Below are 138749 nucleotides of genomic sequence, written 5' to 3'. Positions count from 1 at the left end.
GCCTGGGAGGGGGTAGGTAAAAGCCCATGGATCTTCAGGATTTTTGCATTGGGTCACCCCAAATTCACCATCAGATCACATAGCATGTCCATGGCTACATCTTGCACCAAAAAAACCACGCACCCACTGTTGTGTGGGGCTGCAATGGCGCAAAAACGTGGTTACAAAGCACAGATCCACATGGATCCTCAGGATTTTTGCATTGGGCTACCCCAAACTCACCGTCAAATCATATGTCTGTGGCCACAGCATGAACCACAAAAATCATACATCCACTGTTTCATTCAGAATATTTTTTTTCTTGTTTTCCTCCTCTAAAAACTAGGTGCGTCTTATGGAGCGAAAAATACGGTAGTTGTGTTCTATGTTATAAATCAGACACTGCTAGGAGTTTTTTCTTTCTCTTTTCCAATGTATTTTTTATCAGTAAAAAACTTGGTATGGCACAAGTAATTTTTTTTACCTGTGGGTACAGGATGGTATACAATTATTTTATTTTATTTTATTATTTTACAACAACAACAAAAATTCTGAAAGTGTGGCCCAGAGGGGAAAAAATGAGAGCCGATGCTGCTGTGAGGCTTGTTCTCTCCCAACGGAGCTTCATTTCCAGTCGGAGCGTTTCTGCTATGGGGCTATGCCCCCCCCCACCCAGAAGGGGTTTCTGAGCATGGGTGAAAGGGATTTGGGGGGCAGGGAGGGAAGAACGACAGCGCCCGTCCTGGGGAGGGATGAATGTGGGAAGATGACGTGTGGGTCTCCCTCCTGCTAAACACAACCCCCCCTCTCCCCCCCCCCGTTTTGCAGCAGGGGGAGCAGCAGGGCTGGCTGCGGCTCTTTTGCCTCCTGCGGGGCTCCAACCTCCTCTGCTACCGGCACCCCAAAGACGTCGAGACGCAGGAGGAGCCGGCCTTCACCATTGCTATCAACAAGGTAGGGGGGTGATGTCTCAGAGCAGGTTGGGGGGCAGAACATTGGGGGTCCCCAGTGACGGAGGAAACTGCATGGGCACCCAGAGTGGCAAACATGGATTGGAAGAAGTTTAAGGAATATTTGAAAAAATACATTTACATTTAAATCTTAGACTAGATTTGGCAGAGGCTGTAGGGTTAGAATTTGAAGACAGTGTATTTTAAAATAGTATTATTTGTAAGTGATAAAGTTTTTTAAGGTTAAAGTAAGTGATAAAAAAAAATGGTTAGAAATTGTGATATATGTAAATTGCTAAAGATGGAGTAAAATATAAATCAGATAGGTGGGACTTGGGGAAGCCCACATAACAATGTTTAGAAAAATAAGGATATGATGAGAATTTTTGTATTGTTTGTTTTTCTGTTTGTGTTCTTTATATTCGTTATAAAATGAATAAAACATTTTTTGGGGAAAAACCATGATGTGCACCTCCCAGGGGTGCCAGCACTGCCCGCTGATTGGGCAAATAGGCCTGGCGCTGCCCGCTGGGGATGTGAGCTCCGCTCGCTGGGGGGGGGGGATGCGAATGGTGCCCACTGGGGGGGTGCATCCCTGGCGACCAGCGCCGCACGCCGTGTGTATTTGCAGATTTTCTTGATGGCGATCATGCCAATCGCAAAAATCCGTCCGCCGGGGGTGCCAGCGCCGCCATGCCAATCTGCCCGGGGGGGGATTTGTCACCCCCCCAGGCATGACACCCAGGGCAGACCGCACCCCCGCACCCCCCTTGTGATGCCCCTGCTTGTCCCCCCCAGCCTTCGCTCCATCCTTCTCATCCACAGTTGCCAACTAAGCATGTTTTGAATGCAACAGCTGCCTCCGCCTTCGGCTGCGATTCCTTCCTTGCGGGGGGTTGGGCTGGATGACCCCTGGGGGTCCCAATGCTACCAGTCTGTGACTCTCAATTGGCAGCACAGCCCGGGGTCTGTCCATCTGTGTCGTGTGTCAGGGATGTCAGTGTAAAAACGGAGACCTTGCCGTTTTTGAAACTCACTCTTTGCGACTGATGATGGTTCTTCCCAGCCCAGCTCACAGCCCCCCCCCATCCCCGTTTCTTCCCATTTGTAAAAAGTGCACATTAATCTCCCCACGTCTGCCTTTGGACAGTTGCCATCAGCAGAGGACTAAACCAGGCATAGGGACGCGGGTGGCGCTGTGGGTTAAACCACAGAGCCTAGGACTTATCAATCAGAAGGTTCCAATCCCCGCAATGACGGGGTGAGCTCCCGTTGCTCAGTCCCTGCTCCTGCCAACCTAGCAGTTCGAAAGCACCTGAAAGTGCAAGTAGATAAATAGGTACCGCTATATGGGGTTGCGGCGCTCATCTCGCTTTATTGGCCGAGGGAGCTGGCGTACAGCTTCCGGGTCATGTGGCCAGCATGACTAAGCCACTTCTGGCGAACCAGAGCAGCGCACGGAAATGCCATTTACCTTCCCGCCGGAGCGGTACCTATTTATCTACTTGCACATATGTGCTTTCAAACTGCTAGGCTGGCAGGAGCAGGGACCGAGCAACGGGAGCTCACCCCGTCGCTGGGATTTGAACCTTCTGATTGGTAAGTCCTAGGCTCTGTGGTTTAACCCACAGCGCCATCCGCGTCCCTATGCCTGGTTTAGTCCTCTATAAATGCCATCTAGGTTGGTGCCCCCCCCCCCGTTTCCTGTGGGAGGGAGTTCCACCATTTAACTCTGCGCTGCGTGAAGAAGGGCTTTCTTTGTCCTGAATCTTGCAACCTCCCTCTTCCTTGGGGGGTTCCCTGGGCGTCTCTGGGTGTGTCTGCGCATGCGCACATTTCCGTGCCTGAGACCCCTTTGCCCCCCCCTCCAGGAGACGCGCATCCGAGCCACAGAGAAGGACCCCAAGAACCAACTGCACACCATGTCCGTGACGAACCGCTATGGGGGGGAGGAGGTGACCCACACGCTGCTGGCCGAGTCCCGCTCCGAGACGCAGCGCTGGATGGAAGCCTTCTGGCAGCACTTTTATGACATGAGTGAGTAGGGGAGGTGAGACGGGGGATGTGGAAACACGTGGGGGGAGATCAGGGGCAACACTGCCCTCTCTTGCTCTGCCCTTCCACTGCACCCTTGTCCTGCCTCGCAAGGGGGTCATGGCAGGACAAGGGAGGCGAGGGAGAAGCTGAGCTGGACCGTAGAGGCCCCAATCCAGCCACACACACTCCCCGTGCTAGGGAGGTTTGCTCCTGGAGGAGGCTCTTGAGAAGCCCCTGCCCTTCCCAGGAGATGGGGGGGCTAAAGAAGGACAGCTGGAACCTCTAATCCAGCGGTTCTCTACCTGTGGGTTCCCAGATGTTGTTGGACTACAACTCCCATCATCCCTGAGCTCTGGCCTTGCTAGCCAGGGGTGATGGGAGTTGTAGTTCAACAACACAGGTTGAGAAAGGCTGCCATGGGTAGGCAAACTATTATTATTTTTTTAAATGATATTTATTAAAGTTTCGCATAAAAAGAGACACATCAATAAGAAAACAAAAAATTTAAAATTAAAAAGAAAAATACAGTATACAAAATACAAAAAGGAAAAAAAAAGAAAAAAACAGTTAAAAACACTTCCATCTTTTCATCACTACTTTTAGATTAACTTATTTTCTGGACCTCCTCATACCTCCCTCTTTTGTATTCCAAATTCAGTTTGTTTGTCCAGCAATTCCTTTCCCTCCTTTTTAATCCCAATCCTTGATCTTAATATAATATAACATTAAATTTTTACCTATTAATAGCCAATTTGGGTAGGCAAACTAAGGTCTGGGGGCTGGATCTGGCCCAATCACCTTCTCAATCCGGCCCACAGACGGTCCGGGAATCAGTGTGTTTTTACATGAGCAGAACGTGTCCTTTTATTTAAAATGCATCTCTGGGTTATTTGTGGGGCATAGGAATTCGTTCATTTCTTTTCTTTTTCAAAATATATTCCAGCCCCCCACAAGGTCCGAGGGACGGTGGACCGGCCCCCTGCTGAAAAAGTTTGCTGACCCCTGGCCTAAAACCTTCTGGGTCGGCCAGAGGGGGTCCTGTCCTCTGGTGCACGTGGGGAGACCACTAGGGGGCAGCACAGTGCCCCCTGCCTGCCCCACAGACGGCCAGCGAAGTGGGAAGGGGTCCCTGGCATGTGAGCCAACACGTAGGGGCTGAGGTTCCTTCAGCCCCCCCTTAAAGTATTTGAGCGGCAGCCCCCCAAAGTTGATGGTGATAGTGAACGGGCGCCATGTCTGTGATCCATTATGTGGGGTGGGGCTTAACTATTTCATTGAAGTCGACCCCCCCCCGCAATCTCCCCCCCCCCAGGCCAGTGGAAGCACTGCTGCGATGAGCTCATGAAGGTGGAGGTCCCCTCCCCACGGCGCCCCATGGCCCTCTTGCAGAAGCAAGGCTCCCTCTACCACGAAATGGGTGAGTCTCCAGAGAAGGGGGTCCGCAGAAGCGGGGAGGGTTGGGGGGCTGAAGGGAACAGAGGGGGCTCTGAGGGGTGGGCCTGGTGGATTAGGGCTCCCCTGAACTCATGGTGGGGAGGCAAGAGGGTCTCACCTCCTTCTGCCCTTTTCTTCCTGCCTGTCTCTGGGGCTCTGTCTTGCCCCCCGGTTTCTGTGGGGCCTGCCCCACACCTTGCTTGCGCCCAGATGTATCTGTGTCTGTAACTCTCTGCTCTCCTCCTGCTCTCTCTCTCTTTGCATGTCTCCCCTTCTCTTCCTCTTCTTCTCTGTCCTGTCCCCGACCCCTTACCCCCACCCCCAGCTCTCCCTGGCCCAGGGGGGCCGCCCCCCAACTGCGAGGGGCTGCTGTTGCAGGACAACGCTGTCTCTGCCGAGATTCGAGCTCTCCTCTCCTCGTATTACAGCGACAGGTGACGTAACCCCCACCCAAAGCTGGACGGGGTGGGGAGGGGTCCTCTGGGTGCCAGGGAGGGGGTGAAGGGGGCAGGAGTACCCTTTGCGTAGAGAGGGGTGGGCAACGCAGGCAGCGGCAGAGCCCCTGGGATCTCTCACTGACAGGGAGGGGGCTGGCGGGGGCTGTGGGCAGTTGGACCCAGTGGGCGCCTCCATTTATGTGTATGTTGTAAACCAAAATTGTCCTTTTCCCTTATGGGGTACCCAAGAGCCCATATAGAGTCCTTACGTAGGTTCCCTATTGGTAGGAGAAAAGAACAGAAGCCAACCAGAGAATATTGAGAAGCAAAGCGGCTAGTAAGCCTGATCTTTATTGATCTGTTGCAACAGGAAAGGAGGAGGAACCAGAACCCAGGTGTGCCCGCCCTTATATAGACAATTTAAATTCCCTCCCTGGAGTCCAAGACCAGCCCCTAGAGACATCATACATACATCACAGAAGGGGTGTAGCTCAGGACCACCCCCCAGATACATCATACATACATCACAGAGAAGGTGGTCTACAGCAGAAATCGGAGTGCTTTGTTTACCTCCTGTCTGCCAGGTTACCTGTTAATGCTCACTTGATTGGATTGCCTGGGGAGCCTGGCCAGTCTTTTGTAATGATAAATACTTAGTTCCCAAGCCAGGTCACAGCCTCAGACCCTGTTCATATCTTAAATGTGCCCTTCAGACAGGATTTGTGAAGGAAAAGACAATGGGGAGGCTTTTCCATTTTCCTTTGACCTTGCAGAGAAAACATTTGGTCAGTTTGGGAATCAAAAATGGTTTCAGGTCGGTCTTCCAGTGCTGATCGGTGTACATGCTTGGTTGGTACGTTTATGAACATTTAACATATATCTAAAACCTCAAAATTCCTATCACATGTACATGCCCCCCCCCCCCACTTTTCTGCCCTTTGAGACGATTCAGTCTAGATTCTGCAGGGAGGGCAGCCTCTGACAGCGGCCTTAGGAGGGCACCATGCTTGGGCAGCCTTTGCCAACCGGGCACGCTCTGAGTATTTCGGATTGCGGCTCCTCTCCCCCCCCCCACCACACTTTTTTATTTGTTATGTTTAAAAAGATAGATTTTACTGCAGCACATCAAGAGAATCGATGCAATGGAGACAACGTAAGCCCCAAAGAGCAGTGCACTCTAGACCAAATTTCACATTGCACCATGGAGAAGGGAGTCCAGATAGTTTTGAATCTCAGAGCTGCAGAGTTTTGGAGGGGACCTCAGGGGTCATCTAGTCCAACCCCCTGCAAAGCTACATCACGGCTTATTTGCTGCATGTGAGATAAAACCCCACCAAACAGAAAGAGAGTTTTCCAGACAAATTGGGAGTTATTTTTTCAGTTCCTGCCAAATTGAATGAATGAATCTTTATTTGCGTCGGCCATAGCAATAAAATACCAATGCGATATACGAAGAATAGAAATAAAAAGTTGATCATATAAAATAAATTTTAGAGTTTTGAATCAGTAGTGAAATAGTGGATCTTATTCTGATTGCTCCAGCTAAACACCTTGCCAGCTTTGCTGTCACCCGCTCATCTTGATCTGCCAGGAGAAAGGACACGGGGGCAGTGGTTGGGCGACCCGGAATGGGCAATAAAAGAGGAGTGATAATCTCATTCTTCAAGGCTTTTATAAAGAGGGCAAGCCAGAAGGGCATGTGCTGCCGATTCAGTACTGCTGTCTCCACAGGAACATAAGTGTTTTTCATGTGGAATCGGTTGGAATCATCCCTCGAGTCCAGCCTTGCGAGAGTAATCTATATTTTGGAATTGCTCAGTTATGCAGAGAGGGTGCCAGAGAGTCGAAATGGAAAGGTGGAAAATAGTCATGCCCTGGGCAAAATTTCCTTATCGTGGCCAAGTTGTTCTGATGCTCAAGATCATTTAGGCAAATTGGACTGTTGGCTTTACTAAAACCCAAAGTGAGTAGCTGTTTTGGGGATAAACCACAAGAGGGAAGTTTTCGATAGACCGTTTTAATCCAGGCACTCTTGTGACAATTTTGCACCACCAGGCATATTAAACCGGGGGTGATCTGAGTTAGGTGAAGCCAATACAGTGAACGCTCGGGTTGCGAACGTGATCCGTGCGGGAGGCACGTTCGCAACCTGCAGCGGCACATCTGCGCACGCATAGGTTGCAATTTGGCGCTTCTGCGCATGTGCAACCGCTGAAACCCAGACGTAACCCGTTCCTGTACTTCTGGGTTTTGGCGGTCCATGGCGCTGTGGGTTAAACCACAGAGCCTAGAGCTTGCCGATCAGAAGGTCGGCGGTTCGAATCCCCGCAATGACGGGGTGAGCTCCCGTTGCCCGGTCCCTGCTCCTGCCAACCTAGCAGTTCGAAAGCACGTCTGAGTGCAAGTAGATCAATAGGTACCGCTCCGGCGGGAAGGTAAACGGGGTTTCCGTGCGCTGCTCTGGTTTGCCAGAAGCGGCGTAGTCATGCTGGCCACATGACCCGGAAGCTGTACGCCGGCTCCCTCAGTCAATAAAGTGAGATGAGCGCCGCAACCCCAGAGTCGGCCACGACTGGACCTAATGGTCAGGGGTCCCTTTACCTTTACTAACCTGAAAAAACGCAACCTGAAGCATCTGTAACCCGAGGTGTGACTGTAGCTAAGCTTCTGCCAGATTCCATCCGGTCCTAGCTAGCCCAGCCTGGCTCCAGATGTTCCTTGCTTTGGGGTGCGGCTTCCCTTGGGAGGCGCATGGAAAGGGACTCCTGCCCCTCTGTCCTCTGGGGGTCCTTTGCAACGGCCCCTCCGCTAATCTCCCCCCCCCGCCGCCCTATTTTTCTCCCCAGCTATTGAGCCGGCGGACGACATTGAGGCCGTGACGGAGATCCTGGCCCGGCGCTTTTCTGGCCTGGGCCCCCCGCCCTGGCTGTCCCTCCTGGAAGGGTCGTCGTGCAGCGCAGCGTCCGACAGCGACAGCGTCTCCAGCGCCAGCCCGTGCCCCCCACCGCGCCCCCCCTGGGGCCGGCCCCGCACCCTCTCCCTGGACGCCAAGCTCAGCACCCTGAAAGGACGCTCGGGGCGCCCGCCGGGGCCGCCTCCGCCCCCCAGGGCCAGGGGCCCCTCCGGCTCCAGCTCCTCCAGCAGCAGCAGCGGCAGCCCCACTCCGGAGCCTGAGCGTCCCCCTCGGCCCCACGCCCGGCCCCGGTTTGACCCCCGCTTGTGGCTGCAGTCCCAGGTCTGAGGAGGGAGGGCGCTGGGGCCTCCAGAGGTCCGCTAGACTGGAAGCAGGGGACTGCAGGAGGACGGAGCAGAGGGCCTGATGTGGGGCCAGCACCCCACACGCTCCAGTCCCCCTCCCCGCCATCCTCTAACAAGCCACCAGGGCCCTCTCCTCACTTCTGGACCAGCTGCCCCCCACTTGGGGGGCACAGCCTGTAGGGAGCGCTCTTGTGCCCCAATTCCCAATGGGGGGGCTGGCTGTGTAACCGTCCTGACCCACAAGTCTCCTCTTCAGCAGGGGAGAAAAAGCACCTTTTTCCTTTGAGAAACTGGAACAATTTGGGGTGGGGAAATAAACGTAAAAGCAGGGGGGGTCCGGTTGGCATCTCCCCCGCCAGAAGCAGGAGCTCATTCGTATTGGTTCCTTTGTGCAAGCCGCCCCCCAATTCCACCACCCCCAGCGGTGGCCCCAAAGATCAACCCCCGCCTACCTTGCCCTCCGACAGCCCCCCGTTTTTCTAACGCTCCCCCTGAGTTTCAGGGATATGTGCCAATTCAGGAGGGGAGGGGCGGTGCTTGCTGCCAAGTAGGCAGGTGTGACCCCCCCATCTGTGGGGCGGGGGCAACCCTGCCTCTTCCTTTATTATGCATTAAAATGTATTTAACGATTCCTTTGTCAATGCGAGAGGTGGGGTCTGGACTGTGTGTGTATGGCTGTGTATTGAATGGGGGGGGCTTCAAAAGAGGCTGGATGGCTTTGGTGCCAGGTGTCCCCCAAAATTATCCATCTTCATCCTGCTTCCTTCCAATGCTGAGGCCTTGGTAGACTTTATATCCCTGCAAAAAGTGGGGTGTGGGTGCCTGGGTAGAGCTGTTCGACACTCTCCACCCCCCAAAATAAACGTAAGTATTTTCTTGGGGGTTTTCTCGGAGGCAGTGGGGCTCCCTGCTCCCTCCAACTGCTAAGCTGAGCTTTCTGGGGGTCCCCCAAGCGTCACCGCAGAGGCCCAGTGAGCTACTGCTAGCCCCATATCTCTGAAATTGCACAAAACAAGCGAAATACCATGAAAATCCCTGAAACGAGAAGTAATCGACTATAGACTTAAACTAAATAACAAAAATTAAAAAATTAGAGAAACCTAGAATTAACAAAGCCTTAACGGGATGCCAGCTACAAACCTTGTTTCACTGAACTATTCAGTTTCCTCCGAAGGAAATAGAGAAATCATAAACCTTAAATGATTTTAAACAAACTTGAGAAGAGGGCTGAAAGGCTCCCCCGAGGGAGCAGAGCAGGTCCTTATCTTCTGCCCAGCAGGGCTTTTGTCATCTCTGAGCCAGGACGGCCTGCTCTGACTCTGCAGCTTTTTGCAGAATGGAAGAGTTGGAAGGGGTCCTCACGGTCATCTAGTCAAACCCCCCGCAAGGCAGAAACCTATAGTAGCTCCCTGAGTGCTCCCTGGAAGGACAGGTCCTGAAGCTGAGGCACCAAGACTTTGGCCACCTCAGGAGAAGAGAAGACTCCCTGGAAAAGACCCTGATGTTGGGAAAGATGGAGGGCACAAGGAGGAGGGGACGACAGAGGACGAGATGGTTGGACAGTGTTCTTGAAGCTACCAGCATGAGTCTGACCAAACTGCGGGAGGCAGAGGAAGACAGGAGTGCCTGGCGTGCTCTGGTCCATGGGGTCACGAAGAGGCGGACACGACTAAAGGACTAAACAACATCATCATCGTAGCTCCTCTCTTCCAGGCTCAACATCCCCAGCTCCTTCAACCATTCCTCATACGTCTTGGTTTCCACAGCCTTGGTCCTCCTGGTTTCCCTCCTTCCGGCTTGTCCATAACCACCTTAAACTGAGGCACCCAGAACCGCAGCTGCGCTCTGACCAAGGCGGAAAAGAGCAATGCTATTTCTTCCCTTGATCTCAAGACCCTTGACTTTTCTCGACGCAGCCTGGAATCACATTCGCCTTTGTAGCTGCTGCAGCACGAGCTCAAAGGGGGAGACAGTCCCAGCCCCCAGTCCTGGGGGGGTTACAGCCCCCAGTCTGCAGGCAAGAGCCCCTGCTCTCCCTCGGCCTCCCCTAAGGCTCTGCCCTTCAGGGTGGGGGGAGCCCTGCAAAACCTCCCTCCACCCCCAGCTCTCCCCCGCCTCCCAATTCATTCCCTGTGGGCTGGGGGGGGGGGGGCTTTCCCTAGTCCTGCCCCACAGAGGACCCACAAAGACAAGCTTCCCACTTTTCCTTTATTGGGCAAGACAAAAGCAGGGGCAGAGTTGCTTCTGGGAGGGGGGTGGCAGCAGTTGGCTTTGGGCAGGTGAGGAGGGGGCTCATCCAAGCCAAAGCAAGCAGGTGGGGGGGCGGAATGGAGTCCATGGGGGGTCCACATAAGTGTTTGAACTAGTCTTCTCCAGCCCTTGCTGTGGGCAGAGAGGGGTCCTCGCCCTCCTCTCTGGAATCGGCTCTGGGGGCCTGGCTGCCACCTGCGGAAAGACAAGCAGTGATTTATTTTGGGGGGGGGGGTGGAGTAGGACTGAGATCACCCGGGGGGGGGGAGGGAAGAAAGAGGAAACCCACCTGCTCTGGGATCCCAGGTTGATTCTTCGGGGAGTTTGGCTTCGGCGGACGGCGTCCCCTGGAAGCAGAGACTCGCTGAGCCAAAAGCCCCCAAGCCCCCTTCTCTTCCGCCCCCAAGCCCCACCTGCCCACAGGTGCGTTACCTGCCCGGCGGGCCAGCTCTCCTCTTCCAAGGCGGATGTCCCATTGAACCCAGAGTATGGGGCTGAGTCAGGTACTGGCAGAGGGTCTGCGAAGGGGAGAGGGGGCTGAAGAGTCTGGTCTTGCTGCCGTCCAACCTTCCCGCCCCCCAAGAAAAAGGCATGCGCCAATTTGGCACACCCACCTAGTGCTGGATTTATGTACAGTGGTGCCTCTGTTTGCGGACGGGATCCGTTCCGGAGCCCCGTTCGCAATCTGAAAGGAATGCAACCCGCGTCTGCGCACGCACGGGTCACAATTCGACGTTTCTGTGCATGCACGTGACGTCATTTTGCACGTCTGCGCATGCGCGAGCGGCAAAACCCGGAAGTAACCCTTTCCGGTGCTTCTGGGTCACCGCGGGACGCAACCTGAAAACGCACAACCTGAAGCAAACGTAACAAGAGGTATGACTGTATAAGCTAAACAAGCTATACTTAGGGCCCCACTCTTTTGGGGGGCCCAAAAAAAATTAAAGGAAAAAAACACCTGGATGTACATTTACAAAATATAAGATAAAAAGCTTTTTACTTGGATAAAATACATATTTTGTTATGTGCAAATGGCTTGAGATCCCTATGAGGTCCATAAATGACCAGATAGCATCTATCCAACACAAAAAAACAGCAACAATTTGTTGTGAACAAAGGACAGCTGGACATAGAAAGAGCCCCGTTACCTTCAGGAGCTGAGGGCCACATCAGACCTAAATCTGGCCCTGAGAAAACAAGAATCTCTGTCTATTTGGCTGGCTGGGTCTCCAGCCAGTTTTGGCCAGCGAAGGTTCTCCTAAGAAACAGCGGAAGAGCTTGCAGGATCCGGCCCTTTCTACTCCAGCATCCTGCAAGCAATGTGGACTTTTTGCATTGCGCTGCCCCCTACGTGGGGGGTGGGAATGGTTTCTGACCTGTCGCAGGATACTTTCCCAGTGGGGGAGCCACAAACTCGCATCCATCCACCGCTTCAGGAGCACCGGCCATGGGGGTCCCTCCGAAATCGGGGCCCTGGAAGGAGGCGAGGTCCCTGGCCTCAGCGTGGGGCAGGGCTTCCTCAGGGGGGCTGCCGAGCGGAGAAGCTACCCCCCGGGCAGAGGACCCCGCTGAGCCCGTTTCCGTGGGGAGGCTGTGGGGCACGTGGGCTGGAGGTGGGGACTTTGCCCGGGGGGCGCTGCCCAGGGGGGGCGACTCCATGCCATCACTGTGGCCGATGCAGGGGGTCCCTTCTGCTCCATGCGGGGCGAAAGGGGGCTGGGGGCCAGATTCTGCTGGCAGGGTGTGGGGTGGGGGTCCCCTGAGCGCCTCCGGGGGGGCCAAGGCCTCAGCAAGCGGCTGGGTCCTGGCAGGGTCCCCTGAGTCCAGCAGGGCAGGTGCCAGGAGTGGGGTTGGGCTCCCCCCAGGCGGGGAGGGGGCGAGGGGGGTCCTGCTCTCCAGGGCCGGAGGTGGGGGGCTTCTGGGCTCAGGGTCCTGGTTCCTGGCAGGTGGGGTTTTGGGGAGACGGGGGCTGGGAAGAGGGGCCGCCTGTGGGGAGCGAGGGGAGGGCATGAAGTCTCCGGACGGGCGCCTGGCAGGGGCAGCATCCGGTCCCCGGAAGATGTAGGCCGATTCCGTCAGGCTGCGCTGGTGGCGGAGGAAAGGGCGTCGCGGCGGTCCTGATCCGAGGGGAAAAGACACACAAAATTATAGGTTTGCCATGTGTCCTTGTTTTCTGGGACACATCCTCTTTTTCCGGGGTAAAATTTCTGTCTGGGTGGATTTTTAAAAGTTGCCAAAATCTCTCCAGCTAGACTTTTTGGATGAGACATAACTGGTGGTTGAAGACTTGCTTTCCTCTTCTCCCCCCGCAATAGATCACAGCCTCTCTAGCAGGCACCCCCAAACTTGGCCCTCCAGATGTTTTGGGACTACAAATCCCATCATCCCTGACCGCTGGGGTCCTGTTAGCTAGGGATGATGGGAGTTGGAGTGCCAAAACATCTGGAGGGCCGAGTTTGGGGGTGCCTGATCTATCCTGAAAACAAGAGTCGTCTCAGCATCCTCTTTTTCGCTCTTCAAAATACGGCAACCCAAAACTTTCTGAAAAAGATTTCCGGCCAGGTGCTGGGCAGATGCAGTGGGGGAAACTACCGTATTTTCGCTCTATAGGACGCACTTTCCCCCCTCCAAAAATGAAGGGGAAATGTTTGGGCGTCCTATGGAACGAATGCAGGCTTCTTGGCTTCAGCGAAAGAGGGAGATTTCCCAGAAGAGGAAGAAGAGCTGCGACTCGCAAAGGCGGCCAGGGCTGCCACTTTCGGTTCAAAGCAGAAAAGTTGTTTTTTTTATTATTGGATTGGGGCAAGAGGATCAGGAGAACCAGTAGCAGCCAGAAAGGGGACAGGCAGGAGCCCCTGTGGCTCTCCCCCCCAAACGCCCCCCACTACTTTCCTGGTCCCTAAGCCAGAGCCATAGGATTGCAGGGTTGAAAGGGAACCCCAGAGGCCATCTAGTCCAGCCCGCTTTGGCAGGAATCCCAGCCAAAGGATCCCCGACAGACGGCCTCCCACCCAGCCACAGACGCCAGCTTGGCATTTCGCACCCAACTCTCAAGGCATTTTTGCAGCCCCCACCGCCCCCTCCGTTCAAGGTTGTGCCAGGACCTCCCTCCCCTTTGTAAGGAAGCGCCCCAATAAAGTTGGGGGGTTCCCCACTCACCTGGCCGGCCTCCCGTGGGAGAAGGCGACTCTGGGGCCCCCACCGCCGAGCCGGAGTGTTCCCTCTGGTGGAAGAAGTCTCGGGGGTCGTGGGGGCGCTGCGAGGCCAGCGCAGCCGCCTCCTGCGGGAAGGAGGAGAAGAGGACTGGCTGGGGGGGCCTTGCAGGGAGGGGGCAGCGCAGGATCTGGCCCATGGAGGAGGAGGAGCCCGGGGGCCACAGGAGGAGAGGTGGGTGCCTGGGTGCCCCGTGGAAGCCAGCTAGGCCCCCCTGGAAGCCCCTCTTCCGCCTTGCAGAAGGACAGAAAGAGCCTGCAGGATCAGGCCAGAGACTCATCCAGTCCAGAATCCGGGTTTCAGAAGGGCCAAATAGGGGACCCGAGTGCGAAAGCTGCCGACAGAATCAGCACCAGAGCAAGTCTCTCCCCCTGTGCTTTCCAATTCAGAAGCATTCTGTGTCATTTTAGGGAGTGAAACTTATTTTTTTGCAATTTTTCTTTCACTGAGGGATCTTAAAATAGATGTTTTCGGGAATTAGGAATTCAAATTTGCTATTACTTTTGCGACTGGGCAATATTTAGCTTGGTATGTCCACGTCTGATGAAGAGGCACATAAACTGCTTTTGGAAAACCAAAGAGTTTTAATCCTAACCTTCTGAAAATGCCAATGAATGCTTAATAATAATAATAAATATTAATTTATAATATTATTACAAGTACTTGGTGATCGTTTTTAACGAATCCTATGCAACTGTATCTGCATTTTACCTGCTCAGCAAAACTAAAATACATTAATTTAAGCAAAATATCTTTTGAATTCCTAAGTCACGTTACAATTTTTGAGCACACTCATTTTTGGAGAGTGGAAAAATTCAATGCGCCCTCCTGTGGGAGGGAGTTCCACAGGTTAACTACCCGCTTTTTATCCACCCTGAATCTTCAGCAAGAGGGAGACAAAACCCCAGCCAGCCCCGTCCACTCACAGTGGCCTTCTCAGCAGAGCCGCTCAGGGGACTCTGTTCTGCCAGTGCCTTCGCTCGCTCCTGCTGCTGCTGCTCCTGTTTGGGGGAGACAGGGGGTCAGGGGGGGCCCCAAGGGTCTCCTGCCCAACAGGAAAACCCTCTCTCCCCCCATTGGTGGAAATGTCACCTGTGGGATTCCTGCCTGCCAGTTGCTAAACCCCACCTGTTGATCATGCAGCCGCACCCTGGACCTCTGGGGTCACCTTCCTGCCCCATGGAAGAGGCCAGGCTTAACCCCCCCCCTCCACCCTCCCCATGGAAGCTGAGGCAGCAATCGGCTGTGGACACGGGTGCAGATTCTGCCGCAGTCTGACTCACCCATCGGGCTTGCTCCCTCCTGCGCTCCTCTGCCTCCAGCTCGGCCTGTTGTTTCCTGCAGGAAAATGAGGGGTTTTGGGGGGCGTAAATTCAGCAGAGCCATTGTGGCTTGACGCCACTGCTAGCCTTATTCTCTGTAAATTTCCTCAAATCCTCTCCTCAGGAAATTCAGGCCATCGCTGCCTCCTGCAGCAGGGAGTTCCACAGTTCAGCTGCGCTGTGTTCCACCTCCATCCCCACCAATAGCAGGGTGGGAGTGAGGCGTTCCCAAAGTAAAGGAAGGATTGGACTCTGATAATAAAATACACACAGAGGCTTGAACCAGCAAGACTCTGGGAGGAGTGCCTATAATAATAATTCCTTTCCACCCCTTGGCCCAGGTCGTTTTATTCACAAAAGAACTTTTTACACAGTGTTTGTAAGAACCAATCGGATTTCCGCTGAGCATTTCAAAAAACCCCACGTGGGACAAAGTCAGATCAGAAGAAATTCTTTTAACTAAGAAGAGCTAATTTCCTACTTGAGCATGCATATGTAATTCAGAGTACATTGGTACGTCGGGTTACAGACGCTTCAGGTTACATGGGCTTCAGGTTACAGACTCCGCTAACCCAGAAATAGTGCTTTAGGTTAAGAACTTTGCTTCAGGATGAGACCAGAAATCGTGCTCCGGCGGTGCGGCAGCAGCAGGAGGCCCCATTAGCTAAAGTGGTGCTTCAGGTTAAGAACAGTTTCAGGTGAAGTACGGACCTCCGGAACGAATTAAGTTCTTAACCCGAGGTACCACTGTAAATAAAAGAGGCCTAGAGGAATGCATTTAGGAAACTACAGTGGTCATAAACGAGAGTACAGTGGTGCCTTGCAAGACGAAATTAATCCGTTCCGCGAGTGTCTTCGTCTAGCGGTTTTTTCGTCTTGCGAAGCAACCCTATTAGCGGCTTAACGGATTAGCGCTATTAGCGGTTTAGCGGCTATTAAAGGCTTAAAGGCTTAGCAGATTAGCTGCTAAAAGGCTATTAAAGGCTTAGCGGCTTAGATAAAAGGGGGGGGGGGAGCGAAAAAAAAATCTCAAGACTTGCAAGACATTTTCGTCTTGCGAAGCAAGCCCATAGGGAAATTCGTCCTGCGAAGCAACTCAAAAACGGAAAACCCTTTCGTCTAGCGGGTTTTCCGTCTTGCGAGGCATTCGTCTTGCGGGGCACCACTGTAAACAGGAGAGGAAGGATGGCAAGGAGATACCGTATTTTTCGCTCTATAAGACGCACTTTTCCCCTCCTAAAAAGTAAGGGGAAATGTGTGTGCGTCCTTTGGAGCGAATGCAGGCGGGAGGCTCTGCTCAGCGCTCCCTTTAAAGAGCCGCGTGGAGCGTATGTGCGGCTCTTGGGGGCTTTTCCCCGAGGAGGGAGAAGGGGGAACCTTAGCCATGCGCAGCCTCTCCCGGGCAGGGGGTGAAGGCTCCCCTTGCCTGGGAGAGGCTGAGCGCGGCCCAGCAAGAAGCCAGGACAGCCAGCGGGATTGCTGCCCAGAAAAAGCCCTCAAGAAAACCCCAGAAAAGCCCCCAAGAGCCGCGCTCCCTTTAAAGAGCGCACAGCTCTTGCGGGAAGTGGGGGCAAAGCCAGTAGGCTTGCTTTCGCTGAAGCCAGGAGGGCAAGAGGGAATGGTGTGCACCGATTCCACTTGCTCTCCTGGCTTCAGGGATAGCCCCGCAAAGCCTCTTGAGCAAAGAGGGAGGAGCGCTCCCTCTTCGCTCAGGAGGCTTTGCGTTGCTTTCTTGTTTCTTGTTTTCCTCCCCTAAAAACTAGCTGCGTCTTACGGTCCAGTGTGTCTAATAGAGCGAAAAATATGGTATTTCCCAGTAGTGATGTATGGAAGTGAGAGCTGGGCCATAAAGAAGGCTGATCGCCGAAGAATGGATGCTTTTGAATTCTGGTGCTGGAGGAGACTCTTGAGAGTCCCATGGACTGCAAGAAGATCCAACCTCTCCATTCTGAAGGAAATCCGCCCTGAGTGCTCACTGGAAGGACAGATCCTGAAGCTGAGGCTCCAAGACTTTGGCCACCTCATGAGAAGAGAAGATTCCCTGGAAAAGACCCTGATGTTGGGAAAGATGGAGGGCACAAGGAGAAGGGGACAGCAGAGGGCGAGATGGTGGGACAGTGTTCTCGAAGCTACCAGCATGAGGGAGGCAGTGGAAGACAGGAGGGCCTGGCGTGCTCTGGTCCAGGGGGTCACGAAGAGTCGGACACCACTAAACGACTAAACAACAACAACAAAAATCTTTATCACCTTCCTGTGAAACTATTTCCAGGCCCTAAGATGAACAAAACCAAGGAAGGGCACATCAAAGAAACTGCCTACTATCTTTTATGGCCCAGGATGCCTGGTGCAGCAGCCGGCGACTGGTCTGTGTCCTAGGATGCTTATACCTGTCTGTCAGGTGTAGAGAAAGCAAAGATGCAGAGGCTTGTGGTATTCAATCAGAAATTATTGTCAATGAATCAAACCCAGTCAACGCAATGCTTTCATCGCTGACACAATGGCTTGCTCCATATTTCATAATTCCTCATAGCAATCCCACCTGATCACTACATGCGAGAGCCCCCGTTTCCCTGCAGCCCCCCCAAGCCGAGCACCCACCTCTGCTCCTGGACGAGCTGCTCCTTCTCCTGCACCCGGCGCTCCCTCTCGGCCGCCTCCCGGCGCTCCTCCTCCATGCGCTGCCGTTCCCAGCGCCGCCGCTCCTCCTGCGCCCGGCGGCGCTCCTCTTCCCGCCTCTGCTCCTCTTCCCTCTGGGGGGCGCAAGCAGCTGTGTGGTCAGGGCAGGCCGGGCAGAAAAGGCCACCCCAACCCCCCCCCGGAAGCTGGGTTTGCCCTGCCCCTGTGCCAGGGGTGCCCAGCGGGCAGGGGAGCCTCCCCCTGGCACCCTCCTCACCTCCGCCTGCGCCCAGAATGAGTCCCTCTTGGTACGGAGGATCTCCAGCGCTGGGTTGGTCTTCTTGTAGTTGGTGCCCTGGGGGAAAGAACCGGCGGAGAGGCAGTGCGGCACAGTGGTTAGAGCACCGGGCTAGGACCCGAGAGGAACCGGGTTCAAATCTCCACTCGGAGGGGATTTGAATCTTGCTTGGTGGCCAGTCATTGCCCCTCAGCCCAACCCACCTCTCAGGGTTGTCGTGCGGATTAAATAGAATCGAAGGATTAGAAGGGACCCCAAGAGTCATCTAGTCCAACCCCCTGCAATCTTGGGTTGGACTAGATGATCCTTGGTATCCCTTTTAACTCTGCAATCGTTTGATACAAGGGATGCGTCTGGATGCCAACGGGCCACAATGTGCTCCAGGGAGAGGCGCCCTGTCCATCCCCCGACCGCTGGCACTCCCCGACAAACACACCCATTCTCTCCTGGGTGTTCCAGGCTCCCCCAGCTGCCGGGCCCGATCCCCTGGGGCGCTGGCTGCCCCTCCCCACCCGAGGGACCCCCCCGGCTCCTCCTTACCACCAGCTCCTGAGGGTCACCCAGCGGCACCTTCTTTGCGGCCTCAGGACCTCCTGGCGGGGCAGCCAGGGGCAGCGAGTGCCTCAGCCCCTCCTGGGTCACCTCCTCGGCTCGGGACGCCTTCACCACCAGGCGGGCTTCCTGCAGGGGGGAGCAGAGGGGAAGCCCTGGGCACTCTCACCCGGGGCTGGGGGGGCACACAGCATCAGCCTCCCCCAAGTGGGGGGCCACAATCCCCAAATGCGCATCCAGGCCTCCATTGCCAGGGATTGGGGCCAGGGGAAACTGCCGGAGAAGGAGGCAGCCCAGCGAGAAGAGAGCAGGAAAAAGGGGCAGGGAAGACCCGGCCCTGAAAACGGGAAGGTGGCAGTGCCCGTGAGCATGTGCAGAGTGTGTTCCTTGCAGGACCAAAACTGATGGGTTCAAATTGCGAGAAAGGAGATTCCGGCTCAATATTAAAAACGTTCCGATGGTAAGAGACGGGGGAACGGACTCCTTCAGAAGGTGGTGGATTCTCCTTCGTTGAAGAGGATGGAGAGCCATGTCAGAGGTGCCTTAGCTGCGATTCCTGGAGGCTGGACTAGATGCCCCCTGGGGGTCCCTCTGAACTCTACGATTCTCTTAGGAAGCATGAGGCGGCAAAGGGGAGCCTTTGCCCAGGAAGCGCATTCTAACTCAGGATCCTTCCCCCCCCCCACACTTTGGGAGTGCCTAGACCAGGGGTCAGCAAACTTTTTCTGCAGGGGGCCGGTCCACTATCCCTCAGAGCTTGTGGGGGGCCAGACTATATTTTGGAAAAAAAAAAAGAATTAATTCCCATGCCCCACAAATAACCCAGAGATGAATTTTAAATAACAGGGCACATTCTACTCATGTAAAAACACGCTGATTCCTGGACTAAGATTCCCAGATTTAGAAGGCGACTGGGCTGGATCTGACCCCCGGGCCTTAGTTTGCCTACCCCTGGCCTAGAAGGTGTGGCGTGAGAGGGGCCATGGGGGGGGGGCCCATCTCCCTCTTGCCATTGAGCCTGCCAATTCCCCGAGCCCTTCCTGCCCAGACAGTTGCCAGGGCGATCGAGGGAGAGTCTGGGATGGCAGCCTGGGAGAAAACTCATTCCAGCCTCAGATTCCTGGAATGTAGAACCTCTTGGGAACCAGATGTTTGCAGCTGGGTCCCTTCCGGCTGCAGGGAGGAAGCCTGGGAGGCAAAGCTGGGGGGGGGGCAGGGAGAGGGAAGAGAGAGCAAGGAGCTGGAGGAGCAGCTGTCTCCTCTTGAGGATCAAAAAGGGGGCAAGGCCTTCCCCCTTCCCACACTCCCAGGGTGTGGGGGTCAGGATCCTCAATAATAATAATAATAATAATAATAATAATAATAATAATAATATTTATATCCCGCCCTCCCCAGGCAAAGCCAGGCTCAGAGCAGCTAACAACAGTAAGATAATAAAACATTCTAAAATCATTTCATTTTAAAATCAGTTCAAATCATATTAATGGCAACCATTGGGCTAGAGTTCTGTGAGGATTGCCAAAGGAGGGGGTCAGGCTATGTCCTGGCCAAAGGCCTGGTGGAACAGCTCTGTCTTGCAGGCCCTGCGGAAAGATGTCAAGTCCCGCAGGGCCCTGGTCTCTTGGGACAGAGCGTTCCACCAGATTGGGGCCACGGCCGAAAAGGCCCTGGCTCTGGTTGTGGCCAGCCTAACCTCCCTGTGGCCTGGGACCTCCAAGATGTTTTTATTTGAAGACCGTAAGGTCATCTGTGGGACATACCAGGAGAGGCGGTCCCGTAGGTACGAGGGTCCTAGGCCACATAGGGCTTTAAAGGTTAAAACCAGCACCTTAAACCTGATCCTGTACTCCACCGGGAGCCAGTGCAGCTGGTATAGTACCGGATGAATATGATCTCGCAGCGAAGACCCCATAAGGAGTCTCGCCGCGGCATTCTGCACCCGCTGGAGTTTCTGGGTCAGTCTCAAGGGCAGCCCCACGTAGAGCGAGTTACAATAATCCAGTCTGGAGGTGACCGTCGCGTGGATCACAGTGGCTAGGTCAGGGCGAGAGAGGTAAGGAGCCAACTGCTTAGCTTGGCGGAGATGGAAAAATGCCGCCTTTGTTATAGGTGTAATCTGCGCCTCCATGGAAAGGGAGGTGTCGAAGATTACACCCAAACTCTTAACGGACGGTGCTGGCACTAACTGCACCCCCGCAAGAGATGCGAGTTGCCCCCCCAATCCCATATCGTCCCGTCCCAGCCACAGGACCTCTGTCTTCGAAGGATTTAACTTCAACTGGCTTCCACGTAACCATCCAGCCACAGCTTCCAAACATCTGGTCAGTGTGTCTGGGGCCGAGTCAGGATGGCCATCCATCAACAGATAGAGTTGGGTGTCATCGGCATACTGATGGCAACCCAGCCCAAAACTCCGAACAAGCTGGGCAAGGGGGCGCATAAAGCGAGGGACTTGTCCAAAACTGACTCCGGCAGGCAGGGAGGGGGGCAGGCAGGGAGGTCTGGGGCAGCCCCTTCCTCACTCCCCACCCAGTGGAAACGGCCATTTCCGATGGATGCTGGCGGCTCACCTTGAAAAAGGCTCGGATGGCCGGCAGGTGCCCAGCACAGGCCTGCTTCTGCTGCTCCGAGACCTTCTCGCCAACCTGGTGCCAAAGAGAAGGGGCAGAAGTTCAGACGCCTTTCCCCGAAGGCCCTGGGGCAAAGCAGCAGGATTTAAAGAGAGAGGGCCCCAAATCTAGGGAGCTGGCCTGCCGCCTGCAGTGCAGCTGCCCAGACCGAGAAATTCCTGGCAAGGCAGGGGGCTGGGAAGGGAAAGAAGGGGAGCTCATTTGGAGGTTGACCCCTTTGCAAAATTCACCGCTGGGGTTTCCGAAGACCCTGGCGCTTGGCAGAAGAGCGGGCAGCAAGAGAAGGAGCCAGATAAGGAGGTTCCTGGCTGTTGCGTGGCTCCCTTCCAGGAGCCTGGCAGGAAGCAGCAAGTAGGGTGGGGGGGTTGTCACCCCTGGGAGTCCAGCCAGATCCCAGCAACCCCCCCACAACCCCCCCCCCAGTCTCTGAGCCCACTGGGGAGGAGAGCGGCTTTGTGGTTCCCCCAATGTAGGCAGAGGCTGTGCAGGGGAACGGGGAAACGTGGGATGAGCCTGCCGGATCAGGCCCACGGAGGACCAGCCAGTCCAGGATCCTGTCCTCACAGTGGCCAACCAGATGCCCCGGTGGGAAACTTGCAGGCAAACAGGATCTGGGCCCAAGGGCAACCCTCTCCCCTCCTCTGTTTCCTGTGGCAAGGAGTTCCATAGTCTAACTGCGTGAAGAAGTCTTGTTCATCAGCATACTGCTCACCCCAAGGAACGCCAACTATAGGGGGCAGAAGGGGCTTCAGGCCTCTCAATATTTCTCGAGCCCTCCCAATATTGAGGGGGGCATCATCCTACGCCATCCCTGGGTGAGCGCTGGCATGCCAGGCAGGGGAGGGATGGGTCACGTGACGCTGGGCCCCCTCAATGTGGGGGGCACATTGGCACCCCTGGCTCACCCTGAACACTCAAGTCATTTATTCACAAGCTTAAAAGCCCTTTTCTGTGCAGCCCCTCTTTGCAACGGGGACCCACTTGTCCTCCTGCAGAAGACCCCCTGGAACTGCCCAGGCAGACCCCCGGCTCACCCAGCTGATGAGGACCACGTGCTGCTGCCCCGTGGCGGCGTCTGGGAGGCGGCAGAGGCCGTACATGACGCTGCCGCTCTGGAAGCGCCTGGCCAGCTCATCGGGACCCCCGGCTGGAAAGGGAGGTGGGGCAGAGGGAAGGAGCGAACATCAAAATCACCTTCACATCTTTGCAAGTCGCCTTTCCATAGTCAAACCACGCTCATTTACGGAATTTCAGAAATGTAACAAAAGTAGCCAGAAGCAAATGAAAACATCCCAAGAAGTATACATGCTTTGTGAGCCTCATTTGAGATACATGTAACAAATAATTATACAATATAAATGAAACAATCAAAATAACGTTAAAAATACAGAAAAGTCAATACCGGTAACGGCAAAAATTAAACACCTGCAAGATTAAATCTTGATCCCAACAACAACAAAAAAACAACCCTCAGCAATGCCCCATCCCAAGAGACACGGGCATCCTGAACAACAGGTCCTGCGGAACTCACTGCCTCTAGAAGGAGAAGAAAGGGCAGGATTGCTGAGCAGGCCCTGGGGCCTCCCTGCCGCAATGGAGGGCGAGAGGTGCTGGCTCCAAGGTGGCCCCGGGAGCTCTGCAAAGGTTTGCCCCCCTGGCCCCCGCCAGAGGCAACCCAGCGCAGCCCGGCTCCAGGGCCAGGGGCTTGCAGAGAAGTCCTTGAGAGACGGCGTCCCTGGTCCCTACACGGGAGAATAGCCACGGGTTGCAGAATTATCCAGGGGCTTCGAAGTCTTACCTCCAGAGTCCAGCAGCTTCAGCTCGTTGGCTTTTTCGTAGGAAAAGAGGGCCCTGGGCAGGAGACAGAAAGAAGGATGTCCCATTACAGAAGCACAGAATCGCAGAATTGGAAGGGAACCCCAAAGGTCTGTGTGTGTGGTTTGGGAGATGAACGGTCAGGGGAAAAACAGTGCTGTCCAGGGTTGTAAAGACAGCAGAGAGAATAATTGGGTGCCCTCTTCCCACCTTGGATCAAATCTATGCTTCCAGGTGCCATAAGAAAGCGGCAGAGATAGCGCAGGATAGTGTGCACCCCGGAAATGATCTCTTTCAGCTTCTGCCTTCTGGAAGAAGGTGCAGGGTTAGAAAGACTAGGAGTAGCCGCCTGAGAAACAGTTCCTACCCAAATGCGATTTTGGTTTTAAACGTAGTGTAAGGTAGTCTCTAGGGACGCGGGTGGCGCTGTGGCTTAAACCACAGAGCCTAGGACTTGCCGATCAGAAGGTTGGCGGTTCGAATCCCCGTGACGGGGTGAGCTCCAGTTCTTCGGTCCCTGCTTCTGCCAACCTAGCAGTTCAAAAGCACGTCAAAGTGCAAGTAGATAAATAGGTACCACTCCAGTGGAAAGGTAAACGGCGTTTCCATGCGCTGCTCTGGTTCGCCAGAAGTGGCTTAGTCATGCTGGCCACATGACCCGGAAGCTGTATGCCAGCTTCCTCGGCCAATAAAGTGAGATGAGTGCCGCAACCCCAGAGTTGGTCACGACTGGACCTAACAGTCAGGGGTCCCTTTACCTTTTATGGGAGTATATTGTATTTAAAAATGGAAGTTTTTAGGGGGCTAACCAGGTTGGGATAGCTGAGATAGCAGGCTTGTTGGTTTTTTATTGTCTTAAGAAGGTATTTCGTTGTTGTGTATGGGACAATGACAATAAAGATAATTTTATTGTATCGTATCGTAGTCTCCCCCTTGCTCCGGGACGCAGTCATGGTGGCATTCTCCTCCTGGGTGAGGCAGGCCTCCAAGCCACTTTGCAACCCCCACAGCTCTTTGGTTCCCCACAAGCAGTCTAGCCCCACTGCCCACCTCCCTTTGGCTTGAGCTTCCACCTGCAGCCCCTCAAGGGGCAAGTTCTGAGGTTTCCTTGGGAAACTACAGCCAGGCTCATTCCAAACCCTTCAGGATGGATGCATGAGAAGAAAGCGAACAGGAAAGACACCCCTGCGGAGTGGAACCCACAGAGCCCCAAACCCACACAGCTGGCTGGCCCATCTAATTATTATTAGTAGTAGTAGGAGTAGGAGTAGGAGTAGTAGTACCCCGCCCATCTGGCTGGGTTTCCCCAGCCACTTTGGGCGGCTTCCAACAAAGACCAAAAATACACTAAAATGTCACACATTAAAAACTTCCCTGAACAGGGCTGCCTTCAGGTGTCTTCTAAAAGTCTGGTAGTTGTTTTTCTCTTTGACATCTGCTGGGAGGGCGTTCCACAGGGCAGGCACCACCACCGAGAAGGCCCTCTGCCTGGTTCCCGGTAACTTGGTTTCTCGCAATGAGGGAACCACCAGAAGGCCCTCGGTGCTGGACCTCAGCGTCCGGGCAGAACGATGGGGGTGGAGACGTTCCTTCAGGGATACTGGGCCTTTGAGGCCGTTTAGGGCTTTCAAGGTCAGCACCAACACTTTGAATTGTGCTCGGAAATGTACTGGGAGCCAATGTAGGTCTTTCAGGACCGGTGTTATGTGGTCTCGGCGGCCGCTCCCAGTCACCAGTCTGGCTGCCACATTCTGGATTAGTGGCAGTTTCCGGGTCACCTTCAAAGGTAGCCCCATGGACAGCGCATTGCAGTAGTCCAAGCGGGAGATAACCAGAGCATGCACCACTCTGGTGAGACAGTCCGTGGACAGGGGGGGTCTCATCCTGCGTACCAGGTGGAGCTGGTAGACAGCTGCCCTGGACACAGACATGACCTGCGCCTCCATGGACAGCTGTGAGTCCAGAATGACTCCCAGGCTGCGCACCTGGTCCTTCAGGGGCACAGTTACCCCATTCAGGACCAGGGAATCCCCCACACCTGCCCGCCTCCTGTCCCCCAGAAACAGTACTTCTGTCTTGTCAGGATTCAACCTCAATCTGTTTGCCGCCATCCATCCTCCAACCACCTCCAACTGCCTCCAGGCACTTACACATGACTCACACAGGATCTCCGTGCCCAGGTTGGCAGCAATGCCAGTTATAGGCAGGCAAAGGGGGTTGACTGAGGTTCAGGGACGTGGTGGGGGGGTGAGGGGATGCGGGGGAAACACAGCAAAAAAGCAGTGTGTCCAGGAAGCCAGCCCCACACCCCCATGAAACAGGCAGCAATGGCACAACATCATTACACAGCGCAGAGTTGAACTATGGAACTCCCTGCCACAGGAGGCAGCCAAGGCCAGTGACTCAGATAGCTTCAGAAGACAACCAAAGGAAACTGTTCATGGGCGCTTGGATGCTATTAGCCCAGAGATGGAAGGAAGAGAGAACCCCGACCTGAGAAGAATGGCAAATCAAGTTGAGGGACTAAGCCGAAATGGCAAAATTAACGGGGAAGCTCAGGAACCAAGAAGACAAGAAATTCAAAAAAAGAATGGGAAATGTTGATAATGTATATACAAAATCATTGCAAACGGGTGAAAACATTAGCAGGATTTTAAACACACTTGTAATATAACAGAACGTATACAGTGGACGCGGGTGGTGCTGTGGGTTAAACCACAGAGCCTAGAGCTTGCTGATCAGAAGGTCGGCAGTTCGAATCCCCGCAATGGGGTGAGCTCCTGTTGCTCGGTCCCTGCTCCTGCCAACCTAGCAGTTTGAAAGCACGTTAAAGTACAAGTAGATAAATAGGTACCACTCTGGTGGAAGGTAAACGGTGTTTCCGTTCGCTGCTCTGGTTTGCCAGAAGCGGCTTAGTCATGCTGGCCACATGACCCGGAAGCTGTACGCCGACTCCCTCGGCCAGTAAAGCGAGATGAGCGCCGCAACCCCAGAGTCGGCCACGACTGGACCAATGGTCAGGGGTCCCTTTAGCTTTACATACAGTGGTACCTCTGGTTGCGAATGGGATCCGTTCCGGAGGCCCGTTCGCAACATGAAAAGAGCGCAACCTGCAGCGGCGCATTTGCGCACGCATGGGTTGTGACTTGCCTCTTCTGCGCATGCGTGTGATGTCATTTTTGCACTTCCGCGCATGCGCGAGCGACAAAACCCAAAAGTAACCCTTTCCGGTACTTCTGGGTCGCCGCGGGAAGTAACCTGAAAGAACGTAACATGAAGTGGATGTAACATGAGGTATGACTGTAGATAATTTAGGAAGATGAAAAATTGCAGAAGTATTGATATGCAATTGAAAATAAATTTGATAGGATGCGTGGAAGGGACAGGGGGAAGTCAGGCGATTCAGAATAATCTCAATAATTAAGATTGGGAACTGTTTTGGTTGTATGTTTATATTTCGGAAAATAAAAATTAATTCCAAGAAAAGAGAAGAAGAAACGAATGACAAAAGACAGACAAATTCCTGGAGGGGATCCGGCTACTAACAGCTCCTAGCCACGATGGCTGGGCTCTGCCTCCATGGTCAAAGGCAGCAAGGCTTTGGAAAGTCAGCTGCTGGAACCACAGGAGGGGAGAGGGGTCTTGTGTGCGAATCCTGCTTGCGGGCTTCCCATGGGGGCCTCTGCTTGGCCTCAGTGAGAAGAGGGGGCTGGATCCATGCGCCTATGTGCCTCCTAAGGCAGCCACAGATGGAGCCCAGGAGGGGAGGGGGAGGCAGCGAGCAAAGTCTCAAGGAGCTTTGGGGTATCCAAAGGATCTGGCAGCGGAAATCCTTTTTCAGGCAGCACATCATTAATGTACGGAATGCATCGCAGGAGGATGTTGCAACGCTTGCTGGCCGACAGTTTTGCAAAAGGATGCGCCCATTGCGGAGAGGAGAGGCCGCAGCCTGAGCCAGGATAGCTTGGGGGCCCTCCATGCCCCAAAGTGGTCTCCCCCAGGGATTGTAGGAAAAGACCTGCCAAGGAAATTCAGAAATATCTTCATATCTGCGACAACTGTGGCAAGAGTCTTAATAGCACAAGGATGGAAGAACGAGGAAATCCCGACCAAAGAACTGTGGCAAGAGAAACTGACGGATTATGCGGAATTGGTGAAACTGACGCACAAACTACATGACAAGGACAACTGTGACTTTAAAGAAGAATGGGAACCTTTTACAAAGTACTTAAAGAAACAACAAAATGAACTGTATTATTGTATTTTAATATTTTGTTGGAAGCCGCCCAGAGTGGCTGGGGAAGCCCAGCCAGATGGGCGGGGTATAAATAATAAATTATTATTATTATTATTATTATTATTATTATTATTATTATTATTAACTGGACTCCTTGGCAGGTTTGGAATAAACATACACAATTTTTTTATTGGTAACATATTGATAGATTAATGAAGGAACTTTACAATTTTATAATACGCAGAGAATAAAATGTGCTGAGAAACCAGAGAGAGGAGCTGAGGGAAGTCTGGGGGGGTGGGAGGGTTTCCCCCCCCCTTTTTGGGGAGGGGGGAGGGGGAAAATGGGGGGGGAAATGAGGATGATGTATTTTTTGATAAATTGTTATGCTGAAATTCCTAACCCACCTCGCAGGGTCGTTGTGGGGATTAAGTGAGAAGGGGGAGACTCATGCACGCCCCCTTGATTAATTAAATAAATCAATTTAATTAATTAAGCCAACCAATTAACTGCCCCCTCCCCCGCCCTGACTTCCTATAGGTCTCTGCCAAGGGAGCAGCCCCTCCCCCTCCCAGCAGCTGGACCTGAATGAGAGGAAACGCATCCTCTCCAGAACAATTCCCCCCCCCAGGAGCACAATGGGGCAGGCAGGGGGGCAGGGGAAGCCCAGCAGGCCTGCCTGGTCTCTGGAAGGAGCCACTTGGGACGCAGCCCCCCCCCGAAGCCCCCCTCCCTAGGTCCAGGCCCTGGTCTGGGCACACAGTTGCCTCCCAGCCCCCTCCAAGGAGAAAAACGGTGGGGCAGAAGACCCATAAGGAAAGATGGAGGCCTTTGGGGCTGTTTGGCTCAGGGGAAAGGCCAGGAGAGGAGCATGGACAGAGTGCAGAGAGAAAAAGGCTTCCCAGAACTTGTGCATGTCCCGGGAAGCTGGAGGTTGGAAGATTCAGGACAGGAGAAAGAAAATCCTTCTTCGTGCAGCACAGGGTTAACCTGTGGAACTCCCTGCCACAAGCGGCAAGGATGGCTTTAAAAGAGAATTAGACCAATTCATGGAGGAGGAGAGGGCTAAAAACAAAAAACAAAAACAACTTACTCCTTAACTTAAAGAAAACAAAAGAGATTATTGTGGACTTTAGGAAATGTAAACTGAATATTCAGCCACTTATTATTGAGGGGAAGTGCGTGGAACAGGTCTTGGTGTTTCGATTTCTGGGAATGGAGTTGAGAGATGATCTCACCTGGGGAGAAAACTGCAAAGACCTGATGAAGAGAGCACAGCAGAGGTTATATTTTCTGAGACTCCTCCGGAAAAACAATCTCTCCAAGGACCTGGTGATGGCATTTTACCATTGTACTGTGGAGAGTGTATTAACTTATAGGTCTGTGTGTGTGGTTTGGGAGCTGCACGGTCAGGAGAAAAACAACGCTGTCCAGGGTTGTAAAGACTGCGGAGAGAATAATTGGGTGCCCTCTTCCCACCTTGGATCAAATCTACGCTTCCAGGTGCCATAAGAAAGCGGCAGAGATAGCGCAGGATAGTGTGCACCCCAGAAATGATCTCTTTCCGCTTCTGCCTTCTGGAAGAAGGTCCAGGGTTAGAAAGACTAGGACTAGCCGCCTGAGAAACAGTTTCTACCCAAATGCAATTCTGGTTCCAAATGCAGTATAAGGAGTCTCTATAGTATATTGTATTCTTAAATGGGGTTTCAGAGTTTTTAGGGGTTTTTGAATGTCTTATGTAGATTTTTCAATTTCATTGTTCTGTATGGGACAGTCCCATGGACTGCAAGAAGATCCAACCTCTCCATTCTGAAGGAAATCAGCCCTGAGTGCTCCCTGGAAGGACAGATCCTGAAGCTGAGGCTCCAAGACTTTGGCCACCTCATGAGAAGAGAAGACTCCCTGGAAAAGACCCTGATGTTGGGAAAGATGGAGGGCGCAAGGAAAAGGGGACGACGGAGGACGAGATGGTTGGAGAGTGTTCTCGAAGCTACCAGCATGTGGGAGGCAGTGGAAGACAGGAGGGCCTGGCGTGCTCTGGTCCAGGGGGTCACAAAGAGGCGGACACCACTAAACGACTCAACAACAACAACAACAACAACAATAATTGTATGGTATGGATGGCTCCTAGCCAGGCTGTCTGCCTCCACTGTGACGCTTCTGAATGCCAAGTTCCTGGAAACCCCAGGAGGGAAGGGGGCTCTTGTGTTCGAATCCCGCTTACGGGTTCCCCATCTGGTCGGCCCCTGTGAGAACCACTAGGTGGCCCCCTGGCCTGTTCCAGCTGGCTAATCTTGTGTTCTCCACTGACTGAGACACCCCCCGCCCCAGATCCTTCACCCCCTACTGTGGGGCTGGGCCCCACTGCTGGCCACAACCCCCCCCCCCCGCCACAGTTCCTACTGCCAGCAATAATTCTGCAACTGGGTGCAGCCTCCCCTTCAGGGCATCAGGGTGAGGTGATGGGGCTGGCAGCGGATGAAAGGCTTTCCGGCGCCTTCCGCCAGCCCCCCTGCGGCCCTCCTTCCCCGTCTGCACCGGATCCTGTTACAGCCTGCACACCCAGCCCAGGCACTCAGCGCTCAGACGAGGAAACATTCGGGGAAGAAGGGGAGGGCACGGGAGCCAGAGGCTGAGATCTGCCACTTCAGAGATCCGGCGTGATTGTGTTGCGCCGGGACCTGGGTTCAAATCTGCTCACTGAGCGATCTTGGGCCAGCCACACCTCCCAGCCTAACCTACCTCACTGGGACGGAGAAGAGCGCATGCCACCTTCAGCTCTTTGCAATAAATAAATAAGACGTGTGTCACGGATGCTGCAATGGGAGGGGGGCTCGGCTGATGCCCCTCTTCTGGCCGAGGCAGGATGAAGCCCCAAGGGAAAGGCTAAAAGGGGCTTGGAGCCCCCCTAGCCAGCCAGAATTGGGGGCAAGGACACCACTGCCCTCTGGTCTGCCTGGGAAGATGGCGGAGCAGCGTAAGAACAGAAGGAGAATCGTTCTTCCGAGAGCAAGCGGGATTCAGCCCTTAGGGGAGAATCCAGCTTCTTGGGGGGGCATTGCAAGGGCACCGCAAGCCCCCAAAAACCAAAGGAGGAAGATCCTGAGGGCAGGTTCCCAGCGGAGCCGAAGAGCGGTCTGTCCGCCACCTGAAACGCCAGTGGTCCAACTAGCCCAGGATCCTGTTCTCACAGGAGGGCAACTAGATGTCCCCATCGGAAAACCCCAAGCAGGATTCGAACACAGGTGGTGAGAGGAGACTGGGTACCAAATGCCTCGAAGGGGCCATTGTGGTCCTGAATGCCCCCTATGTTGGCCCCCCCACAAGGCCAGACCGCCTGCCTGCCGCCACCTGGGACACAAAGCCAGAGGCAGCAGGCCCAGGGGTTCCCTCAGCACGCTCAGAAGGGAAAGGCATTCTGCACAAGCTCAGGGGCACTCTTTTCTGAGTCCTGGCGCTACAAACAGGGCTGGCGGCCTGAGCTCTGAAGGGCACATCCAGATCTCTCCGGTCGGTGGGAGGAGGCAAGGCAGGTCGGCTGGTCCTTGCCAGAAAGTGGGCAGTGCGCCCTCACAGAGAAGCCCCTGCCCTCCTCAGGAGAGGCACAGCCACACACCTGAGGAACACCTGTCCGGGCAGGTAAGGCAAGCCTTCTTTTGTTGCTGAGAACCAGAGCCAGCCTGGCTGGATTCCACCGCTAAGAACTTCCTGGTGGGGGTTCCAGTTGCCTCCACCTGGGCAGCCCATAGCAAATAAGAATAAGAATAATTTATTATTTGTACCCCGCCCACCGGGCTGGGTCTCTCCCTCTCCCCCCAAGCCCAGCCCAGCCTTGGTCTAGGGCTGCCCTTTCCCTCCCCAAAGAGTCCCACCCCCTTTCGCTGGCATGGTGGGGGGGTGAGTATCTGCAGACATGGCAGCGCCGCCTCCCCCAGGGCAGAAAGGAGAGGACTTCATGCGCAACATGCGCTTACATGCGCAGGCAAACGCAGCGCCTCTGCCTGGAGGCCTCAGGAAAGCAAAGCGGAGGGAGGGCGAAGCTGGCGCGATGCCGCCATGGTTAGAGTGTGGGACCAGGGTTTGAATCCTCCCACTCTGCCAGGAAACTCACTGGGTGACCTTGGGAGCTGTCCCTGCCTCTCAGCCTAGCCTACCTTTCAGGGTTGTTCGTAGGATTTTTTTATTTTTTTAAATAATTTTTATTGAGTGATTTTATGTTACAAAAAACAATACAGCCATACTACCACTAAATATAATGAAGAAATAAAAATGACATACATCAATATTTAGTTTATTTACTGTCTTATTTCCTCCCAAACATTCCATACAAAAACACACATATGTGCAGACACCCACACACCCGCACACAAAATGATAGTAATGAAAGTAAATATTCCCCCCCCCCCTTTTATCTTCCAAAATCTTTTCTTCAACTTTGACTTCCTGTCAAGTCCCTTTCCATACATTTTATCTTACAATCGAATGTACGCAAAACAACAAACCTTTCTATATACATTTTCCAATACATTCTGAAAACATAATAAATCCTTAATTCTTGTCCACCTCCTTTTAGTTCCTTTCTCACTCGAATGCTAGCACGGAGTCAAAACGATTCTTGTATTTTTGAACATATCTTCTATAACCATCCCATTTTCCCGCAAATTTTTGCTTTGAGTTTCCTCTGAGTTTACTAGTCAGTTGAGCCATCTAGGGTTGCTGTTAGGATTAATTTTTTGGGGGGGGGAGAACCATGTACCATATTTTTCGCTCTATAAGACGCACCAGACCACAAGACGCACCTAGTTTTTGGAGGAGGAAAACAAGAAAAAAATATTCTGAATCTCAGAAGCCAGAACAGCAAGAGGGATCGCTGCGCAGTGAAAGCAGCAATCCCTCTTGCTGTTCTGGCTTCTGGGATAGCTGCGCAAGCCTGCATTCGCTCCATAAGACGCACACACATTCCCCCTTACTTTTTAGGAGGGGAAAAGTGAGTCTAATAGAGCAAAAAATACCTGGAGCTCCTTGGAGTAAAAGGTGGGCCACAAATGCAAGACACATATAAATGCAAGACCTCGCACTGCGACCCCCAAAAATGAGATGGCAAAAGGGACCATCTTTGCTCCAGCTGCAGAAACCACATCCTCCACTTCTCCTGCCAGCCTCCCCCCCCCCCAATTCCCATCACTCCCCAGGATTATATAACTGTGCTGCCTGGAGGACATGAGACTGATCTGGCCTGATCCAGCTGCCTCTCCCCTTGGTTTCTGCAGGTTGGAAAATAAGTCCAAAATCCACAGCCGTTTCATAACCCGTGTCCTTCTCGCCCTCCCCACAGCCAGCCCCACGGCGGCTGCTGCTGGTGCCTCAGCCCCATCTCCTCCAGGGACGTCCTTGAGGCAGGATTAAGCCAGAGCCGGCAGGGAAGGGAAGAGTTAAGCAGCCGCCAGGTGAGGGCAGGTGGGCAAGTGGCCAGCCGGGATTAATCACCTGGTGACAAAGAGACCTGACATTTACCCAAAACAAGAGGTGCCAGGAGTCCTTGAGGGGCCTGATCCTGAGAGGGGGGTGGGGAAGGCCCAGTCGGGGGGGGGTGTGCTCCTGGCCCCGGGTGCAAAAGGGTCCAGGGAGCTATAAGGCGCCCACCAACATTTGAGGCAAAATGCACCCCCTAATTCAGGTGAGTAAAACTGAACTGGTTGAACTGGCTGTGGGTAGGATATCTTGGCAGTCAGGGCAGGTGGGGGGTCCCAGATGACCCAGATAAGGCTACCCATGGCTACTAGCCACCAGGGCTCTGTTGGGCCGGATCCTGCTTTCTGGTTTCCCAGAGGCCACCCTGAGAAGGACAGGATCCTGGCACAGACGGGCCCTTAGGCAAGCCTGCATTGGCAATGCCATCCCCATGCAAGGTGGCACCTTCCCCAAGGACTGAATCCTGACCCATCCCTTCCAGCCTGGCGTGGGGCTCCCTCTTCCCCGCCCAGCAGCCTCAGTTTCCCCCTTCCCCTTCAGGGGGTGGGCAAGGAGCAGCCACGACACTCTGACCTTCCTCTGCTTGGGGTTTGTTTGTGATTTCAGGTCATTTAGCCAAGATGCCACGGCAGCCTTTTGCCAACCTATGGGAGCCTCCCCAGACACTTTGGACTACAGCTCCCATCATCCCTGACCCACACTGGTTGGGGTTGGACTAGATGGCCCTTGGGGATCCCTTCCAGCCCTGCCATGCTACGATTCTGGGATGGGAGGTTCCAAAACTCCTGGAGGGCACCTGGTTGGCAAACGCTGGCAAAGGAACCCCAGCCTAAGGCGAGGCTTGGGCACAGGCTGCCTTTGCTGAGTCCCCGTTGGACGGATCTTGGGGCGACTCCCAGCTGCCTTTCATGGAGGGGGCGGCCTTGCCTCCTCCTCGTTCTTGGAGGAGGAGTGTAGGGCCCCGATCCCAGGGGGCAACCTCAGCAGCTCTGCCTTTCTGGAGCTGCTGGGGGGCGTGCAGGTCTCCCGTCGGGGCTCCCGGCTCCCTCCCGTCCCGAAAGGCTCCCCATGGCTGCCTGGCAGCGGGTGGGCACCCCACGGGCCTGCGCCTGGCGGCGTCCTTCTTTCTCAGGGCGGGCTGGCACCCAGAGGGGCGCCCTGGGAAGGCCCCCTCCTCCTCCCCAGCCGCCCCCCGACGTGGGTCCCGCGGGGCTGCTCCCGACGCCCCCTGCGCCCCCCACTCACTCACCAGCTGGCGGCCGCTCTCCCGCTCGCCACGTCGCCCTTGGCAGCCAGCAGTGCCAGGCTGTGCTTCTCCAGGTTGACGCCGCCGCTGCCCATCTCGACGACCCCCGACGGCGCCCCACAGACGGCCGGCCGGACTCCCCGCGCGGCGGCAGCCAGGGAAGGACCTCCCTCCCCCCCAGCCCCGCCCCAGCCCCAGCCCACCGGGGGAGGGACCGGATCGGAGCTTCCCTTTGGCCCGCCCCGTCGGGGCGCAGAAGGAGAAGCAGCCGGGAAGCTCTGCCAGGCGGGTCCCGTCCTCGGGCGCCACCGCCGTCGCCTTGGCCGCCGGGCCCCCCGAGGGTGGAGTAGCTGCCCCAGCCTTGCTTTCCAGCTGAGCCTCAGCCCCCTGGACGTGGCGCCCACGGGAGATGCGTGGATTTTGCCCGCGCCTCGGCTCTGGGTTCCAGTATTTTGGCCCTGCGTCCGCACGTTCATAAAGTCTCAATAATGGCCGAGCTGGAAGGGACCCCAGGGGTCATCTAGTCTGACCCCCTGCAAGCAGGAGTCAAGATGATGCACAAGGAGCACAAAGGGTATTGTGCTCCTGATACACATCCGTCGCGATTCAGCCGCTTGCCATCCGCGTGAAGCTTGGGCGTGGAGGGCGGTGCGCACGTGAAGTCCTGCATACGGTGGTCCTTTGATCCGCTATTCCTGCACTCCGCAGGGGGTTGGACTAGATGACCGCTGGGTACCTTCCAGCTCTACGATTCTATGATTTGTGTAAGGAAGAAGACTCTGGTGTGATAGGTGAGCTTGCAAAGCCCACCCCCCACCAGTGCCGAATTTAAGTATAAGCTAAACAAGCTCTAGCTTAAGGCCCCAATCTCTTGGGGGGTCCCAAAAAAAAAATTAAAAGGAAAAAACCTGGATGTACATTTCCAAAACATAAGATAAAAAACAAATAAAATAAAACCTACACACAGCGACAGTGTTTTGTGTTGTGTAGGCTCCTGTGATGTAAGTCATGGGCCCCGCCTGCTCCCTAAAATATCCCTGCTTTGCTCCTTTCTATATTTAGGGTGCCGACATTCTCCATGGACTGGTAGCATGACAACATGTGCAAAGGGCTTGAGATACTTCTTCTTAATTATATTTCAGTTCAACAATTACTTTGATAAAATACATATTTTGTTATGTGCAAATGGCTTGAGATACCTCTTAGGTCCATCAATGACCATATAGCATCTGTTCAACACAAAAAACAGCCACAATTTGTTGTGGACAAAGGACAGCTGGACATAGAAAGAGCCCCGTTCCCTTCAGGAGCTGAGGGCCTCATCAAAACTCAGTCCAGCCCTGGAGGGGGAGAGAGGGGCAGTGAAGACCCTGGGGGCATCTATGAGTCCCGGACCCCCATGCCAAAGCTTAAAGGGCTCAGGTGCCCCTACACACAGAGCAGAGGCGACCCCACCCTCTAGGGCTAGCCCCACCTCGGCGCTGGCTTGGAAGCATACCTGAGCTCCATTCCTGGAGGGGGGTCTTCCTACTGCTTTGGGGGTCACCTGCTGGCCCGATGGATGTGCCCCTACAAGCAAGCAAGGGGCAGCTCCCGAATTAATGCCCTTATGCAGGAAGCCCTGTTCCTGGCTGTCACAGCTTGGAGCAACTGAGGGACAGGTGCCAATCTAATCCTTCAATGAACCACTTGGGCCAGAGCAGCATCTGGTGCCAGGGGGGTGAATGTGGATCCGCGGGGCACCTTGTGGGTCTTCGGGACTTTTCAGTTTAGAAGAAAGGCGAGGCGCAGGTGACACGATTTATGGAAACACTCCTCATTTATGGAATTACTCGTGGCATAGAAGAAGAGGAAAGAGTGACGTTTCTCTCGCTCTCTCAGAGCACTGGAACTTGCAGACATTCCAGGAAGCTGAATGGCGGAAGATTCAGGACAGAGAAAGTGAAGTATTTATTCATGCAACGCAGACTGTGGAACTCCCTCCCACATGAGCCAGCCATGACCACCAACCTAGATGGCTGTAAAGAATATTAGACAAATCCCTGGAGGAGGAGAGAGCTATTGAAGGCTGCTAGCCAGGAGGGCTCTGCTCTGCCCTCATGAATGGTGGGGTGCAGGGGGGGCCAGCGATGCTTCTGAACATCAGTTGCTGGAAACTACAGGAGAGGAGAAGGTGCTTGTGCTGGAAACCCGCTTGCAAGTTTCCCAGAAGAGGCATCTGTTCGGCTCCTGCTCAGTCCCTTTCTTTTTGAGCAAAACTGCCTGTCAGGTTGGGGCGAACGATCCCACTTTTGGGTATTTTGAGAGACAGGGGTCAGCACACCCATGGAGCCCCGTCCTGTTGAGTCTCCCTCCCTCTTTTTCCTTCCTTAAATTATCCACTGAAATCTTTTCTTCATAAGGAAGTTGGCCACAGGCGCTCTCAGAGGGCCCCCCCCCATCTCTTGCCTGCTGGTGGCCTCCCCTCCCCCTCCCTCCCCCCTTCTTCTCCAGGCCTGGCAAAGGGAGGGGGCTGCCTGCTTTCTCCCCCTTCCCTTATTTGGCAATGAAATCTGCTTCCAAACCCCAGGAGAGGAGGAAATATATCTTGCCCCTCAAGACTCCAGTCTCCCTGCTAAAAGAGGGTGGGGTGAGGCCTGAGGCGGGGGGGGGGCGGTCCAATCTGCCTGTCCCCTGACTGGAAAAGCCTGCAGAACCTCAGCAGGCCCATTAAGAGCTGTACAGAGAAGGAAGAGTTGTAGCAAAGAGTGTCTCCAAAGAGAATCATCATCATCATCATCATCATCATCATCATCATTTATTTATACCCCGCCCATCTGGCTGGGCTTCCCCAGCCACTCTGGGCGGCTTCCAACAAAATATTAAAATACAGTAATGCATCAAACATTAAAAGCTTCCCTAAACTGGGCTGCCTTCAGATGTCTTCTAAAAGTCTGGTACTGTATTTTTCACTCTATAAGACGCACCAGACCACAAGACGCACCTAGTTTCTGGAGGAGGAAAACAAGAAAAAATTCTAAATCCCAGAAGCCAGAACAGCAAGAGGGATAGCTGCGCAGCCTGCATTCGCTCCATAAGACGAACACACATTTCCCCTTACTTTTTAGGAGGGGAAAAAGTGAGTCTTATAGAGCAAAAAATACGGTAGTTGTTTTTCTCTTTGACATCTGGTGGGAGGATGTTCCACAGGGCGGGTGCCACCACTGCGAAGGACCTCTGCCTGGTTCCCTGTAACTTGGCTTCTTGCAGCGAAGGAACCACCAGAAGGCCCTCGGTGCTGAACCTCATCATCCGGGCAGAACAATGGGGGTGGAGACGCTCCTTCAGGTATACGGCTGCCTCTGACTGTGGAGGCAGAATGGACCCATCCTGGCTAGGAGCCATCAATAGTCATCTCCTCCTCCATGAGTTTGTCTAATCCTTTTAAAAAGCAATCTGTGTTGGTGGCCAATACTGCCTCTTGTGGGAGGGAGTTCCATGGTTTAACTCTGTGCTGCGAGAAGAAGGACTTTAGACCAGATGGCTGGGAGGTCGCCTGCTCTTGCTAGGGTTACACTTCCTCTGAAGGAGCAGCTTCATAGCTTGGGGGTCCTCTTGGATCCTTTGCTGTCACCCGAGGCTCAGGTGGCCTCCGTGGTCCAGAGTGCCTTCCATCAGCTTCGGCTGGTGGCCCAGCTACGCCCCTTTCTGGACAGGGAGAGCCTAAAGACTGTTGTCTATGCTCTCAAGGTTAGATTACTGCAATGCGGTCTACGTAGGGCTGCCTCTGAAGATGGTTCGGAAACTTCAGCTGGTGCAGAATTCAGCGACCAGGTTGCTCACCGGAGCAAGACAGTTTGAGCATCTTACGCCGATTTTGGACTGACTGCACTGGCTACCAATTAGTTTCCAGGCCCAATTCCAAGTGCTGGTTTTGACCTATAAAGCCTTAAACGTCTCAGGACCACAATACCTCAAGGGCCACCTCTTCCCATAGGAAGCTACCCAGACCCTGAGATCATTTTCCGAGGCCCTTCTTCACGTGCCTCCTTCTCAAGAGGCCCGGAGGGTGACAACCTGAGAGCAGGGCCTTTTCTGCAGTGGCTCCCCACTTGTGGAATGCTCCCCCCAGGGAAGTTTGCCTGGCGCCTTCATTATACACCTTTAGGAGCCAGGCAAAACGTTCCTTTTTAACCAGGCCTTTGGTTTATATGTTTGACATTCTATGCCCTTTTAAAACGTAGCTCTTTTGGGGGGGGGGTATTATTGGGTTATTGCTTTTATTTTTATTTTATATACTGTGATCTTTTTATGTGAACTGCCATGAGACCTCTGGGTATAGGGTGGTATATAAATACAATATAATATTATTATTATTATTATTATTATTATCTGTCCTGAATCTTCCAACATGGATTGCCTGTGAGTTCTAGTGTGAGGCGAGAGGGAAAGGAATGTTCCTCCATCCACCTTCTCCCCACCGTGCTGTGCCAAGACACTGGACAAATACAGATGTGTGCCAGCTGTGATAAAGAGGCAAGCTTTTGTGATGCCCTAAAAGGCTGTGCCCCAGGCTGGTTGGCCAGGGAACCCAGCAGAGGGGGAGCACCCCATGTCCAGAAGTGGCACCCAGGACTCCCCATGCGAGGGACAAGCGTTCCTGAACAGTGGCGTAGCGTGGGTTGCACCCTGGGCAAGGCAAGTAATTTGCGCCCCCTAACCCGTGGATTTTAGCAGGGGGCAGAGAGCTGAGAGCGCCCCCCCCCAGATGTTGCGCCCGGTGTGGCCGGCCCCCCCTGCACCCCCCACGCTACGCCACTGTTCCTGAATACCACGTTCAAGATTGCCAAGTAGGCGAACACGGTCTGGTTTGAGTCTGAAACAGGGCACTTCCCCCAAGGAGAAGACAGGCGAGAAGGAATGAGAAAGGGCAAATCTCTTCAGAATGCTTGCGGGTTCTTCAAAACCACAATAGGCTCTCAGCTGGAACAGCCGTCACTCATTGGGAAAAGTGCCACAGCGTCCGAGAGGATGCCAGCGTGGTTAAGGAGAAGTCAACAAATCGACAGGACCAAAAAGGGCTTCTTTCTCTACAAAATGCCCAAATGCGGAGGATAAACAGGAACTTTGGCAAGAGAAAGGCAAACAGAGAGCCAGACTCAGCTAAGCAGTTTCAGATGGGAGGCAGCTGGAGGAGTTTCACTAGCAAATAAGGGGGGTTCCCTCCTCTTTCTCCCTGCAGGTGAACCCCAAAACAGAGTGCTGGGCAGGGGGAGACCATTCAGGGCACAAGCAGAAATGAAGGTGCTGAGGGAATGATTGTGATAGTGTGATACTGAACAGGAAGTCGTGCCCAAATATAAATAAGAATAAAAAATGAGGGGCATAGCACTGAAAAGCAGGCCAAATATCCTAGGATCCTAGGATCCTAGAGTTGGAAGGGACCCCCAGGATAATCTAATATGGAGGGCATTCCATTGTTGAACAGCTCTTGCTGTCAGAAAGTTATTCCTGATGTTGAGTGAGAACCTCCTTTCTTGTTGAAATTAATTAAGCCAATTAACTAACATTTTGTCAAATTAATTAAAGTAAATCATTTCAATTGTTTTTTTCAAATGGACAATCAGCTGTGGCTGTTTTGCATTTTATTGTGTTATTGTTTTCCTTACTGGGGAGATATTCTGAATAATGCTTTTTGCAGGGAAGTGTGGGAACTGCTGGTTCCCTATGGCTCCCTTCCTTCCTGTGCTCCTTGCATTTCCTGGCTTTATGCACCCGATGGTGTCCGTGAATCTGTTCATAAATCAAGAGGCCGCCCAAGTGCTTATTGTTTGTTTGCTCCACCGTGAATTCGGTTCCCACTGCCTTCACTTTCCTCCAGATTCAGTTTTGCAAAAAGCTTTAGCCGGTAGCGCCCCCTGCAGACCGAAGAGGCTCAACGCAGCAGGGGTCCTGCTGGCTTGCAAGGCGACAATGCGTCATAGCTGTCAACTTACAGATTTGAAAATAAGGGACCAGCAGCCAAAATAAGGGATTTTGCTTAGCTTATACAGAAATCCGCCACTGATGGAGCCAGGCTGCTTTTGCTGCGACTGACTGTGTTTTGCAGGGGATTGGACTAGATGATCCTAAGGGTCTACAACTCCGACCAAAGAAGAGGGGCAGACAAAACTGATGAACGACGTTGAGATGGCAAAGCTTACAGGCAGAATGAGAAACCAGGAAGAGGACCTCTTTAATAAAGAATGAGGAAAGTTTATAATTTAGTTGAAAAGCTATTGTAAAGAGTTACATACACTGGTAGGATTGACAGAAAACTTGTAGTAAAAATTTGAACTATGGATGGACAAATGATTTATAAAAATAGAGTTATGAAAGGGATGCAGGGGGGGAAATCACTACATTAAGATGCTGCGCTGGTTGGAGGGGATGCTAAGCAGCACGTCAGGGCTGCCGTCGTCCTAGAATCCTAGAATCATAGAGTTGGAAGAGACCACAAGGGCCATCGAGTCCAACCCCCTGCCAAGCAGGAAACCCCATCAGAGCACTCCTGACATATGGTTGTCAAGCCTCTGCTTAAAGACCTCCAAAGAAGGAGACTCCACCACACTCCTTGGCAGCAAATTCCACTGTCAAACAGCTCTTACTGGCACAAGGAGTTCCATCGGCCCTTCCCCGTCTGAGAGAGAGGGAGGGAGGGACAGAGATTCTCGCCCACGCCGCCTGCGAGCCCGGCATGAGGCGGTTGCGGCGCCGCGGCAGCCGCTGAAGCGCCGCCCTTCTGCGTCCCTCCCCATCCCCTCCTCTTCCTCCTCCCTCAGGCCGCCTCCTCAGCCGCCACTGCCACCTCCAGCTTCCCCTGGCAGCGTGGCAGAAGTCTCGCAAGAGAGGGGCTGCCCGCCCGCCGCCACCCATCTCCTCACGACGCGCCCCTGAGGGGGAAAAGGGAGAGACGGAGACACGGCAGCCCATGCGCGCGCTTGCTCTCTCGAGGCGGAGGACCCCGAGCCGGGCGAGCATGAAACCCGGGAAATTTAAGGGACATCATCAATAAGGGATAGCAGTGGGACACGGCTCTGGGATAAGGCAGTTTCCCGCCAAATAAGGGACGGTTGACAGCTATGCAATGCTCACCCCCCCATCCTCTCTGGGGGGTGGCTCCCCTTGGCTCCCTCAAAGGCAGAAACCAGCAGGGCGCTTGGCTGCTCTTTGCCGGGCTGGAGCGCTCATCCGCAAGCAGTTTGCCAGTGACAACAAGGCGCAGTCAAGGAGGAGAGGACAGACTTTGCCAGCCTCCTTCTGCAACTGGATGCCCTCCAGCTGTTTCGGACTACAATTCCCACTGTTAACGGAAAAATCTGAGGGCTCCCTTGGACAAAAAGTAAAGACACCAACCAGAGCAATTGGAAGCAAAACAGCAGCCTGTAGGCTTGGCCTTTATTGAACTGTTGCAACAGGGTGTTCCCCTCCCTTGCAGGAGAGAGGAAAAGACCCAGAAAGATGGTCTGCAAGACCTTATAAAAACTTTTGAAATTCCCCTCCTCCAGTTCAAGCCCACCCCCAGAAACATCATACATACATTACAGAAAGGAGGGGTTGACATCATGCATACATTACAGAAGGGGTTGACATCATGCATACATTACAGAAAGGAGGGGTTGAGGGAGGACTTGTGGTGGTAACCTGAGTGTCCTGTCACCTGGCTTTCCCCCTGCCCATGAGTCACTTCCAGGAGACAAAGGGGAGTTTGCAGTTTCCTGCCCCCAGAGGGAAGATCTGATCATTGTCCTTTGATTCAGTCCATGCTGAATCCACTAACATATGCAAGTTCTTTGTCATTTTGATTGTCTTCTGTCTGGGATTATCAGGGCTGACATAGCAACTGGGCAGGGCTCCTGTGGATGTGCTGGTATGCTGAAGGGATTATGGCTGACCAGAACCAAGCCACCCCCCTTTGATAGTCCTTGTCACATGGAGTAAAATAAAATGGAACAGTGCAAATCCGATGTATGGTTGATTTTCTATGAATTTATAACAGAAATGTGGCGTATGTAGTGTGTGAGTGTGAGTGTGTGTGAAGTTTGTGCAAACAGAATGATTGGGGTGGGGGGTTCCTGCTACAGTTCCCCCCTTCGGAGATAAGATTGCAAAGGTGGCTACTTTGCAATCCTTTTCTCCGCACAATTTAAGGTGATAAATATTAACCTGCTATTCTCCGTCCCAGATGCGTGTGCCCATGTGAACCTGAAAGGGACTTGGATATCATGCTTCTTAAGGATATTTGCATAGAAATATAATGGTGTAACAGTGCACATAGTTAGACATAGGATGTCACGTAAAATTAATATTTTGTTGCTCAGTTACTTGTGGTATTCTAGCACTTTGGAAGAAATATTTTCTCAATAGTGGTCTATGCTTTACATTTAGCAGGAAGATCCACTAATGACTGAAAAGTGCAGTTTGCTTTCCCCCCCGCCATTTTTGTGTTCTCAGGTGTCAAGGTAGCTCTTCTGTGGTCTCACATCGGCATGGTGTCGCAGTAGTGGCAATCCCTGGTGAATCCACTTAGGGCTTTCATATTTACTATGTTGCCTGGCACCCACCACAGCTGGCACAGGTTTTGGACACGTCCTGAGAGAAATGTCTTCGCCTTGGCCATTCCATGGGATTATTTTTTTTTATTATTATTATAGGCTCTGGTCTTGCAGTCATGGGAAGTTGCTCACTTGCACTTTAAGGACCAAAAAGCTAATTGCAGCCTGGATACACTTGCCCAATTCAAACTGAGTCCAATTTGAATTTATGTGCCCATGGTTCTCAACCTTTCAAACCAGTCTGTTAAAGGAAAACCGTTCTTAAAAGGGCACTTGTCCAAATAAGTCAATTTAACTCTCTAAGGGATCATTCCTGCTAAACCAAAGCATATGCACCTTCATGTATCTTATCAGCTTCTCTTTGGTAAAGCGAGTTTTAGCACATTTTAAAATGGGTAGGGAAGTTGGCAGAGTGCCAGGTGGAACAACGAAATGTGGTTATAAATTTATCTAATTCTAAACATTGGACTACATAATAGCCTGATCTGTTAAAAAGCATAAAATGTATGAGAATCCTCCACTGGGGTGTAAGGAATAAGACATTAAACATAAAAACAATTTCACACAAAAATAGCCCCCCTTTTGTGGAAATAACACACTGTCAGACACATTTCAACATTCCTACGTAATAACACATAATACGAAACAAACTAATTAAATATCAGTTGCATATTTTGACACAATTGTGATCTTTTACGCATGTATCTTTTGAATCCTGGAGCACAGAGGCTTGAGGTTCAAGTGAAAAAATGTCCTTGTAATTCAACTCCTCCCCCCTTTGTCAGCCCCACTCCCCATCAGTCTATATCCTTTGAAAGAGATAGCTGTGGCCACTTTGAAACTTTGGTGTCTGTTGTTGTTGCAGGTCTTGTGATGGCGGAGAATGAGTTGAGGGGTTGTTGCTGCTTTTCATCATTGTACATCTGAATAAGTGATATCCTGTAAGGGGCAGGGTTTTGGGGGCTTAAAGACAGAGTTAGGAAAAGGAGGGGGCAAAAGGCAAAAAGGATGTCCTTCGGTTTCTGTTGGAAGCTGCAAATAATAAAAATCTTAGCGAATTAAGCATTTCATTCATTCCAATATTATTACCACATTTTCATATAATTACTGTTATTATCTGCCAAGTTCGTTTGGTTTCCTTCACTTTGGAGAGAAAGAGAACTGTAAAAAATACAAGGTTAAAATAATAATGAAACACACACACTGACTTATGAGGAACGAAAATAAATAAATGCTAAGACACACAATTTTAAGAAATCTGAAGAAACAATGAAAATAAAAGAGTGTTTCTTGATGTGACAACATCGGCTAGAATGTTAATAGCAAAATACTGGAAAGTGACTTAATACGAAGGAAAAATGAATGGCAATTTAAAGTTGTGCAAGTACCTTGCACTAGCCAAAATGACAGAATTAATAAGAGATGCTCAGGCCAAAGGTAAACAAGTAACATTCCACAAACAATGTTTGGTTGTGCTTCGATTAACTTCATAGACATCATGGAGAAACGGATTAAATAAATGAAAAACAGATTATTTGTAACTTTAAAAAGTGTCAAAGCCACAAAGAGATGGAAGTCACTAATATAGCAGGGATTCAGACTTGTTTCACAGAACAGAAAGAAAGTTGCTGTGGGAGGGGGAAAAAAGGGACAAACACTTTGTTATCGGGGTTCACATATCCTGTTAAAAGGGAAAATTATTTCATGTGAGAAGCCTGTCAGGAAATGCTGTTCCTAAAATTCCCATTGAGGGGGGGAATGCTTTGATATTTACCTGTGAAAAGAATTTGGCATGTTAAGATTTGGAACCTGGAAAGCTCCTGACTTTTGATGGGCTAGTTTTTTTAACCCTTTTGTCTTACGTAGCCCCTGGAGCAAAGACACATTAAGGATGATTTCCCTCAATGGTTCCAAGTTTTTACATAAGGAAATTTGGATAAGTTTCTCTCTGCAGTTCTCGAAGAAAACCTCTCCCCCCTTACAGTTCCCCCCTTCCTCTCTCTCTCTCTCTCTCTCTCTTTCTCTCTTTAGCTGATCTAGCCTCTGTGCATGTGCAGAGTGATTGTGTCTCAGCAAACCTTTTATACTATTGAAAATGTTGCATCCTTTGGCTAAATTACGATTTGAATAAGGGAAGGGAAGGGTAAGGAGTAGATTTTGAAAATAGGGTTTGATTTTAAACAAAAAAGAGAAACTCAGCAATTTAAGTATTCACCAAAACTAGCAATTTCAGCCCAAGCAAAAGAGACTGCTTCCTTTATGTACAGGAAAGGGCTAATATCCCTCTGGCCATTCGCGGAACAATGCCACGCCCTTATATATGGGGGAAATGGCTTTTCTCAACATTCTCAGTCATTTCAACCTTACCATTTGCAGACAAAAATTTTTTTTTTTTTCTGCCCTTTATTTACAGGATGGATGGTCAAGGCTAATGCTACTTGACTATATGAATTTTATGTGCTTAAACTTTGAATAGACTTTTAAGTTTGATTTTTTTTTTTTTTTAATAGTAGACAAAATGATAAATAGTGTAATCACTCAAATGCTTGATATTACCAGTTGTGCTTCAAAAACATCATGGCTTTCACCTCTCTCCTCTTAAAACCAAAGAGCAAAGCTAGGCTGAATTTCAACTCATCACCTCACTAGAATTTAAGAATTACCCTCCAATGCTTGTAGACACATGGCCTTCCACACAGCCACAAATTGGGAGAGTTGAAAGGGACCCTGGGGTCATCTAGTCCAACCCTCCAAAATATAGGGTTCACAGCAAGATTTCGCAGCAAGATTTGTACTATCAAAGAGACATACAAATTTAAGTACAGATTTACAACTGGGAAAGGAAACATCTATGCTCCTATCATGTACTAAGGAAGAGGAAGATCTCGAGATAGTTTGAGTGAGTTTGCTTCCTTAGACTAACGAATGCAAGTTCCTATAGAAATATTTAAAGGAAGACTGAAGTGAACAGATTTGTTTTTCCCCCCCTTAACTTGCAGAGGAATAGTAAGCCTAATTTAGATTATTATTATTAATATTATTATTATTATTATTTTAATAACTGCACATTGGAAAGTGAGATGCGGGGTGACTTTAGGAAAGATTCCCCCCTCCCCTCTTTGCAGTTTCCTTTAAAGGAAGCTTACTTGGGAGTAAATTTACCTGGCACAGAAGTAAGAAGGGGAAGAAAACTGAAAGAGGCAGAATGAAACAAGGGGGGCATTTTCTAACAAAAGAGGCCAGGAAGTCTTATAGAGACTGATATCAGGAGCCTTACAATAACTCTTCTGTCCAACCAAATCAAAGTAAAAAACTGGACTCATATATTTTTCTTAGAATGAACACCATACTTTCATAGGCATATGCTTAATGAAATACATACACTGCATTTTAGCTTGGGAGAGCAGTTGGCTCAACTAGGCCTTTGCAGCAGAAACATTAGGTTAACTTCACCTTCCAAAATAGACTGGAACAAAGGTGTACTCACAAACTCAAAAGTTACAACAAAACATCATTTACCATTAGACTTAAAATCAGCCTCCTCACTTGAACTAGAGGAAGGAGGTGGGGTAATCCCCCTTTCAGAACACAAGTAGCACGTATACAGGATTTTACCACTTGGGAGGAAAACTCTCTTTTAGAGCCTCTCTCAAATAACAAACATTTGCACACTCCATTCTCCATTTTGTTTTGTTTAAGATTAATAAGTTGCAACATGGCTTCCTTAGATTTAAAATTTTGAAGCAAGCTTGCAATTTAAAACTATGTGCATTTAAGAACAGTCTGTGGATGCCGAGGCCAATGTAAATACAAACCCTTGAAATATTTCTAAATCTTTGAGTACATCTCTTATTCATTTTTTTATTTTTATTTTTTAAGAGAAACTAAGATCTCTAATGCGTGGGCTCTCAGGCTGGGCTGTTATTATATCTACTGCCTTCTGAGCACCATTAAGTTTACAGTTTCATGTTCCAGCTCTAGGCTACAGTTTAACAAGACAAACTTGACCATTTTTCCCCCTTTATTTTATTTCTATTTTTCTCTAATTGGAGATGACAAGCTGGAGGGGCATATTAGAATCCTCTCTGGGGCAAAAAGGCTTCATGGAAGCTTTGTTGCCAGGAGGAGTCCAGCTAGGGTGTTTAGTGAGCTCCCATTCTCTCATATGTTATTATTGGGCTTTTTTTCGTTAACGAAGTACGCTAAAGACAGAAAGAGTGGAAACACACACAAGGGAGGAGGGGCAATGGGAAAGAAAGGGGGGACAGAAAAAAAATATCCTTTCAGTGTTTGGAATCTCTTTGACTAACACAACTCTCACCTATCTTCAAGCTACAAACTCATTTCAAGAAATCTTATACATGAACTCAAACTTCAACCACGGGACACCTGGCCCGAAAACCTTTACCACGGGACACCTGGCCCGAAAACCTTTACCACGGGACACCTGGCCCGAAAACCTTTTACCACCTCTTCTACCCTCCACAACAGCCTCCTGCCTAGCCTTTTGGACTAAGTTCGGAACTCCCTACTGGACGCTTGCGTAATGCAATGCCAGATCAGGGTCCGAGAAAATGAAGGTTTGGAAAGGAAACAAACGACCTTGCGTTCTCACATACCCGGGTCATCCCTAACAAAGGTCACCAGGCAGGAGGGGCAGCTTCATTTGCATAGTTAGGGTAGGTGGAGAGTAAGAGAATACTTGAAAGACTCCTCTGGACGACTCCGAGAGAGGAATGTCAGAGAAAAACAGTAAAAGAGCCACGCTTTCCCGGACTCAATTCCAAGACGGAAAACGGGGGAGAAAAGGGATAGAGAGATTAAGACGTTCCTGGACGACCCCGAGAGGGAACGTCGGAAAACAGCAATAGTACCCCAATTTTCACGGTCACCTTCCGCGTAAGGAATTGGGGGAAGGGAAAGGGAAAGGATTTGACGTTCCTGGACGACCCCGAGGGGGAACGTCAGACAGTAAGGTTCCGCAACCTCCCTGGCCACTTTCCGAAAGGGGAGAATCGGGGGAGAAAAGGATAGAGCTAAAACGTTCCTGGCCGACCCCGAGAGGGAACGTCGGAAATGAAAGAAGGAAAGTCTGGCTGTCGTGGAGATGTTCCTTTTCCACCCCCCTCCCAATGTATTTACTTCAAACCATACTCACGTTCGAAGATGTCCCCTGCGGATCTCAGGATCCTTTCCCCTTAGCCGGCTTGACCTCGCCTTTGCTTCCCCTGGTTGGGCTTTTGGTGACGATTGATTACCGCCCGCAAAGAGGAGGCAGGGAGAGGAAGAAGGATCTCTGGGCTAAGGTTGCCCAGTGGCGCCTGATCCCCTCTATCTCCCTCCTCACCTCTGCAGGAGAACCAAGTGTCCCTTCGTGGTCGCCAACTGTTAACGGAAAAATCTGAGGGCTCCCTTGGACAAAAAGTAAAGACACCAACCAGAGCAATTGGAAGCAAAACAGCAGCCTGTAGGCTTGGCCTTTATTGAACTGTTGCAACAGGGTGTTCCCCTCCCTTGCAGGAGAGAGGAAAAGACCCAGAAAGATGGTCTGCAAGACCTTATAAAAACTTTTGAAATTCCCCTCCTCCAGTTCAAGCCCACCCCCAGAAACATCATACATACATTACAGAAAGGAGGGGTTGACATCATGCATACATTACAGAAGGGGTTGACATCATGCATACATTACAGAAAGGAGGGGTTGAGGGAGGACTTGTGGTGGTAACCTGAGTGTCCTGTCACCTGGCTTTCCCCCTGCCCATGAGTCACTTCCAGGAGACAAAGGGGAGTTTGCAGTTTCCTGCCCCCAGAGGGAAGATCTGATCATTGTCCTTTGATTCAGTCCATGCTGAATCCACTAACATATGCAAGTTCTTTGTCATTTTGATTGTCTTCTGTCTGGGATTATCAGGGCTGACATAGCAACTGGGCAGGGCTCCTGTGGATGTGCAATTGGAAGCAAAACAGCAGCCTGTAGGCTTGGCCTTTATTGAACTGTTGCAACAGGGTGTTCCCCTCCCTTGCAGGAGAGAGGAAAAGACCCAGAAAGATGGTCTGCAAGACCTTATAAAAACTTTTGAAATTCCCCTCCTCCAGTTCAAGCCCACCCCCAGAAACATCATACATACATTACAGAAAGGAGGGGTTGACATCATGCATACATTACAGAAGGGGTTGACATCATGCATACATTACAGAAAGGAGGGGTTGAGGGAGGACTTGTGGTGGTAACCTGAGTGTCCTGTCACCTGGCTTTCCCCCTGCCCATGAGTCACTTCCAGGAGACAAAGGGGAGTTTGCAGTTTCCTGCCCCCAGAGGGAAGATCTGATCATTGTCCTTTGATTCAGTCCATGCTGAATCCACTAACATATGCAAGTTCTTTGTCATTTTGATTGTCTTCTGTCTGGGATTATCAGGGCTGACATAGCAACTGGGCAGGGCTCCTGTGGATGTGCTGGGATGCTGAAGGGATTATGGCTGACCAGAACCAAGCCACCCCCCTTTGATAGTCCTTGTCACATGGAGTAAAATAAAATGGAACAGTGCAAATCCGATGTATGGTTGATTTTCTATGAATTTATAACAGAAATGTGGCGTATGTAGTGTGTGAGTGTGAGTGTGTGTGAAGTTTGTGCAAACAGAATGATTGGGGTGGGGGGTTCCTGCTACACCATCAGCCTTGGCACCATACGGCCCGGGTGGGAGGAGCAGCAGGTTGGAGGAGGCTGGCAGATTTCAGAGCTCAGGAAATAAAGAGAGAGGTGGTGCATATATTTCTGAGCACCATTCAAAGTGTTGGTGCTGACCTTTAAAGCCCTAAACGGCCTCGGTCCCATATACCTGAAGGAGCGTCTCTGCCCCCATCGTTCTCCCGGACACTGAGGTCCAGCTCCGAGGGCCTTCTGGCGGTTCCCTCATTGTGAGAAGTGAGGTTACAGGGAACCAGGCAGAGGGCCTTCTTGGCAGTGGCGCCTGCCCTATGGAACGCCCTCCCAGCAGATGTCAAGGAGATAAACAACTACTAGACTTTTAGAAGACATCTGAAGGCAGCCCTGTTTAGGGAAGTTTTTAATGTGTGACATTTTAATGTATTTTTAATCACTGTTGGAAGCCGCCCAGAGTGGCTGGGGAAACACAGCTAGATGGGCAGGGTACAAATAATAAATTATTATTATTATTATTATTATTATTATTATTCTCATTTGTCCAAGGAGGACAGAATGAGAAGACCTCAGCTGAAATGCAGGGGGGTGGATTAGATGAGCCCTGAGGTCCTTTCCGTCTCCGCTGTTCTATAATTAATGAGACCGTGTTGAATAGTGGTTAGAGCTTAGGACTAATGGACCTGGGAGAGGCCAGGATTCCAATCCTCCGTTGGCCATGAAGGGCACTGGGAGGCCTTGGGCGGGGCCACTCCCTGCCCCCCAGCCTCACCTACCTCCCAAAACACTACCAAACCCTTTGCCATGTCAATACAAAACTGATAACAACACAGACAACATAACAGGCTGTATGTAGCTATATAAATTCTTATTACTGTAAATGCGATTCAGCATATCATATATGGTTCTATAGACCAACTCATCCATATTATGAGTAATTAAAGTCCAGCAGATTGATCAGGAAATACAATCTATTCAGTTCTTATATTGGCAATATCCACAGTGTGGAGTTCTTATATCTATCTTGCATTGATATGATATGCTGAATCACATTGAATAAGAAGTTATATAGCTACATACAGCCTGTTACCTTGTCCGTGTTGTTACCACCTACCTCCCAGGCAGGGCCGTCTTTAGCATATGCGCCGCCGGGGTGCAAAGATCCGCCCAGTGCCCCCAAATTTAGTTTAGCCCCCAAATTCACTTTTATGACGCTTATGTCAGACACCATGCTTTTTTAAACGATTTCTCTAAACAAAATTTGAACTGTAAGTGATGAAATTAAAACGCAATTTGCAATGTTTCACTCGGGGTCAGCGGCACTTTTGACACGACTGATTTTGCACGGCTTGACAAGCGCCGCCGTTGTGAATGACAAGTGCTGCCGCTGGCACACCGTGTCTTTGATAAACGAGCACACAAAGTCGAAAGTCCTTTCGTGAAACAGTAGGTATACATTCCGGTAATACCTAGGTACAGTCATACCTCAGGTTAAAGTTGCTTCAGGTTGAGCGTTTTCGGGTTGTGCTCCGTGGCGACCCAGAAGTAACAGAACACGTTACTTCTGGGTTTTGCCGCTCGCACATGCACACACGCTCAGAATGACGTCATGTACATGCGCAGAAGCGGCGAATCACGACCCGCGCAGACGTGGGTTGCGTTTGCTTCAGGATGTGAACAGGGCTCCGGAACGGATCCCGTTCGCATCCAGATGTACTACTGTATATATGTATTTTGCTTTTCTAGCTTGATCAAAATTATTTATTATTTCGTAACAGGTAGATAGTGAAGAGCTTAGGCTGCTTCAGCGCCGGGTGCCTGGTGCCCCCCAGAATTCAGTGCCCGGGTGCCACGCACCCCTTGCACCCCTGGGAAAGACGGCCCTGCTCCCGGGGTTGTGGTGAGGATTGATTCAGGAGGGGGAGAACCATGTCCACCACCTCAAGCTCGTTGGGAGAAAAGGACAGGGTACAAATGCCATAAAGGAATAAGAACATGAATAAGATGTAGGGAAAAGATAACCTTCAATAAGGCAGTTTTTCTGCAAGGGATTCCTGTGCGGGGGGAGCTCTGGCTCCTGGGAGCTTTTCAGGAAAAGGCTGGCAGAGGTTGTGATAGGAATATTATGGTCTTAGATATATGGTAATGTTCATAAGTGTACCAACCAAGCACATACATAGATCAGCACAGGAAGACTGACCTGAAGCCATTTTATTCCTAAACTGACCAAATGTTTTCTCTGCATGGTCAAAGTGGAAAAGCCTTCCCATTGTCTTTTCCTTCACAAATCCTGTCTTAAGGGTATGTCTGTGTTTGAATAGGGTGAGCCTGTGACCTGGCCCAGGAACTAAGTATTTATCATTACAAAAGACTGGCCAGGCTCCCCAGGCAATCCAGTCAAGTAACCTGCCAGACAGGAGATAAGCAACGATAGGAGAAAAACAACATTCAAATGTTCTGTTTTAGACCGCCTTTTCTGTGATGTTGGTGTGATGTATCTGAGGGGTGGTCTTAGGTTACACCCCTTCTGTGATGTATGCATGATGTTTCTGGGGGGTGGTCTTGATCTACAGGGTGGCAATTTCAAAAGTCTTTATAAGGCCTTGCACACCATTTTTCTGGGTCCTCCTCCTTTCCTGCGTGTGAGGGGAGCACCCTGTTGCAACAGATCAATAAAGATCAGGCTTCTTAGCTGCTTTGCTTCTCAATATTCTCTGGTTGGCCTCTGTTATTTTCTCCTACCAATAGGGAACCCACGTAAGGGGCGGCCACTCCGCTGCAGGCTGCACTCAGCTGCTCTTCTGTACAGCAGGATTTCCTAAACCCTCTCTGGCACTGTCAATATTGACATTAGTCAAGTGACCTTGGGGACACAGGCTGCTGGGTGAGGAGTCCTGGGAGTAGCTCCGAAGGCTGCCGTTTCTCTCTCACTTGCACTTCTTTCCTGCTCTCCATTCCCCACCCCCTCAAGAGGCAGGGAGTTCCGGGCGTAGCCTTCTTGTTACAGGAATTTATGTATAGGTTGGGAGGGGGGGTTGCCCCTCCAGTAGACATCATGCACATGCAGCCCACTACCAAAACCAGCACAATCGCTTTTGTGACTTATGTGATTTGTCTCCACAAAACACTTCACCACAGTTTCTTCCTATCTATTCAAAGGGCCTCTGCTGCACAATACCAAATGTAAGAATTAACTAATCAATGTTCCTATGTACTGGCTCACAGGGAAAACTTCAGAAATTCATCTAGACATGTGACCTCAGCTCCTCAGCAGCCCCTCTGCCTGAGGGATAATCCCTGGCATCCTGATACCTGAGGGCCAGACAGGTAGCCATTCCAGAAATAACAAACCCAGATGAAGACAAAAGGGTGTGATGAACTTGGCTGGGAAACAGGGGAATGTAAATATCTCTTTTGTTTCACTTGATGGGTGTTTGGTGGAGGGCAAGGGGAACCATGGGGCAGGGTCCAGGATGCTCAGATTCCTGCCACAGACCTCCCCTTTCATGATGTAACCGTGATGTAACCGTGATGTAGTTTGGGGGGCTGTAACATGGGGATTAGCAGCTAATAAAAGTTTGGGGGCTCTTTTGCTGGGGGCTTCCATCTTGTTCCACCTGGTGGCAGGTGGGAGTCCTGTTGCAACAGTCTTCAATCAAGACCAAGCCTACTGGCTGCTGTTTTGCTCTGGTCTTCCTGGCTGGTGTCCTTGCTTTTTGTCCAAGGGAGCCCTCAGATTTCTCCGTTAATATTCTGCAGGATGGGGAGCAACTGGAGGCGTTTTCAGCAGAGCTGCTTCTTTACAGACGCAGATGCTATGCAGATGTTGCATGCAAAGACAGAGGGAGTCTTGCACGAAGCATTGACCCCCCCAACAGGGAACAGTTCTTTGCTTGAGTTCTCTCTTTCTCCCCCAAATGAGAAGGAAAGCATTTGTGACCAGGTTGCCTGCTGCACCAGCCATCACCACCAGGGGTCAGTGCATAAGCCAGGCAGCGCCTGTGGGGCGGGGGGGGGGTCTCTTGCATCTTTACAATCTCCAGCTTCAGGGGCCACATGGGAGACACACACACACCCCCACACCCCCACACCCCCACACACACCCTGCCAAAACCCAGAGGTTTCTTCATTTTCTGATGGTTCATGGACAAGACCAGGGGTCAGCAAGCCTTTTCAGCAGGGGGCCAGTCCACTGTCCCTCAGACCTTGTGGGGGGCTGGACTATATTTTTAAAAGAAAAAATAATGAATGAATTCCTATGCCCCACAAAAAACCCAGAGATGCATTTTAAATAAAAGCACACATTCCACTCATGTAAAAACATGCTGATTCCCGGACCGACCGCAGGCCAGATTGAGAAGGCGATTGAGCCGGATCTGGCCCCCGGGCCTTGGGTTGCCTAAAAGGTAAAGGGACCCCAACCATTAGGTCCAGGGTTGCGGCTCTCATCTCACTTTATTGGTCGAGGGAGCTGGCATACAGCTTCTGGGTCATGTGGCCAGCATGACTGAGCCGCTTCTGGTGAACCAGAGCAGCACACAAAACGCCGTTTACCTTCCCGCTGGAGCTGTACCTATTTACCTACCGGTACTTGCACTTTGACGTGCTTTCGAACTGCTAGGTTGGCAGGAACAGGGACTGAGCAACGGGAGCTCACTCTGTGGTCGGGATTTGAACTGCCGACCTTCTGATCGGCAGGCCCTAGGCTCTGTGGTTTAACCCACAGCGCCACCCGCGTCCCACTTAGTTTGCCTACCCATGCATTAAAGAAATCAGTCAGTATTCAAAGTATCTGATCACCATCCTGTTCAGTCAGGTGGCCGTTGCTCAGTGGTGAAGGTAAGGCACTCTGCACGTTCTCAAAGGCATTATCTCATCCTTCATGTCCCTTCCCCAGTGGCGGCTGCTGCTCATGAACCTTGGTGGGCGGAAGGCAAGGAGCCCCTCAGGAGAGTTGGAAGGGATCTGGGGGGGGGGGTCATTTGGAAGGGATCTGGGGGAATATGCAGCCGTATATTCATATATTTTTTTCAAAATATAGTCTGCCCCCCCCAAGGTCTGAGGGACAGCGGACTGGCCCCCTCCTGAAAAAGTTTGCGGACCCCAGTTTTAATGCATTTGCACCCCCCCCCCCGTCAGTTCATGGCTCTCCAGGCAGCCGACACCAGGAAACTAAAGTGGGACCAGGCAGGGGAGAAAGACAGCTCTAAATTACAGAGTCCAGCAAAAAGTGTCCAAACCGGAATTCAGAAGTAAAGACCGGCTCAAAACAACAGAGGCGTTTCAGATCCTAGGAAAATAAAACGGGATTTGTCTGACGCTCAGAAGACACCAAGCGCTGGTTCCATTGCTGGGCGAGTCTCCCAGAGAGAGCAGCATTCCAGAGACAGGCAGGGAAGGCCTCTCCCCACGCAGGACTTTAAACTGGCTGCCTCCCAGCACCACCAAGAGGGGCTCTCCATCGCCAGGGGACCCTGCGCAGAGCAACCTGCAGGCTCCGGGTCTGTCTTCAGGGGCAGCCCCTGCTGCAACCCATGGCAGTAGTCTAGTCTGGAGGGGAGCAGAGCAGGAATGGTGGTCAGGCTATGCCTGCAGCTCCTCTGCCAGTCCAGGAGGGCGGAAGGAAGGGCTCCTTTGTGCAGGGATGTGTATAGATACTAGGAGAGGATCTACCGTATTTTTTGCTCCGTAAGACGCACCTAGTTTTTAGAGGAGGAAAACAAGAAAAAAAATATTCTGAACGAAACAGTGGATGTATGATTTTTGTGGTTCATGCTGTGGCCACAGACATGATATGTGATTTGACGGTGAGTTTGGGGTATCCCAATGCAAAAATCCTGAGGATCCATGTGGATCCGTGCTTTGTAACCACGTTTTTGCGCCATTGCGGCCCCACGAAACAGTGGGTGCATGAATTTTTTGGTGCATGGACATGCTATGTGATCTGATGGCGAATTTGGGGTGAATTTGGGGTGACCTAATGTAAAAATCCTGAGGATCCATGGGCTTTTACCTTCCCCCTCCCAGGCAGCCTCCTTTATCTCTAGAGTCCCTTATCTCTCTTCCTGATCGCTTGCCGATCAGCTGCTTCCTTTCAACACTCCCTTCCCTCTTGTTTGCCTTAGTGTCTTTTCCTTAGCTGGAGCAGTTTTTTGCTCCTCCTTTTCTTCTAATTTCTCTCCTTATTTACCTCCCCGCTCCCAGGCAGCTTCCTTTATCTCTAGCGTCCCTTATCTCTCTCCCCGATCGCTTGCCAATCAGCTGCTTCCTTTCAACACCCCCTTCCCTCTTTCTAAAAAAAAAAAAGCACGATCTGCTTTTTGCCCCTGGGCAATTCGTCTCCAGGGACCACGCATTCTCTCCATAAGACGCACAGACATTTCCCCTTACTTTTTGGGGGTGTTCTCCACAGGAGGCAAAGCACCTCACAGGAGGAAAAGGTGCACACGACTGCAAATATTAGGGAAAGTTGTCAGCAAGAACCAAGACACATCAAAAAGCACTCAAGCAAATTGAACACTTTACGCCGAAATCGTAAGAACGAAAACAGAGAACAAAAGTCTGTCCGGCAGCCTTGGCTTCGTCAGCTGGAGTCAGTCAGGGCCGGAAAAGCCCTGCAGGGCAGGGAGCCCGTCTTCCAAGACTCGCAGCCCAGGATCCGGCAAGACAGGGGTCTTTCGCCTCCCTTCTTCCCCAGGGTAAGAGGGATGGCCGGCCCTCGGTCTTCTCCAGACAGTATCCAGGGGCCTGGAGCAGCGGTCATCTCCATCACAAAGTTGACTCCGTGTAGCATCAAGGTCAGCACAATTCTGGAGCCTCGGGCAAAACAATTCTTTCACACACGCCCATGTTTCCCATGGATCAGGGTGCAAGGGAGAGTTAAGGAAGGAGGCAAAGGGGTTGTTTGTGAGTATAGGAACAGAGTGGGGGCTCCTACACCCTCACCCAGCAGGCAGCATGTCCTCTGCACGGACTCTGACCCTTGTGTCCCATTTCAGCAGCCATTTCAGACTAGTCACCCAGCCTGCACACTATTTAAAATATAATTACAGTCATAAAAACAGCAAGAATATAGTTTTCTCTGCAGATGGTGACAGCAGCCACGAAATTAAAAGACGCCTGCTCCTTGGGAGAAAGGCGATGATAAACCTAGACAGCATCTCAAAAAGCAGAGACATCACCTTGCCAACAAAGGTCCGTATAGTTCAAGCTCTGGTTTTCCCAATAGTGATGTATGGAAGCGAGACCTGGACCATAAAGAAGGCTGATCGCCGAAGAATTGATGCTTTTGAATTCTGGTGCTGGAGGAGACTCTTGAGAGTCCCATGGACTGCAAGAAGATCCAACCTCTCCATTCTGAAGGAAATCAGCCCTGAGTGCTCACTGGAAGGACAGATCCTGAAGCTGAGGCCCCAATACTTTGGCCGCCTCATGAGAAGAGAAGACTTCCTGGAAAAGACCCTGATGTTGGGAAAGATGGAGGGCACAAGGAGAAGGGGATGAAAGAGGACGAGATGGTGGGACGGTGTTCTCGAAGAGACCAGCATGAGTTTGACCAAACTGCGGGAGGCAGTGGAAGACAGGGGTGCCTGGCGTGCTCTGGTCCAGGGGGTCACAAAGAGGCGGACACGACTAAATGACTCAACAACAACAACATAATTATTTTATCTTCCTTCCCTGTCCTTCCTCACAAGGCCTCAGGGTGGGTTGCAGCTCTGAGGACACTTCTGACAATTCGAACCCTGGAAAGGATCTGTATTGCCTTAGCAATATTTGGGCATTTCATATTGCGCCCGGAAACAAATTGCCAAGCAGTGCAGCTCTTTGGAAACAAGTTATATCTGGCTGCTGTTCCTGAGGTGTCTTCAGGAGCAGCCCCACATAGAGTTTTGCAATCGAGGCCGCTTTGAGGTCTTACAGAATCGTAGAGTTCCTTCTGCAGTGTTGGATGGCAGGTTGAGAGGAGTTCGCCACCAGGACAGACTTTGCTCGTGTGCTCAAGACATCAATTCTGTAAAACATATTTTGCTGCACTGTGTGAAATACGAGCAAGCCAGGGCTGAACTGATACTACCCTTGCTGGTACCTTTCCCGGGAAAACCAGAGACTCACTATGTCAGGTTCCTATTGGAAGACCAGACAAATGCTACAACATTAGCAGTGGCAAATTTTTTATCGGTGGTTGCAAGAACAAATGAGCCGTACCTTTAAGTCTGAACAAAATGCTTGTTTAACCTTCAGGTAAAGGTAAAGGTACCCCTGACCATTAGGTCCAGTCGCGGACAACTCTGGGGTTGCACGCTCATCTCACTCTACAGGTCGAGGAAGCCGTTGTTTATCCGCAGACAGCTTCCAGGTCATGTGGCCAGCATAACTAAGCCACTTCTGGAGCATGGAAGCAGTGCATGGAAACGCCGTTTACCTTCCAGCCGGAGTGGTACCTATTTATCTACTTGCACTTTGACCTGCTTTCGAACTGCTAGGTTGGCAGGAGCAGAGACCGAGCAACGGGAGCTCACCCTGTTGTGGGGATTCAAACTGCTGACCTTCTGATCAGCAAGCCCAAGAGGCTCAGTGGTTTAGACCACAGCGCCACCCGTGCCCCTAACCTGGAGGTAGGCTGTCTGAATTGTGCATTGCTTTGTAATGATTTGTTGGGTCTCTGGCCGGAATAAAGATTGATTTGATTTGAGAATCGTAGAGTCGGAAGGGACAGGTGGCCATCCATCCTCTGAAATGGATCCAGAGAATCAGTTTCCCCCAGTTCCCTTTTTCCAGCTAAGGTGGGCAAGGGTCAATGGGGCAGGGGGTCAGCCAGACGTCTCCAAGCAGCTTGGCCACCTCCTCAGACTAACGGCAGAGGGTTGGAGTAGATGACCACTGGGTGTCCTTCCAAATCTAGGATTCTATGAACTCTTAACTCTCCCCCCCCCATTCCAGCTCCCATCTCCCCCCCCCGGCCCCCTGCAGAGCTCTCTCTGGCCTCTCTGGCCTCCACTCTGGTCATTCTGCCAGTGAATTGCCTGTTCAGGAAAATATCCACAGCAATTTAAGGGTCAGCAATTCTTTTGTCAAATCCCTGGGTCTCGTTTGTCAAAGCCAGAATGAAATCCGCTCACAATAACTAGATAGCTAAACAGTAAAAAAAACAACAAAAACTCGCATTCAGGTGCGAAGCCAAAAGAAAGGCAAGACATTCAGGAATGAGCTCTATTTAAAAATAATAATAGCTTGGAGCACATTTTTGGTAGGTGCATCCAGGACATCAGGAGTTTATTTGGGGACCACGTTTAGCTTCTGAGCCACTCCCTGATCATTCCTGTTGCAGCATCATGGAGTTGGGAGGGAATCAGAGAATTGTAGGGCTGGAAGGGGCCTCTGAGGGTCATCCAGTCCAACCCCTGCAATGCAGGAATCCCAGCTCTAGCATCCAGGACAGATGGCCACCCAACCTCTGCTTAAAAACCTCCAAGGAAGTGTTGTTGTTGAGTCGTTTAGTGGTGTCCGCCTCTTCGTGACCCCCTAGACCAGAGCACGCCAGGCCCTCCTGTCTTCCACTGCCTCCTGCAGTTTGGTCAAACTCATGCTGGTAGCTTTGAGAACACTGTCCCACCATCTCGTCCTCTGTCATCCCCTTCTCCTTGTGCCCTCCATCTTTCCCAACATCAGGGTCTTTTCCAGGGAGTCTTCTCTTCTCATGAGGTGGCCAAAGTATTGGAGCCTCAGCTTCACGATCTGTCCTTCCAGTGAGCACTCAGGGCTGATTTGCTTCAGAATGGAGAGGTTGGATCTTCTTGCAGTCCATGGGACTCTCAAGAGTCTCCTCCAGCACCAGAATTCAAAAGCATCCATTCTACACATCAAGGAAGTGTAGGGGTGCAAATATCCAGAGTGTGGGGGTCAGGTGGGATTGCTATGAGGAATTATGAAAAATGAAGCAAGCCATTGTGTCCGCGATGAAAGCATGGCGTTGACTGGGTTTGATTCATTGACAATAGTTTCTGATCGAATCCCACAGGCCTCTCCACCTCTGCCATTTTCTTTCTCTACGCCTGACAGGCACGTATAAGCATTCTGAAACACAGGCCAGTTGCCAGTTGCTTCATCAGGCATCCTAGAATCATAGAATCATAGAGTTGGAAGAGACCACAAGGGCCATGGAGTCCAACCCCCTGCCAAGCAGGAACACCATCAGAGCACTCCTGACATATGGTTGTCAAGCCTCTGCTTAAAGACCTCCAAAGAAGGAGACTCCACCACACTCCTTGGCAGCAAATTCCACTGTCGAACAGCTCTTACTGTCAGGAAGTTCTTCCTAATGTTTAGGTGGAATCTTCTTTCTTGTAGTTTGGATCCATTGCTCCGTGTCCGCTTCTCTGGAGCAGCAGAAAACAACCTTTCTCCCTCCTCTAGGTGACATCCTTTTATATATTTGAACATGGCTATCATATCACCCCTTAACCTCCTCTTCTCCAGGCTAAACATGCCCAGCTCCCTTAGCCGTTCCTCATAAGGCATCGTTTCCAGGCCTTGGACCATTTTGGTTGCCCTCCTCTGGACGCGTTCCAGTTTGTCAGTGTCCTTCTTGAACTGTGGTGCCCAGAACTGGACACAGTACTCCAGGTGAGGTCTGACCAGAGCAGAATACAGTGGCACTATTACTTCCCTTGATCTAGATGCTATACTCCTATTGATGCAGCCCAGAATTGCATTGGCTTTTTTAGCTGCCGCGTCACACTGTTGGCTCATGTCAAGTTTGTGGTCAACCAAGACTCCTAGATCCTTTTCACATGTACTGCTCTCAAGCCAGGTGTCACCCATCTTGTATTTGTGCCTCTCATTTTTTTTGCCCAAGTGCAATACTTTACATTTCTCCCTGTTAAAGTTCATCTTGTTTCTTTTGGCCCAGTTCTCTAATCTGTCAAGGTCGTTTTGAAGTGTGCTCCTGTCCTCTGGGGTGTTAGCCACCCCTCCCAGTTTGGTGTCATCTGCAAATTTGATCAGGATGCCCTTGAGTCCATCATCCAAGTCGTTGATAAAGATGTTGAATAAGACCGGGCCCAAGACAGAACCCTGTGGCACCCCACTAGTCACTCTTCTCCAGGATGAAGAGGAACCATTGATGAGCACCCTTTGGGTTTGGTCAGTCAGCCAGTTACAAATCCACTGAGTGGTGGCATAGTCAAGACCACATTTTACCAGCTTCTTGACAAGAATATCGTGAGGCACCTTGTCAAATGCCTTGCTGAAATCAAGGTAGGCTACATCCACTGCGTTCCCTTCATCTACCAGGCTTGTAATTCTGTCAAAAAACGAGATCAGGTTAGTCTGACATGACTTATTTTTCAGAAATCCATGCTGACTATTGGTGATCACAGCATTCCTTTCTAGGTGCTCACAGACTGTTTGCTTAATGATCTGCTCCAGAATCTTCCCTGGTATTGATGTCAGACTGACTGGGCGGTAATTATTTGGGTCCTCTCTTTTCCCCTTTTTGAAAATAGGGACAACATTTGCCCTCCTCCAGTCTGCCGGGACTTCGCCTGTTCTCCAGGAATTCTCAAAGATGACTGCCAGTGGTTCTGAGATCACATCTGCCAGTTCTTTTAATACTCTTGGATGCAGTTCATCTGGCCCTGGAGACTTGAATACATCTAAACTAGCCAAGTATTATTGTACTATCTCCTTAGTTATTCTGGGCTGTGTTTCCTCTGCTGAATCATTTGCTCCAAATTCTTCAGGTCGGGCATTGTTTTCTTTATCGGAGAAGACTGAGGCAAAGAAGGCATTGAGGAGTTCAGCCCTTTCTGTGTCCCCTGTTTGCATTTCACCATCTTCTCCTCTGAGTGACCCCACTGTTTCTTTGTTCTTCCTTTTGCTACGAACATACCCATAAAAGCCTTTTCTGTTGCTTTTAACCTCTCTAGCAAGCCTGAGTTCATTCTGTGCTTTAGCTTTTCTGACTTTGTGTCTACACGTGCTGGCTATTTGTTTGAATTCCTCTTTGGTGGTTTCCCCCCTTTTCCATTTTTTGTACACATCCTTTTTTAATCTTAACTCAGTTAAAAGTTCTTTAGATAGCCACCCTGGCTTCTTTAGGCACCTTCCATGTTTCCGTCTCATTGGTATTGCCTGACGTTGTGCTTTTACTATCTCCCTCTTAACAAACTCCCAGCCATCATGAACTCCCTTTCCTTTTAGTATTCCTGTCCATGGGATCTCACCCAGCACTTCCCTAAGTTTTATGAAGTCAGCTTTCTTAAAGTCAAGAAATTGAGTCCTAGTATGCTTGGCTGCTCCTTTCCGCTGTATAGTAAACTTCAGAAGAGCATGATCACTCGCGCCTAATGATCCTTCCACTTCTACGCCACTAACCAGGTCATCAACATTGGTTAGGACCAGATCTAAAATGGCTGTTCCTCTTGTTGCTTCTCCCACTTTCTGCCCAATGAAGTTGTCTGCAAGGCCAGTGAGGAATCTGTTTGACCTTATGCTCTTGGCTGAGTTGGACATCCAACAAATATCCGGGTAATTGAAGTCCCCCATTACTACTATCTCCCTTCCTTTTGCATGCTTGGCCATCTGTTCCAGGAAGGCATCATTAGTTCTTCCTAATGTTTAGGTGGAATCTTCTTTCTTGTAGTTTGGATTCATTGCTCCGTGTCCGCTTCTCTGGAGCAGCAGAAAACAACCTTTCTCCCTCCTCTAGGTGACATCCTTTTATATATTTGAACATGGCTATCATATCACCCCTTAACCTCCTCTTCTCCAGGCTAAACATGCCCAGCTCCCTTAGCCGTTCCTCATAAGGCATCGTTTCCAGGCCTTTGACCATTTTGGTTGCCCTCCTCTGGACGCGTTCCAGTTTGTCAGTGTCCTTCTTGAACTGTGGTGCCCAGAACTGGACACAGTACTCCAGGTGAGGTCTGACCAGAGCAGAATACAGTGGCACTATTACTTCCCTTGATCTAGATGCTATACTCCTATTGATGAGGCCCAGAGTTGCATTGACTTTTATCCTGGGTCATAAAGATGATAGTTGGCTTTGATGTACCTTTCCTTGGGTTTGCTAATCTTAGGGCCAGGAAATAGTTTCACATGGAGGTGATAAAGAGGCCTAATCTTCCCTTGCCATCCTTCCTCTCCTGTTTACCACTTGTTTATGACCTCTGGGTTTGCTGAATGCATTCCTCCTTTTTAGTCCTGTTTTATTTACCCCAGAATGTATGCATGCTCAAGTAGGAAATAGTTTATTTGTAGTTTTAACTTTAACTTTGTCCGCATGTGGGGGTAGAGAAATGCTCAGGGGAAATCTGATTGGTTCTTACGAACACTGTGTAAAAAGTTCTTTTGTGAATAAAACGACCTGGGCCAAGGAGTGGAAAGGAATTATTATTATACGCACTCCTCCCAGAGTCTTGCTGGTCAAGCCTCATGTGTATTTTATTAATCAGAGTCCAATCCTTCCTTGCTTTGGGAACGCTACAAGGAAGGAGAGTCCACCGCCTTCCAAATCCGAGGAAACTTTGAGATTATCTAGTGAACACCCCCCCCCCCCAAGCTGAAAGCGGGATCTGCAATACAGGAGAGCAGCTGCACGGCCATCCCAGGCAGGCAGCCGCCCAGCCGCTATGTTGACATCTCCAGCAAAGGCAGGTTCACCAGCTTCCCAGGGAGGAGCAGCTCTTCCAGTGATGGGCAGATCCTGCCTTCAGAAGCTCCTCTTCACCTTTTGCCAAAAGCTGCCGTTTCCCACCTTGTTGCATTCCAAACATTTAAGCATTTCAGGGCGGCATAGTATAGTGTCAAAATGATTTATTTATTTATTTATTTGCCGAATATGGGTAGAAAGGCTTCTTTGTGTCGATGGGGAGATGAGATCTTGCTTGTCTCAAATTAGACCGAATAGAAATGAGATTACCCAGCAAAAGGAAGCTCATGTCTCTCACTGAGATCATATACATACTTTGGGTACATATGGAAGAGGCTTGTTTGTAATTATAAATTGGGAATGACTCATATCCTTGTTTTACGCTTTCTGGATTCCCAAGATTATATGGCAAAGTACCGTATTTTTCGCTCCATAAGATGCACTTTTTTCTTCCAGCTCCGTGGGCCTTCTGGCGGTTCCCTCACTGCGAGAAGCCAAGTTACAGGGAACCAGGCAGAGGGACTTCTCGGTGGTGGCACCCGCCCTGTGGAACACCCTCCCACCAGACGTCAAAGAGAAGAAGAACCACCAGACTTGACATCTGAAGGCAGCCCTGTTTAGGGAAGCTTTTAATGTTTGATGGATCACTGTATTTTGATATTCGGTTGGAAGCCACCCAGAGTGGCTGGGGAAGCCCAGCAAGATGGGCGGGGTATAAATAATAAATTATTATTAAGAAGGCCCTCTGCTTGGTTCCCTGTAGTTTTGCTTCTCGCAATGAGGGAACTGCCAGAAAGGCCTCGGTGCTGGACCTCAGTGTCCGGGCAGAACGATGGGGGTGGAGACGCTCCTTCAGGTATACTGGGCCTTTGAGGCCGTCTAGGGCTTTCAAGGTCAGCACCAACACTCTGAATTGTGCTCAGAAACGAACTGGGAGCCAATGTAGGTCTTTCAGGACCGGTGTTATGTGGTCTCGGTGGCCGCTCCCAGTCACCAGTCTGGCTGCCGCATTCTGGATTAGTTGTAGTTTCCGGGTCACCTTCAAAGGTAGCCCCACATAGAGCGCATTGCAGTAGTCCAAGCGGGAGATACCCAGACCATGCACCACTCTGGCGAGACAGTCTGCGGGCAGGGAGGGTCTCATTCTGCATACCAGATGGAGCTGATAAACAGCTGCCCTGGACACAGAATTAACCTGCGCCTCCATGGACAGCTGTGAGTCCAAAATGACTCCCAGGCTGCGCACCTGGTCCTTCAGGGGCACAGTTGCCCCATTCAGGACCAGGGAGTCCCCCACACCTGCCTGCTCCCTGTCCCCGCAAAACAGTACTTCTGTCTTGTCAGGATTCCACCTCAATCTGTTAGCCGCCATCCATCCTCCAACCGCCTCCAGGCACTCAGACAGGACCTTCACCGCCTTCGCTGGTTCCGCCACAAAAGCTTTGCCCACCCCTGATATTGAGCAATGCAGGAGTGCTGGGCCTCCTCTCCCCAGCACACCCAGTCCATGGGCGGGGGGGGGGGGGCAGCTGTTGTGCTGATTGGCAGCTTTTGCATTGTCCTGCCAACCTGCCGCAGACTCTCCTGCTGACCAGGCAGGACTGCTGCTCCAGGCAGCAAAGTGGCCCTGCCCCCCCCCACCATTCCCCCCCTTCTTCTCCCCAAACCGCCAGCCCCCCTCCCTTGCGCTTGTGTGGGGCCGGACGGAACAAAGAGATCTTGCCAGCCGGGTGCAAAAGGGCCTTTCAGCCCCATGGGCAAGGGGGGGGGAGTGGGCCCAGAGGCCTCACCCAAAGGCTTCCTCCATCGCCTGCCCCATTGCTAAGGCTCAGGGAAGTGTGGATCGGGGCCTCCCCGCTTCTCACAAATGCCTCCCAGCAGCGCTTTGCCGCAAAGGAGGGCGCAGTGCGCTGTGGCACGGAAAATAAAGCAGAACCTTTCTGCCCTTCCCTTTCCCCACAGCCCCTCTCCAAAGCCAGGACCCCAAAGCAGGAAGTGGGGCAGGTGGTCGGGGCGATCCCCCCCCCCACTCAGAGACAGGACACACACCCACACCCCACCAGCAGGTGCGCCAAGCGCCATTTTGCATGCACAATCACGGTCGGAGCACAACAAAGGAGGGAGCTCTTTCTTTCCCTGCCCCTCTCAAGGCAGCTGGGCAGCCTGGCAGGCCAAGGAAGCGAGGGAGGAATCCTGGCAACGCCCGGGAGAAGGCAAAGTCCGAGTCACAGCGCACTGGGCACCAACGCAATCCAAACTGGGAGGAGGCGGCTCAGCGCAGCAGGCCAAGGAGGGGCTGGGGAGCGAGAAAAGAGCCCCCCTTGGGCTCCTTCGGGAGGAATAATAATAATAATAATTTTTATTATTTTTATTTATACCCTGCCCTCCCCAGCCAAGACCGGGCTCAGGGCGGCTAACACCAGATAGAAAACAATTGATTGAAATACAACTTACAAAACAAGATTAAAATACAACATTAAAACGAGGAAGAGGTGGGTCTTGGCATTGGGCCTCCCCAGAGAAGTTTGGCGCCTGCCCCCTTGGATCCACAAACCCATCCCAGCGCCCCCCACCCTGAACAAAGCATTATTCAGAAGGGAGGTTTGCACAGACACACAAGAACATGCCAAACAGCGACAACTCATTGCACACGTCTTCAAAATCCAATTGAAAGGGTGGAGTGTCATTAATTCAACCAAACGGATGGCTTTGATTTGGTGAGGCCAGCTTTCCAAAGCCAGATCATTTCCACCTCCGGTGCCCCCCCTGTGCTGCCCCCTTGCCCCTTAGCACCCCCCGGGGAATCCCCTGCCCCACTGGGCTCCAGAGGCCACTGAAAGAGACGCAGGCAGCGCTCCAGGCGGCTCAAAGCCGAGGACCAGGAGGTTTGGGGGTGGCCTAGCTGGGCACGGTGGCACCCAGCCCCATAGTTGAGACTGGCATTAAAAATAAAGGGTGCAATATCATTTCAACCCCACGTTGCTTCAGCGGGAAGAGGAAAGCCAAGCAAGTCACTCTGCCCTGTGAGCCTGAGATTGTCTGCATGCAAAGGCAGTGTGGCCTAGCGGTTAGAGCAGAGCTTTCCAAACTTTTCCTGGTGGTGACAAGCTTTTTAGACACGCATCATTTCGCGATGCAGTAATTCAGTTTTACTAGCAAACTGGAGGGGAAATGAACCCCTTTCGTGCCCTGACACACTAAGGCATTGCGACACACCGTTTGGAAAGCTCTGGGTTCGAGTGCCCGAGTAGGACCTGCGAGAGACCCGGGTTCGAATCCCCCCCTCGGCCATGAAGTTCCCCTTGGGGCTCCCTCTCAGCCTCGCCTCCCTCGCAGGGGGGCTGTGGCGGCAGCCCTGGAGCCCTCCTTGAGATATAAACGCCCAAATAAATAAACGCATTTGCAGCATCCGTAGCAAGTCAAGAATTCGCGGGGAGGGAGCAAACGGGCATCCAATTTGCCGCAAATCGCCCTGGGATAGGAAACTGATTTGTAAAAAGAGAATAAATATGAGAGAGAGACATTGCACACACTTTGGTAAATCAGCAAAATCCTTTAAAAAAATAAATAGTGTAAGGCTGGTCTCAGTGGATCAAGTTCATCCAATTTAAATAAATGTGCAATTAATTGTTTAAAAAACAAAAAAACAAATTCGCCCTGTGATCTTCAGGCGAAGTGCGGCGCATCCATTTAACTGCTAATAATTAATAGCAATTCGTAAGAGTAGTAATAGGTATTAAGTAAGAGGAATCAGAATAGGAAGCAGCCGGCGGGCGAGCGTGCCGCAGAGCATGCACAGAGCGCGCCTCCCTCCCGCGCTGACGCGGCTTCGAGGCGGGGGCGTGGCCAGGGAGTGTCACGTGGCGGGCGGCGGGTGGGCGTGGCCGCGGCGCCGGAGGCTCCTTTGTCCGGGCGGCCATTGGCTGGGCGGGGCGGGGGGGCGGGGCGTGGGCGGGGCGGGGCGGGCGCGGCGCTAGCGGGGCGTCGGAAGCGGGCGCGGCCAGAAGGGCGGAGAGCGGCGCCCGGGATGGGATGGGGCCCCGGAGGAGACGCCCCCCCACGGGCAGCCCCCCCACGGGCCGCGCCTCGCCCTCCGACCCGGGGGGGGCCCTGAAGACCCGCCGCAGCCGGGCGGAGACGGTGAGCGGGGGGGGGCAGGCGATCGGGGGCTGGGGGGGCTTTTCTGGGGGGGAGGGAGCTGCCCCCCCTTTCCCGCCGCCGGGACCCCCGATCCCCCCCCGCCGGGTCTTTGTCTTTGTCCTCCGGGCTGCTGCACCTGACGGGCACCCGCACGCCCCCTGCCCTTCTCAGCCGCTGCCCCATGGATATGGGCTTTTCTGGGGGGGGGGAGCTGGGCTCCCCCTTCCTGCCGCCGGGACCCCCGATCGCCCCCCCCCCCGCCGGGTCTTTGTCTTTGTCCTCTGGGCTGCTGCACCTGACGGGCATCCGCCTTCCACCTGCCCCCCCCCGCCTTCCTCAGCTGCAGCCCCATGGATCCGGACCTGGACTATGAGTGCCCCACGCCCCCACCCCTGCCACCGCCGGGGTTTTTTTGGGGGGTGGAGGGAGCTGGCCGCACCCCTTCTGCCACCAGGACCCCCGATCACCCCGCCGCCCACTCCCGACGGGACAGGGCGTCTCCGCGCGAGTCTTTGTCCTCCGGTCTGCTGCACCTGACGGGCACCCGCCTGCCCCTCTGCCCCCCTCAGCCGCAGCCCCATGGATCTGGACCTGGACTATGAGCGCCCCAACGTCGAGACCATCAAGTGCGTGGTGGTGGGCGACAACGCCGTGGGCAAGACCCGCCTGATCTGCGCCAGGGCCTGCAATGCCACCCTCACCCAATACCAGCTGCTGGCCACCCACGTGCCCACCGTCTGGGCCATCGACCAGTACCGCGTGTGCCAGGAGGTGAGGCGGGCCGGGGGGACTGGGGAGGGAGACCCTTTCCCTTCTCTTCCTCCCGCCACTTCCTTTGTGATGGACCCCCCACCCACCTGTCGCCCCCACCCCATGCCCGCCCCTAGGTGCTGGAGCGCTCGCGGGACGTGGTGGACGAGGTCAGCATCTCCCTGCGGCTCTGGGACACCTTTGGGGACCACCACAAGGACCGGCGCTTCGCCTACGGCAGGTGAGTCTCCCCAGGTGGGCAGGGACAGGTGGAGTTGGAAGGGACCCCCAAAGCTCATCTAGACCAACCCCACGCAATGTAGGGGTCGCAGCAAAAGCGCCAATGTAAGAGAGCCTGCCCCATTCCTTGTCCCTCCTACTCTGGCTGGCAGCGGCGGGCAGCTTTATCTGGAGTGGGTGGGAGGGAGGGAGGGAACGGGCCTGTGCCCCCTGGCACTAGGAGGGCAGGAGAGGGGGAGACCCACGGGAGGTGGAGCCCAGACAGAGGGCCGCCTGCTTCCAGCCTCCTCCCACCTGGGACCTTTACCATGCCAAGCACGTGTCCCAGGCTGGGTCTGCTGCAGCCGGTCTCCCTTGCAGGAGGGCTTGGCCAGAGAGAGGGGGGTCCCTGGGCATGGCGCCCTCCCTCCCTCTCTTAGGCTTCTCTTTCTCTCCCCCCACCCACTTCATCTGGGGACGGGGAGCCAGGCATGAGCAGCAAGATTTGCAGCCTGGGGGTGGCAGGCAGGGGGCTGAGAAAGGGGTGTCTTGCAGCCCTCTGGGGGAAGGGTCCAAGGGGGCTGGCTGGCTGTGGTGGTGATTTCTTGCACGGAATCATGGAATTGGAAGAGACCCCCAAAGACCATCTAGCCCAACCCCACGCAATGCAGGAATTGCAACAAAAACTTCCCCGACAGATGGCCTGGAGAGGAAGCCCCCCTCCCCTCCCTTCGCATGTCCTATGCGTTCCACTTCCGGGTGGGTTGCGCTATCCTTTGGCCTTCCTGGGCTGGGCTTGGGGGGGGGGTGTGGGTGTTTCACCCCCCCTCCCCGCTCTCTGCCAGGCCTCTCCTGGCCCTGGAACCCGGCCTGGCGCCCTGCTGCCTCCCACTCACGTTCTCCACGTTCACAACTTGGCCGCTGAGCCTTCCAAAATTCTTGAAGGGGGGGTGAGGCCATCTCCTATTTCACATCTGCCCCGGAGACTGCGGCCTCTTTCTCGCAAGGAGCCTCCTCTCGCTTCCCCAGGTGTAGAGAAAGACCCCCTTCTCCACTTTCTGTGGATTTTCACCCTTGGGCTCCCCTTTGGCAGAGCAGGTGCTCCCTGGCTCAGGCTGGCAGCTGCAAGTTGGCTGGGCCACCTGGCCTTGTCACTCTTAGTGGAGCACGAGGCTCTGAATCTCAGGGCTGTGGGTCTGAGCCCCACTTCGGGCAAAGGATTCCTGCATTGCAATCCTTTCCAACTCTGATTCCCTCCTGGCCAGATCAGCTGGAAGCGATTCTCTCTTGGAGATCTCCGTGCCCGATCAGCCGGAAGCGGGCACCCTGGCTTCTCCATGTGCGCTATGCCAGCCGGGCTTGACCGCTCGTCTGCCCTTGATCCTTCCGAGTCCTGGCTCTCTGGCCCTTGCGCCACATCATGGGGCTCTGGGAATAGAAATCCCACTCTCTTCCTCATGGGCCGAGTGCCAGTCTGTGCCAGCGGTGGTGGGGCTTCACCCACCTGCCTTCTCCCCCCGCAGGTCGGACGTGGTGGTGCTGTGCTTCTCCCTGGCCAACCCCAACTCCCTGCGACACGTGACCAGCATGTGGTACCCCGAGATCAAGCACTTCTGCCCGCGCACCCCCATCGTGCTGGTCGGATGCCAGCTGGACCTGCGCTACGCTGACCTGGAGGCCGTCAACCGCGCTCGCCGACCGCTGGCCAAGTAGGGGCACCAAGACACCCCCCCACACCCCATGCATGATGCTCTCGGGGCTGTGTGCCAAACAAGAGCCCCCGTTCTTGGGGGTCTGGTGGGAGAATGCCCCCCAGGGGTGGGTCTCCTAGGAAACGAAGGAGGTTTCAGCTTCAGAGCCACTCATTCCACAAGTGTGTAGTTCACATTGCTTAACAATTTTACTTTAATAAGTGCAGCATGTACAGTAGACGTGCCGGTTGCGATTTGGCGCTTATGCGTATGCGCAAAGCACGATTTAGCGCTTCTGCGCATGCACGACCCCCGAATCCCAGAAGTAACCCATGCCAGTACTTCCGTGTTTCGACGGGTCCGTAATCCGAAAAAAATACAACCTAAAGCGTCTGAAACCCAAAGTATGACTGTACATATATAACGTTTCCTTAATTTTCATCCCCGCCCCCATAACTTGAAAACTATGGGGCGTAGGAAACTTTTTCTCACACATGTGAGATAATCCAGGACAGCAGTTTTAATCAAAATCTGAGAAGCGGTAGTTACGTTCATTTTAAAAGGATAGTGGTCTGTCATTGAAGATGATGGCGAGGTTTTCCCAGACCTCGTTCCTTGTTGCGAAGGGGCCCCCACGACAGTTCAAGCGTCCGGGCCCCCGAAATGTAGGCCTGCCCCTGATCCCGCCTTGTCCCCTAGAATAATTGTGTAGGGTGACGGTTAGAGTTGGACGAGGCCTTGGGAGACCAGGGTTCGAATCCCCGCTGAGCCGAATAGCCTGTCTGTGAGCAGTCAGCCTCTCTCATCAGCCTTGCAGGGTGGGGGTTGCTCTGAGGACAAATGGGGAGGGGTGGAACCATGTGCACCCCCTTGGAGGAAAAAGGTGTCCTGGTAATGCAAAAATTGAATATGATTTGGTGCTTCCCCTGTCTTGGCCCGGAGAGGCTCTGCCTGGCATCCTTTTGCCCTGACCCCCCTGCCCTTTCCTCTCCTCGCCCCCCAGGCCCATTAAACCGTCGGACATCCTTCCCCCCGAGTGTGGGCACGAGGTGGCGAAGGAGCTGGGCATCCCCTACTACGAGACCAGCATGGTGGCTCAGTTTGGCATCAAGGACGTCTTTGACAACGCCATCCGCGCCGCCCTCATCTCTCGCCGCCACCTGCAGTTCTGGAAGTCCCACCTGAAGAAGGTGCAGCGGCCCCTGCTGCAGGCGCCCTTCCTGCCCCCCAAGCCGCCCCCGCCCGTCATCCACATCCCGGAGCCGGCGCCCGGAGAGGGCAGGGGCCCCGACGCCCTCTTCCGCCAGCCGCTGTGCGCCGACGTGGTCTTCTGCCTGCAGGGGGGCCACCGGGTCTTTGCCCACCGAGTCTACCTGGCCACGTCCTGCTCCAAATTCTACGACCTCTTTGCGCTGGACTCTCCCGAGGCCGCGGGCGCCAAGGAACCGGCGGTGAGGACTAGGAGCTTGGATGCCGACATCCAGTGTGGCTCAGCGGCCGCGGCCGCGGCAGCTTCTCTCCGGGCCTCGCAGAGCGACGACCCCCTGCGCTTGGGTCGGGCGCCGCGGGCGCTGGCGGGCTGGGGCCGGGGCTTCGTCAGCATGCGCCAGGAGGCGGTGCGCGACCCCGTGACGCATCGCGAGAAGCCCATGGCGGCCGTCTACCTGGACGGGCTGGTGCAGACGGGGCCTTTCCTGGCGGTGCTGGAATACCTGTACACGGGGCGGCTGGAGCAACATGGCGCCGACCTGATGCAGGTGGCGGCCATCGCCGAGTTGTTGGAGGTCTTTGACCTGCGCATGATGGTGGCCAACATCCTCAACAAGGAGAGCTTCATGAACGAGGAGATCAGCAAGGCCTTCCACGTCCGGCGCGCCAACCGGATCAAGGAGTGCCTGACCAAGGGCACCTTTGCAGGTAGGGGAGGGGGCGGAGGGGGGGGCTCAGCTGGGCAGGAAGGGAGGAGGGGAAGGGGGGCAAGTTTCCGGGGAGGAGCGGCTGGAGAGAAGAGAATTGCAGAAATGCGGAGTGGAACCCCAGGGTCATCCAGTCCAACCCCGACACTGGGAAGTCATGTGACAGCCATGAAGGGCTGTCCCAGGCAGGGCCTTATTGAGGTTTGATGTGGCCCTCAGCTCCTGAAGGTAACGGGGCCCTTTCTATGTCCGGATGTCCTTTGTCAACAACAAATTGTTGCTGATTTTTGTGCTGAATAGATGTTATATGGTAATTTATGGACCTAATAAGTATCTAAAGCCATTTGCACATAAGAAAATATGTAGTGATTATTGAAGTGAAATGCAAGTACGAACCAGGGATATTTTAGGGAGCAGGCTAGCAGGCGGGGCCCATGACTTACATCACAGGAGCCGACACAACACAAAACTTCTGCTGTATGTAGGTTTTATTTTATTTTTTTATCTTCTATTTTGGAAATGTACATCCAGTTTTTCCCCTTTTAAATTTTTTGGTGGTCCCCAAGAGAGTGGGACCCTAAGGCATAGCTTGTTTAGCTTATACCTAAATCTGGCGCTGGTCCCAGGGCAGACGGGGCAGCGAGCCACCGTCAAAGGTCTGAAGCGGTGTCCGATCAAATGTTAGGAAGACCCTTTTGAGGATCAGAGCCGGGTGACTGTGGAACAGACTCCCCGGGGAGATGGACTTTCCTTCGTTGGAGGTTTCTCAGCCCAGGTTGGGGGACCACCTGCCAGGGGGTTCTTTAGCCGTGACTCCTGCATCCAGCTCTCTGAGAGGAAGCCCCCCCTGACGGCCCGCTTCCTCTTCCCTGCCAGATGTCATCTTTGTGGTCGACGACGGGTTGGTGCCGGCCCACAAGCCCCTTCTCCTGGCCGGCTGCGACTTCATGGTCGCCATGTTTGGGAGCACCTTCCGGGAGAGCTGCGCTGCGGAGGTGAGGAGTGGGGGGCAGCGGGGGGGGCCTGGAAAGGGGGCCCCTCTTGGGGTGGGAGTTTGAGCCTTCAGGGATGTCGCTGGCTGGGCATCCTTGGGGTGGGGGATTTCGGAGGCCATTTTTTGGTATTTTATTATGTGCTTAGAGCGCATCTATAGTCCACTCTTCAGCCCCAAAGGCTCCCAGAGCAGCTTCCGCACGATCAGAGTCCCTCCCTGCTGGCTGATAACCAGTGAGACACAGCACACAAAGAGGAAGGAGCAGGGAGGGAAGAGGAAAACCACAACTTCTAAACAGCTTGTTTATTTTATCTGTGGAAACTTACATGCTGCTTGATTTGGGGGGGGGGGGAAGGATAAGTGTTTTACAATAAGCTTAAAACAATAAAATTATCACTAAAAGATTGACGGCCATAAATATTCAGACAGTTAAAACCAGACTAGAATAGACAGAAACCAACTGAAACGCTTGCAAACTTTCTAAGCATCTGGGTAGGCTGGTCTGAATAAGCTGAAAGCAAAGCCTGATATCAACAGGCCGGGAGCCTCCAGAGAGTTTGTGTTGCCACACTAACTGTTCTCCCAGATGCGGTGGGGATATTGTGTGGCACCTGTACAAGTGCCAGTCCCACAGATCTAAGTGGACAGATGTGGGGAAAGGCGATCTCACTGGTCCCAGGCTTCCTTTATATGCTAAGATTAACACTTTGAACTTGGCCGGGAAGCAGATTGGCAAGGCGGGCAGATCTCTGCGCACAGGTGCCCCACGGTGCCCTGGCGTGGCTCCAGCCAGCAATTGCTCTGCAGCAGCCTACGCGGACTGCGGCTTCCAGATCCAGCCCACACAGAGCGCCTTGTGCCCCGAATGACCAGCTGCCAGGGTTCTGGGGGCAGGAGGGGCCGGAGAAAGCTGCCCTCTTGCACCCGAGCGGATGCAGTGAGCTCTGTCTCTCGGCTCTCCTGTGGCTGGAATGGCTAAAGGTTGGGGGGGGGGCACCTTCCGGAAGGTGCAAGTCTTGCCCTGTCCCCTTGCCAGAGCTAGCCCCACGCAGGTGCCTGAAAGCCAGGGTGTGAATGCACTTCTGTGGCCTGAGCTGGTGCAAAACTCCCTCCTTTGGGTGCCTTGTGTTTCCTGGGGCAGCTGGAGTCACTGCACATGAAAATACCGTATTTTTCGCCCCATAAGATACACCTGACCATAAGACGCACCTAGTTTTTAGAGGAGGAAAACAAGAAAAAAAATACTCTGAACGAAACAGTGGATGTATGATTTTTGTGGTTCATGCTGTGGCCACAGATATGTGATCTGACGGTGACTTTGGGGTGACCCAATGCAAAAATCCATGTGGATCCGTGCTTTGTTTTTGCGCCATTGCGGCCCCACAAAACAGTGGGTGCGTGATTTTTTGGGTGCAGGCTGTAGCCCTGGACATGCTATGTGATCTGATGGTGAATTTGGGGTGACCCAGTGCAAAAATCCTGAGGATGCAAGGGCTTTTACCTCCCCCCTCCCAGGCAGCCTCCTTTATCTCTAGCGTCCCTTATCTCTCTCCCCGATTGGCAAACGATCAGCAGCTTTGTTTCAACACCCACTTTCCTCTTTCCAAAAAAAAAAAAAAAAAAAAAAGCACGATCCGTTTTTCTCCCCTGGGCAATTCGGCTCCAGGGACCACACATTCACTCCATAAGACGCACAGACATTTCCCCTTACTTTTCAGGAAGAAAAAAGTGCGTCTTATGGAGCGAAAAACACGGTATATCTTTTCTTGCCACTGGCATCGTGTGAAGCCCTGGGCTGGGGGTGGCTGTCCTGGCAGCTGAGCCAAGAGGCCTGGCAGGTCAACGGCATGGGCTGCTGACGTGGGTCAGGCTTCCGACCGAGTGTGCGCCCATTGCCAGGCACCCGCCTTCTCTCTGCATGGCAAAGGTGGTGTTGGTGGGGCGAGTCCTGACCCCCACCCCGTGCTCTGCGACCCTCAAGCTGAGCCCAGGCCTCTTTCCCTCCCGCGCCCGACCCCTTTGGCAGCAGGAAAACCAGCTGGCTGCTGGAATGTGCTCCCCCAGCCAGGAGCTGCCAGGGCCAGAGATAAATCGGGCATCACGAAAAGAAAGGGTCACGGGGCTCACGAGGGGCTGGGGTGGCAGCCAAGGCTCTTCTGGCGCCACCCTGGCCTCCCCCGGCCTGCCCAAATTGGTCTTGCTTCCGTCTTGTCTGGGCTTCTGAGGCTCTTTTGTTCCCCTTTGGGGAGGGGGGGTTCAGCCTCCCCCCCCCGGCTAACTAAAGTAGCAAGGCAAGTGCCTCTGAGCATGTGCAGAGGGCTCTCTTTCTGGGTTGCTGGCGGAAGCAGCTTCTGTCCTTCCAGAAAGAAATCTCCCAAGTCCAAGGAGGAGCTGGAGGGCCGGGTGGGGAGGTTTGGAGGGGGCGACTGGGGGGCAGCGAGGAAAAGCGTTGGGTTGGTGGGGGTTGCGTGACTTTGCCCAGGAGGCCCCAGGACTGGGGACAAGAGGAGAGCAGAGGAGTCATTATTTTTATTTCCTGAAGTTTATGCACCGCCTGATTGTAAAAACGAAACGGAAAAGCAAACCTCAAAGCGGTTTTGCAAAAAAGGTGCAACAATAAAGTGAGGCTTTTGCAAAGCTAAAATAACGACAGGCGAAAAGCGTGACATCTCACAGGGACTCTCTCTCGGCCTCTGGGCAGGCTTGTCTTCCAAACCAGAATGTTTGGCCCTGGAGGCACCTGCTTGATCTCAAGTGGCAAGGAGTTCCGGGTGCCACCCGCCCAGTTCCTATAAATGCAGAGCTGGTCTTGCATGGCGAAGGCGCCTGCTTGAGATCTATGGGCAGAAGGCCCAAAGCCGGAGGGTAGGGGGCCAGGCCAAGGCAGCTCCTCCAGAGACCCTTCTGCCCCCCCCCCCAGGTCGCCTTGCCGGGCACCAACTGCGCCTGCCTGCGGGCCGTGCTGGAGTTCCTCTACACGGGCCTCTTTGTCCCCACGCCAGACCTGGACGCCATGGAGCTGCTGGTGTTGACCAACCGCCTTTGCCTGACCCGCCTGCAGGCCCTGACCGGTGAGTCCTTGGCTGGGCTGGACCCGGATGGGGAGGGGAGGAGGAGGGGCTCCCCCCCCCCGCTCACCCATCTGGCCGCTGCTGCCTCCTGCCTGGAGGCCGCTTATGTAAGCTGCCGATAAGATAATGAGGCTGTTGGTTGGGGACGCAGCGTCCCTGGGATCAATGAGTCCCCGAGCCTGGATGGCTGGCCAGCAGCGGGAGGGTGGGGGGCCATTAACCTCTCGGGAAGCAGCACTGGGGGTGGGGAAGAGAGGAAATGGAAGCAGGGGCCTCTTTCTTGCTTGCCCTGTCTGGGTTCTGGGAAGCGGCAGTGGAGCTCCTGAGCACACACAGAGTGCATTCCTGGGAGCAGGGAAGAGAGGAGAGGAGCACAGGGGGAATGTGCTCTTTTTGGAGCCCTGTCTAGGAATGCCTGGGCGGGTTCTGGGGAGCGGCAATGGAGCCTCTGAGCACACGCAGAGTGCATTCCTGGGAGCAGGGAAGAGAGGAGTGCAGGGACCTTTTTCACGGGGATAATGTGCTCTCTTTTGAGCCCTGGGTGGGTTCTGGGGAGCGGCAGTGGGGCCCCTGAGCGCACACAGAGTGCATTCCTGGGTTTTCTCGGGGGTGAGGATGCCCCTCCCAGTCTGAGGCCCTTTCCTGGTCTTCTCCCCAGAGCAGTACGCAGTGGATGAACTGGTCCATGCCAGCCTGCAGAAGGTGGAGATTGACGCCCAGGTCATCCTCTACCTGGAGATGACGCAGGTATTCATCGGCCCCCCAGGCTCCCTCGCTAATTATTATTATTATTATTATTGTTGTTGTTGTTGTTGTTATTGAACTAATTAAACAAATGAATACAACAGAATTAACAGAACTCTCCCCCTGGGGGGGAAAACAGTGCAATGTTAGGCTGGAAAAGTTCTTGAGGCCATTAGGAAAAATCAAATGTCATGTTGTGTTACAGAGGCAGAATCCTGTCTCCGTATTTGAAACCCCAGAAGTGTAGAATTGGAAGGGACCCGAAAGAGATCGCAGCTGAAAGCTGCAAAGAAGATAAATTCAACCAAAGGAGATGCAGAATTTTTGCAGGGTCCTCTGAGCCGTTCGCAACACACAATTTATGAGATTTTTTTTCAACTCTGCATGTTTTTTAAATAACAGATTGGAAGTTGCCAATCCGCTTGGGGGGGGGCAGCTGAGGTTCTGCCATCTCCCAGCGTCCCTGTCTGGAGAGCGGAAGCCTTTTAGCGGACGCAGCTGCAGTGAAGATGGAACGAGACCCAGCCTTTGCGGGGTGGAGCCCTGGGGGTGGGTGTCTGAGGCGTTCCCAAAGTAAAGGAAGGATTGGACTCTGATAATAAGAATACACACGGAGGCTTGAATCAGCAAGACTCTGGGAGGAGTGCGTATAATAATAATTCCTGTCCACTCTCCGTCCCAGGTCGTTTTATTCACAAAAGAACTTTTTGCACAGTGTTCGTAAGAACCAATCAGATTTCCTCTGAGCATTTCAAAAAACCCACATGGGGACAAAGTTAAAGTTAAAACTACAAAAAGCTAATTTCCTACTTGAGCATGCATATGCAATTCAGGAAGCAAAGAGGAATGCTTTTAGGAAGGTCATAAACAGGAGTAAACAGGAGAGGGCGGAAGGATGGCAAGGAAAGAGTATTCACCATCCCCTTGTGAACTCTCTTCCTGGCCCCTAAGATCTGTCTAAAGATTAAACTACATCAAGGTAACCTACTGTCTTTATGTACTGAGGATGCCTGAGGAAGCAACTGGCAGCTGGGCTGTGTACGTGTCAAGCAAGAGAAATAGGACAGGGATGCAGAGGCGTGGATTGATCAGAAATCTCATCAAAATGTCTCAAACCCAGTCAACGCAAGGCTTTCATCGCGGACACAAATGGCTTCCTCCATATTTTTTCTAATTCCTCATAGCAATCCCACCTGATCACTACAGGTGTCTGCCCTGGGGGGCTTCTAGATTCTGCCCCTGGGAACATGGGGTGTCTGAAGTTGCTCCCCCCCCCCAGATGTATTTGCTGCCAGGACTGGGCCTTCTGCATTCACGGCACTGCCACTGAGCAAACCTCTCTCCCCCCGGCATGGTGAATTTTGTGGCTTGGAGTCATTCTCAAAATCAAGATAGTGGACGGATCAAGGGAAGGCACAGATCCGCGCTCTCCTTCCTCGGTCGGAACGCTGTGTCCGGTTCTGGGCACCACAATTTAAGAAGGAAATAAATTACACAGAGCTCAGTTGGTTGGAGTCTTCTGCTCCAAGGCTGTGGGTTCTATCCCCATATGGGGCAGCTGCAGAGTCCTGCCTTCCAAGGGGGTTGGGCCAGATGACCCCCAGAGTCGCTTCAGGGATCTTTGGAGATGGGGTGGGGGCCGTGCATGTGCTTTTGTGCCCCTCACCGTTGCCCTCCTCCTCCCCCCGCAGTTTCACAACGCCCGCCAGCTGGCTGCCTGGTGCCTTCACTATCTCTGCACCAACTACAACAGCGTCTGCCGCCGCTTCCCCCGCGAGATGAAGTGCATGTCTCCAGGTAGGGCCCCTGGGCACGGGGGAACCGCTGCCTGGGGGGCGGCACAGCTCCTCTGCTTGGGGGGCGGCCCTCTGCCCAGGGAGGCAGGAGTTGTGGTTCCTGCATTGCCAGGGGGGGGCACTAGACGAGGGAAGGTGGAGCTGGGACTGCCCTTCTGGGGGGTGTTGAATTGCGGAGGTGGCGGGGTCTGTGTTGGATGCCCCTGTTGGGATGCTGCCAGGGAAACGGGGGCATCAGGCAAGGCCCCCAGCTGGCTCCAGCCACTGGCCGGCAGCCGGACGATCACCTGTCTCCCTTGGAAGAGCATCAATCGGTGACATGAGCCTCAGATATGTTTAGAGATCTGTGCACACTCTATCAGCAGAGTGTGTAAACCTTCTCACAGCAGAAGAGGCAGACAGAGCCATGTATTTTATAGCATTTCCCCCCCCCCAAATTTTTTTATTGGTTTTCACAATATTATAAACAAACAAACACACAAAACAAACAAACAAAACAAACGTAAATCATAGCCTTATTGAAAATTACAGTTACAGTGGTGCCCCGCAAGACGAATGCCTCGCAAGACGAAAAACCCGCTAGACGAAAGGGTTTTCTGTTTTTTGATGCGCTTCGCAGGACGAATTTCCCTATGGGCTTGCTTCGCAAGACGAAAACGTCTTGCGAGTTTGTGATTTTTTTCGCTCCCCCCCCCCCTTTTTCTAAGCCGCTAAGCCTCTAATAGCCTTTTAGCCGCTAAGCCTTTAATAGCCGCTAAACCGCTAATAGCGCTAAGCCACTAATAGGGTTGCTTCGCAAGACGAAAAAACCTATTTTTGTCTTGCGAGGCACCACTGTATTAACTTTGTTAAGTGACTTCCTCGCTTCCCCTTGGTTGAATTTCTTTGCATGTCCTTTTAATGGTTTTCCAAATCCCAATTTTTATGAAATTTAACTTAAACATTAACATCCTTAAATCTTCACCTTATAGAATTAAACATATTAATTCATCACTTAACATTAATAAAATCCTAAGCCCGTTAAGTATCTGCAAGCTAGTTCCAGTTAGTTTAACTTAACAAATTTAACTAAGTAATCATTAAATTTATTCCATTCTTCCTGATACTCCTCCTCCTTCTGGTCGCGGACTCTTCTGGTAAGGTCGGCTAGCTCCGAAAAATCCATCATCTTCATCTGCCATTCTTCTATTGTTAGTAATTCTTGGGTTTTCCACTTTTTAGCTAACAAAATACGAGCAGCAGCTGTGGCATACAAAAATAATTCTGTATTTTACAGCATTTTATTCAGCAGCAGGGACAAAGGGAAAAACATGTCTGCTTCCCTTTGTCTCCAGCAAAAGAGCAGCAATGCAAAAACAATATACAAAACGGAAGTTTCCAGCAGACTGTGCTGGAAATGTAAACAGGCATGTGACACACAAGAGTCCTGCCTGTACCCTTTTAAGGTGGAACGGAACACTATCCTAACAGCCCCATCTCCCTGTCTCCCCCCCCCCCAGAGAACCAGGCCCACTTTGAGCGCCACCGCTGGCCCCCGATCTGGTACCTGAAGGAGGAGGACCGCTACCTGCGCCTGCAGAGAGAGCGCCAGCTGGAGGAGGAGATGCTTCAGAAACAGCACCCGCGGCGCAAGTGGTGCTTCTGGCGCCCCCAGCACACCAGCCCCATCTCCTGAGCCCCCTCCCCACCCCCACCGGGCTCCCAGGGGACCTCGGCCGAGAGGGGAGGGCCTCTGCCTTGTTTACAACCCCCCCCCAGCCTTCCTGCCAGCTCTGTGCCTCTTGCCACGGCTGCCATGCCTTTCTCTCTCGTGTTTACGCCCTCTGCCCTGCCCCACAGAGCAGGCGGGCCCCTAACCAGCTGCCTCTCCAGTCGCTACCTCTGACCTTTGCAGTATTCTGGGGGCGGTGGGGAGGTTTGGGGGTGCAAGAGGAGGGGGTGCGGAGCTGCTACGAATCGGGGTTGGTCTGGACCCAGCCCACACGGGGCCGGCTGGACCCGGGGTTTGGGGGCAGGGTGTTGTTGTGTTGGGGGTCTCTGAGCCGCGTGGCTGTAGGTTGAGAGGGGAGGGAATAGTGGGGGGTGGGAGATTTGCATAGGAGGGAGGGGTGCATGAGGGGGTGGCAGGAGCCGTGGGCCCTGCGTGGGGTGTAATGGGGGGTAGAGATTCTTCTAGTTGTAGGAGCTGCTTCCTGTCTGTGCTTGTTCTGCTGGGTGGGGGGATGCGGGCGGGGGGAGCGTTGGACCCCTCCCCAGGCCGGTGCCTTGGACACAACGCGAGCCTCTTCTCTGGACTGGGGGGGTGAGGTTGCAACTGCCTCCCCCCTTTGCCTGTCCAGCTTGGTGCATTTAGGGAGGGCTGTGGTCAGAGGGGCTGCCAGCCCATCGCCACCCGGCAAACCTGCACAACCAAGGTTTTTTATACTTTTTTCTACATGTTCCGTTTCCCCCCCCCCTTTCTCCCCGAACCTCGGCCAAGCACAAACCTAACCCAGGGTGGGGCAGCCTCTGGCACTCACCGTACAGAAGGGCTTTGGCGATGCAGGGGGTCCTTTGCGGCCCGGGCTGCATCTGCGTCTCTAACCACTGTGAGCTGAGCCTTGCCGCTGCAACCTTTCTTACACACTTCAGTATTGGACTGTTTTAACCTTTTAATAAAAGCCTTTTGTATCGTGCTCCTGCGAGAGAGGGCTGCCGTGGCATTATTTATTACGTTTGACAGTTGCTCCTTCTGGCCCAAAGAGCCTTCCAGCTGTACGGACAAAGAAACCCTCGCCTAATAATAATATTTAATGTTTGTGCCCTGCCCATCTGAGTGTGCAAAACATCAAACGTTAAAAACTTCCCTATCCAGGCTGTAGAATTGCGACCCACACGTGCGCAGAAGTGGGTTGCGTTCTTTTCAGGTTGCAAACGGGCCTCCGGAATGCAACCAGAGGTACCACTGTATTGCAAAACAATGCCAGTCTGAAAAGTGTGTTGCCAACATGAAAAGTTTGGAAAGCTTTGGCTTAAAACTTACAAGGGGATTCCGACGACACATCAGGAAGGAAGGTGGCGGCCTCTCCTTCCTCGGAGGTTTCTAAGCAGAGGGCGGATTGCCATCTGTCAGGGATTCCTGCATGGCAGGGGGTTGAACTAGATGGCCCTTGGGTGCCCCTGCCATGATCTGCCTTTCCAGCTGCTGGAGGGGAGGCAGGTGAAGAGAGGCCTTTGCAGCAGGGGGTGGCTGGGGGGGGGGTCTTCCATCTCTCTTAAGAGCCATGCAGTGAGGCTGCCCCTCAAGGCTATGAAGCTCTGCCATGTTTGAGAGGAGCAGGAAGCAGTGGGGGGGGGGGTGTTTCAGCCTACACTCGAGTAGGACCTTGGCACAGACACATGCCCAACTGGCATGTTCTCTCCCTCCTGGTCGATCGTTCAGGAGCTTCAAAAGCTTTCTTCAGCCCGAACATCACAGCGACCGATGCCAACCGACACCGGCACGCTTAGGGATCTGCATAGTCTTCACAGCTTCCGTGACAGACCTCAGCAACTCAGCATTTTGGCTAATCTACTTCATTTACATATAAACACACACAGAGCACTGCAACATGGCTCCCTCTCTCTCTAGCATCAGACAGCAAAGAGAAAAAGAGCACAACAGTCCCACTTCAAGGAACACAGTAACACAAACATCCTGTCTCCGTCACTTCCCACTCAGTGGAGTCAAAACACACACCGTCATGTGAAAGACAACAATCCCATGACTGCAATCATGGAGCAGGAATTCTAACACATCTCCCCCTGCAGCCATTCCTGCTCCCCTCTTCCCCTCCGCACGCTTGTTTGGAAAATGGAGGCAGGAAGGTTTTTCTCCCTCTCTCAGAAGACCATCCAAGGAAGCCAAAGGCTGGGAGAGTCAGGATGGATGAAAGGAACTGTGGAACTCCTGCCTGCAGGAGGCAGGCGACCTGCTGGTTCTACAAAGGGGAAGAGGTCTGTCGGCGGCTGGAGGCAGCCAAGCTTCTGAATATCACCTGCTGGAAACTGCAGGAGAGGAGAGAGGATGTTCTTTGTGCGCACAGCGGCATGAGTGGCTGAACCCCTGCTTGTTTGGGAGAACAGGATGCCGGGTGCCTTGCAGGGGGCTGGACTGGATGACCACTGGGGTCCCTTCCAACTCTGCAGTTCTGATTCAGCACAGCTCTTTTTGTGTGAAAGGGCATGCAGAGGGGAGTCAACCCCCGTGGGTGATTTGTCTGTCTGCATTACCCAATTTTTCTAGGGAGCAGGGTCTTTGCCTTTTCCCTTCTCCAGAAGCCCTTCAGGCTCAGTGGCAGAGGGAAGAGAGAAATCTTGGCTGGGGCTGAAGTCATGAGTGCGTTGCTCCACGGAGCACCTGACTTCCCTTGGCAAGCCGCCTCTTCTTCCAGGGCCTGCAGCTGCCTTCTGGCCCTGGGGGGCTTGGGCTGGAGCTGTAGAACAGCCCAGAGAGGAGCCCCTTTCCAAAGGCTCCTCCAAGCAGCTCCCTCCACACCCCACAGGCCCCGTGATGTGGGCAGAGGCGAGAGGCCACTTGGTTTGCAGGAATCCTTTGCTGCCATGACCAGGGCAAGGTCCTGGCCACTTCTAGAAGAGTCCTATAGGAGGAGGAGGGGGCTGCCCAAACGCCTGTGCAGGGAGAAATGTGATCGGAGCCTGTTTATAGCTGGCCTGGCTGCTTCCAGCCCTGCACGCTGTTGCAACACTCTGCCAAAGTTGGCATTCCTCCACTTGCGCACAAGCTGCCCTTGGAGTTTGGCCCAGAGGCTCTTCAGTGCTGTTCTGTGCAGCAAAGAGGGAAGTGCTGGGGTCAGAGGAGCCCCTTGCCCTTGGTCCCCTTTGACCACAGGAGGAGGTCACCTTGGGCAGGGGGAGTCCCTGGGACAGCGGCTCCTTCCCCCAGTCTCTCCCCTGAGGAAGCGGAACAGCAAGACCAGCCTAGATGACCCCCCACTGTAACCCGAGAGGCAGCGATGTTGCTTAAGGGAGCCACAGGGCAGAAGGGCCATGTTAACGGAGAAATCTGAGGGCTCCCTTGGACAAAAAGCAAGGACACCAGCCAGGAGGCTTGGTCTTTACTGAAGACTGTCGCAACAGGACTCCCACCTGCCACAAGGCGGAACAAGATGGAAGCCCCAACAAAAGAGTCCCCAAACTTTTATTAGCTGCTGATCCCCATGTTACAGCCCCCAAACTACATCACTCATACATCACGGTTACATCATGAAAGGGGAGGTCTGGTGGCAGAAATCTGAGCATCCTGGACCCTGCCCCTTGGTTCTCCTTGCCCTCCACCAAACACCCATCAAGTGTAAGAAAAGAGATATTTACATTTCCCTGTTTCCCAGCCAAGTTCATCACACCCTTTTGTCTTCATCTGGGTTTGTTATTTCTGGAATGGCTACCTGTCTGGCCCTCAGGTATCAGGATGCCAGGGATTATCCCTCAGGCAGAGGGGCTGCTGAGGAGCTGAGCTCACATGTCTATAGGAATTTCTGAAGTTTTCCCTGTGAGCCAGTACATAGGAACATTGATCAGTGAATTTTTACATTTGGTATCGTGCAGCAGAGGCCCTTTGAATGGATAGGAAGAAACTGTGGTGAAGTGTTTTGTGGGGACAAGTCACGAAAGGGATTGTGCTGATTTTGGTAGTGGGCTGCATGTGCATGATATCTGCTGGAGGGGCAGCCCCCCCCAACTGGTACATAAATTCCTGCAACAGTCATCCTGCCAAAAGCAATGTCGGACACGGGAGGGGGCTGTTTTTTCTCTGGCCATTATATGCATTCCCATTTTGCAGCAGGGCAAAGGAAGAGCTGCCCAAAGTCATGGAAGCCCAAGGCTGAGCTGTGACTTGCGCTGCACTCGGCACGCACTCCAGTGGGCTGGCACCTTATGCCAGGGTCTGGTTCTGGGGATGCGCATGCAAAGGCCAAATGGGGCACAGCCACGAAACCCCCCAACCACTCCCAGCATGACCATCCCTACGGGTCTGGGGTGGGCCTTACCCTCTGCCTCACTTACAGGCCTCTGGGAAGAGTGTGTGAGGTCTCAAAATTGCCCTTTCTGACTCCCCCATCCATTCGTTTTCCTGCCTCCCATGCAAAGCTGCAATCGCACAAGCTGTGAGACCGCCGTATGCACACACGCTGTGGCCGTGGGGCGAAGAAGCAAGAGGCATTTTCCCTTTCCAAAACCAGACAAAGGCTTCCACGCTGGCGGCTAGCAGTTAACATCTTTATTCATCTAGCAAAACACAGTTCAGCTCGTAGACAAAAATGGCGAAAACTCTGAACAAAAAACTCGTGTGAACAACAATACATTCACAACCTGACTTGCACCCACGGGAGACCCTCCTGGGGGCTTCTCGCTGCTCTTGGGCCAGGGGAACCTGCCACTCTCCAGTCCGTCAGGGACTGGGGCGGGATGTGGAGTCCAGCACCCTGGGGAGAGCCAGGGGCCTGCCCCCTCCTGCCGCAAGGTGCTGGGCAGCTGGCTAGTGATCAGAGTGCCAGGAGGCGGGGGGACTAGTCCTGTCCTGCCACTGGGGTGCAAGAGGGTCTTGGTGCTGGGCTCATCTTCTTTCCCTGGCACAAGAAACAACCTAATATGACTCCCTGCCCCCCGCATGGTTGGTTTGAAGAACTGCGGCTCAGCTTCTCCTTTCCATTTCTTGCTACAGCAATAGATGCGAAAAATAAATGTGGCCACCAGTAGGCTGACCCTCCTGTGGAGCCTCTCCTGGTGGGAGGCAGAGAACAGCAGGACTGAGCTGTGGCCCAGCAGGAAAAACTAGTGCCCCCCACCCCAAGCAAGAGGCGGCTGCAGGGTGGGGGGCACGCCAGGGTCTCCCACCAGCACTGGGCCCTTTGTATCTGGGAGAGAAGCTGTCGGAGGGCCAGGCCTGGTGGGGGCGGGCAGGCCTGCAACTGGCCGTCCTTTCAGAATTGTGCCCCCTCCGGGCCAAGCGCCACTTCAGCCTGGATCCCAGCACCCCGTTCGTGGGTCTGGGCAATGGGAGCCCACTTCCATCAGAGACAGCTGCCAACTTTTATCAGCCTGGTTGGAGCCAAGCACCGCCCTTGACAAGGGCCTTTCTAACAGGAGGAGGAGGATATATTACTAAGATATGGGGGTGGGGTGGGGGGGGAAGCAATCATTCTTCCAGCCTACAACCATTTCTCAGTGCCTGGGCAGCTTCTTCTCTCCACCCCCCCCCCCCAAGTTCTTTGGGTCTGTGAGTGTGAGGCCCTGGGAAATATTCTCGCCTCTTCTCCCCCATCCGCTGGGTAAGGACGGTGGTGTCCCTGTTTCTGGAGCCAGAGTAAGGGGGGGGGGGGCAAGGCAGAGACATCAGCTCCTTGGGGCTTTGAATAGCATGACGGTGAAAGCAATGGGGGGGGTGTCACATGAGGATTTGTGCTCCCTGCCTTCCCTGGAGTGCAGACAGTGGAAGGGAGCGTTTTGGGGGCTGTGGCCCTAAAAGGGGGAGGCAAGTTGGGCCCCTGATGCCTGTTCCCTGAGCCCCCTCTGCAGGATGCCCAGAGAGCCTCTGTTTTATCCGTCCCACCCCCCCCAGGCCTGCCTCCAGATGGTCCCCTCTCCTGCAGCCAGGAAGGGCTACACCAGGACATAGTGGATTATCTCGCTGAGCTCGAAGCCGGTGACCGCAAAGGCACTGCCCTCGGGGTTGCAGAAACGGGCGCCGCAGATCATGGTGTCCGTCACGCATTCCGCGTGGCAGTGCTGAATCTGGGGAGAGATGGGGGGCACCATGTCATTCTGGGTATCCACCCTAGAGGAACTCCCTGACCCCCATCCTCTGGCAGGGCCAGGAAGAGAGCAGTGGGCTTGCTGCAACTCTTCCACTTCTGACTGGGGCATGGGGGGGGGGGGAATAAGCCACCCAAATCCCTTTCATCCTCCTCCTCCTCTCCCCCCGTTGCCCTTGGGAGGCCCTGGGCTCCTGCAGCCTCCATCCTCTGCCCTCTAGACCTGCTGCTCAGCTTAAAGCAAACGAGAATGTTGCTTCAAGGCTCTGCAGTTCGTTTGGAAACAGATGGGGGAGGAAGCACCATGTTATATTTTTTTTGGGGGGGGGGAATGTTGGGCTGCCATGGGAAGGGCTAAAGCTCAGGGGCAGAAAGGCTGTTCTGCATGGTAGAAGGTCTCCGATTCAATCTCAAATGGCATCTCGCAGGCAGGCTTGGAAGCGGACCCTGACTGAAATCCTAAAGGGCTGCTGCAAGCCAGTGTTGACAGCACTAGGGATGGTAGAATCATAGAGTTGGAAGAGACCACAAGGGCCATCGAGTCCAACCCCCTGCCAAGCAGGAAACACCATCAGAGCACTCCTGACATATGGTTGTCAAGCCTCTGCTTAAAGACCTCCAGAGAAGGAGACTCCACCACACTCCTTGGCAGCAAATTCCACTGTCGAACAGCTCTTACTGTCAGGAAGTTCTTCCTAATGTTTAGGTGGAATCTTCTTTCTTGTAGTTTGGATCCATTGCTCCGTGTCCGCTTCTCTGGAGCAGCAGAAAACAACCTTTCTCCCTCCTCTAGGTGACATCCTTTTATATATTTGAACATGGCTATCATATCACCCCTTAACCTCCTCTTCTCCAGGCTAAACATGCCCAGCTCCCTTAGCCGTTCCTCCTAAGGCATCATTTCCAGGCCTTTGACCATTTTGGTTGCCCTCCTCTGGACACGTTTCAGTTTGTCAGTGCCCTTCTTGAACTGTGGTGCCCAGAACTGGACACAGTACTCCAGGTGAGGTCTGACCAGAGCAGAATACAGTGGCACTATTACTTCCTTTGATCTAGATGCTATACTCCTATTGATGCAGCCCAGAATTGCATTGGCTTTTTTAGCTGCCGCGTCACACTCTTGGCTCATGTCAAGTCTGTGGTCAACCAAGACTCCTAGATCCTTTTCACATGTACTGCTCTCAAGCCAGGTGGTAGCATAGCTGTCAACTTTCAGCTTTGAAAATAAGGGATCAGCAGCCTCACCTGTCCCGGGGACAGCCTACGGGATATCTAACAATCCGGGATAGCAGCAGGAAGCAGCGCTGGAATAAGGGAATTTCCCGCAAAAAAAGGGAAGGTTGACAGCTATGGATGGTAGACTGATAGGCTGGCTCAGTATAAGGCAACCCTGCGTTCCTAGGAGGGGAATGTTCCTGGATGGCACAGGGTTGGACTAGATGGCCCGGGGGGGTCCTTTCCAACTCTATAATAATAATAATAATAATAATAATAATAATAATAATAATAATTTGTTATTTATACCCCGCCTATCTGGCTGAGTTTCCCCAGCCACTCTGGGCAGCTCCCAATTGAGTGTTAAAAACAATACAGCATTAAATATTAAAAACTTCCCTAAACAGGGATGGCTTCAGATGGCTTCTAAATGTCAGGTAGTTGTTTATCTCTTTGACATCTGGTGGGAGGGCGTTCCACAGGGCAGGTGCCACCACCGAGAAGGCCCTCTGCCTGGTTCCCTGTAGCCTCACTTCTCGCAATGAGGGAACCACCAGAAGGCCCTCGGAGCTGGATCTCAGTGTCCAGGCTGAGTCATTGGGGTGGAGACGCTCCTTCAGGTCTACTGGACCGAGGCCATTTAGGGCTTTCAAGGTCCGCACCAACACTTTGAATTGTGCTCGGAAACGTCCTGGGAGTCAAGGTTATGATTCTGTGAGAACACAGAGGCAGAGCCACTGGCCGAATCAGAAAGGTCTGCAACTCTGCTTGGGAACAATGCCAGCCCCCCCCCCCATCGTCAGTGTGGGTGCTCCTGTTTCCGCCAAGCTCCAACTCACAGGCCCAGGAGGAGGAAGCGGGTTGCATGGACGAGCCCCCAGCTGAGCCCAGCAGCCACATCCAGTGGAGGAGAGTCCCCACTGAACACACTCAAGGGGGCAAGTGGGGTCCATGGCCGGGGCAGAGTGTGGGGTGGGCAAGCAAGAGGAGATATGCCCCTGGGAGGAGGCTGGGGGTGCCTGGCAGAAGTGCCTGGAGGAATCTGAGAATTTAAAGAGCTGGAAGGGAGCCAAGGGTCATCTAGTCCAACCCCCTGAAATGCAGGAATCTTGGCTAAAGCATCCATGACAGACGGCCACCCAACCAGGCAAGCCAGCCTCACCTCAATGCCCTCAGAGTCAGGGCTGGGGCTCAGTTTCCAGACCTGCACAAAGGAGTCCTCTGCTACCGACAGGAGCTGTGTAGGGAGAGGAGTCATCAGTGGGGCTGGGACCTCCCTTCATTGATTATCATTTACTGAATTTATATACTGCTCTATACCTGGAGGTCTCAGGGCGGTTCACAGAAAAGATCAACATAAAAAACCTATATATATATATATATATTTAAAATATAAACAACAACCCAAAAACACCCCCCTGGCTTGGGCCTGGGGCAGCTCTCCTGGGGGGAGGGAAAGCTCCCTTAGGAGTGACCGAGAGCGCGTGGAAAGGGCGGCCAGTGCCAGGCAGAGGGAGCAGAAGCCCAGCCAAGAGCAGGCAAGCAGGCACCTCCTGGTGGGAGCAGCGCTGGAGAGAGCCTCTCTCTGAAATTTTGCCACCAGAGCTCCTAGTCCCTTGGCACAGGTCATACAGATCCCTCATTAAGCCACTGAACTGTTAGTCTTTGCTATATCCCGTGGCAAGGAGTTCCACTGGTGCAGGCTCACTCCTGCCCAAACCTGGCATGTCAGTGGCCCAGTCAGAGGACGCCTTTTGCATGCGATGGAGCCTGGCTCACTCTGCCCGGTCTACTGCACCTGCGAGGCTCTGCCCTGCCCCACCATTCCCCTCTCCTGAGAAACCCCAACTTCCTCAAACAAAGGACAGACCCACCTTCCCCGAGAGGGGCGCCAGGTCCAGGGCATAGATCCAGCGGGCGTGAGCGCGGACTTCCGCTCGCAGGATCCCGCTTGCTGCCTCATACAGCCGAATGTGCCCATTGCCGTAACCAGCCGCGATGATGCCGTTCCACAGCTTGACGGAGGAGCAGGTGCACCTGGGCGTGGGGTGGGTATTGGGTGAGGCTCCTGTGCCAGGGGGAAGGCTGCTGCTGCTCAGGGGGGGCAAGAGCAACTGCTGGACATGCAGGGGCCCCCAGGCTTGACCCCCAGGGGCACCTCTGGACAGGACTGGGAATGGTGCCTGGTTGGAGCAAGGCAGGCCACTGGGAGAGGCTGGGGCCAGCCTGCTTCTGCTCAGGCCCTGGAGTGGGGCAGGGCTGGGCTGGGTTCAGGGCCATTAGCCACCCCCCCCCCCATGGCCAGAGTGGTCAAGGCTTTGTTTCCATCTCTCTCGGGGCTGACTGCTTTCAGGAGGGCCAAATCCTTGTACCCAGAGCAGGCCCCTCTCTTTCTGCGCTTACTCAGAAGCCGGGATCTTGTTGGCCAGCGTGAACTTCTCTCCGGAAAACCAGACGCACAAGGCTCCGGAGTCATCTGCCGTCACCAAATCAGGCACGCCTTCCTGCAGCAGGAGAAAGGGCAGAATCAGCTCACTGCCCCCACGACGCTTGGCAGCAATGCACCCGGGCAAAGCCCACAAGGAGGAGATGCAGAACAGTCGCTGCTGCTCTAGGCAGGAAGGCAAGCGCATAGCTGGGCGCCAGGCTCTGCTGAGGGTAATGCTTGCTCCGTGTTAAAAGTCTGCAGGACTTCTGTCACAACATGGCATGGCCCCCTGCCAGGGATGCTTTAGCTGAGATTCCTGCCTTGCAGGGGGTTGGACTAGATGACCTTTGGGGGACCCTTGCCTTGGGCAATGACCTCTTGGGTTGCCACAGAAGCACCCTGCAATGACCCTCCTCCTAGGGTGAGCCTGGAAAGCCAGCTGTGCAGACTTCACACCAGGCCTTGCCAGACTGGGGAGAGGGGTTGGCAGTGCCAACTGAAGCACCCCCTAACCCAGGCACACTCTGCGGGAGCATCAAAGCAGCGCAGCTGGACCTGGAAACAAGCCAGCTTTTAACTCAGGCCAAAGGACTGGGTCCAAAGCGCCTGGGGCCAAAAGGGGACTCCACTGGCTTCCCAACGAGCCCATGGCGATAGCAGCACCTGAGGTGAGGCGAGACCACGTCCAGGCGAAGCAGCAGCAGCAGCAGCAGCTCCCCCTGAGCAGGGGGCTTGGGGGGCCCTGTGGGAGCGGCACCCACCCGGCGGCTCCCAGCTCCTCCTTACCGGCTGCTCGCACAGCTCGCCGGCAATGTCGGTGATGGAGTCGCAGTGCTTCTCCAGGACTTCGCTCAGAGTGACGTTGGTGCCTTTGGCGGGGACGTCGAAGACGAGGACCGACCCCAGGGACGTCCCTGCAGAGGGAAGGCAGGCAAGGGGGTTCTGAAGCAGCAGGCCCAGGTGGGCCGGTTTCACCTCACCTGCGGAAGAGCATCCTCCCACCTGCCCAGGTGAGCTCACCGGGGCAACCCATTCCGCACCAACCCTCCTTGCAGCCCTCTCCCAGGGGAATTGGCCTTCGTGCGGGGCGAATATGTCCTCTGGAGTTAGATGGCGATCCTGGCTAACTCCGCAAAGCAGTGCCGCTAGCTATCCATTCCCACCGCCAAACGCAGGGGTCAGCAAGGTTTACCTCGCCTGGGCCGGTTCACTCCAGCGGAGATCCCTCCATGGACTGGATCGCGATTTCTGGTGTCTGCATCTGCGCAGACGCGATTTCCGGTGCCGTGGAAGCGAGTCCTTGTGCCATGCCGGTTTAGTGCAGTGCGCAGGGACTCGCTGAGCGGGCAGCTCAGTTTGGGGGCAGCTCGTGGGCCAGTTAAACGACCCCCGTGGGCTGCTTGTGGCCCATGGGCCTTAGGTTGCCGACCCCTGGCCAAACGTGTCTCTGTGAAATTCAACCATGGCGCCAATCCCTTCTGCAGCTGCTGCCACTGACACAGCAAAGTGAGGCTTCAGGCATGGCACGTCCTCAGGGGGTCGACTACTCTCACCCACAGCAATGGGGTGCCCCCCCCCCGCCCAGCAGTGCCTTTGACTCTGCTCGGCTCTCCTCCCCTGACCTCCCCCCCCCCCACGTTTCCTTCCTGCTTCCTCACCTACGCAAACGAAGCGCTGCCCGGTTGCCGCGATCCCACGAGCAAACACAGCCTTCCCTGGAAAGGAGAGAATGCAGAGATCAGGCGGCCGCAGAGGCCCAGGGCTGGCTGGGGGTCTTTGCCCCAGAGCTCCCTGGGCGTGGAAGTGCACCCCTCCAAACGGGCAGGAGGCATGTGCCAGGGAGGTGCCTTGCTACTCGCCCCTCACGGGTTTGGAGGTGTGCAAGGCCACGTCCCCAGCAGGAGGAATCCATGCAAATTCAGAAAAGAGGTGGGCTTCTAAAAGGTTCAGCTCCGAGGCCTCTGCTTCTTCTAGTCCACTCTCTGCTTCTTCTCAGACCTGCTGAGACACAACTTCAGAGAAGACATCAGGACTAGAGGGAAAGAGAAGGGGCCTACAGGAATAGGAGACAGGAGGATTCCAAACTACAAATCTGCCCCATGGGTAACTGGTCTCCAGTGGGTGTTTTATAGATCTGCTTTTGGAAATGTGATGTTTGTTTTTTTTGTCTATAGAAGTATTTATATACTGCTGCATCATAAAAGTATTTCACAGTGGCTTACATGAAATGAGCAATAGATTAATAAAAAGTTAAAAACAAGTTAAAAGCAAAAATAAATTAAAAACAAACATCGACAGAGCATTATGGAAAGATGGACCCGTATTTTTCGCTCCATAAGACACATCTGACCGTAAGACGCACCTAGTTTTTAGAGGAGGAAAACAAGAAAAAAATATTCTGAACGAAACAGTGGATGTCTGATTTTTGTGGTTCATGCTGTGGCCACAGACATGATACGTGATTTGACGGTGACTTTGGGGTAGCCCAATGCAAAAATCCTGAGGATCCATGTGGACCCGTGCTTTGTAACCACATTTTTGCACCATTGTGGCCCCACGAAACAGTGGGTGTGTGATTTTTTTGGTGCAGGCTGTAGCCATGGACATGCTATGTGATCTGATGGTGAATTTGGGGTGACCCAATGCAAAAATCCTGAGGATCCATGTGCTTTTACCTCCCCCTGTCCCAATCACTTGCCCATCAGCTGCTTCCTTTCAACACCCCCTTCCCTCTTTCTAAAAAAAAAAGCACCATCTGCTTTTTGCCCCTGGGCGACTCGGCTCCAGGGACCACGCATCCGCTCCGTAAGACGCACAGACATTTCCCTTTACTTTTTAGGAGGAAAAAAGTGCATCTTATGGAGTGAAAAATACAGGACTTCTTAATGGACTGCATAGGCCTGGCAAAATAGAAAGGCTTTCAGCAGGTGTTTAAAAGTTGGCAGAGAAGGCACCCACTGAATATCTAGTGGCAGCATGTTCCACAGGACTGAGACAACTTGTTGTACTTATTGTTGAAATGTTTTGTTTTTTTTTAAAGGGAGGGGAATATCTCCTGTCTTGGATCAAAAAGGTGGAACCTGCTATTGCTGCGGCTTGAGATAGGAAAGCTGAATGGATTTTCACTGTTTGAAATATGGCAAGCCCCCTTTTGCCCTTGAAAGCAGGTGCCCTTCCCTCCCTCCTGCCAGGAACAGAAAGGGTACCTGGAGGTGACTCCAAGCCCTCCAGGGCATGCCAGTAGACCATGATGGACCCGTCCGACTCGTACATCTTGGGGGAAGGGGGAAAGAGCAGAGAGAGGAAGGTAAGAGGCGCTGAAGAATCCAGCAGGCGGTTCCTGGGGGCCGGTCCACATCCCAGAAGACGGGGTGGGTCTGGAAGGTCACCGGCTTGGGGCCTTTCTGGGGCAGAGGTTTCCGTGGCCCCCGGCTCCATTTCTCACCTGGATCCCCTTCCGTGAAGTCAGAACCAAGAGGACCCGGGAAGGGAGGACACACCAGGCAGCCTGGAAGACAAGGGTGCAAATAGAGGAAGCAGGAAGACGCCCTTCTCTGCCCCCTGCCCGCTTTCCCATGGCCACAGAGGAAAGCACAGAGATGAATGAGCAAGGCAATGCTTCAGAGCGCGTGCAAAGCGCCTTCCAACTCTTCCCTCCCTCTCGAGCAAACGCAGCCATCACCTGGCCCAGCACTGAGCTGTCCACCTAGGGGCCAAAGAGACCTTCTCCTCTCCCAGGCTCTGGCCAAGGGGTCTTCTGTGGATTTCTTCGTCCTCCATCACCTGTCAGGGGTGAGGGAAGTGCAGGAGCCAGTCTGCTCCATGAAAGCTGGAATGCAAGGACGCCAGGTCCTTGAGGGACAGAGGAGGACCCCGCTCCCCAACTTGCTGATGGCAAGGGCCGTTCAACAGTGGAAGGTGCTGGACTCTCCTTCCTTGGAGGTGCTTAAGCAGAGCAGTTGGATGGCCATCGGTCAGGGATGCTTTAGTTGTGATTCCTGTATTGCAGGGGGCTGGACTAGATGACTCCATGGGGTCCCTTTCACCGCTACAGTTCTATGATTCAACCCAAGGAGGCTGCCTGAGATGCCACCACACCCACAAGCCACACCACAGAGCTAAAGCAGGCCTAGCAAGGTGCCAGTGACTGGCTCAATAGTGAAGGAAAGGCATTCTGCATGGGCTCAGAGGCACTGCTGTTCCTTTTGTGCATTCTGGACTGGGACTCTTGATAGGAAGATCTGGGGCTGAGTTTAAATAAAGCCCTGCACTTCACAACTATGGCAGCAAGGTTGTTAATTGCCAGAAGTAGGAAAAGCAGCAGCGTCCCAACTAAAACAGACTGGTTATCTAAAATGATGGAATACTTCCATATTGCTGAACTAACAGGGAGGATAAGAGGAGATCTGGTACAAAAAGTGAATGAGTGAATTAAGGAATACATCAACATTTATGTGGGAAAAGTAGAATTTCTGACAGATACTGAGTGAATCCAGAAAATGATTAGAGTGAAAGGAGAGTAAAGTTAAGACAGAAGAAGAGATTAAAGAAATAATGAAATGCCTTTAAGCTAGTTGGAAAAATGAAGTAGAGTAACAAGAACAGCTGGAAGTCACTTGGTGGGTGTCCGTGTGGGGTAGGTGTGTAGGTATGTTGATATGTACCGTATAGGTAGGTAATATATAGAGTAATGTAGGTATGTTTTATGTTATGAAAATAAGGTAGTGTGTTGTGTACGTGTACAGTGGTACCTCGGGTTACTTACGCTTCAGGTTACAGACGCTTCAGGTTATAGACTCTGCTAACCCAGAAATAATACCTCGGGTTAAGAACTTTGCTTCAGGATGAGAACAGAAATCGTGCTCCAGCAGCGCAGCAGCAGCAGGAGGCTCCATTAGCTAAAGTGGTGCTTCAGGTTAAGAACAGTTTCAGGTTAAGAATGGACCTCCAAAACAAATTAAGTACTTAACCCGAGGTACCACTGTATTATGCAAATGTATGTATGTGTTTTATATGTACATATGTATTATACATTAAGAAAATAAAAATAATAAAAATAGATAAATAGATAAATAAATAAATAAAGGCCTGCACTTCTGGCCAGGCAGATTCCTCTCTGCCCCAGCCTGTTCCAATCGCCCTTTCGATCAGCATGTTCTGGGCTGGCCAATGTTGACGCCTCAGGGTGCCGATATTGGCTTCTCAGTGACAGCAGAAGAGCAGCTGCCCTGTGGGGCATTGATTGGGCAGGGAGCTGGGGACGGGCTCTCCTCTCTCCCTCCCTCCCTGCCAGCCCCGTTACCTGGGTGATGATGGAGGCCCCGACGCCCAGGCTGCCCTCCTTGGCCTGCAGCTGGCGGTGGGAGAAGCTGAGGCCGTCGTCGGAGGCGCTCACCATGTTGACGGTGGTGCCATGCACGCTGGCAAAGTAGGTGAGCTGCTTGGCCGGGAGGGGCAGGACGCTCATGTTGTTGTACAGCGCCAGGCTGCTGTCCTTCAGCAAAATGCTCTTCTCCTTTCGGTACATCCTGCTTGGGGGAGACTGGAGGAGGAAGGTGGGTGGGGGGAGAGAAGGGGCATGAGGCCAAGAGGCAGAGGAAGGCACCCGAGACAGGCAGCAGCACAGCTTGAGAGCCAGCCAGGTAGTAATAATAATAATAATAATAATAATTTATTATTTATACCCCGCCCATCTGGCTGGGTTTCCCCAGCCACTCTGGGCGGCTTCTAGCAAAACACTAAAATACAATAACCTATTAAACATTAAAAGTTTCCCTAAACAGGGCTGCCTTCAGATGTCTTCTAAAAGTTTGGTAGTTATTTTTCTCTTTGACATCTGGTGGGAGGGCATTCCACAGGGCGGGCGCCACCACTGAGAAGGCCCTCTGCCTGGTTCCCTGTAACTTGGCTTCTTGCAGCGAGGGAACCGCCAGAAGGCCCTCAGCGCTGGACCTCAGTGTCCGGGCAGAACGTTGAAATACTGGCCCTCTGGATTGGACTACAACTCCCATCAGACCCAGCCAGTGCAGCCAATGGTCAGGGATGATGGGAACTGCAGTGACGGGTGTCCACCTAGGATGGATGCTTCCCTTGAGATTCCTGCGTTGCAGGGGGTTGGACTAGATGGCCCCTGGGGTCCCTTCCAACTCTACAGTTCTATGAAGGTCTGAGTCCTCCACAGGTTCTGCAGCCCTGGACCACCATCACTACCTGAGCCACCAGGATGGCTTTTGACATCTTCTGCACCGTTTGGAATGTTCACCTTGGCCCCTGAGGCTGCTAGGAGGTGTCATGGACCCATTTTTTAAATGTTTGATGTTTTATTCTGTTTTTAATATTCTGTTGGGAGCTGCCCAGCAGAGTGGCTGGGGAAACCCAGCCAGATAGGCAGGATATAAATATATTATTATTATTATTATTATTATCATCATTATCATCATCATCATCTTTGTGACTCCCTTCCAGGCAAAGTGTCCCTGTGATTCTTTTGCATACACTTAAGCTCCAACTGAAATATCAGGTGGTTACAATTTCCACTTCACTGTCATTTAACTCCAACGTTCCCTCCCCAAACCTTTGCACATGAAAGCTCATACCAATAACTAACTTAGTTGGTCTCTAAGGTGCTGCTGGAAGGATTTTTATTTATTTGTTTTGTTTTGTTTCAACTTTCACACTCCCGTGTGGCATCAGAATTACACACCAAGCGCCAGGCACTGGATTCATGATCCACAAGGGATAACACCATAATAAATCTGTTGGACATGCACAAGATTCTTCGCTGGTTTTGTTTTAAATATGCGTGCATTAATGAAAATGAACGCCTGCAGGCACATATGAGGAGGGATGGAGCAGGCCAGGACTCTGGGTGCCCTGCACTTTGTCCCTCGGGATCCGTTACCCATTCTTGACTCAGGCTCAGCTGCACGCCAGCCCAGAGCCAGGCATGGTGGATGGGAGCCTTCCTGTGGCTTCATCAGCGGCAGAAGCCCAGCTGCCTCCCTCTGCCCCCTCCCTGCCCTAACGAAGCAGGGCCTGATCCGCCAGAAAGTCCCTCTGCACCAGCTGGCTGGCAGGGGGCTCAAGGTCGCATGCACAGTTCTTCCCCTTCCCTGTTGCGTTTCCGCAGCAACCCTGCCAAGGGAGGCGAGGCAGAAAGGGTGGGGCTGGCTCAAGGGCTGCCCTCCAAAATCCATGCCCGAGGGAGGATTTGAACCTGGGTCTGGCACCCTGAGCACCCCTCAGGAACACTTCCAGCCTCTAGAGAGAGAGGTGGGCTAGGGGCTCCTGCTGGCAATTCCCTCCGGGCCCCCTTTGCCCTCTGTGCCTTCCGGGCATAGCTGTCAACGTTTGCCTTTTTTAAAAGGAAATTCCCTTATACCGAATAGGATTCCTCGCAAGAAAAGGGAAATGTTGACAGCTATGCTTCGGGAGCTGCTCTTGCTGGTGCCTGACTGAGGTCTGGGGTGTCGGGGTTGGGGTGTCAGAAAAGGTAAGGTAAAGGGACCCCTGACCATTAGGTCCAGTCATGGCCAACTCTGGGGTTGCGGCGCTCATCTAGCTTTACTGGCCGAGGGAGCCGGCGTACAGCTTCCGGGTCATGTGGCCAGCAGGACTAAGCCGCTTCTGGCGAACCAGAGCAGCGCATGGAAACGCTGTTTACCTTCCCGCCGGAGCGGTACCTATTTATCTACCTGCTAGGTTGGCAGGAGCAGGGACTGAGCAATGGGAGCTCACCCCGTCGCTGGGATTCGAACCGCCAACTTTCTGATTGGCAAGTCCTGGGCTCTGTGGTTTAACCCACAGCGCCACCTGCGTCCCTAACATGGGGATGAGCAGCTAATAAAAGTTGGGGTCTTCTTTTGTTCGGGGTTTCCATCTTGTTCCACCTTGTGGCAGGTGGGAGTCCTGTCGCGACAGTCTTCCATCAAGACCAAGCCTCCTGGCTGCTGTTTTGCTCTGGTCTTCCTGGCTGGTGTTAGCCGCCCTGAGCCCAGCCTTTGCTTGGGGAGGGCAGGGTATAAATTATTATTATTATTATTATTATTATTATTATTATTATTATTAGATCTTGGGACGCAAGGAAGTTCATGGCAGCAAAAAATCCCCCATCTTCTTTCCTCCAGCACCATTCAGCAGAGGGCCATGACTCTCCTGAGTGCCCTCGGATTTCTCCGTTATCACCCTCCAGAGCCAGACCTCAGCCCCAGAGCGTTCCTGAGCATGTGCAGAGCGCTGGCCCAGTCCTAGGCTCTGTGGTTTAACCCACAGTGCCACCTGCGTCCCTGTCGGAGAGAGACCAGGGTTCAAATTCACCTCGCAGAGGGGGCGTCGCTGCCTCTCTGCCCGCTCTCCCTCGCCGGGGTGTGTGTGTGTGTGCTGGGGGGAGAAAGGGGGCTCCAGAGGCCCAGGAGTGCCAAGGGGCCTCCGCTCTCTCCCTCCCCGCACACCGACATCTAGCTCCTCAGGGCCGGGGCTCGGGAACAGGGGCGGGGCGTGCGGAGGCCCCGCCCAGCGGCGAGGCGGCCCAGTCACCGCCGCGCAGGGCGCATGCGCGCGCTCTCCCGCTCCGGGGGCAGCGAGGCGACGTCCCGGCTCTTCCCGGCCCCCGCCGCCCCCTCCCGGCCCGCGGCGCCCCCCGCCTCACCCGCCGCCTTCTCCGGCGCCTCGCCCTCCTCCGGCCCGCTTGCCCCGCTGTCATGGAGACGGCGCCCGGGCGCGCTGACGTCAGGACGGTGGCCGGCGGGGCGCGGGCGATTGGCGGCCGGGCGGAGTTGCCATGGCGACGCGGCTGCTGGCGGCGTCTCGCGGGGCGCGCCCGTCTCTGCGCGAAGTCTCCTCCACCTTCCTCAGCCTGGCGGTGAGGGCGCGGGGGCGCGCATGCCCGGGGGGGGGGCAGGGGCCGCCATGCTGGGCGGGAGGGGCGGCGGAACTCCCCGCCTCAGGAGGCGGCCGGGCCGGGAGCGCGGGGGGGCGGGGTCCCCAGGGGTCATCCATCCCAACCCCCTGCCTGCACGGCAGGAGGAGCTTCCCGGGCCCATCATCAGCCTCAGCATCTTATTTGTATGCCGCCTTTCCGTAGTGAAAACAATGCTCAAGGCGGCTTACAAGGGGACCAGATTTACAGGGAGCTGAGATCCCTGCTGCAGGCAGGGGGTTGGGATGGATGACCTCTGGGGGTCCCTCTCCCCACGCCAGCCCTCTAGTCCTAGGCACAATTAGCACAGGGCCCTGCCTTGCAGGAGGTTGGAAGAAATGGTTCCAGGGCCCCTTCCGACTCCAGGGTTCCGGTTCTAAGGTTCCGGTGGCCCCAATTATTATTATTATTATTATTATTATTTATACCCCGCCTATCTGGCTGGGTTTCCCCGGCCACTCTGGGCAGCTTCCAACCGAATATTAAAAACAATACAGTGGTACCTCAGGTTACATACACTTCAGGTTACAGACGCTTCAGGTTACAGACTCCGCTAACCCAGAAATAGAACCTCGGGTTAAGAACTTGGCTTCAGGATGAGAACAGAAATCGTGCGGCAGCAGCTGGCGGCCCCATTAGCTAAAGTGGTGCCTCAGGTTAAGAACAGTTTCAGGTTCAGAACAGACCTCCGGAACGAATTAAGGACTTAACCCGAGGGACCACTGTACAGCGTCAGACATTAAAAACTTCCCTCAACAGGGCTGCCTCTGCTCGGCTGGTTCCCCAGGTCAGAGGCCGCCCTGCAGCGCTGGAAGGGGGCCGGGGGCCGTATTGCAGGTTCCCACCCTGGGCCTCTGTCTGGACACCCTGGAGAAGGGGAGGCCGGGCTGGACATTGGGATCCCTCAACAGGGTCTGATCCAGCAGACTCCTCTGACGTTCCTGGGAAATTCTCCTTTGGACATCAGAGAGTCAGGGGAGAAGAGCCTTCAGCCGGATCAGGCCTCTGGGTCTCCCTCTGGCCGACCAGATGCCCCAAATGGGAAAACCACAAACCTGGCCCAAGCACAAGAGCAACTCTCCCTCCTGCGGCTCCATCAACTGGAATTCAGAGGCACACAAATCAAATATTTTCCCACTAAGCATATATATATTGACTTTTCTTCTCCGCTGTTGCAGTTTCTTATAATTTTATTTTAAAATACTGCATTTCCTACATTAGTCCGTCTATTAATTGCTTTCTAATATTTCTATAGCATTACTTTTAACTGCTTGTCTTATGTTGATCCCGCTAATGAACTTCTATGTATTCAAATATCCCACAAATTTCTCCCATTCCTTGATGAAATTCCTTTCCTCTTGGTTTCTTACTTGTAACATAGAACTGCGGAATTGGAAGGGACACCAGGGGTCAGTCATTTAGTCCAACCCCTGGAATATGCCCTACCGTCTTCTAAAGCCATCTCGATTAGTGGTCATCACTTCCTCCTGTGGCAGCGAGTTCCGCGGTTTATCTCCCCGCCTTTCTTTCATCTCTCCTGAATCTTCCAGCTGCCCGGGCGTCTCTTCCGCATGAGCTCCGGCTGCCCTGCTCTCCCCTTGGCCTTCACCCCTGGGGTGTCCCCTGGCAATGGCCTGCAGCTTCCATCCTCCCCCCTGACCGTTGGTCCTGCTGGTGGCGGGTGCTGGACTGCCGATCCCCTGGAGGGGGTCCCGCTAGCTGGCCCCATGGCAACCGCCGCTCTGGGGCCTTGGCGGCTTCTTCTCCCTTCAACTCCTCTCTGTTCTCACTGTTCTCAGAACAATGAGCTTTGTGGGTTCTTTGGAATGGTCTGGCGGTTGGTGGACTGGGCTTCCGCTCTAGGACTCTGCGGTCCAGAGCAGCTGCAGGTGAGCCTCCCTCAGGTGGGCAGCAGGTGGGTGGCCCTCCCAAAGGAGGTAAAAATTGGCAAAGAAAGGGGTGGAAACCCAGAGGTGCAGGGTGACCCAGGTGCTTTGGGGGGGTCTTCAGTCCCGGCGGTTTCATCACAGCTGAATTGGTTTCGCTTTGTTTCCTTTCCGGGGGGCAGAGGAGTTGGTGACAGGTTACAGGTCACTTGCATCTTGCATCTTGCGCATGGGTTATGTTCTGGGGTGGCACACGTAACACAGAAGTGCGCATAGTTGTGCCACCCCATTCGAACTGCTCCTGCAACATAGAGGTGCTGTGTGGAATGAGTTTCTTGCCGCCGCCGCCCCCCCCAAACCCTACAAGGTTAAAACCTCTTTTTCTCAGCGTCTTTGCAGCACAAAAGAACTTTTAAGCTCTCTGCCATCCGTGTTTTTAATGCCCACGATTTAAACCAGCTGTCAGCTGTGTCAAGTTGAAATCGTGCAGGTGAACGGCCGTCAGCTGAGGATTCTGGGTGCGGTTTCTCATAAGAACTTATTTCTTCTTGTCTTTCGTTTGCGATCCCCACTCAGGCGCTTCCAGTTCCGACCAGCAAGCGAACACAGCCGGACGCCTGGGTTCGCTCTCCGGGCCTGAGGTTGAGCTGTCACGCCAGGGACACCCGGCCCCCTGCTGGCTGCTCTGCTTCTGTTTTCCTGCCATTGAAGTCCTTGGCCCCCATCCTGTCAAATGTTCTTCTTGCAGAGATAAGGCTGGCACCAGCTGGAGAATCTTTTCACCACCCGTGGGGAAATTTCCCTCTTCTCCCAGACTTTCCCTAACCTTCTCTTATTTATTTCCTCGATTGTACCTTTGGTCTAAGGAGGTCCGTGAGGTGTGTCTGGCTCTCCGCTTCCTCACTGAATCCCCAGAACAACCCTGCAAGGTAGGTGAGGCGGAGAGTTAGGGATGTTGGGATACTGCCAGGGAGATAAAGTCCATCATGGCCCCCAAGCCGGCTGCCGGACGATCCATCGATCTCCCGTAGTCACGCAATATCAGCAATTAGTGACATGAGCTTTCAGAAATAGCTTGCCACATTCCAGAGCTCATGCACACTCTATCAGCAGATAATTCACAGCAGAAGTTGCACTCAGGAGAGCATTATTTACAAGTTTATTCAGCGTTGGTCAGAACAAAGAGAAACATGACTGCCTGCATCAGTGTCTCCAGACACAGAGAGAAAACGAAAGCAATAGAAAACATAAACATCCTGTGAACAGGAAATGCGCAGACTCTGTGACTCACAAAGCCTGCTCCCTTTTAAGGTGGAACGGAAATATCCTAACAAGGGACTGGCCCAAGGTCACTCACTGAGCTTCCTGGCTGAGTGGGGACTCAAACCCTGGTCTTCCAGGTCAGAGTCTGACACTCTAACCCAGGGGTCAGCAACCTAAGGCCCATGGGCCGGAAGCAGCCAGTGGAGGTCGTTTGACCAGCCCACAAGCCGCCCCCAAACTGAGATGCCCGCTCATACACTGCGCTAAACTGGTGCAGTGCGGTGCAGGGAATTGCTTCCGCGGCACCAAAAATTGAATCTGCACAGACGCAGGTGCCCAAAATTGCATCTGTGCATGTGCAGACGCCAAAAACCACAGGCGCACGCACAATCCAGCCCACAGAGGAATCTCCGCGGGACCGATCCGGCCCAGGCAAGAGAAACCTTGCTGACCCCTGCTCTAACCATTATGCTGCACACCCTCTCCCTCCATATTGGTTCCTGGTATCTTCAGCCATGATGGCGACTGTTGATGCTTATCTTATTGCCAGTTGCTACACGCTTTCACTGCATGAGCCGCTTTCCTTTTCTAATTGAAAAGCAATTTCTAATTTAATTAATGTAATTAATTAAATTCCTGCCTTGCATCACGAGGATCAGACAAATCCGTGGAGGAGGAGAGGGCTGTGGATGGCTGCTAGCCAGAACGCCTCTGCTCTGCAATGCTTCTGAATCCCAGTTGCTGGAAACTACAGGAGGGGAGAGGGATCCCATGTGCGAATCCTGCTTGCGGGTTTCCTATTGGGGCATCTGGTTAGCCACTGTGAGATCAGGGTGCTGGACACGATCCCCCCCCTTTGGCCTGATCCTGCTGCTGGTGGTCTCTTCTCCTGCTATTCAATCCGTACTCCATTGATGGGAGTCCATGTGGCAGAGGCAAGAGGCGGCCAGAACCCCCATCAGGAACCCTACAGAGCTGTGATCCCCTTTGCCCAAAGCTGGAAAGGGCCCAGAACTCATAGAACATCCTATGGTGTGTGCAGAAGCCCCCAGATTCCTCCAGGGCATCTTTGGCTCCTTGCAGATCCTGGGAATCTGCTGCCACTCCCCCACCCCCAGAGTAGGTGTCCCAGGCTGGGTGGACCAATGGTGTGAGCTGTGGGGAACCGGCTACCTAAGCTACGCCAGCCTGCAGGCAGGGCCCTTCACCTTGTCCCTGCAGCCCAGGCCAGCCTCAGGTGCTGAGTATCATTTCCTCCCAGAGCTGGTGCTTCCCTCCCATTTCCTTCCCTCCCAGAACTGAAAAACCAAGGAAGATCCTTCCTTTCTCACCCCAGTCCCCCTGCACCCCTTTCGGGGATCAGGGAGGGCAAGGGCACAGGAGCGTTTGTTGGCACCAGCGCCGTTCCCGAGGACCAGGCGCAGAGCTGTTCCTTGCTCCCCCCCCCCCCCATCTCAAGAAATGACTCTGCGAGGTGCGTTCCGTTTTCCCCGCAGAAAATGACGTCCCGCGTGACCCTGGCGAAGTCCCGGGCGGAGAGGTCGCGCCCGCCCACGGTGCCCGTCCCCCAGGTGGAGATCGTCCCGGGGCGCCTGACGGAAGGAGACTGGTTCTCCCTGCTGGGCTTTGAGGAAGCCGAGGATTACGTGGGCGACATCCTGGCAGGGCTGATGGATCAGGTCCTGGAGGAGTGCTTCAAGGTCTATTTGGAGAGGCAGGTGAGTCGTTCTTTGGGCAGCGCTGCCTTCCAGGATAAGGAGGCTGCTGTTCGGGGCCTTGACTGCATGCCAGAAGCCCTTTGGTTTCAAGGTTTCAAACTCCAGGCCCGTCACCTTCTAGGAAAGAGAGAAGGACTGAGCAGCGTCAGAAACTCAGATATAGAAGCTAGCAGGCATTTGGGGGCAAGTGTTGTTTTTCAAATGATGGCCTGTGTGATTGATTCTCTTCTGCTTTATTTCTCAGTGATGGCCCACTTTGTCCAGCTGGGTTCACCTTCGGAGAAGGCAGTATTGTTGCTGCTGTTTCTGTTCTTAATAGGTCTTTTATGTATATATCTCCTGCCAACCTAGCAGTTCGAAAGCACGTCAAAGTGCAAGTAGATAAATAGGTACCGCTCCGTCGGGAAGGTAAACGGCGTTTCCGTGCGCTGCTCTGGTTCGCCAGAAGCGGCTTAGTCATGCTGGCCACATGATCCAGAAAAACTGTCTGCGGACAAACGTTGCCTCCCTCGGCCAATAAAGCGAGATGAGCGCCACAACCCCAGAGTCGTCCATGACTGGACCTAATGGTCAGGGGTCTCTTTCCCCATATATATATATATATATATATATATATATATATATATAATGCTACTTGCATTTTAATAATAATAATAATAATAATTTTAAATAATTATTTATACCCCACCCTCCCCAGCCAGAGCAGGGCTCAGGGCAGCTAACACCAGTAAAAATATAGTAAAAACATAATAGGAAAAAAACCACCAATTTAAAATACAGGTTAAAATGCAATTTAAATCAGCCAATAAAGCAAGATGAGCACCGCAACCCCAGAGTCGGCCACAACTGGACCTAATGGTCAGGGGTCCCTTTACCTTTACCTTTTAAAATGCAGCCTCATTTTAAAAGTAGCCCATAGATCAAAACCGTAAGGGGAGGGAAACACAAGGGTCAGACTGAGTCCAAAACAAAGGCCAGGCAGAACAGCTCTGTCTTGCAGGCCCTGCAGAAAGATGTCAAGTCCCGTAGGGCCCTAGTCTCTTGGGACACAGCGTTCCACTAAGTTGGGGCCAGTACTGAAAAGGCCCTGGCCCTAGTTGAGACCAATCGAACCACCTTGTGACTTGGGACCTCCAAAATGTTGTCATTTGTGGACCGTAAGGTCCTCCGCAGGGCATACCAGGAGAGGCGTTCCCGTAGGTACAAGGGTCCCAGGCCACATAGAGCTTTAAAGGTCAAAACCAGCACCTTAAACATGACCCTGTACTCCACCGGGAGCTTCCTAATGATTATCATTCTATGCTTTTAGCTTTTTCTCTCACTTTCTCTTTAAGCCACCCTGAAAAACACAAGATAAATATAAAGATAAATGGATGGTCACCTGTCATGTGTGATCTGGTGGAGATTCCTGCATTGCAGGGGGTTGAACTAAATGTCCGCATGACTCGGGGTCCCTTCCAACTCCACCATTCTGTGATTCTATCAAGAATAAGAATAATTGGCACCTAACACAGCATCTTAAAAAGCAGAGACATCACCTTACCAACAAAGGTCCGTATAGTGAAAGCCATGGTTTTCCCAGGAGTGATGTATGGAAGTGAGAGCTGGACCATCAAGAAGGCTGATCGCCAAAGAATGGATGCTTTTGAATTCTGGTGCTGGAGGAGACTCTGGAGAGTCCCATGGACTGCAAGAAGATCAAACCTCTCCATTCTGAAGGAAATCAGCCCTGAGTGCTCACTGGAAGGACAGATCCTGAAGCTGAGGCTCCAAGACTTTGGCCACCTCAGGAGAAGAGAAGACTCCCTGGGAAAGACCCTGATGTTGGGAAAGATGGAGGGCACAAGGAGAAGGGGACGGCAGAGGACGAGATGGTGGGACAGTGTTCTCAAAGGTACCAGCATGAGTTTGACCAAACTGCGGGAGGCAGTGGAAGACAGGAGTGCCTGGCGTGCTCTGGTCCGGGGGTCACGAAGAGGCGGACATGACTAAACGACTAAACAAGAACAACAATATGTTTCGTTTCTTAGCCCAGCCGTTGCAAACAGCTTGGAATCAGAGAACTGCAGAGTTGGAGGGGTCCCCCGAGGGCCATCTAGTCCAGCCCGCTGCAATGCAGGAATCCCAGCATTTTTTGCAGGCACCGAAAGGGATAGGCTGAAGGTGTCCATCCCGTATCAAGGAGCCTGACGGCCTGGCCTTTTGAAAGAGGCCAACCAGGTGTGCATGTGCCACGGGTGCAAATCTCGCCCCTCAGCCTCAGCTTCCTGCCTGCCCCTCTGACTCTGATGCTCAGAGCTGGGCTGTTTGTGGGAGAGCGCAGTGTGTGTGTGTGTGTGTGTTTCTCTTTCTCTCCTTGGGGTTTCCAGACCGGCTGGGGGGGGGGGGCGGTGAGGCCGTGAGCCTTGGAGGGGACCCTGCCAGACCCTCCCCTCCCCAATCTCCTGCTCACCCTCCGCTCTGCCCCCTCCCCAGTGCATCCCCTACGTCATCACCCAGGCCCGGGACGCCATGCTCCAGATCATCGAGTGGCGCTTCCTGGTGCGAGACGAGGGCGAGGCCGGGGTGCCCGCGGAGCCCACCTGGCAGGAGGACGAGGAGCCAGTTGCCGGCATCACCGACTCCTGGGCCCAGGGCTCTGTGCCTGTGCTGCAAGCCATGCCGCGCCCGGAGGAGCCAGAGGTAGGAGGGCAGTGAGGCTGGCACACCTGCCAGGCTGGCGAGGGATGGCATCGTCCTGCTGGGGCTGATGAATTCAAGATCCTTCCAATAACGCTGGGGGGGGGGTGTGATCAGGGAGGCCTCCAGAGGAGGGCTGGGTGGACCAGGGGCCCCAGAGGACAGATCCTGCCAGGAGGGCAGAAGGGACAGAGGGTGCTTGGCCCGCAGAGAAGGCCTCAGCTGGGTGGTATATCGATATATTGTCCAAAACCATATCATGACCTCCGTTTCATCATTTTTGACCTACACCTTGGCTCCCAAACGCCGCAGACCCGGAAGTGACTGTTCCGGTTTGCAAACGTTCTTTGGAACCCAAACGTCCGACGGGGCTTCCGCGGCTTCTGATTGGCTGCAGGAGCTTTCTGCAGCCAATCGGAAGCCGCGCCTTGGTTTCCGAACGTTAAATGGACTTCTGGAACGGATTCCGTTCGACTTCCGAGGTACAACTGTATTGCAAATCATGCTGCATGTGCGCTACCCAAAAATCACAGTGCAGGAAATAGCAGGAATACAGCCAGAGCCTCTGCGTAGCTCCATCCTTGTGTCAGACATTGTGATAGATCAGTATATTGCAGTGTTCAGCTGGTGATATAATTGAAAACCAATTTTGCCCCTCCCTAGCTCACGATGGGCTTAGTTCCTAGCAGGTTGAAGGTCTCCCTGGGATGTTGCGGCAAATGTGGCATGGCAGCATCATGCTGCAGCTTCCCTGCTGCTCTCGTGAGGTGTTGCGTCCTCCAGGGAGGGCCGGAGCTCCGTGGCAGAGCTGAAGGCTTTGGGTTCAGGCCCCAGAGGCAGCATCTCTGGTTAGGGCTGGGAGAAACTCCCTGCCAAATACTGCGCAAGATGGACTCCGTATCCCTGGCCTGGAAGCCGCAGTTCCTCCTGCCCTGGAGGCTGGTGTAGTTGACTGCCAAGGTCCCAGCAGAATGACTTCGTTTCAGAGAGGAAGTGAGCAGGTGGCCTTGGCTGTAAAAGAGCCGCAAGTTACCTTGTTCACCTCCTCCTGGACCGACAGCGTTCTGGCAGTGGCACAAGCCTTGAAAATCCCTCCCCGTTTGGCACAGCCCTCCAGCAAAGTTCACGCTTTGCCCTTTCACCTGAACTGCCCCCATCCCTCTGCAGTTTTGCAGTTTGCAAACCCCGGACAGAGCAGTCAGGTTGGGAAGGTCCCCTGCCTGACTCCCCGGAGAGCCTCTTGCCTAGAAATATGGAACCAATGTCTCCCCCGCAAACACAGGGATTTGTCTCCTCTTCACTACGAGGACTTGGAATAGTAGCTTGTAATAATACTAATAATAATATAATAATAATTTATTATTTATACCCCGCCCATCTGGCTGGGTTTCCCCAGACACTCTGGGCAGCTTCCAACAGAATATTAAAATACAATCGTCTATTAAACATTAAAAGTTCCCCTAAACAGGGCTGCCTTCAGGTGTCTTCTAAAAGTTTGGTAGTTATATTTCTCTTTGACATCTGGTGGGAGGGTGTTCCACAGGGCGGGTGCCACCACCGAGAAGGCCCTCTGCCTGGTTCTCTGTAACTTGGCTTCTCGCAGGGAGGGAACCGCCAGAAGGCCCTCAGAACTGGACCTCAGTGTCCGGGTAGATGTCCTGATTCTGCTCTTCATACCGCCAGTTTTGAGGCTAACCTTAGAGTCACAGAACCATAGAGTTGAAAGAGTTCCCTGAGAGTCATCAAGTTCAGCCCCCTGCAGTGCAGGAATCTCGGCTCAAGCATCCCTGACCTCGGCTTAAAACCCCCAAGGAAGGAAAGTCCACCATCTCCCAAGGGAGACTGTTTCACTGTCAAAACAGCTCTGCTACCATAGCAGCAAAGCCTAGTCTTTCAAAACATTGCCAAAAAAAAAACTCAACCCCATGAATTTTTTTATTTTATGTTGTAAAATGCCCTGTTGTTTCTCGAGGAAGGGCGGTGTATACAATTAATAAATAATCATGATATTATAACCAGTCAGCTTCTCCCACCCAGTCCAACAGGCTGGCTTCTAGCCCCTTGGCTTGTGTTCTTAAATGTTTTTAATTGGTTTTTCAAAAGGAACATGAGACTACAGCACTCCTTAGTAAGCAACTTCCCCTCCTCACCCAATTTCCCCAAACCAGAGGGTCCTATGAAGAAGCATTTTTCCAAGGTTCAAATGCAACTCTGGTGGATGCCATTGTAATGGACATAGTGCTATGAAACTGTCTCTTCCCAGCTTAAGGCTTTAACTTCCTTGGTCCGTTTCCCTGAAAGCTTTTTTCTCCATTGCGACCTTTGCGAGTGTTCCAGAGATTTCCAGTTTGGGCCAACAAGTTCTCGGACGTTTCCTGAAAGAAGAGCGATCGGTGCTTCTTATTTCAGATGGACATTGTCATTTTTAAAGGTCGCTAACAATGTTCAAGGGACATGGGTGGCGCTGTGGTCTAAACCACAGAACCTAGGGCTTGCCGATCAGAAGGTCAGCGGTTCGAATCCCCACGATGGGGTGAGCTCCTGTTGTTCGGTCCCAGCTCCTGCCAACCTAGCAGTTTGAGAGCACACTAGTGCAAGTAGATAAATAGATACCGCTCTGGCGGAAAGGTAAACAGCGTTTCCGTGCGCTGCTCTGGTTTGCCAGAAACGGCTTAGTCATGCTGGCCACATGACCCGGAAGCTGTTGGCGGACAAATGCCAGCCCCCTTGGCCTATAGAGCGAGATAAGCACACAACCCCAGAGTCGTCCGCGACTGGACCTAACGGTCAGGGGTACCTTTACCTAACAATGTTCAAATTTTGGGGTGCTGATCTTCTGGTCCGTCGGCTGACCTGGCCAACGTCTCTCCTCCAGGTTCCCAGACTCCCAGAGGAAGTTCCTCAACTCCCGGAGGAGTCCCCCGTTGCCAAAGAGGAGCCCGCAGGGCCCTCCGATATTGCTGCTCAGGGCTTCCCCCAGGGGACCCCCAGGTGGGAGGCAGAGAAGCTGGCCCAGGAGTCCTTGAAGGAGGTGCGGCCCGCCAGGTCCCGCAGCAGCAAGGCGGTGCTGAAGTCCGGAACCCACCTGGTGTCCATCGCCCCCCTGCCGTCCCCCCTGCCATCCTGCAAGAGCAGGCTGGGCCCCCAGGCCTACTACGGGCCCCTGCAGGCGTCCCGGCTGAGCGACATCGTGAAGCCGCTGGCCGGCTCGGAGAAGGAGCTGCTCCTGCGCCAGCTCTCCCAGATGCCCGTGGAGGAGGCCTCGCGCCCGTGCCTCCTGCCGCTCTCCTGCAGCAACCTGCTGCGGATCCAGCTGGGCCGCCCGCCCAACATCCGGGACGTCTTCTACGACCAGGCGGGCAACATCACCGCCGCGCCGCGCCTGGAGCCAGCCAGCCTGCCCAAGCGCTGGGTCAAGCCCTCGGCCGAGGTGGTGGACCCGGAGGTGGAGTCACAGCAGCAGGAGGCCCTGAAGACCGTCTCGGGGCGCAGAGCCCACAAGCTGCCCAGGGGCCCGGCTGAGAAGGGCAGCGCCCACGGCGAAAGGCTGCTGGGCGTGCGGAGGAGCCTGGCGGAGAAAGCCGCCCAGCCGCCCAGCCCAGCCGGAGGGGTCCTGCAGCCCACCAGCTTCGTCTTTGTCAGGCCCAACTTGCTGACCCAGACGGTGCAGCTGGCCACGGGGGTGACCCTCCGGTGTGTGGGTGGCGTCCGGGAAAAGGTCTCTCCCCATGCGCACCAGGAGGAGGCCAAGGAGGGGCCGGGGAACCTGCACCCCATGTGCCTTCGGGTGCCCACCCCCAGCCGACAGCACATCCTCCAGCAGCCCAAGCCTCTGCCCCGCTTGCGCCCGGGAGCTGCCCTCTGATCGGCACGGCCCTGCCCTCCCTGACCCCCCCCATGCACCCCTTTGATCTCCTTGTAACTTAATAAACGGAGAGGTTTTTCCAGCCTGGTTTCTCTTCTTGTCTGCCTCACGACTGCAACGCCTCCAGAACCGCCTCTCCCCGTAGGAAGCAAGACAGACCCTGCCCTCTGAGGCCCTTCTTTGTGTGACTCCTCTGGGAGAGGTCTGGAGGGTGGCAACACGAGAACGGGGCCTTTTCGGAGGTGGCTCCCTGCTTTTGGGATGCACTCGCCAGGGAGGCTCTGTTGGGATACTGCCAGGGAGACAAAGTCCATCATGGCCCCCAAGCCGGCTGCCGGACGATCCATCGACCTCTGGTAGTCACGCAGTATCAGCAATTAGCGACACGAGTTTCCAGAAATAGCTTGCCACATTCCAGACTCATGCACACTCTATCAGCAGATAATGCACAGCAAAAGTCGCACTCAGGAGAGCATTATTTACAAGTTTATTCAGCGTTGATCAGAACAGAGAAAAACATGACTGCCTGCTTCAGTGTCTACGACACAGAGAGAGAAATGAAAGCAATAGAAAACATAAACTTCCTGTGAACAGGAAATGCGCAGACTCTGTGACTCACAAAGCCTGCTCCCTTTTAAGGTGGAACGGAAATATCCTAACAGGCTCACCTAGTGCCTTCACCACATATCTTCAGGTGCCAGGCAAAAATGTTCCTCTCCAACCAGCCTTTGGCTGTTACACTGTGAAATGTGCCCGCAGGGTTGAGGCGATGGTCATTGTTTTTTAATTATTTTGTTCCGCACTTTGTGGTTTTCCGTTGCAAACTGGCCTTTGGATGGAGGGTGGCATATAAATTTAATAAATAATTGTTGGCTGCTGCAGGTTCTCCGGGTAGCAGCCAAATCCACACCCCCCCCCCCAGCAGACCGTTGTGTGTTTAAATTGCAAAAGGGAGTGGCTCTGGGGCCCAGGCCTGCCTGGAAACCTTATGCTCTGGCCCAGAAGCCCTGCCTCCAGTCCCAGGTGTGCCCCGGGGGCTACTTTGCAGAGAGAAATACTTTGCATGTGCTCAGAGGCACCAGTGCTGTTCCTGGAGCCCCAGAGCTATCCTTCCGCCCTGGTTGCCTCCACAGATCGAGGCGAGGGGGGAAGGGGGGACCCCAAGACACAAGCAGGCCCAGCTGGGTTTCAGCCGAGAGCTTTCCTAGCCAGTGGGGTGGCTCCTCCCTTGAGGCACAGAGGGCAGGAACAGAGCTTTTGGGGAGAGGAGGGGGTGCTGGCTGGCTGCCTGGGGTGAAAGCTCCTTCACGGGGGCCGCTCATGAATCCTCCTTCATTCATTGAGGGCAGGTGGCTTGTTCACTGTGCCTTTGAGTTGAGAAGAAGCCATTTGTGCAGGAGATAAACTAGGGGCTGCCGGGTTGAGCTGATGGGAGCTCTGGAGGGCACCCCATGGACCACCCCCCATTCAGAGCTTTGTCCCTTAAGAACTGGCCCATCAGATTGCAGCAGGTTCTGATCCATCGTGGGTGTCCGTATTGTAGGAGAGAAGCCTCACCTCATGAATGGGATGGAGTATGAGGAAGGAAGAGAATCTTCCTCCATCTCCCACCTCGCACGAGACCCGTGATGGTGATTAAGCGCAAGGTTGGCGCTATGGGTTAAACCACAGAGCCTAGGACTTGCCAATCAGAAGGTCGGCAGTTCGAATCCCCATGACGGGGTGAGCTCCCGTTGCTCGGTCCCTGCTCCTGCCAATCTAGCAGTTCGAAAGCACATCAAAGTGCAAGTAGATAAATAGGTGCCACTCCGGCAGGAAGGTAAACGGCGTTTCCATGCGCTGCTCTGGTTCGCCAGAAGCGGCTTAGTCATGCTGGCCACATGACCCGGAAGCTGTATGCTGGCTCCCTCGGCCAATAAAGCGAGATGAGCGCCGCAACCCCAGAGTCGGCCACAACTGGACCTAATGGTCAGGGGTCCCTTTACCTTTACCAGCTTGAGCCTGTTTGGCCACGTCTCTCCTAGAAGGTGCAAGAGAAGAACGAAGAATGAAGGAAGTGCAGAATGTCAAAGGTGATTTCAGCTTTTCTTGCAAAGCTCATTCCTTGTGATCCCTTAGCTGGGCTGGGCCAACTTTGTGATCGCTGTAAAAACCTGTCGGCTCAATTGGTCAGTCGGTTCAGAAGAGAGTCCTGCTGGTGGGAATTTCTCCAACTCAATGGCCTTGTCTTGAGAAACGGTCCTGGGCAGACCTTTCCCCTAACTGCATCACAAAGGTTGGTTTTTCTTCCACATTTTTGGTGTCAGAAGTGGTCCGCGAACCACCGGCTGCCTCCTTTCCCGTAATCATAGCGAGAAGGATTGGTTTTCTTCCACGGTGGTGAATTTGAAGCAGGGCAGGGGAGTCAGGGTGGATCAGCTGAACCATCTTCGTGTCATTTCTGCGTCAGCCGATTGGGATTCTTATTGATTGATTTGTTTCATAAAATTTATACACCATTTGATTGTAAAAAGAAAAAGAAAACTGAGTGGTTTAAAAACAATAAAATTAATGGTAAAAAAATGGCTGCTTAAAACATGCAAAAAATGAAAACCAGCAATAATTTAAATAAACAAAAAAAGAAACCAGCATTCTAGATATCTGGGTCAGGTTTTCTAAAAAGAATAATGTTTTTCGCAGGCGGCTTAAAAGGACAGGGAAGGTGCCTGCCTGCTCTCCGTTTCTTCTGTCTGCTAAGGCCCTGATATGTGCAGAAGGGAAGGAGGCATGGAGGCAGGAGCAAAGGGAAAATATTCCATGATTTGGCAAGCCAAGACTTAGATCATATTAGGGTGCTTTGCTGATGAAGCAAGGAGCCCAGCCACTCCCTTGAAATTCCCAGAGAGATAAAGGTCTCTAATTGGAAAGGTCCAGCAGACCCCATCAGCTATTAAAATGAATCTGTTGCCCAGGATGCTGTTTTTATTCCAATCAATTCCAGTTCTTAATTTTTCATTCTGCTTCAAAGAATGGAAGACGGATATTTCTAAATTTATCTGGTGGGGGGAAAGCCAAGAATTAAACATAAAATTATGATAGATATAAAGGAAAGAGGAGGCTTTGCCTTACCAGACCTGCAAATGTATTATGAGGCAGCCTGTTTGTGTTGGTTAAAAGAATGGGTCACATTGGATAATGCAGACATCCTGGACTTAGAAGGTCATGACCTAAAATTTGGCTGGCATACATGGCTTTGGTAGGGGAAGGCGAAAATTTATAAAAGTTTTATGAACCATATTCTTAAGAAGAATATGTATAGAGTTTGGGGGAAATGTAAAAATCATCTGGAAAGGAAAACACCTTTATGGCTATCTCCTATCAAGGCGATTACTTTTAAGAGAGTTAATATGGATAGACAGTGGGCAACTTACAGGGAATTGATGTATATTACAGGGTGGGGGGAAAACCAAACTGAAATCAACGGAGAACGTAAGGAGCAATGTTATGGATTGATTACAATACCATCAGTTACATGTAACGTTTAAATTAGATAGAAAAAAAAACTGTTAGAACCAAAGACTAAGGTACTTTCAAGGATGTATAACTTGCTGTTAAAATGGAATACACAAGATGAAATGGTTAAATCGGCTATGATAAGGTGGGCGCAGGACATTGGGTATAATATCATGTTTGAGGACTGGGAAAGGCTGTGGAGTACTGGGTTGAACTTTACTGCATGCAATGCTTTGAAAGAAAAAGTAATGAAAATGATATATAGATGGTATATGACCCCAGTCAAACTTGCAAAAATATACCACCTGTCTGATAATAAGTGTTGGAAATGTAAAGAGAGTGAAGGAACATTCTTCCACCTCTGGTGGACCTGCCCTAAAGTGAAGGCGTTCTGGGAAATGATTTATAATGAACTGAAAAAGGTATTTAAGTATACCTTCACAAAGAAACCAGAGGCCTTTCTTTTGGGTATTGTCGGCCAAGGGGTGGTAAAGAAGGACCGGACATTTTTTATGTATGCAACAACAGCAGCAAGGATACTTCTTGCAAAGTACTGGAAAACTCAAGATCTACCCACACTGGAAGAATGGCAGATGCAACTGATGGACTATATGGAACTGGCCGAGATGACTGGCAGAATCCGTGACCTGGGAGAAGAGAAGATGGAGGAGGACTGGAAGAAATTCAAGACTTATCTACAAAAATATTGTAATTTGAGTGAATGTTAAGCAGGATGCTAGATCATAAATAATTGAGCACCACTAAATTAGATGATCAGGATGACAAGTGAGACTGAGAAAATATAAACTTTTTTGAGAACTATAAGATTATAAATAAACAGATGGGACATAAGAATGCAAACAAGATGATAAATTGCTGACAAAAAGTTATCACGATGAAAGTGGGAGTGGGAGATGTGAGGGAGTCCAAAGAAGATGTGAAACTATGTTAAGACATATGTTATATTGTTTATTATATCTATTTGTATTTTAAACCCTAATAAACATTTATAAAAAATAAATAAATAAATTAGATAGAAAAAAAATGGTTTTTCAGTCCAAAGCTCACAATTTGAAAAGTAACTTCTACAAAACAAAGAGAAACCTTTGTCCAAGATGTATAATTTGTTATTAGACTGGGAAACAAAAGTTGAGCTTGTTAAAGCCTCAGTGACACACTGGACAATAGATAGAGGACACCATATAGATTTTAACCTCTGGGAAAAACTCTGGAAAAGTGACTTGAAAGTTACAGCATGTTATTCTTTGAAGGAGAACTACCTGAAAATTATTTACAGATGGTATTTAACTCCAAGTAGGCTTGCTAAGTTGCTTAATACTGAATCAGATAAGTGCTGGAAGTGTAAAGAGGTAATGGAACATTCTTTCATATGTGGTAGGCTTGTAAAAGGGTGAAAGAGTTTGGGAAAATTATACGTAATGAATTGAAAAAAATGTTTAAAAGTACTTTCCCGCCCAAAACGGAGTCCTTTCTGTTGGGGATAATTCAAACTGAAATTCCCAGGTGTCAAAAAAGATGATTTATGTACACAACAACTGTGGCCCGTGTTTTGTTAGCTACAAAATGGAAAACGAGTGAGGTCCGACTCCCAACCAAAGAAGAATGGCAGGTGAAGTTGACAGAGTATGCACAACTCGCAGACTTAACATATAGAATAAGAGAACTAGAAGAACACACGTTTAGAGAAGAGTGGAAAATGTTTATTGAATATATGGGAAATAAATGTGGACAGCTGACAACACTGATGGCATTAAGATAAATTCAACAGTGTAAATAAGTTTTGCTGGATGTAATAATGGAAAACTGGTATAGTTTTTGTAAAATATGCAGGGATTTATAGTATGTAAAATGAGCCATAGAAAGAGAAGAAAGGAAGTCTTCGACATCTTAAGGATGTTAAATGAATATTCTAAATTGTAAAAAATTTAACAAAAATTATATACCAAAAAAAGCAATAAAATTAATGGTAAAAAATTGAAAACCAGTGATATATATATATATAAACACGCATTCTAGATATCTGGGTCAGGTTGTCTAAAAAGAAAAACGTTTTTCGCAGGCGGCTTAAAAGGACAGGGAAGGTGCCTGCCTGCTCTCCGTTTCTTCTGCCTGCTGAGGCCCTGATATGTGCAGCGGGGAAGGAGCCATGGAGGCAGGAGCAAAGGGGAAATACGTTGTGCAAGCCAGGACTAAGGTCTTGCCAGGCCAAGGAAGCAAGGAGTTCAGCGACTCCCTTGCAATTCCCAGAGAGATAAAGGCTTCTGTCTTATGTGGGTTAACCCATAAGATTCATGCAAGAAATGGGGAAGGTGCAGCAGCCCCCGTCCAATTCCACGTGGATAAAAGGTGCAGGGTGAGCCAGGGTTAGTTCCTTGCAGGGTTAGTTCCTTGCGGGGGGGGGGGGGCTCTTATTGAGAGGGTCCTCCTCCTCCTGCTCTGTGCTCCCCTTTGCCCATCTGAAGGCTACACAACTCTTCTGCCTTGAATTTGTAAATAAGAATTCTACTACTACCAGTTGCATTTTACTAGATGGGCTGGAAGGACATCTTGTCCTTTTGTGTTTTGCTTTCCCTTTACATACTATTTATTACCAGTCTTAATTGGTTTCTCAGGTTTAACTTTCATCCTATGCAAATTCCTTGCAGCCTGCCAATTCACCATACAAGTGAAAGCTTTAAAGAACTGTAGTTTACCTGTCCCTGAGCTGCAATTCCCAGCACCCTTAGCAAACTCCCAGTGTGGTCCATATGCAGTATCTCATTTGTCCTATTTCCTAGAAGTTACTGGTACTTTATTTTCTAGAGCTGGGGGTGGGCAGCGAGGCGGTCAAGTTTGCTGACCGTACCAATTCCAAGTATCGGGATGGAGATAGTTTGTTAAGGGGGGTGTGGGTGTCTCTCTCAAGTTATGCTGCCTACACTGATCTCATGATCTGCAGGGACAAACCATGCCATAATGTCCAGATTGGAATCATAGAATTGTATAGTTGGAGGGGTCCCAAGGCTCATCCAGTCCAACCGTGTGCATTGCAGAAATATTATACACACACACACACACACAAATACATATATATATAAAATTTCAGGATGCTGTTTGACTCCACTCCAGCTCCACCAAACCCCCACCATGTGCAAACACACATTCCTCTATTTAAAAAGATAGACTTTTTTTAAGAAAGAAAGAAAGAAAGAAAGAAAGAAAGAAAGAAAGAAAGAAAGAAAGAAAAGACTTTTCTTAAAAAGAAAAGTCGAGTGATGCTGAAATCCCCTGCCTTCTCTCAAAAGGCTGTTTCTCAGAATGCTACGCCTGCCTGGGCTGGGGGCGCTGATCCGGCCCGCCCCACCTCTAGGCGAAAATAAAGACTTCCTGAGCATTAACAACCCGGGCTCAAAACGGGTGAAAATTGGGCATTGGTTCCCGATGCCCAGCGAAACCTTCTCTGTGAGGGGAGGACTTGCCAGGCTGCGGGTGTGTTTTGCCCCCTGGAGGCAGAGGCGGCGCCCAGCAACAAGCCAGGATTGTTCGTGGGACGCCCAGAAGTGGCCAGACCATCCGAGGCAGAGGCTGAAAGAGCAGGAGACTCCATCTCAGAGTTGTTGGGTTCAAGCTCCAAGCTGAGCAAAAGATTCCTGCCTTGCAGGGGGTTGGCCTCTATAGATGACCCTCGTGGTCCCTTCCAACATTGGCCTGATCCTGCAGCCTGGCTCTTCATTTGCTCCTATGTTAATAAATCGGGCTGTCCAGATATGGTTTACCCAGTAGTGATGTATGGAAGTGAGAGCTGGACCATAAAGAAGGCTGATGGCCAAAGAATGGATGCTTTTGAATTCTGGTGCTGGAGGAGACTCTTGAGAGTCCCATGGACTGCAAGAAGATCCAACCTCTCCATTCTGTTGTTTTTTTTTTAAATGATATTTATTAAAGTTTCAATAAAAGATTAAACATAAAACATAAAAAAGAAATACACAATTCAAAAATACACAATACATAATTCAAAAGGGAAAAAAGAAACAAGAAAAACAAAAGACAAAAAAGAAAATAGAACAATTAAAAACAATATCACCTTTTCATTTCCATCTTTAAATTTACTTATTTTCTGGACTTCCTCATACCTCCCTCTTTTGTATTCCAATTCAAATTGTTTACTCAGCAATTTCATACCCTCTTTTTTAATCCCAATCTTTAATCTTAATATAATATAACATTAAAATTTTGCCTCTTAAAAGCCAAATTTCCATTTCCTTAAATTTCTTTAATCCTAATCCTTAATCTTAGTCTATCTATAGCTTTAAATCCTGTACAGCTGGAAACCACTTATTTTCAATCCAACATCACTCTAACATTCTTTAATTTTACAGTGTTTCTGTAGATAATCTTTGAATTTCTTCCAATCTTCTTCCACTGACTCTTCTCCCTGGTCACGGATTCTACCAGTCATTTCTGCCAGTTCCATATAGTCCATCAGTTTCATCTGCCATTCCTCCAGTGTGGGAAGTTCTTGTGTCTTCCAGTACTTTGCGATGAGTATTCTTGCTGCTGTTGTTGCATACATAAAGAAAGTTCTATCCTTTTTTATCACCATTTGGCCGACCATGCCCAGGAGAAAGGCCTCTGGTTTCTTGGGGAAGGTATATTTGAATACCTTTTTCAATTTATTATATATCATTTCCCAGAAAGCCTTAATCTTTGGGCACGTCCACCAAAGGTGAAAAAATGTACCTTCAGTTTCTTTACATTTCCAACATTTATTATTGGGCAAATGATAGATTTTTGCAAGCTTGACTGGGGTTATGTACCACCTGTATATCATTTTCATAATATTCTCTCTTAAGGCATTACATGCCGTAAATTTCATACCTGTGGTCCACAACTGTTCCCAGTCAACAAACATGATGTTATGTCCAATGTCCTGTGCCCATTTAATCATAGCTGATTTTACCGTTTCGTCCTGAGTATTCCATTTCAGCAGCAAGTTATACATTCTTGACAAATTCTTAGTTTTGGGTTCTAACAGTTCAGTTTCTAATTTTGATCTTTCAACCTGGAAGCCAATTTTCTTGTCCAATTTAAATGCCTCCATTATCTGAAAATAATGAAGCCAGTCTCGCACTTTGTTTTCGAATTTTTCAAAACTCTGCAATTTCAGTCTATCTCCATCTTGTTCCAAAATTTCCCAATATTTCGGCCATTTGACCTCCATATTGACCTTTTTCAAGGCTTTCGCTTCCATTGGTGACAGCCACCTTGGGGTTTTGTTTTCTAACAAATCCTTATATCTTAACCAAACATTAAATAGCGCTTTCCTGACAATGTGGTTTTTAAATGCTTTATGTGCTTTGACCTCTCCATTCTGAAGCAAATCAGCCCTGAGTGCTCACTGGAAGGACAGATCGTGAAGCTGAGGCTCCAATACTTTGGCCACCTCAGGAGAAGAGAAGACTCCCTGGAAAAGACCCTGATGTTGGGAAAGATGGAGGGCACAAGGAGAAGGGGACGACGGAGGACGAGATGGTGGGACAGTGTTCTCGAAGCTACCAGCATGAGTTTGACCAAACTGCGGGAGGCAGTGGGAGACAGGAGGGCCTGGCGTGCTCTGGTCCAGGGGGTCACGAAGAGGCGGACATGACTAAAGGACTAAAGAACCACACAGACAGGGAGGCGGAGGTGGCGTCGAGAGAAAAGAGGGGGCAAGTGGCACGTGGTGCACATGGTTTGCAAGATACGTGTCTTTCAAAACGTGTTTGCGGGCGGAGGGTGATTGCATTATTTTCGTTTCGTTAAGCATGTTGCGCTCTCATTTTTTGTTTCGATATTGCGCACTGCCCTGCGATCTTTTGATGAAGGACACCACGCGAATATAGAAGGTAGATAAAATAGAGAAACCTATAGCTGAACCTCCCAGAGGCGCAAGGAGTACCCGCAATAAAAGACTATATTATTTCAATAAAAATTTCGAAACTAGAGCAATGCCGAAAACACTTCTTGTTGCCGCAATGTGGCCAAGGATATTAATACCGAGCTTTATGGGGAAAGGGGAATTTTCGCTGACGGGGGAAGCTCTCCGTTCCCTTTTCTGTCCTAAGGTAACACCTAATAATAATAATAATAATTTATTATTATTTATATCCCACCTATCTGGCTGGATTTCCCAAGGTAACCCAACACCCGCACCCACCCGCTGCTGGCTCCCTGCCCAGTGGAAAAGCTGGCTGTTCATTAAACCAGAACTCTGCCCCGGAATAGCAGCGCTGGCACACCTTGGCAACTCCCTTTCTTTGCAGGCGACGGAGCGGAGCGTCTGGCCGGAGCGCCCCGGGGAAGAGTAGCTGCAGGGAACGGCTGCCGGGCGGCAGAACTTGCTCTGTCTCTGAGAGACGCGCGGGGCCCCATGGAGCTGCTCGCCCTCTGTTGGCACCCTCTCTGGGTGCCTTGCACCCTGGTCCTGTCCGTGGTGCTCTGGGCAAGGAGGGCAGCGTGGAGACCTGCGGCTTGTCCTGTGGACCTGCGTGGCAAAACCGCCGTGGTCACTGGAGCCAACAGTGGTGAGTCCGCAGGATGTGCTGGGCCTGAGGGGCCAGGGGGCTTAAGCCTTGACCCCTCCCCAGACCCAGACCCCCAACCCGGTAGATTTTACCTGCTTATCGGGGCTGCGCAAAGGGATTAAGGTCCCATCGAGCGCTTCGGAAAACAGAATCCTAGAATAGTAGAATTGCAGAATTGGAAGGAACTGCCAAGAATCATTTATTCCAACCTCCTGCAAGGCAGGAATCTCAGCACAAGATTCTAGAGGGTCATTAATCATAGAACTGGAAGGGACCCCCGAATTTCATATAGTCCAAGCGCCCGCAATGTGGAAATCTCGACACACAGTTGTTGCGTGTTTCGGATGTTTCTTACTGGTTCAGAACTTGTGGGTTATGTCTGCGTGGACATGCATTTTCCTTGGCACTTAAAGTACGCGCACCCTAATACAGTATTATTATAACACCGTGCATGTGGGACTTCAGGATTAACTGAAGCAGAGGCTGGAGGGACACCTGTCGGGTATGATCTAGCTGCGGTTCTTCCATTGGGCACTGTGCAATTGTGTGTGTGCGAAAGAGAGAGGGAATGTTGCAGCAGGACAAATCCAGCGATGGCTGAACTATGTGCGTAACTCGCTCTCGCAGCAGGAAGCAGCCCTGACACCCAGCCTAGAAGGCTTCAAAATGCCTGGCGGACCCAGGGAGGAGGGGAAGGTGGGAAGTCCAGAGATTCGGAGGAATCTGTAAAGATGGATGTTCGTATTGTTATAATGTTATACTTGTAATGCAAGTAAAACCAAATTAAAATTATTTCAAACAAACAAAATTAAATAAATGAATAAGTTTAAATAAATAAATAGATATGTAGAAAATGCAATAATAAAATAGAATAAAATGCCTGGAGGAGGAAGAGAAGGCTATCGAGGGCTGCTGAAGGGAGCAGAGCTTCTGAGTACAGTATTGGTTGTTGGAGACCCCAGGAGGGGAAGGGGCTCTGTTGCTCCAATCCTATTTACAGGTTTCCCATAATATGGCACCTGGCTGGCCAGTGGCCAGGGTGAGAACTGGACGCAGCACTGGGTGGGTTCCCTTTGGCCGGATCCAGCAGCGTCTTCTGATTTAGCCCTGCGTGGATTGCTGCGTGGGCCCTCCTTCCTCCTGCCCCCCTGAAACAATGGGTCTGGGGTGTGTGTGGCAAGAGCTGGCCTGCGGCTGATGCCTTCGGACTTCATAGCGCTGCGGAGTTAAAAGGGACTCCGAGGGTCCTCTGTCTAGTCCAGCCCCCGCAGTGCCAGAATCCTGCCCACAGCCGTCCCTGGATGGGCTCAGACCAAAGACCTTCTGGCTGACAGCCAGACCCACCGACCCCTGGGGGCTTTCCCAGGGAACCCCCACTCCCCTGGGGCAGGTGAGCAGGATCTGCGCAAAATGACGAGGCTGGTTGCTCCTGCTGCTGCCAGCTGGGTCGGGTTGGGTTCCAGAGCAATAGGGAAGCAGGTCAGGGCCAGGGGGAGAGCCACCCCCGCCAAGACCCCCACCAAGACCCACGAAGAGGGGTTCTGGTACTTGACTCGCCCCCCCCCGGCTCTGCTGCAGGGATTGGCAAGTGCGTGGCTCTGGAGCTGGCGCGCAGGAATGCCCGGACCATCCTGGCCTGCCGCAACCGAGAGAGAGGGGCGGCAGCCGTGGAGGAGATCCGCAGGGCCACGGGGAACCCCGACGTCCACCTGCGCATCCTGGACACCAGCTCCATGGCGTCGGTGAGGAACTTCGCCCGGCAGTTCCTGGAGGAAGAGGGGCAGCTGCACATCCTGGTCAACAACGCCGGGACCACAGGTAAGTGGCAGGGCTGGGCGGGCGGCGGAAGGAGCCCCCAGGCGCTGGAGAAAGAGGAGGGGCTGGGTCGGAGCCCTGCTCGCCTGCGGACCCTCTCCAGGGGGCCTCTAGGAAGCCACAGACCTGGGGGCTAGGACTGCAGGACTGTGCTGCCTGCACCAAAGTGTGATTGGCCCCGATTCTGGAAACCCGGGAGGCACCCACAGCGCAGCAGGGCGCCCCAGCCCCTAAGCAAAGGCACCTCTTGGGATCTCCTGTTATATATATATTACATGGTAGTTACCGTACAATTTCAGCACTATACATGACATATATTATATTATTGTATATACGGATTCCCCACATCTAACCCTATACCCAACTCATCATTTACCCAAATCCCAATGTGACTTCCTTCACCCACATGCATGATATCCTTCTGGCTACCTTAAAACTCTAACATTGTGTTCATAATTCTTCATCACGTTTAGCAATCCTCTATCTTAAAATCATTGCATCTTAGCTTAATGAACTCAATCAGTACTTATCCAGAAATTTCTCTTGAAGTAATTTTGTGCAATATATTCTTCAACCCATTTCCATTCCTTTCTTAATTTTTGTTTTGATTGCATTCTATTCGACGCTGTCATCTTGGCTAGTTCAATATATTCGCAAAATTTAATTTGCCACTCTGACATTGAGGGAGTCTCCTGTTGGGATTTTCTTCCAGCCTGAGGCTCCTCCTCTTCTTAGGGCTGGTCCACCAAGGCAAGTGTGGACAAGCAGCCCTCTGGTACAAGCACGGGAGGGCAGCTGTCCCCTGCGCACCTCACCTGTCATCCTCCGCGGAGCATCCCTCGGCGGCAGCAGCTCTTGCAAACGGCACAAAACAACAGCGAAGCGTCTTGCTGCGCCTGAAAGACAAGAAGGTGGATTCTCTGGAGCACCAAAGCTGGCTTCTGCGGAGATCCATTCTTTGCTCTTTCAGGTGCTGCCCAAAAGACTCCTGCGGTGACCCCTGTAAAAGCATCGCGAAGAGGTTCGCTGGGCTCCCGGGCCCCTGCCTGGCTTGATCCAGCAGCAGCAAAACTCTCCTGGTGTTGCTGTTTCCTTTCCTGTCTCACTGCCTTCTCCCAGGAGCTCCAGGCAGCGTCCCTCGTTCTCCAGTGCCGGATTTACGCATAAGCTAAACAAGCTCTAGCTTAGGGCCCCAGTCTCTTGAGGACCCCCCAAAAATTAAAGGAAATAACACTTGGATGTACATTTCCAAAATATAAGATAAAAAACAAATAAAAGAAAACCTACAGACAGCAACAGTTGTTTTGTTTTGTTTGTGTTGTGTATGGACCAATTAGGTCCATAAATTACCATATATCAGGGGTAGGCAACCTAAGGCCCGTGGGCCGGATCCGGACCAATCACCACCTCAATCCGGCCTGTGGACAGTCTGGGAATCAGCATGTAGGCTCTTCTTGGAAGCAACAGAGCACACCGTCTCCACCAAGGAGGAGACAGGGGACTCCCCTGAGAAGGAGGCTAGTTCACCAACACAGGAGCCAGATATATGGAGAAACGTGACTCAAAGAAGTAGGAGGCCCAGGGTTCGCTCTGATTGTTTAGAAATACACAATCACTTTGAGGTCCTCTCCCCTAGCATGGAAGACGAAGAGCAGACTCCATTTGAGGATCTCTCCCTCATTACAGTCGATCAGGTATATGAAGACGAGCAGCAAAGTCAGTCCTCAGGGAATGTGCAGGCGACCTTGGAACGGACAGCTCACGGAAGAACCCCGACCAAACCTAAGAGGAGGCGTGTAGTGGTGATAGGGGATTCCCTACTGAGGGGAACAGAAGCAGTGATCTGTGGGCCTGACAAGATGTCTCGGGAAGTGTGCTGTCTCCCCGGGGCTAAGATCCAAGATGTAACTGAACGACTGCAAGGAATCATAAAACCCACTGACAAATACCCCTTCCTCTTGGTTCATGTGGGAACCAATGACACTGCGAGCAATAGCCTCCAGAAGATCAAAAGAGACTACGAGGCTCTGGGCAGGAAATTGAAGCAATTAAATGCACAAATTGTGATCTCATCTGTCCTCCCAGTTGAACGACGTGGCCCAGGGAGAGAGGGGAAAATAGTGGAAGTGAACAGCTGGCTTCGCAAATGGTGTAAACAGGAACGGTTTGGATTCTTAGATCACGGACTGCAGTTTCTTGAAGATGGACTTCTGGCAAGCGATGGGCTGCACCTCACAACGGTTGGGAGGAATGTTTTTGCCAAAAATCTCAGAAACCTCATCAGGAGGGCTTTAAACTGACTAATGTGGGGGAGGGAGACAGTGCTCCTGAAGGTAGGAGTCTATCAATTGATGAAGATGATCATCCAAATGTCATAGACCAAATGGAGCAAACAGCACGCAGACCTAGTGGTGGGAGGAAAAAATCCTTAAATAAGAGACACGGGGGAATGATAAATGGACTTCAATGTCTGTACACTAATGCGCAAAGCATGGGAAATAAACAAGATGAGCTTGAGCTCTTGGTACAGCAAACTAAATATGACATAATAGGCATCACTGAAACCTGGTGGGATAAGTCCCACGACTGGAATGTAATAATGGAGGGATACAATCTATTTCAGAGAAACAGACCAGACAAGAAAGGAGGAGGAGTGGCGTTATATGTCAGGGATGTGTATACCTGTGAAGAGATCCAAGATTTAGAACCTCAAAGCCAAAGTGAGAGCATTTGGGTCAAAATTAAGGGAAAGAAGAATAACAGTGACCTCATTGTGGGAGTTTACTATAGATCCCCAAGCCAAACGGAGGACATAGATGATGCCTTCCTGGAACAGATGGCCAAGCATGCAAAAGGAAGGGAGATAGTAGTAATGGGGGACTTCAATTACCCGGATATTTGTTGGATGTCAAACTCAGCCAAGAGCATAAGGTCAAACAGATTCCTCACTGGCCTTGCAGACAACTTCATTGTCCAGAAAGCGGGAGAAGCAACAAGAGGAACAGCCATTTTAGATCTGGTCCTAACCAATGTTGATGACCTGGTTAGTGGGGTAGAAGTGGAAGGATCATTAGGCGCGAGTGATCATGTTCTTCTGAAGTTTACTATACAGCGGAAAGGAGCAGCCAAGCATATTAGGACTCAATTTCTTGACTTTAAGAAAGCCGACTTCATAAAACTTAGGGAAGTGCTGGGTGAGATCCCATGGACAGTAATACTAAAAGGAAAGGGAGTTCATGATGGCTGGGAGTTTGTTAAGAGGGAGATACTAAAAGCACAACTTCAGGCAATACCAATGAGACGGAAACATGGAAGGTGCCTAAAGAAGCCAGGGTGGCTATCTAAAGAACTTTTAACTGAGTTAAGATTAAAAAAGGATGTGTACAAAAAATGGAAAAGGGGGGAAACCACCAAAGAGGAATTCAAACAAATAGCCAGCACGTGTAGACACAAAGTCAGAAAAGCTAAAGCACAGAATGAACTCAGGCTTGCTAGAGAGGTTAAAAGCAACAGAAAAGGCTTTTATGGGTATGTTCGTAGCAAAAGGAAGAACAAAGAAACAGTGGGGTCACTCAGAGGAGAAGATGGTGAAATGCAAACAGGGGACACAGAAAGGGCTGAACTCCTCAATGCCTTCTTTGCCTCAGTCTTCTCCGATAAAGAAAACAATGCCCGACCTGAAGAATTTGGAGCAAATGATTCAGCAGAGGAAACACAGCCCAGAATAACTAAGGAGATAGTACAAGAATACTTGGCTAGTTTAGATGTATTCAAGTCTCCAGGGCCAGATGAACTGCATCCAAGAGTATTAAAAGAACTGGCAGATGTGATCTCAGAACCACTGGCAGTCATCTTTGAGAATTCCTGGAGAACAGGCGAAGTCCCGGCAGACTGGAGGAGGGCAAATGTTGTCCCTATTTTCAAAAAGGGGGAAAGAGAGGACCCAAATAATTACCGCCCAGTCAGTCTGACATCAATACCAGGGAAGATTCTGGAGCAGATCATTAAGCAAACAGTCTGTGAGCACCTAGAAAGGAATGCTGTGATCACCAATAGTCAGCATGGATTTCTGAAAAATAAGTCATGTCAGACTAACCGGATCTCGTTTTTTGACAGAATTACAAGCCTGGTAGATGAAGGGAACGCAGGGGATGTAGCCTACCTTGATTTCAGCAAGGCATTTGACAAGGTGCCTCATGATATCCTTGTAAAGAAGCTGGTAAAATGTGGTCTTGACTATGCTACCACTCAGTGGATTTGTAACTGGCTGACTGACCGAACCCAAAGGGTGCTCATCAATGGTTCCTCTTCATCCTGGAGAAGAGTGACTAGTGGGGTGCCACAGGGTTCTGTCTTGGGCCTGGTCTTATTCAACATCTTTATCAACGACTTGGATGATGGACTCAAGGGCATCCTGATCAAATCTGCAGATGACACCAAACTGGGAGGGGTGGCTAACACCCCAGAGGACAGGATCACACTTCAAAATGACCTTGACAGATTAAAGAACTAGGCCAAAACAAACAAGATGAATTTTAACAGGGAGAAATGTAAAGTATTGCACTTGGGCAAAAAAAATGAGAGGCACAAATACAAGATGGGGGACACCTGGCTTGAGAGCAGTACATGTGAAAAGGATCTAGGAGTCTTGGTTGACCACAAACTTGACATGAGCCAACAGTGTGACGCGGCAGCTAAAAAAGCCAATGCAATTCTGGGCTGCATCAATAGGAGTATAGCATCTAGATCAAGGGAAGTAATAGTGCCACTGTATTCTGCTCTGGTCAGACCTCACCTGGAGTACTGTGTCCAGTTCTGGGCACTACAGTTCAAGAAGGACACTGACAAACTGGAACGTGTCCAGAGGAGGGCAACCAAAATGGTCAAAGGCCTGGAAACGATGCCTTATGAGGAACGGCTTAGGGAGCTGGGCATGTTTAGCCTGGAGAAGAGGAGGTTAAGGGGTGATATGATAGCCATGTTCAAATATATAAAAGGATGTCACCTAGAGGAGGGAGAAAGGTTGTTTTCTGCTGCTCCAGAGAAGCGGACACGGAGCAATGGATCCAAACTACCAGAAAGAAGATTCCACCTAAACATTAGGAAGAACTTCCTGACAGTAAGAGCTGTTTGACAGTGGAATTTGCTGCCAAGGAGTGTGGTGGAGTCTCCTTCTTTGGAGGTCTTTAAGCAGAGGCTTGACAACCATATGTCAGGAGTGCTCTGATGGTGTTTCCTGCTTGGCAGGGGGTTGGGCTCGATGGCCCTTGTGGTCTACTCCAACTCTAGGATTCTATGATTCTATGTTTTTACATGAGTAGAATGCGTGATTTTGTTTAAAATGCATCTCTGGGTTATTTGTGGGGCATAGGAATTCGTTCATATATATTTTTTCAAAATATAGTCCGGCCCCCCACAAGGTCTGAGGGACAGTGAACCGGCCCCCTGCTGAAAAAGGTTGCTGACCCCTGCCATTTAGCATACAGTGGTACCTCGGGTTACATACGCTTCAGGTTACATATGCTTCAGGTTACAGACTCCGCTAACCCAGAAATAGTACCTCAGGTTAAGAACTTTGCTTCAGGATGAGAACACAAATCACGTGGCAGCAGTGGGAGGCCCCATTAGCTAAAGTGGTGCTTCAGGTTAAGAACAGTTTCAGGTTAAGAACAGACCTCCGGAACGAATTAAGTTCTTAACCCGAGGTACCACTGTATAGTCAACACAAAAAACAGCGACAATTTGTTGCTGACAAAGGACAGCTGGACATATAAAGGGCCCCATTATTTTCAGTAGCTGAGGGCCGCATCAAACCTCAGTCCGGCCCTGGTTCTCCCCCTCCTCATGTCATCCCCACAACAACAAGCCTGAGAGGTTGTGTCTGGCCCACAAGATCACCCAGGGAGCTTCACGGTCAAATGGTGGAGATTCGAACTCCGGCCTCCCCGTCCTAGTCCAACTCTAAGCATTGCACCACACTGCCTCTCTCTCTGCTAGTGCCTTGCCTGGTGTCTGCCCCAGGGGAGACTTTTGGCAAGGACCTCACTTGTGCCCGTTTCAGGGAGCAGAAGGAACACCTTGGGCTGGAGGGTGCCAGATACGCTTGGACAGGTGGGCTGTCTGTCACTCTGCTCCCCATCTTCTCTCTCCCTCCAGGTTTGCCGTTCACGATCACCCCCGAGGGACTGAGCCTGATATTCGCCACCAACTACTTGGGCCACTTTCTGCTCACCAACTTGCTTCTAGGTAAGGCCACGCATCTCTTCCCCCTCTCAGCCCCATAGCTTGACCCCCAGGGTTATCTGTGGGGATTCAGGAGGCATCGAGAGCAGTGTTTCCCAAAGTGGGGCAGGGAATCATCTCCTGGAGGGATGGGGTTCTCCCTAGGGGGTCGCCAAAGGTGTAAAGGAGTATCAGGCTTTGAAAAAACTGGCACTGCTGGACCAAGTGACTCCGTTTGCTTCAATTAATTAAACGGAGCAGATTTCATTGGATTTCGAATAAGCGTGGAATTAATTGGTTCGTGTTTTGAATTTTATTGCGTTATCAATAAAATTGGGTCGTGCCAAGTGCTCTTCCAAGCTATTTATTTATTTAATAAAACCTATTCCCCGCTTGATTGCAAAAAGAAGAAAAACAGCGGCTTAGGAAAAGAGGACGCAAGAAAATCGAGGGGAAATTACAACGGCAAACAATTAAAATGCTAAAACAGATTTTCAGATGATGTTAATAATAATTATTTTTTGTAGGTGGAGAAGGGGTTGCTGGGGATCAGTTTATGGAATCAAGTGGGGGGGCCAAAAAAGTTTGGGTGTCGGCCGCCGAGCTATGGGAACGCTTCCCCGCTAAGGAAGTGGGTGCTGCTTGGGGAAGCAGCTGCTGGGGGGCAGTGAGAGGAGTGGGTGTTGCGGGGCAGGGCTGAGTCCGGCCCCGATCCCTCCCAATTCACCGGTAGGTAGAGGAGGGTCTTTGCTCCAGCCCATCACCCTTTTTAAAAGTTTTTTTTTAAAATTATTTATTTGGTTTTTCAGGTTAACTTTTGCAGTCCCATATCCAACATCCAACATTAAAACAATATTCCCAATAATCTCTTGGATTTCCCTCCTTTGTGGGTCCTGTTATTAATCATTTCCTGCTGCATCTTTTATGATAATCCAAATCTTTTACCTCTCCACTGCGTCCAAAATTCACCATTAAACTACAAGTGTTATTCCAATCCTACCAAAGATTTTAACTGTTTACAGTGGTTTTTAAGTTAAATTATCAATGTTCCCCGTTCCCTATTAAAATTGTAGTCTTCCTGATTTCTGATTCTTCCGGTCATTTTAGCTATTTTGGCATAATCCATCACCTTGATCTGCCATTCTTCTCTACCTACCAGCCTGTCACCCTTTGTGCCCCCTTTTTGTGTCCCCCAAACCCCGCAGACGCCATGAAGGCCTCGGCCCCTTCGCGCATCGTCAACGTCTCCTCCTTCAGACATCAGGCGGGGGAAGCGAACGTCCAGTTCCTGAGCGGAAAGGAGCAGCCGAAGAACTTCAACAAGGCCTACAACAGCACCAAGCTCATGAACGTCCTCTTCACGGTGGAGCTGGCCCGGAGGCTGCAGGGGACGGGTCAGTGCACCGCCCTTCCCTCTCGTGGTTAGGGGTCGCAGGTGGCGCTGTGGTCTAAACCTCTGAGCCTAGAACTTGCCGATCAGAAGGTCGGTGGTTCAAATCCCAGCGACGGGGTGAGTTCCTGCTGCTCGGTCCCAGCTCCTGCCAACCTAGCAGTTCGAAAGCACACCAGTGCAAGTAGATAAATAGGTACCACTCCAGCGGGAAAGTAAACGGTGTTTCCGTGTGCTCTGGTTTCGATCACTGTGTTCCGTTGTGCCAGAAGCGGCTTAGTCCTGCTGGCCACATGACCCGGAAAGCTGTTTGTGGACAAACGCCGGCTTCCTCGGCCTGAGAGATGAGGGCCACACCACATAGTCGCTTTTGACTGGACTTAACCATCCAGGGGTCCTTTACCTTTAAGGGGCTGCCCTGTGGGTGGGAATCCTAGAATGGTAGAGTCCAGGCACCCCCCACCTTTGGCCCTCCAGATACCTTCTTGACACGCAGAGAAGATAAGCTGCGTTCTGTTCTTCTGCCGTTCGTCATCTGGGCCCATAACCAAAAATGTCGGGATCTCCACTCGGCCAAGCTGATAAAGCTCATTTTCTTCCCGAGCCTTCAGAGTCGCCTCCTGACGATTAACTGACGACCTCAAGCCTTTGATGAGGCTACAAGGCACGTCCTCCCAGCAGAGCATTAAACAGCATGCGGAAGTGATGAGATTTATGGCTACATTTTAATGAGTTTTATTTCTAAACTACGCAGAACAGAAAAGACGTCATCTCTCTATGAAAGCAGAGAGCAACTGAACAAAGGAACAAAGGAATCAGGGAACCACACTAACGCCACATCCCGTCTCCTACCCGTGAGACTCCAAGAATTTGGACTGTCTCTGGAATGTAAACAGTGTCCTGTGACTCCGCGCAGCTGCACAGTGAGAAGAACAGAAACTAACAGTTTTGGCCTACAACTCCCATGATCCCTTGCTAACAGGACCAGTGGTCAGGGATGATGGGAATTGTAGTCCAAAACATCTGGAGGGCCAAAGGTTGGGGGTGCCTGATCTAGCCCAACCCCCTGCAATGCATCTCTTTGATGGCCCCCCAACCCTTGCTTGAAAGCACCCAAGGAAGGAGAGCCTACTACCTTCTGAGTAAGAACATCAGACGAGTCTGGCTACTGGATCAGGCCCAGTGCCCATCCAGTCCAGCCTCCTGCTCTCACAGTGGCCAAGCAGATGCCCAGGATGGGAAACCCGCAAGCAGGATTCGAACACAACACTCTCCCCTCCTTCTGTTTCCAGCAACTGGGACGCAGGGCATTGCGGCTTCCAACAGAGGAGGTAAAGACTTCAAGGCCCCCCATCCCGCCCCACAATTAATTCAGAGGTGGGCAATGGCATCCGGCCTGACCTTAGCAGACCACCCAGACAGGTGGGTGGTCCCGTCCAGGTCTCAATCACACGGCACAACTATGACCCATTCCTCCACTGGTCGGTGCTGACTTGGAGCTGCGCTTTCTGCTGGGATCGGTTGGCCATGAAGTCCCCCCCGCAGGACATGGACCAGTTCCAGGGAGCTCAGAGGCCCCCGCCTGCCAGCGACGAAACGGTGGCAGACTCCCCCACCCCCAGCTCCAGCATCCCATCAACATCACTTTTGCATTGTGGGATATGTTTGGGAAAACACTTTTAATTCAATTTTTATTCCTGGTCTGCTCTTGTGACATATCACCCCGTCACATTTTTTTTACAAAAGCAAAAACTATGGAGAGGAAGCTAGCATTAAAAGTTTGGGGCAGCGCTCAGCAAAGCTCCCCTGTGGCTCAGAGCTCGGAGTCGCTGCTGGTTGCGCATGGAGCTGCTCTTGGTGGGCCCACCTAGACATGGAAGCCCAGATTTTGTTGCAGACGCGCCCCTTTGCCCCCGGAGCACGATGCCCTTTCTGGGTGTGAGTGGGATAGGATTCTCCTCACCACCACCTGCTGCCAATGGGCTAGGAAGACAGAGAAAGGTTTTTCTTCCCTCTCCCTTCACACTAGAAACTTGTGGCTGTCCAACGAAGCTGAATGCTGGGAGATCCGGAAGAGATGAAAGTCCTTCATGCAGCACAGAGTTAAACTGTGGAACTCCCTGCCACAAGAGGCAGGGATCGCCACCAACCTGGGTGGTTTCAAAAGAGGAGTGGACAAATTCTTGGAGGAGGAGGGGGGTCTCGAGGGTTACTAGCCAGGAGGGCTCTGCTCAGCCTCCACACTTGGAAGCCGAAATGCCTCTGAACCCCAGTTGCTGGAAAATGCCGTGAGGGTGGGGGGGTTGTGGACTCCCAAGCACAATTCAAAGTGTTGGTGCTGACCTTGAAAGCACTAAACAACCTCAGCCCTGTAGACTTGAAGGAGCGTCTCCACCCCGGACACCGGGGTCCAGCTCCAAGGGCCTTCTGGTGGTTCCCTCCCTGTGAGAAGTGAGGTTACAGGGAACCAGGCAGAGGGCCTTCTCGGTGGTGGCACCCGCCCTGTGGAACACCCTCCATCAGATGTCAAGGAAATAAGCAGCTATCTGACTTTTAGAAGACATCTGAAGGCAGCCCTGCCTAGGGAAGCTTTTAATGTCTGATGTTTTATTCTGTATTTAATCTGTTGGGAGCTGCCCAGAGTGGCTGGGGAAACCCAGCCGGTTGGGCGGGGTATAAATAATAAATTATATGATGATGATGATGATGATGATGATGATAATAATAATAATTTATTATTTATACCCCGCCCATCCGGCTGGGTTTCCCCAGCCACTCTGGGTGGCTTCCAACAAAACACTAAAGTACAATAACCTATTAAACATTAAAAGCTTCCCTAAACAGGGCTGCCTTCAGTTGTCTTCTAAAAGTCCGATAGTCATTTATCTCCTTGACATTTGGTGGGAGGGTGTTCCACAGGGCGGGTGCCACCACCAAGAAGGCCCTCTGCCTGGTTCCCTGTAACATCACTTCTCACAATGAGGGAACCGCCAGAAGATCCTTGGATCTGGACCTCAGTGTCCAGCTGAGTGATGGAGGTGGAGACGCTCCTTCAGGTCTACTGGACCGAGGCCGTTTAGGGCTTTCAAGGTCAGCACCAACACTTCGAATTGTGCTCGGAAACGTATGATTAATTCTCTTTGGGGCAACTGGATGGTCACTGAGAGAACGGGAGGCTGGTGTAGATGGCCCCCCCCCCTTTGGCCGGATCCAGCAGGCTCTTCCCGTGTGGATCACAACAGCACGCTTGGGCCATGTATCGTGGGCGGGTGGGGGCCCAAAATGTTCACATTTCTGGATTGCTCTAATGAGGGACTTTTCTTGCGCTGCGCACGGACCCAGGCTGGTTGCCCCTGCTCAAGATCTCTCACTCTGTTGTAATCCAGTAAGAGATCTGCCCTGCTGGCAGCCAGGGGTGGCAGAGATGGGTGCTGCGTGCCCCCTGCCCTGGCACTCGGTGACTGAGGACCCGCTTCCCTTGCAGGAGTGACCGTCAATGCTCTGAGCCCAGGAATGGTCCACACGGAGATCATGCAGAACTTCAGCTGGTGGGTTCGCCTCCTCTTCCATCTCGTGGGCATCCTCTTCCTCAAGGTGAGACGGGACGGAGGCTGGTCCTTGGGGGCAGCCAGTCGCTGCCTCTCAGAGCCTTAGGGTCTAGCCTACCCCACAGGGTCGTTGCGGGGATTGAATGGGGAGGGGGAGAAGAACCGTGCGCACCACCTTCAGCTCCTCGTAGAAAAAGGTGGGATAAAAGAGCAAAAAAATAATAATACAATAAATAAAGCCGAAGAAACCAGAAGTGCAAAAGTCAGCGGGGGCAGAGACTTCGCCAGTTCCCAAGGTCAGTCAGTGTCAAGTGAAGGTGGGATTTGAACTCAGGTCTCTCCCAGGTTCTAGTCTGACACTAAGCCCTCACCCCCCTCCATCTGCCTTCTGTTGTTGAGTCGTTTAGTCCTGTCCGCCTCTTCGTGATCCCCTGGACCAGAGCACGCCAGGCCCTCCTGTCTTCCACTGCCTCCCGCAGTTTGGTCAAACTCATGTTTGTAGCTTCGAGAACACTGTCCCACCATCTCGTCCTCTGCCGTCCCCTTCTCCTTGTGCCCTCCATCTTTCCCAGCACCAGGGTCTTTTCCAGGGAGTCTTCCAGGGTCTTTCCCAAAGTCTTGTACCTCAGCTTCAGGATCTGTCCTTCCAGTGAGCGCTCAGAGCTGATTTCCTTCAGAATAGAGAGGTTTGTTCTTCTTGCAGTCCATGGGACTCTCAAGAGTCTCCTCCAGCACCAGAATTCAAAAGCATCCATTCTTTGGCCATCAGCCTTCTTTATGGTCCAGCTCTCACTTCCATCCATCACTACTGGGAAAACCAGAGCTTTAACTACCCCTTTTCTGCAAGCTGAGTTGCATCCCGTCTTCCAACAGAGGCAGTTTATTCCTATCCATTATTGATTCTGCCCCTCCCTTCATGTTGTTGCCCCGGGGTGAGATTAGGGAGGGAGGGTGACCTGCCTGCAGGTGGATCCCTGAGCAGCAAGGATTCCCCTCTCCCGCCTCTCACCTGCCATTCTTGCTGCAGGACAGCCTTTCTCAGCCTGTGGGTCCCCAGATGTTGTTGAACTACAACTCCCATCACCCCTAGTTAGCAAGGCCGGAGCTCAGGGATGATGGGAGTTGTAGTCCAACAACATCTGGGGACCCACAGGTGGAGAACGGCTGCTGCAGGACATCTAACCCAGGGCGTCTTGTCTCCCTGCCATTAGCATACAAAACAGAAGCTGGGGGTGTTTAGCCTGGAGAAGGTGCAGAGTCCTCTCCAAATAAGGGCTTCCCCAAGGAAAATGGAGAAAACCTGTTTTTTGTGACTCCAGAGGGCAGGACCCAAACCATGGCTCCAAACGGCAGGAGAGGAGATTCCGACTGAAGGGACTCCCTCGGAAATGGGTGGCCCATCTCTCCTTGGAGGCTTTCAAGTGGATTCCTCCGCTGTGATTCCTGCATTGCAGGGGGTTGGGATGGATGACCTTTGGGGGTCCCTTCCAACTTTACAACTCCGTGTTGTGGGGCTGGCTGACCCTCTTTCTTTGCCTCCTCCCCAGTCGCCAACGCAGGGCTCCTTCAGCACCACATACTGCGCTGTGTCCGAGGAAGTGGAGGGCATCTCTGGGAAGTACTTTGACAGCGACTGCAGACTGGCACTGCCCTCGCCCCTCGCCCGAGACCCTGCCGTCGGCCGCAAGCTCTGGGAGGCTTCGGAGAAGCTGGTGGGCCTGCATGATGGCGGAAGGGAGCCTGCCAGCCGCAAGGTGGCCTAGGCCGGCCCGCGAAAAGGAAGCAGGGACTCACGCTGCTCCCTAGGTGCCAGGGCAGGACTCATGTCTGCCATCAACGATCCTGGATGCTCGCTCTGGTTTTTTCCTCACCTGGCCAGGTTTCGGAGACTGTTTGGGGTCTCTGCAGAACCAGCCGCCTCCTGCTGCTCTCCCACTCGATAACCGACATGAGGGGAAATACCAGAAATTCCTTTGGGACTTGAAAGGATCCGTGCATCGCTTTGCCCCTAGCAACCCCTTTCCTCCCAGTTTCTTTCCCTAGCAACAAGGTTTCCTTAGCAACAGACTTCTTTATTAGACGGGCTCTGAAGGAGAGAATGGGTCTGGCTGTTACTCTGCCCAGGTGGCTGAAGAGCAGAGAGGAGGAACGGCTGATTCCCTCTAGAGTTTCCCCTTCTTTTCCTTAGACTAGCTGTTTTATCGGCTGCAATATTGGTAATTCTTCAATAAACCCTTTGAGCAGAGCTGGAACGTGTGAGGTGTTTCTTTCCACGTGGGTGAGCTGAACTGAGAAAGGAGATTCTGGAAGACGTTCTGGGTGTCTCTGCTGACTGCAAAAGGAACCCCAAACGGTGGTGACACAGAGCCTACTGGCATTTGGTACCCTGTTCAGTTTGGCAGGACGGCCAATCCATTTCTAGACACCAGTCAGAGTTTAATAAATGGCGTTTATTAGCGTTGCAGTGCAGTTCATGACTCCACACCCCCTTTGTTGAAGGGAGAAACGGGGTGCGGAACAGAGGAATATAGCAAATTCGAACAATGGCCTGAGTGCTGAAGAGGCAGAGACCTTCTTGGCTGCCTCTTAGAGCAGATGCAAATATTCTACTTCTGCCACCTGCGATGAGCCACCATTGGCAAGATGGGCAGCAGCGGATATTGACGATGCTTATCGTTCTCTTAATATTCCCTTGCCAAGTGTGCTGTTTTAAACATGCTGTTATAGCAATTCTAAGGTCTTATATATATAAAATAAATGTTCATAAATGTACAAGGTTGTGATGGGACGATGAGCTGCTTGTGTGTAAAATCCTAGTCCCTCAGAGTTTGGTCAAGTTTGCAAACCTCTGTCTGTAGCGGAGCCCCTTAAACATGGCTCCGTCAGTCGCTGGCAGATTCCGACAGTGGTTGCTTTCGGAATCGCTTCCAACATAAAAGCTCCTTAACGGAAACACGTCTTCTGGACTCTCTGCGTGACAGTTTCCGGCGAGGAGTGGGTGTCCCTACAGGAGGTCCTGAAACCTCCCCACTGTTTTCGCTGGAAGTGTCTCTGAGCCATCCCTCCAGCTCCCTTTCCCTCAGCTCAGCTCCTCTCCCCCTACTGGTTCCCTCTTCAGCTGCTGAGTCTCTCCCAACCTGTGTGAGCCCTTTCACTTCCCTTCCTTCCGATGGCAGTTCCCTGACATCCACCTCCCCTCCAGGGCCCCCTTCATCCCCTCTCGCCCCCTCCTCTACGGGCGGTGAGGAGGCAAAACCCCGGAATGAACTTCCTTCATCTTCCGATGTCCCGAACACTTCTCTCCACCTGTTGCGGTTCCTGGTCTCGAAGTACTCCTCCTCCTCAGAGTCCATCTCCCCTTCCCCTTCCGATTCCGAGAATCCTTCCAACTCCTCCTCCTCATCGGTGGTCCCAAAGTATTCCCTCCGGAACCTCTCCACAGGCTGAGGTTTCCTTGGGAACCTTTGATGGAACGTTTCTATCAATACCTCGTCATTGATATCTTCTGCCATTACCCAAGTGTTTTCTGACTCCGGTTCTCCTTCCCACGCTACCAAATACTCCACCTGATCCCCCTTCCACCTGGCGTCGAGGATTTCTGCCACATGGCTGCTGCATTCCCTTTCTTCTATGACCGGTCCCCGAGTGGCCATCCCTTCTCGTCCCCCCTCATACGGTGACAGTAACGACCTGTGAAATACTGGGTGCAGTTTCATGTGGTTGGGTAACCGGAGCCTGAAAGCCACTGGGTTGACCTGTTGAATGACCTCAAAGGGACCCAATCTCCTGGGTCTTAATTTCTTACAACCTCCTTTGAACGGCAACCCTTGGGTTGACAGCCACACCCTATCTCCCACCCTTATGGTTTCACCTTCCCTTCGGTTCTTGTCTGCCTGCCTCTTGTATTCTTCCTTCGCCCTTTCTAAGTTGAGTTGGAGCTGACGATGGATTGCTTCCATTTCTTCTACAAAATGCTCGGCTGCCGGGACACCCCATCTCTCCCCTTCTCCCCCTGGGAAAGCCCTGGGATGACACCCATAATTAGCCAAGAAGGGGCTCATCCCTGTGGACACATTCTCGGCATTGTTGTAGGCAAATTCCGCCAGCGCCAACTTTTCTACCCAGTCATTCTCTCTGTCATTGACATAACACCTCAGGTATTGCTGGAGGACCCCGTTTGCTCTTTCCGCCTGCCCGTTGGTTTCAGGGTGCCGGGCAGTCGAAAAGTTGACCTCCACCTGCAGTAAGCTCATGAGCTTCCTCCAGAACCTGGAAGTAAATTGTTTTCCTCGGTCTGAGACCACCCTCAATGGCACCCCGTGCAACCTAAAAATGTGTTCTACAAATAACTTCGCTGTCTCTTCCGCCGTGACTGCATGCGAGCAGGCTACAAAGTGGCACATCTTTGTTAGTAGGTCTACCACCACCATGATGGCTGTTTTCCCCTTGGACTTCGGCAGATCAGTCATAAAATCTATCGACACTGCCTCCCAAGGTCGTTCTGGGGTTGGTAAGGGTTCTAATAGCCCCGCCGGTGCCCGCCTCTCCCCTTTGGCTCGCTGGCATTGCTCACACCCTCTTACATACTCCCGTACATCTTCCCTCACCTTAGGCCACCAAAATTCCCTGGTGACCAACCACATGGTTTTGTGTTGTCCAAAATGCCCCGCCGTGGGGCTGTCGTGCAACTGCTTGAGTACCCTCCCCCTTAAGTCTCCTTCAGGGATATACAGTGCCCCTTTGTAATACAAAGCTCCATTTCTTTCCTCGAAACCCCCTGGTTCCTCTCCCTCACCCCTAAGACCTCTGAGCTTATTCTGGGCGTATTCATCATTCTCTGTTTCCTCTACCAGTTCTCTTTGTCCCACCAATGCCGCCCCACACACCCAGCGGTCCTCTGGAATGACATGTCTCTCTTCGGGTGCTCCCTCCCCCTCCAAATATTCAGGTTTGCGTGAGAGAGCGTCCGCCCTAATGTTCTCTGGGCCTGGCACGTAACAAATCTCAAAGTTAAATTTGGAGAACTCCTGGGCCCATCTCACTTGCCGTTGGTTGAGCACTCGTGCCGTCCTCCAATACTCTAGGTTCTTGTGGTCAGTGCACACTTGCACCTTATGTTGTGCGCCAATTAGCAGGTGCCTCCATCTCCGGAACGCCTCATGAATGGCTAGTAGTTCTCGGTCATACACCGTGTAGTTCCTCTCGGATTTGTTCAGCTTTCGCGAAAAAAAGGCACACGGTCTCCACTCTGACTCCTCCTTCCCTGGCTGCAGAAGCACCGCCCCAATAGCTCTGTCTGATGCGTCAGTTTCCACTCTCATCGGTTTTTGTAAATCCACATGCAGGAGTTGTTGTTCCGAGGCGAAGGCCCTTTTTAGTTCCTCAAATGCTCGCTCCGCCTCCTCAGTCCAAACGAACTTCTTCTTACTGCTGAGACAGTCCGTAATGGGCGCCGTCAGGTGGGCAAAGTTTCGGATGAACTTACGATAGAAGTTCCCAAATCCTAGGAACCTCTGCACATCCTTCCTTGTTTTGGGTGTTTTCCATTCCAGCACCGCCTGGACCTTGCCGGGATCCATGGCCAATCCCTTGTCTGACAGGCGATACCCCAGGAATTCCACCTCCTTGGTATGAAACTGACACTTCTCCAGTTTCACCCACAGCTGGTTGGCTTGCAGCCTGCTCAACACTTCTCTGACGTCTCTCACATGCTGCTCCTCATTCTCAGAATACACCAACACGTCGTCTAAGAAGGCCACACAATTCTTGTAAAGCAAAGGCCCCAGGACGTGGTTCATAAACGATTGAAAGCACGCGGAGCCTCCTTGTAGGCCGAAGGGCATAACTAAATATTCAAATGCCCCCAAAGGGGTGAACATGGTGGTTTTCCATTCATCCCCCTTCCTTATTCGTATCAGGTTGTACGCCCCCCTTAGGTCCAGTTTAGTAAAAATCTTTCCCTTCCTGACCCTTGTCAAAATGTCGTCAATCCTGGGCATAG

The 138749-nt window shown here is 52.1% G+C and overlaps 6 protein-coding genes across 22 annotated transcripts in view; 4 read left to right on the top strand and 2 right to left on the bottom strand.

Moving 5' to 3' along the window:
- Nucleotides 1-8724, top strand: part of RTKN (rhotekin) — a gene marked incomplete at its 3' end in the record, with an annotated part of 35136 nt that extends 26412 nt beyond the window's left edge. For 3 of the 5 annotated variants that reach the window (XM_081020876.1, XM_081020877.1, XM_081020875.1), the window contains 4 exons: nt 808-933; nt 2801-2966; nt 4279-4383; nt 7684-8724. In XM_081020876.1, coding sequence (XP_080877002.1) covers nt 808-933; nt 2801-2966; nt 4279-4383; nt 7684-8078 — 792 coding nt within the window. Of the gene's footprint in view, nt 1-807; nt 934-2800; nt 2967-4278; nt 4384-4725; nt 4839-7683 lie in introns of those variants that run through there. The other 2 variants (XM_081020879.1, XM_081020878.1) reach the window with 1 other exon arrangement.
- A 1560-nt stretch (nt 8725-10284) lies between these two features.
- Nucleotides 10285-33909, bottom strand: LOC308485247 (uncharacterized protein). The gene is made up of 14 exons (XM_081020833.1): nt 33750-33909; nt 22775-22827; nt 22011-22123; nt 20917-20991; nt 18335-18475; nt 17774-17851; nt 17479-17630; nt 14842-14896; nt 14485-14559; nt 13505-13625; nt 11722-12462; nt 10778-10863; nt 10635-10692; nt 10285-10540 (listed from the first exon to the last, which is right to left on the bottom strand). The coding sequence occupies exons 1-14, from the start codon at nt 33839-33841 to the stop codon at nt 10458-10460; spliced, it is 1923 nt and encodes a 640-aa protein (XP_080876959.1). The 5' UTR covers nt 33842-33909; the 3' UTR covers nt 10285-10457.
- A 32708-nt stretch (nt 33910-66617) lies between these two features.
- On the top strand, nt 66618-80638 carry LOC308485242 (rho-related BTB domain-containing protein 2-like). Its single transcript, XM_081020813.1, has 10 exons — nt 66618-66773; nt 67343-67544; nt 67661-67764; nt 69266-69451; nt 70437-71350; nt 72226-72344; nt 75264-75414; nt 76073-76161; nt 77850-77955; nt 79454-80638. The coding sequence occupies exons 2-10, from the start codon at nt 67353-67355 to the stop codon at nt 79627-79629; spliced, it is 2037 nt and encodes a 678-aa protein (XP_080876939.1). The 5' UTR covers nt 66618-66773; nt 67343-67352; the 3' UTR covers nt 79630-80638.
- A 3560-nt stretch (nt 80639-84198) lies between these two features.
- Nucleotides 84199-99740, bottom strand: WDR54 (WD repeat domain 54). Of its 5 annotated transcripts, none has more exons than XM_081021051.1 (10): nt 99678-99740; nt 94693-94932; nt 92836-92898; nt 92597-92663; nt 91049-91105; nt 90177-90304; nt 89366-89466; nt 88837-88999; nt 88125-88199; nt 84199-85727 (listed from the first exon to the last, which is right to left on the bottom strand). In XM_081021051.1, the coding sequence occupies exons 1-10, from the start codon at nt 99723-99725 to the stop codon at nt 85596-85598; spliced, it is 1074 nt and encodes a 357-aa protein (XP_080877177.1). In that variant the 5' UTR covers nt 99726-99740; the 3' UTR covers nt 84199-85595. The 5 variants fall into 5 exon arrangements, with proteins under 5 accessions (XP_080877177.1, XP_080877176.1, XP_080877175.1 ...); XM_081021050.1 differs by lacking the exon at nt 99678-99740 and adding an exon at nt 98038-98152; XM_081021049.1 differs by lacking the exon at nt 99678-99740 and adding an exon at nt 97128-97329.
- LOC308485254 (uncharacterized protein C2orf81 homolog) lies at nt 98127-109797 on the top strand (the record flags this gene model as incomplete). 9 transcript variants are annotated; one of them, XM_081020863.1, is made up of 5 exons in its annotated part: nt 99879-100196; nt 101060-101122; nt 102953-103174; nt 105650-105856; nt 108729-109797. In XM_081020863.1, 5 exons carry the CDS (start codon nt 99879-99881, stop codon nt 109716-109718), a joined length of 1800 nt encoding a protein of 599 aa, XP_080876989.1. In that variant the 3' UTR covers nt 109719-109797. The 9 variants fall into 9 exon arrangements, with proteins under 9 accessions (XP_080876990.1, XP_080876989.1, XP_080876988.1 ...); XM_081020862.1 differs by having other exon boundaries at nt 99879-100211; XM_081020868.1 differs by having other exon boundaries at nt 100156-100222.
- A 9695-nt stretch (nt 109798-119492) lies between these two features.
- On the top strand, nt 119493-134993 carry LOC308485332 (retinol dehydrogenase 11-like). Its single transcript, XM_081021076.1, has 6 exons — nt 119493-119773; nt 121352-121591; nt 127745-127834; nt 129016-129204; nt 132685-132794; nt 134296-134993. The coding sequence occupies exons 1-6, from the start codon at nt 119620-119622 to the stop codon at nt 134509-134511; spliced, it is 999 nt and encodes a 332-aa protein (XP_080877202.1). The 5' UTR covers nt 119493-119619; the 3' UTR covers nt 134512-134993.
- Nucleotides 134994-138749: the final 3756 nt, after the last annotated feature.

Source organism: Podarcis pityusensis (genome assembly GCF_964106645.2).
Source record: "Podarcis pityusensis genome assembly, chromosome: 9".
NCBI lineage: Eukaryota > Metazoa > Chordata > Lepidosauria > Squamata > Lacertidae > Podarcis > Podarcis pityusensis.
This window is presented reverse-complemented; position numbering and strand designations above follow the sequence as displayed.

What these genes read in the sequence shown, in the direction of transcription:
- LOC308485247 (XM_081020833.1), bottom strand. Translation starts at nt 33,841, where the DNA reads ATGGGCAGCGGCGGCGTCAACCTGGAGAAGCACAGCCTGGCACTGCTG. An exon ending in CATTCTGGGCGCAGGCGGAG is followed by an intron (nt 17,631 to 17,773) that starts GTGAGGAGGGTG and finishes TGCGCCCCCCAG; the next exon opens with AGGGAAGAGGAGCAGAGGCG. An exon ending in TCCCACGGGAGGCCGGCCAG is followed by an intron (nt 12,463 to 13,504) that starts GTGAGTGGGGAA and finishes CCCTCGGATCAG; the next exon opens with GACCGCCGCGACGCCCTTTC.
- LOC308485242 (XM_081020813.1), top strand. Translation starts at nt 67,353, where the DNA reads ATGGATCTGGACCTGGACTATGAGCGCCCCAACGTCGAGACCATCAAG. An exon ending in GACCAAGGGCACCTTTGCAG is followed by an intron (nt 71,351 to 72,225) that starts GTAGGGGAGGGG and finishes CTTCCCTGCCAG; the next exon opens with ATGTCATCTTTGTGGTCGAC. An exon ending in GATGAAGTGCATGTCTCCAG is followed by an intron (nt 77,956 to 79,453) that starts GTAGGGCCCCTG and finishes CCCCCCCCCCAG; the next exon opens with AGAACCAGGCCCACTTTGAG.
- LOC308485332 (XM_081021076.1), top strand. Translation starts at nt 119,620, where the DNA reads ATGGAGCTGCTCGCCCTCTGTTGGCACCCTCTCTGGGTGCCTTGCACC. An exon ending in GCTCACCAACTTGCTTCTAG is followed by an intron (nt 127,835 to 129,015) that starts GTAAGGCCACGC and finishes CAAACCCCGCAG; the next exon opens with ACGCCATGAAGGCCTCGGCC. An exon ending in TGGGCATCCTCTTCCTCAAG is followed by an intron (nt 132,795 to 134,295) that starts GTGAGACGGGAC and finishes CCTCCTCCCCAG; the next exon opens with TCGCCAACGCAGGGCTCCTT.
- WDR54 (XM_081021049.1), bottom strand. Translation starts at nt 97,217, where the DNA reads ATGTTAGGGACGCAGGTGGCGCTGTGGGTTAAACCACAGAGCCCAGGA. An exon ending in CTTCACGGAAGGGGATCCAG is followed by an intron (nt 92,664 to 92,835) that starts GTGAGAAATGGA and finishes CCTTCCCCCAAG; the next exon opens with ATGTACGAGTCGGACGGGTC. An exon ending in CTGACTCTGAGGGCATTGAG is followed by an intron (nt 85,728 to 88,124) that starts GTGAGGCTGGCT and finishes ATCTCTCCCCAG; the next exon opens with ATTCAGCACTGCCACGCGGA.